General features: G+C 33.3%; 6 protein-coding genes and 1 long non-coding RNA gene across 17 annotated transcripts in view; 2 read left to right on the forward strand and 5 right to left on the reverse strand.

The window, feature by feature from the left end:
* Nucleotides 1-12,180: 12,180 nt before the first annotated feature.
* Nucleotides 12,181-26,400, reverse strand: LOC136270565 (uncharacterized). Its single transcript, XR_010708358.1, has 5 exons — nucleotides 25,781-26,400; nucleotides 23,610-23,771; nucleotides 21,779-21,902; nucleotides 17,103-17,178; nucleotides 12,181-12,328 (listed from the first exon to the last, which is right to left on the reverse strand). It is a non-coding gene; the product is annotated as an uncharacterized lncRNA (long non-coding RNA).
* A 153-nt stretch (nucleotides 26,401-26,553) lies between these two features.
* LOC105322994 (E3 SUMO-protein ligase EGR2) lies at nucleotides 26,554-30,019 on the forward strand. The gene is made up of 2 exons (XM_011421910.4): nucleotides 26,554-26,931; nucleotides 27,712-30,019. The coding sequence occupies exons 1-2, from the start codon at nucleotides 26,715-26,717 to the stop codon at nucleotides 29,205-29,207; spliced, it is 1,713 nt and encodes a 570-aa protein (XP_011420212.3). The 5' UTR covers nucleotides 26,554-26,714; the 3' UTR covers nucleotides 29,208-30,019.
* Nucleotides 30,020-53,663: 23,644 nt separating this feature from the next.
* LOC105342640 (uncharacterized) lies at nucleotides 53,664-74,569 on the reverse strand. The gene is made up of 26 exons (XM_034475007.2): nucleotides 74,137-74,569; nucleotides 72,275-72,540; nucleotides 71,042-71,137; nucleotides 70,824-70,926; nucleotides 69,945-70,146; nucleotides 69,171-69,342; nucleotides 68,595-68,690; nucleotides 68,193-68,350; nucleotides 67,662-67,773; nucleotides 66,893-67,031; nucleotides 65,413-66,555; nucleotides 65,204-65,293; nucleotides 64,799-65,104; nucleotides 64,510-64,670; nucleotides 63,861-64,007; nucleotides 63,496-63,629; nucleotides 62,907-63,036; nucleotides 62,696-62,799; nucleotides 62,354-62,516; nucleotides 61,855-61,980; nucleotides 61,267-61,427; nucleotides 58,655-58,760; nucleotides 58,380-58,511; nucleotides 58,092-58,231; nucleotides 54,446-54,607; nucleotides 53,664-54,025 (listed from the first exon to the last, which is right to left on the reverse strand). The coding sequence occupies exons 1-26, from the start codon at nucleotides 74,300-74,302 to the stop codon at nucleotides 53,917-53,919; spliced, it is 4,824 nt and encodes a 1,607-aa protein (XP_034330898.2). The 5' UTR covers nucleotides 74,303-74,569; the 3' UTR covers nucleotides 53,664-53,916.
* Nucleotides 74,570-78,281: 3,712 nt separating this feature from the next.
* LOC105322992 (uncharacterized) lies at nucleotides 78,282-95,212 on the reverse strand. Of its 6 annotated transcripts, XR_010708932.1 has the most exons (15): nucleotides 95,109-95,212; nucleotides 92,984-94,524; nucleotides 92,505-92,882; nucleotides 91,374-92,099; nucleotides 91,146-91,244; nucleotides 90,886-90,987; nucleotides 90,669-90,800; nucleotides 90,503-90,525; nucleotides 89,552-89,685; nucleotides 89,136-89,465; nucleotides 88,633-88,730; nucleotides 87,633-87,710; nucleotides 87,367-87,397; nucleotides 80,397-80,460; nucleotides 78,282-79,481 (listed from the first exon to the last, which is right to left on the reverse strand). XR_010708932.1 is itself a non-coding variant. In XM_066070400.1 (14 exons), the coding sequence occupies exons 2-14, from the start codon at nucleotides 94,355-94,357 to the stop codon at nucleotides 79,438-79,440; spliced, it is 3,549 nt and encodes a 1,182-aa protein (XP_065926472.1). In that variant the 5' UTR covers nucleotides 94,358-94,524; nucleotides 95,109-95,212; the 3' UTR covers nucleotides 78,282-79,437. The 6 variants fall into 6 exon arrangements, 5 of the variants coding, with proteins under 5 accessions (XP_065926472.1, XP_065926469.1, XP_065926471.1 ...); XM_066070400.1 differs by lacking the exon at nucleotides 80,397-80,460; XM_066070397.1 differs by lacking the exons at nucleotides 78,282-79,481; nucleotides 80,397-80,460 and adding an exon at nucleotides 80,739-80,836.
* A 6-nt stretch (nucleotides 95,213-95,218) lies between these two features.
* LOC117690565 (BTB/POZ domain-containing protein KCTD9) lies at nucleotides 95,219-112,036 on the forward strand. 3 transcript variants are annotated; one of them, XM_066070409.1, is made up of 12 exons: nucleotides 95,219-95,380; nucleotides 96,121-96,248; nucleotides 96,424-96,467; nucleotides 96,918-97,095; nucleotides 97,360-97,421; nucleotides 97,754-97,879; nucleotides 98,331-98,398; nucleotides 100,086-100,181; nucleotides 109,560-109,709; nucleotides 110,100-110,204; nucleotides 110,738-110,872; nucleotides 111,541-112,036. In XM_066070409.1, exons 1-12 carry the CDS (start codon nucleotides 95,333-95,335, stop codon nucleotides 111,655-111,657), a joined length of 1,257 nt encoding a protein of 418 aa, XP_065926481.1. In that variant the 5' UTR covers nucleotides 95,219-95,332; the 3' UTR covers nucleotides 111,658-112,036. The 3 variants fall into 3 exon arrangements, with proteins under 3 accessions (XP_065926481.1, XP_065926480.1, XP_065926479.1); XM_066070408.1 differs by lacking the exons at nucleotides 109,560-109,709; nucleotides 110,100-110,204 and adding exons at nucleotides 101,736-101,885; nucleotides 102,305-102,410 and having other exon boundaries at nucleotides 95,220-95,380; nucleotides 110,739-110,872; XM_066070407.1 differs by lacking the exons at nucleotides 109,560-109,709; nucleotides 110,100-110,204; nucleotides 110,738-110,872; nucleotides 111,541-112,036 and adding exons at nucleotides 101,736-101,885; nucleotides 102,305-102,410; nucleotides 102,960-103,093; nucleotides 103,695-104,661 and having other exon boundaries at nucleotides 95,220-95,380.
* LOC105322991 (uncharacterized) lies at nucleotides 104,328-116,754 on the reverse strand. 4 transcript variants are annotated; one of them, XM_066070403.1, is made up of 8 exons: nucleotides 116,363-116,754; nucleotides 107,300-107,472; nucleotides 106,345-106,471; nucleotides 106,181-106,261; nucleotides 105,841-106,015; nucleotides 105,541-105,686; nucleotides 105,264-105,363; nucleotides 104,328-105,160 (listed from the first exon to the last, which is right to left on the reverse strand). In XM_066070403.1, the coding sequence occupies exons 1-8, from the start codon at nucleotides 116,564-116,566 to the stop codon at nucleotides 104,826-104,828; spliced, it is 1,341 nt and encodes a 446-aa protein (XP_065926475.1). In that variant the 5' UTR covers nucleotides 116,567-116,754; the 3' UTR covers nucleotides 104,328-104,825. The 4 variants fall into 4 exon arrangements, with proteins under 4 accessions (XP_065926475.1, XP_065926477.1, XP_065926474.1 ...); XM_066070405.1 differs by lacking the exon at nucleotides 116,363-116,754 and adding an exon at nucleotides 108,391-108,802; XM_066070402.1 differs by lacking the exons at nucleotides 104,328-105,160; nucleotides 105,264-105,363; nucleotides 105,541-105,686; ... (2 more) ...; nucleotides 106,345-106,471; nucleotides 107,300-107,472 and adding exons at nucleotides 112,098-112,939; nucleotides 113,043-113,142; nucleotides 113,321-113,466; ... (2 more) ...; nucleotides 114,138-114,264; nucleotides 115,100-115,272 and having other exon boundaries at nucleotides 116,363-116,753.
* Nucleotides 116,755-125,040: 8,286 nt separating this feature from the next.
* LOC105322988 (ATP-dependent RNA helicase DHX58) overlaps nucleotides 125,041-135,347 on the reverse strand; it is a 12,872-nt gene continuing 2,565 nt past the window's right edge. Inside the window, exons 4-16 of the mRNA XM_034475000.2 lie at nucleotides 134,592-134,933; nucleotides 133,982-134,164; nucleotides 132,179-132,523; nucleotides 131,615-131,820; nucleotides 130,826-131,007; nucleotides 130,209-130,404; nucleotides 129,069-129,231; nucleotides 128,857-128,952; nucleotides 128,310-128,470; nucleotides 127,526-127,664; nucleotides 127,059-127,298; nucleotides 126,392-126,559; nucleotides 125,041-125,890 (exon numbers count right to left, since the gene is read on the reverse strand). Of these exons, the coding sequence (XP_034330891.2) occupies nucleotides 125,256-125,890; nucleotides 126,392-126,559; nucleotides 127,059-127,298; nucleotides 127,526-127,664; nucleotides 128,310-128,470; nucleotides 128,857-128,952; nucleotides 129,069-129,231; nucleotides 130,209-130,404; nucleotides 130,826-131,007; nucleotides 131,615-131,820; nucleotides 132,179-132,523; nucleotides 133,982-134,164; nucleotides 134,592-134,933 (3,056 nt within the window). The 3' untranslated portion in view covers nucleotides 125,041-125,255. The remainder of the gene's footprint in view (nucleotides 125,891-126,391; nucleotides 126,560-127,058; nucleotides 127,299-127,525; nucleotides 127,665-128,309; nucleotides 128,471-128,856; nucleotides 128,953-129,068; nucleotides 129,232-130,208; nucleotides 130,405-130,825; nucleotides 131,008-131,614; nucleotides 131,821-132,178; nucleotides 132,524-133,981; nucleotides 134,165-134,591; nucleotides 134,934-135,347) is intronic.

Below are 135,347 nucleotides of genomic sequence, written 5' to 3' on the forward strand. Positions count from 1 at the left end.
GTTATTTAAAACTGTGACTGTGCGATTAAACATTTACCAAAGTTAGATACTTTTTTCAATACCTAAACGTAAAAATGTCGGTAATACATTAGAGAGTACATTAAAGACGTATTTTCAAGTATTTACAAGTATATGGTTTGTATGCAGACTTGATAGCTTCTTATTTCACAGCATGTGCATAGTTGGTTCAGAACTGACATTATATAAATAGTGCCTGTTTGGAAGGGTAACAGTTGAAATTAACACCCTGAGAAAACCATTGTCAACCGACGCGAAGCAGAGGTTGACAATGGTTTTCGATTGGCGTCAATTTCAGCTGTTACCGTCCTAAACAGGCACTATTTATTTTATTATGTCTTAAATGTCTTAATTTTAGAGAAAATTTTACTGCTTTTATATAGAAATGACGTGAATTCTACGGCAAAGCGTAAACGCATATTTCACGCGCATGTAGCAATTCGTTGCGTTACCCGCTGCCAAGTGTGTTGCTAACGCTGAGGGTAATAGAACGGATTATTAACTGCGTCTATACCAATGAGATTTCAGTATTTAACAAGAAAGTATTATTATATATAATGTCATAATAAGTCACAACTTGTCATTAAAACTGCAAGGAACGGCGTTATATTTATAAATCAGAAGACAATGAACAGTAGTGCATTAAATATGAACAATCTGATGCATCTACGTCATGCTTCATAGATATAATTTTCTTTCTTTTTGCACACACGTACCTCATTACCCTTTTTACTCTCTCTTGAACTGTTCGCCATGAAGCATTGAAAAATTCATCATAATTCAAGTCGATATTAGGGATGCACATTTTGAAAAATCAATGTGTCTATCTAAAGCGTAATGAATGAAAAAATAAAAAAAAATTAAACATTTCAAAAATAGGAACATTTTTAGTTAACCTGTATCAGCATTCTAGTACCAAAGGTTGATTTTATTTGTTGAAGGAAAAAAGAACCTCTCAATTCTCCAGAGCTTCATGTATATATGCTTAACATACGTTGAACTATTCTTTGAAAACGGAAATTAAAAGGTTTTTCTTATATAAAAATGAGAGATATCGTGTAATTTGTCAGGTATCAGAGGGTAATGAATCTGGGTTATTAACATGGTACGTGCCATATCAAAAGAATGCTTCAAAGAAAATTAGTTCTCTTTATTATTCTAACTTAAATAAAAATGGTATTATCCTTAATTTTTGAAGCAATCTTTCGGAAGGTTTTTGTTCTATATAAGAACAAACTGACTTTACGCAAGTTATCTTTTAAAAAACATCGTTGAATATCTTCATCTAAGCTAGAACAAAGCGAAAATAAAATTCAACCTTAAGCTTTTTAGCCAAAAAGGGCTATCAAACAAACTGTGTTTTAATTTCAATGAAAAAAAAACTATTTTGAAATTCAATATGAAACTTAAAATGTCAATTATTGACAAAAATGAATGACTACTGGACGATAAAACACTACTAATTACATTTACGTTATTATGTATTTGTAACGAAAACAACGAACTTTCGCTGAAAAAAACAAAACAAACGTCTTTTAAGTTAGCTACGGTAATTTTTTTAACTATGTATTTGATGAAGTTCAAACATCATCAATGATAATCTTATCAATAGTAAATCATTTTTAATTCAAATTATATATGACTGCACACTAATACTTACTCCATTATACAGGTAAAGTAGCAAAAGGTCGGGAAGAGGAGATAGAGTTCCGTTCCATAGTATCCACAGGTAAATATAGTGCATTCTTTACCAAAAAAATCCTCAGATTGTTGATAATCGAAGTACAGGGCAATTTAAGAAATATATCAATATCTGAAGAACAGGAAAAGCGTATCTGGCAAGATGTCAACCTAATTATTGTGACATGAAATAAATTGAAAATACACTGATAAACAGTTCCTTTTCAACAAAAGGCAAGTTCTGTTGACCCTGAAGTAGAATTATTTGTGTCAATTCTGCACCAAGAAGAGTAAAAATATAACCCAACAATTTTTACTAGTCTTCTCTGACCCAACCACAACTCCTCTATCACAGTCTCTTAGTTTTATATTGATAGGAACCTTGAAATAATGTGCACGGAATCCTACGCAAAGACTACGTTCTCTCACTGTGCAGGTTAATACGGCATTCAAGTTTCGTAGTTAGCTCAAACCAAGTAATTTAAATAAATTTATAGGTAAATGAAGATATCTTTCTAAAGCAAAACTGCTCCCAAATTAAAACAAAATATATCCCAATGTACCCTAAAATTTTGATAATTAAAGGGTACAGAAATCATTATTTACTTATTATAGTGCAAGGCACCTATAATAACGAACAATTTACACTCAAAGATATAGTATTTAATGTGTCGTGTGTTATGTGAAGTGAAAGAAAACATAGTTAATTACGGTTGTGAATATGAATTTTAAAAAAAGTTTCTTTTTATTGGTGCTTCACCAATAATAACACGCGTACTAGAGTTAGTCAGGTTGAAGCAATATTCATTCGGTTGTTCAAAATTTGCACTGAAAAGTTTTAATTCAGTGCTCGATACGCTGACCTTTCTCGATTCATCTTCAACTCGAATTAAAATCTTAATGAAGCAAATTTTAACTAGAGTTACTGTAAGCAAGCTCACAAATGATATAACCCGCTAAGAATATATAATATCCCAAGTATTTCTTGTTTAAAAAGTAATGTATGCACCTTTTTTCTTATAGTGACATTGAACTTGCACAAATGACCAAAGCCAAGAGTCATACATGTAGATCTACAGGTCACAAGCAATCATTGTGTTAAATTTTAGCTTCAAATTATTTTCCATTGCAAAATATGGCCTAGACAGGAATGATGCATTTTTTTTAAACAATGACCTTGAACTTACACAACTGACCCTGGGTCGAGCTCATGACATATCCTCAGGTCATGAGCAATCTTTATGCAAAGTAGGAACTTCCAATGTTTCTCCATAAGAAAAGTATAAAGCAGACACAAATTATGAACTTTTTTTTCTTTCAATGACCTTAAACTTGCCCAAATGACCTTAGGTCAAAATCATGACACACTCTCAGGTCATAAGCAATCTTTGAGTGCAGTAACAACTTCCAACCTTTTTCTATACAAAAAATATGGACTGACATGAATAATGCCCTTTTCCTTCTCTCTGTCTCTGAACGTATCAAATTATCATGACACGCCCTCAGGTTGTAAGCAATCTTACGATTCTGGGAAGTAAGAACTTTCAATGTTTCTCCATACGAAAGAACCGGACACGGTTGCACAGACAGACGGACGGACGGGCAGACGGACTGTTTGCAGGGGGTATAATAAATCGTTTAAATATGATACAGCATCCATTAAGGTAATGAATTGTGTGATACATGTATTACTTGGATCAACCTGATATATAGCTACCTGCATTATTATACACAGTTATCATTTAGAGATACTTATAGGAGTTGTCTTTCATTGTTCATATTTTATTTTATGTATTTTTCCGGCAGTTCAGAGTTATCCCTCTTAAGTTGAAATGAGCCAAAAGAAAACTATTATTTCTAGTCACGAAGTGCTCAAAATTGCAGAAAGACAAATGCCAGTTTGGTCACTTGAATTTCTGGGGTGACATTAACTGAGGTAACTTATGATGTCAGCATATAGAGATTAACCATTCCTTATGCTGCTAAAAATATAAATATAACGACTTCTAACAATGAAAAATATTTTAACACTTTTAAAAGATGTAAAACTAATGGATATCCACTATTTCCACCCATACCCAAAGAAGAATTCTGAAATAACATTTTTAGAGTACATCAAACTTCCAAACTCTCTTTATCAAGCGGCAAAGCGATCTTGAATGTATTTCATTGGCCCAATTCACCCAACACACGCTCCAAAATTCTGCAATTAAGTTTCAACTTCAAAGTATTTTTCTTAGTTTTTTCCCCAACGAAGATAACTTCATAGTAATGCAGTGTTGCATAAATATGAAAAATGTCCAAATCTCTGGTATAATAGTGTATTTATGATAAGGTTGCGATGTTTCTGCTCTTCAGCTGCCAGTAAATCTGCCTTGAGAAAAACAGAGTTTTTCACAACGTTAAGAGGGCTATTTGGTGTTAGTCGTTTTTAATTTTTTTTTTTAATCTTCTTCAGATAATGAGCTCTGTATGATGTTTACAAAGTAAAATATTTGGAGTTTTTCCTTTATTAAATAATAGCTTGTAGCCAGATATATCGTATTTATAATCATAATGTAGATCTTATGAGTAATTAATGGAATATCGACTTATCTTTATACCCTCTTTACTTCATGTATTTGAAAACATACAATTCAGTTAATTTCCTTTTTAAACCTAGTCAAATACGAAAACTTTAATTTGGCTTAAGCCCTTTTTATTCTATTTTTAACCTGATCATCAGCATCTGCGTGATGGCCTTTGATTGTTTCTCGCTGACAAGTCTTTGTTAATTTCAGTTTGTCCTGTTGTATCTTCACAAATAAAAAAGGATATAAACTTGCTTTTATCAACCCAAAAGATTTTATACTTATTCCATTTTTGTTTACAACATCCAACACTTTGCAGGTGTTAGGCGGTTACTCAGAACATGAGCAGAACAAAAAAAATCATTAACCACTAAAGCAACAAACTCTAACTTCAAATTTACAGAACCTTCTTGTTTTAATTATCTTACTTCATAAATTAATATAATTCACCATACACAAAATTCCACTGGTATTTATTTTTGTAAAATTATATGCAAGTAAGAAGTGAAAATATTCCTGATTATAACCTCTGGAGACAGATATAACTTCTATAGAGGGGGTTACAATGCATTATTAATATAAAAAGTTATTGAACTATAACATGCATTTATCATGCATAGGGTAATGATATTCTGTGTAAATTTTACAAACATATGAGTAGAGTTGCATAGTGCCTCATTTGGTAAATGATATTGGCAAAATGGAGGTAACAAATTGTTTTAATCTTATTTGTTGAGAGTCCTTTCATTCTCATTGTAACAGGGTATGATTGCATTGCATGGTCTGAATATATTTGAAACTTCTTCATACTTTTTGTACATTCATTTTTTTTTACTTTAACTTTAAACCTCCATTGTGGCTCCTGAACCCCTCACTTGAATCTGTCATGAATTCTAATTGGACCATTGTTCAAGATGGTCATTTGGATCTCAAAATAAAGATAAAAAAATTAACCCTGTTTTCATCATTTCTTGATCATATTCCCCTGAATAAAAATCTGGCCAGGTGAGGATCAAAGAATTATGCTTTGTGTCAAGTCTGATTTGTTATGGACCATGGTTTTATAGATGGCTGAACATGTGAAATGTTGATGAGTACGAAAATCACAAACAGTTGCTGAACAAATTTTTAACAGAAAGGGTTTTAAGTTTCAGTTGTCATGTTACTAATGCATACAATGCAATGTACATCTGCATAATTTTACTCGTGCTGCTACTCTTTTCTGTGTAACACGTCCCAACACGTCCCAAAAACTTGCATTTCATACCCGATTTCTTTCTAATTTTATCGTGTCTCATTATCAGTCATGCCAGGGTAACATTTTTTTTATTTCAATCTTAAGATTGAATATCTGCTCTGAACGATGTTATTTAATCCTTGTGCGTTGGGTGATGACTTATACGATGCGCATGTGGCATCTTTACATCCACTCTGTCAGGTATTCCTGCTGCCTCTTCAATGACATTCAATATGCTATTGGTAACAAATTGGAAATCATCTACTAAGGTTTGGACGATAATCAATGAGGAATTGTCTTGACCTTTTAGTTATACAGTCATTCTGTCTGAAACATTTCATTTAGAATCAAGTGAAAATGTCATGTAATGTTAGAAAATTATGTGGAAAAGGACTATGTGCGGTATTATGCATTTTTCGCCCCCAAAATTTAAGTTTTTCAAAGAGCTTTGAAAATGAAGTGGTAGATAGTTGAAATCATATTGAAAATAAGTATGTAAATGGTTATCACCACAATGACGTCATAAGATAGAAATGACGTCATGAAAATTGTATTATTTTGATAAATTGATTTTTTGTAGCAAAATAAGGGTGTTTTCCGATGGTTTTTTGCCGGGAAACATCGAGTGCAGGCTTGCTCACATCATTTTTGAGTATGATGTGTATAATTATAGGAAGAAAAACATACGTTAAAATCGTACTTGAGCATACCTGCGCTCAATACTTCCGAATGCAAAATATAAAGAAAAAATTACAATACTTTGATTTTTTGGCAAAATTGCGGGAATTGGGTCATTTAGATGGCGTCATAGATAAACAGCGAATGAGTAATGATGACTAATATCAAGATTTGATTTTTACATGACACTATTTATGAGATGTTTGTGAAACACTTATGCCCCCCTCCCTTGGAAACATCCACAAAGAAAATGAACGTAAACTGCAAATAACTGGAATTTTTTCTAAGTCCAAGGGGTATAACTCTGTCAAAAATTGCTCTATTATACCCAAAATCAAACTTAACCTAGATATTATTTAGATAAACCTGTATACCAAATTTCATATCAATCATATATTTTCACCACTCGCGATGGAAGCTTGATTGGAACAATCCCACTTTTGATCTACTCGGTGTTAAATTTTCTGTTCATTTGAATGAAATGGTAGAACTAAATTACCCATCAAATTTTTTGGAAGTAACCCGTTTGATAAAGCAATGGAAATTAAGAAATCTTACAACAGTTGGAAGATTGATTGTGATTAAAACTCTGATAATACCAAAACTTAACCACTTAATCCTAACTATACCAAAACCTAGTGTAGAATACCTTCAACAGTTTGAGAAAGAAATTTACATTTTTTTATGGGGAGGCAAGGTCCAAAACATTATAATTCAAGATTACAGATATGGGGGATTAAAAATGATAGACTATATGGAATTTGTTTGTGCATTGAAATCTACATGGATAAGAAGACTTATCTACTCTAATACAAAGTGGGTAAAACTTTTTGAATCAGAATTAGGATTAAAAATAGAAACCCTACGGGAAAAAGGTTCAGACTTTATTACCAATATTAGCAATAAGATAAGTAACAAGTTTTGGTAAGAAGTTTTATTAGATTGGGTTAAAATTGTTATGTCCTATAGCCAAAATGACATAAAAGTACTTAATGAACATATGTGGTTTAATCCTAATATTAAAATTAATAACTCATCAATTTTTATTAAGAATTATTTCAACTGTGGTTATAAATTTATTAAAAATTTGATGACAGAAGAAGGCAATTTTGTAAGCCTTGAAACTCTTGAAAACTCAAATGTTAAGACCAATTTTCTAGAATATAGGAGTTTGAAAGGAGCAGTTTTTGAAAGATTAAAAGCCTCAAATAATAATAAGGTAGAATATGGACCATTTATTCCAAATTCTCTCAGTATTTTTTACAAACAAAGCAAAGGATGTAAGGATATGTATTATGTACTCATCGATAACAAAAAAGAATCAATTCGTTCAGTAAAGAAGTGGACAGAAAGTGGATTTGCTTATACAGAAATAGAATGGAATAATATTTTTGAACTCCCATTTAAAATCTCCGAAGAATCCAAATTTCAATGGTTGCTATTCCAGATTTTACATAGAATTTTGCCAACAAATGAGTACCTTTACAAACTCAATATAATTAATTCGCCAGCCTGCTCTTTCTGTAATCAAGATAAAGAAACTATGGAACATTTATTTGTGGACTGTTTTTCATGTCAAAGAAATATGGCTCTACTTTGAAGAATGCTTAAGAAGCAAGTTTAATTTTTTAATGACATATGATAAAAAAAAACTATACTTTTTGGTAAATTCAAAAACAGAAATATGTATAGACTTCAAAACATATTGATTCTTACAGTAAAACAATTTATTTTTGCCAGTAAATATAAGAATGTCACAAACCTCTCGACGCTCATGTTAAAACGAACTGTCGCTGATAGAATACATATTGAGAAACTACTGTTGCTGAAGAATTGTAAATTTGCTGAGTATGAAAAGTATTGGCAAACTATTTGCGATTTGTTATAAAATGTGTTTACAATAGCTGCAAGGAAATTGTAAGCAAATAATGGCAAAAAAATATAAGTCTACTTTTATGTATCCTCTTGCATATGTATGAGTTTTTGATAGATAGTGTTCCCCTCTCATTCTCCACCCTCTTTCACCCCCCCCCCCCCAAGCCTCATAACTAAAAATACTCAAACTTTCATGGGTGATAAAAGCAAGTTTTCGAGATTATTTGTGCATATATATGTCTGTCTGTCGGTGTATACACTTGTCTGTACATGTGCTTTTTTATCTTCGGTATGTGACTGTGTCTATATTATACTTGTATTCTGAATCTCAAATGAAGTGAATATGTGATGTGTATGCACTGTAAACTAAATATATTAGAAGATATGAATAATCTGTACATGAAAGTTTGAATAAAAAAAAAAAAATTCATATCAATATGTGCACCCTCTGTAAAGAAAATGAGCAGAACTGCAAATAACTGGAAATTTTCTACGTCCAAGGGCCATAACTCTGTCGAAAATTGCTAGATCGTACCCAATATCAAACTTGACCTAGATATTATCATGATAAACCTGTATACCGAATTTCATTTCAATATGTTCATCTTCTGCGAAGAAAATGAACGGAAACTGTTGGTGGACCAACAGACTGACCGACTGACCGACAGACAGCAGCAAAGCAATATGCCCTCCCTTCTTCGAAGGGGGGCATAAAAATGGTTACAACTGGGGGCAGAATTGTTACCATACCAAGTGTAGTCCTTTCATTCACAAAAATATACATGTACATGCTTTATAGATATGATGACCCAGCTTGGGGTCTAGTTTTCCAATAACATATCCGAGAAATTTTGTACATTTCATCGCAAATATTCTAAAATCAGAGCAGAAGTATTTAAGTTATTTGAATATGTGTTAAAAGAACCAAATTACAAGTGTGTAATAAACCTCTGACAAACAAAACTTTTCAAGTGGGTCTTTCTGGGGAAAAACTGTATGAGAGAATTAGGCATTAAGATGCAGATAGATCTGTATTGTGAATAGGTGACTCCTCTCCCAGCACAGGCTAGTGCTAGTGACCAGGTGCACACCAGCACATAGCAAGTACAGGGGAAGGACTGTAGATCCTGAGATAGTGTTCTAAGTCTGGTGTTGCATGGACTTGTGTTCCCATCTCATCACAGGCAAATGCTAGTGACCAGGCACACGCCATACTATAGACAGAGATGCAGCAGGTGTCCCAAGTATGGTGGTGCAATGGTTGTTACTTCCATATCAGCACAAGCTAGTGACAGGGCATGATGGACGGCTAACAAACGGATCATGTTTTCACCATATGTCTTCTGTTCATCAATATTCCATCTTCCCCCTTTCTTATACTGAAAATATTTCTACAAAGTAACATTCCATTTTCATAAATTATAATATTCAAACCATTGTGTAAATGAGGGCAACAACTAGAACTTATTTATACTAGTAACTCAACTAATTAAGTCATTTTGATATGATTCTTGGGTAAGACAGAAAATACTGCTTAATACTAAAAAGAATTATGCTTTTGATGCTTTTTTCTACTAAAAGTGCAAACAATTTACTATACTCCAGGTCTTTTTTTTAAAGTGCAGTATAGAAATCTCCTCATTCATTTTTTTAATTCTCACTTCTATATCAATTTTGCCATTATATAAACAAAAATTCAATTCCACTGGTCTGTTTTTCAACAATGAAACCAGAGAAACCCCTCATTTAAATGCTATCAATTAAATCTAATGACATGCATATTGACACAAAGGCACATGTGAAGCCCTTTATCTATTATAGCACTACCTGGGGGAGATTCCAGGGATTTGTTCTCTAGGCACTGACACAATATTGATATGTACCTTACGCCAAATATCGGAGTAATCTGTCGCGAAATATTTACAAAATGCCCATGGTTACAGACTCTCTCTTTTTTTTTTGTCTGTATGTCAGCTAACGCCCATCTTTGTGTGTACAGTGCAGTTGTACCATAGATGGATTATGAAGCTCAAATCAGGAGGAAAACATTCAATTTATCACCCTGCCACAAGGAATCAATCCTTTCATGACTTTAAGAGTGAACGAAACAGAATTTACATTGCCAAGTTGCACTGCTTTTTTATATTACACACAATTGGAAAGCTTTGAGTCTTTACATATATTGTATTAAACCCTCTTGCCTTTATTTAAAAAAAAAGAAAAGAAGAAATACTGGTAATCTCCCTTCACATTAGATTTAAAAATTCATCAACTTAGTTTGGTTTAAAATGCCCAGACCCTAATTTTTATAAATTAAGATGTGAAAAGTATTATAATGTTTACAGCAAATCAACATCATAACATTGATATGAGAAAAAAATGAAAGAAAAGGTGAGGAAGCTTACATACTCCACGCTCCACATTACTGGAGATTGATACACATAAGGAATGGAAAGGTATGCATTATATAAACAAAAAAATTCAAAAAAAGGCATATAACTCGCAAAATATCATCAGTTCAAATATTTCTCCAAATATGCACATTTATTCCTTCGTCTGTAACAACCAAAACTTTTAAAATTCAATAGGGTCAAAATTCCCAGAAAAAAATGGAATCAGAATATCATGGACACAGTGGTAATATGCTGTGTGCTAAATACGTACAAAGTTTTCCTAAATTCCATGCAGCAGTTTAGGGGGAGTTGCTCTATTAAAGAATCTGTTAATTACTATGTTCAATATATGGCAAAAATTCTAAGTACAAAAGTACTAAAATTACCAGAAAAATAACGGAATCAGAAATTCCTGGCAATATGCAAAATTTACACAATATGTCCTAACTACCTACAAAGTTTTACAAAATTCTATGAAGTGGTTTAAGAGAAGTTGCACTTACAAACAGAACTAATGGAATGACTGACTGATTGATAGACTGGTAAAAAACTCTATACCCCTCACAACTTTGTTGCGTGGGGTATACATGTAATTAACTCTGCGGTTGCAAACTGACGATGATTCTTTACATGTACATATGACAATTTGTCCATTTGATTTAAAGTATATATGACAATATGTCTATTTAATTTTAAGTATATATGACATGTCTTATTCAATTTTAGAAGCATATGCTGATTAAATACATTTTCCAAAGGAATCTATAGTAAAACTCTGCAAAATTAATTTAAGGTGACTAGATGATCATGGCCATGTTTAAACTATATTTATCTTTTTCAAATGAAGAGCCAAATTATATAGAAAACCATTTTGATTAAAATATCATTTTTATGAATATCTTTATTCACAGTTCTCCTTTTCAAGAAGATCAATACAGTTTAAATATGACTTTCCAGTCCTCTTATTAATGAGAATCTAACAGATAAACCCATATACATTTTATAAGTGTGATATACATATTCATGTAGGCTTACTAATAACTTCATCTTTCCAGTCACTGCCATTTCATGACATTAGATAAAATAATTCATTAACACCACTACATAGTGACAAATACTAGTAGTATCTGTAAAGATAAAAGAAAACTGACCTTTTCATTTAAAAAAAAATGTTGCCCAGGAAACTTCTAAAATTGAGGCTTGAAAATGGGATTTCCAATTTCTATGTATTCCATATATGATTCACAATGACAGAGTTTGAGATCTCTCTCTCTCTCTAACCAATTTAAAAAAAAGGAGTGAAAATCTTAAGGCGATAAAAGAAGAAGCTATAATATACCCCAAACAGGATAATATGCACTTCTTAAAAAAATATCTTAGTGTCATATTTCCCCCAAAAATAATTCAAAGCATATCATTAAAGAGTAAACAGAATACCTTTGAAATTGAAATGAGCAAATGCTTTAATTTTCAAGCGCATATAAAACTCAACATGCCAAATGTCAACCGCTCCCATGCATCACCACCCATTCTGAGCACCACTCCACACCAGATTACCAAAAAGGGTGGGAGACTTGTATTTGCATTAACAGGTAGCTTGTTTATTACCTGTAAAAAAAAAAGAGCAAACATTTAAAAAGGTAATAAGAAAAAAAAGATAAAAACCCAAAGTTGCAAAAGTTTGCTCGCTTCATTAGTAGAGTAATTGGACTAACTTCCTTACCTCCTTATAGAGAAGACTGTTGTTTTGGATTCCCTGTGCTTGACTGCCCTTCCTCTGTACACACATTTTCTTTCCTTTGGCTCTCTTTTTGTTCCGATCACCGATCACTTTTAAATTGGTGCATGTTCGTCTCCTGCAGAAGATGCATCATGACCTAGAAAATATTCTCACATGGTAAAGAATTAACTATTTTCTGTATACCTCCATCTCAACATTTTGTCTGGTCCATTTCTTCTGGCCCAGGGCTGACTCTAATCCAGTCACAATAGTTGATTTACAAAACCAAAGTGTCATTGTTTGTCACCTTCTGAGAGATTTGGCTTACCATAACTTAAAATGAAAAATTTGAATAAAATACATGAAAAACTACAAGTTTATAATGTATAATTACATGTCACATATGCTGAGACCTCAGGTAAGGAACCTATAACTGCAAGTATGTGACTCTTAACACAAAAAATCCTCAATTCTGTAAATAACCCTATTTACAGTATAGTTTGATTATCTCACATGTATCTTGTGAGTTCCATCCATAGAAAAAGAGCAAAGTAGGGTTAGTTCACATGAGAGGACCATGTTAAATACTGCCATAACATAATTTTGAGATATAAAGTTAACATGCAGTCAGATGGATCGATATAGCCAAATCATCATACATGTACTTAGAAAATTCGCATAAATATATAAAATGAGATTTGAATAAGTTTTGAAAAAGGGGACTTTTTAAAATCTTTTTAGGGATGAGGGGATATGATATCTTTGTTTAACCCTCCAACCCTCATTTTTGGTAAAAGGTCTTGAAAAACAACTGATAATTAAAAAATTGTCTTTTCTTATAACTTGTCATTTTACTGACATAGTAAAAGTGCCAGTGAAGGATTTGGCTTTAATTCTTTTTTGATGTGCATTAACACAAATTTTAAATCTACCTTGGTTGCTTGAAAATTCATCTCAAACAGAGCTTGAACTCATGCCTCCAGCTAAATACACATGCAGACTGTGCAATCAAGAAATAAATTATTGTAACATTAAAATGCTTATGATATTGCACATTTAAACTACCTTAGGGAAATATAAGTTGTTTTCAAAAGTTCTTATGATCTAATTTATAATTTATAAATTCATGCATGCTGAAATGAAGTGCAAAAAGTACATGGTTTTATGCATACACAAATTTTACATATTAAAACATATGTGAACAAATATCTTATGCAATGCATTTACAAATGCCTAATATTTTAAAAAAAAAAAATGTTCATAGTCTATTAAAATGGCAAACAATAGGTTCCAAGATGATTAAAAATTCAAAACACATACTCCGTGCGTAACATTTTGTCAGACTAACAATTGATGTGAATTTTAAAGTAGCAATTTATTATTCCCTGGATTAAATTTGCAAGACCTAACAATGTTTTAAGTAAAGAACATTTTTATGGAAATTGGCAAAATTAAAAAGGAAAATTCTAATTTGAAAGTTTTAATACCAAACACAATACAAAAATAAATAGAAAGAGGAACCCATTAAGATATTAACTATACCAGTTTGATGCATTACCTCAAATTGGAAATAAACTGTATACAGGGTTATTTTTGCCCGGTGTAATTTTTGCCCTTCTACACTTGCAAACTGTTTTTGCTTTTTGAATTCCACCAAACACAGTTGGGTTTAAAGAGAGATAATTTGAAACACTGGATTTTCCCCACTGACAGTGAGTGTGAAAGGGGCGAAAATAAAACGGGGCAAATATTTATCTGTATACAGTATAATGAGGCCCTAGCTGGCCTATTAATAGATGCCAAATTAACCATCCCCTTAATTCCCTTGTTGAATAAAAAGGATGCCTTTCAAATTTAAATAAAACCAAACTGATTAAAAATCGAATAACCAATAAAAATTAAACCTCGCTAAAAATTCATTCGTATTTCTTATATATTTGCCTTTATATATATTAAAGCAAATATGTTTTTTGTGCAAAGCATTTAATTTTGCAATTCAATTCAAATAACGTATAAATTGAAATATTATCAAATTACAAAAAAAAGAAAGATTTTAAGATGGAAAATTCAAAAATTTTCTTTTAGTAAAAAAGAAATTGTGGTACTTCATTTAAAAAACTTCAATTCCCTTTACATCAGGATATGCTTCGTGCTTGAAATTGGCCTATCGGTTCTGGAAAAGAAGTTGAAAAAGTAAAATATTTACAGACAATCAGACAGACAAACATATGCTAAAAAAAATGTGATCAGAAAAACGCAATTGAGCTTTCAGTGAATAAGTGCATGCATGTATACAACTTGAATTTAAACAACTTTTAAGTTTGTGACAACTCAAATATATAATATATGACAATGTTATGTTCAAATTTTTCAAATCTAACAACTAATTATATTCAAACATATCTCGTGTACTAGACATATATGAGTCAGGTTCATCAAATTCTTATTAACAGTTATAATTAACAGTTATAATATCCATTAACAGTTTTCAAAGTAGGTCACATGCCATCCTTTTGGCGTGAACTAATTGTAGGCTTCTGCTAGAGAACTCAACTGAAAAATCATTCACTGCCAATTAAAACAGCCCGTTCTTTGTGATGCAAAAGATCCCCGATAAATTAGTGCTTTTATTTTTGTCCAAATTTGGCTGCCTGTATTCCCGTATGTAGGTGTTTCTATCAAAGTCAAATTCATTAATTTATTTCTATGTGCTTAAGTCATGGATGGAAAATTTTTCCAGAGGGGGAGGGGGGTCTTTGGAATAATTTTCTTTTCCAAGAAGGTGGAGGGTGGGAGTGTGTCCAAAGCCTGTTTTTGGTAATTTTCCAGGGGAGGGGGAGATATGTACCCCCCCATTTAAGCAGCATTTATTGACTCAAGCTTACAAATATAATCTCATATAGCTTATGACTGCTAGAAATAAAATATAAAAGCAAGATCTCAGTATAAATCAGTGAGGGGCACTTATTGCAATTTTATGTGGATATTAATTCTTTGCATTTGATAAGGTAAAACATATACAAATGCATATAATTAATAATTATATTCTTTAATTAACATGTTTCAAAGAAATTAAGATTCAAAATGAAAGGCCCTCTAATATTTCATGATTTCTTTGGAGTATTTCAATTACTATATCAAGATTGAGGGTTGAGAGCAGATCATTTTTTTATTCATATTAATAGGCTGTCAAAGACTGGATGACAATAACTCGAAGTGAAGCATTGCATGAAGCTACATCATGTAATTTTAAATTCGATGAAAACATGTTGTAAATGGTCTCCTACACCAGTACATTTGAATTGATTAAGCTAAAAACATTATATTAAGAAACAAATACGAATACCAATAATCAAACTAAGTCTATATTCATAATAAAAATTCTAAATTTGTTTGAAGAATTCCTATTTGCTGCTGATATTCCATTTTTTCCCCAACTTAATCTATAATGCAAGAGCGTATCCAGTTGTTGATGTACGTATGCATCTAATCAATTTAACGATAAAAATCTATTTTTTTTTTCTTCATAAAACTATCTATTTGCTACATATGTATTGATGACTCTAAAACAGTCCACTAGTAAAATTAAAATAGATTCTCTATCTTGGTTTTTTTTTATTTATTGAACTGCACTAAGTTGGCAAGTTATGAATCATGTATGAGACCTTATTTGCCGAGTTATATTTGACAAAGTGCTTTGTAGTGGGAGGGCGGTGATGATAATACAACACTGTCCAATTGAACTAAATACACAGCAAGTGGTCTATGGATTGTGTGGGAGCTTTTTCACTTTAAATAAAAAAAAAAAATAGATAATTTAGCAATCAGCATATTTCCTAGATCAAGCATTAAACAACCAAAAACAGCATTCCTGTGTAAATCAAAAGTCCTTGATAAATATAGCTAGTGTACATGAACAAACAACCACCCCCACCTCTATACCAAAAAGGGTCTCCTCTTGCACTATGCATAGTACAATCTGTGTTTAATAAATAAGTAGAGGAAAAGTAACGTATTAAGGACAGAATCGCATGCAATGGACTTCTTTGAAATTCTTTATGATTTCATTAATATCAGTCTGCAAAGATATCTGCTGGAATTAATGTTATTTGTTCATGCACCTCAACCAACATAACTGTTAAAAAAAAAAGAAAGAAGACAAATCTTGTATGAAACAGGAAAAAAAGAATTTTACCCAACAATACAACAACTGTGGGGGAGGGAATCAGTTTTACATGATAATCAGTCTACCAGTATATTTTTGATATTTAAAAAAATGAATAATATACCTCTGCATTTTGGGTAAAAATAAATAAACCAGTTTTGTTTTACCATTATATTGGTGAGAATGTTGTACAGTATATGTATCAGTATAACTTGAATTTTCCTTGTCATTTAAGGTGTAATATTCTGTGAATACAGCTAATTTTCATATAAAAATTTAGTTGTGGCTATAACAACATTATACTTTTTATTGTTAATCAATAATGAATTATAAACCTGTAATTAATAATCGGACATGGAAAGAGTAAACTGACCAATATTTTTGATAGTCACATTGCTTATAGTTAAACAGGGAGTGAAAAGAAGCTATTATTTATGTATCAAACAGTATGTCCCAACAGGTGTACCGGTACCCCACCGCTGTCTCCAGCAGTCATATTAGTGTACAAGGTTAACAGTTCACGGGTAAAGTAGACACCTGTATAAATAAACATGTGTCTAGTTCATGTACATTGCCAGATCTGTTACAAATAAAATAGATGTCTCTTCATCAACAATTTCTTTCAGTGCAAGTACATGTATATATATTGTGAAACTCAATTCACACAATTGTAAAAGTGTATGGTTGTAATTAGGAGAAAAGGAACGTCTCCATATGGTGACATTAATAACTTTCTTTCAAATTAAACAATAAAATTAACACTCACTTTATATACTTTCCCTTTCACAATTTTGATGTCTAGAAGTGTAACACACAGGCTAAAAAGAGAGTCAGCTACTGATCTGCAAGGAATAAGGTCGAAACATGTGGGTGCTTTTACATTTTTTTAGTTTTATACTAATAATTTTTCAAAATCCACTTTATTTCAGAAATTAAAATTGGCGCAATTTGAAAACCTTAGATAGTGATTATATTTTGAATATGTGACGTACTGAGGTCTCAAAGTTTCCCATACTACCTTAAATCTGTTTGATTGCATGAAAACCAAACAACATGTTCAGGGTTCTTAGAATACATGTGGTAAATGTTTTTAAAAACATGAGGTTAATGAATGTTTTTTACTGTAATTGAGAAAATTTTTCGCATTAAATATCAAGGAAAATCGGGCACATCAAGAAAGTCCTATATTTGGACCTTACTTTGAGTGTAGACCCACCCTTTTATATAGCACTCAGTTCATCCCATGCATTTAAAGATTTTTTTTTTTTCCTCTCACATAAAGCATGCATTAAGAAATGTACACACGACAGGAAGGGATAAGAGATTTCGTTAATGCATTTCATAGGTGCAGTTCATCTAAAACTGTGAATTTACACCATCGGGAGTATTAAAGAAAAGATCTAAATGCACAGAATATAGAAATCAACTCTGTAAATGTGGCCAAGATATAAAAATTAAGCATACATTTATCACCCTTTTAAAACCATGCAGTGCATATCTGCATGGTAAGACATTCCTAACACCTTTATTATTAATTAAGTCTTAAACAAGTTTTATGCATTTTCTAAAAATCAAAATTTACACTAATAAATTTTGGGTAAGTTGGCCAGCACTGCCAAATCCAAGATTAAGGATAAAATAAATGTTGATTTTAAACTTTTAATTAGTTTCAACAAACATGCAAAAAAAAAAAAGGATACTAAGTTTGCCTAGCTTTATACATTTAAATAAAATCTGAACATTTAGAAGTACTGGATTTTCTACTGTATGTCACATGTGTGAAGTAAAATCCAATTAACAATACCATATCAATTTTTTTTCCTGCGAGTTCCTGAACACAAAGTTTTTATAGAATTTCAGTTTATCTGCTAACAATGACAGCAGCATCATAGGGTGAATGTCTTTGGAAATTTGATCAGACATCAACTCATAAAAGTAGTCATTAATATTTGTTGTGAGTATTTTCAACATTCTATCGATCTGTTAGGCAATTTCAATTACCACAGATGTTCAACAGATAAATTAGTTTGAAACCTTGAAACAAAAAAATGATAAACAAACCAATGCAAGGTGTGTCTTTCAAAAATAGTCAAATCAAGACCCATATAGCTCAAACATTAGCCACATTGAATAATAATCAACATCACCATTGTTAACAATTTGGCCTTCACAGATGACCTTGAACATAAGTACATGTAGTATCAAATTTCACCTTACACTTATGGACAGCAGTATAGATGTCTCTATTTAATATGGTTTGATAGTACATGAGGAGAAAACATTAGTATCCATGTAAAACCACAGTCTTTGGTCTCAGAGCATAAAAATGTTGTTGTAATTCAGTCATAACATCCCTATCCCCATAACCTTGAACTTGACTTGTTATTTGACTTGACCTTGAACATCAAGGACTTGATCTTGAACACTGAGGTCAAGAAGAATGAACTTTCTTATAATCTTGTATAAATTGAAAATGCTTCAGAAAGAAAAGATTATTTCTCTCCATCCATGTATTTTAAGTGTCAATCTTTTGTGGGACAAGCATTCATTTTTTTAAAAATATCTATAATAAATGAATGGCTTTGATTCTGACGGATAAATGTAAGACTAAATGATGATTATGACCAGATGGAAATTCTGTTAAAACATGATCTTTGTAAAAATATAAGCATCACAAGGGGACAAAACAGTGAAGTAATTATTTTTAATTCAATTAAAAATCAGTCAAGCTTAAACTTAAAACAGCTAGGTGGCATTGTGTTCAATGGAGAATGATAGATAGATAGTGTTTTAAACAAAATGGCTGCTTCTACCTGTACTGGTACTAAAAAAGTTATATGCTATTATAATATCAAATTGAAAATTGTTTAGTTACTATACATCACATTCCCAAGTCAAGGGTTACTGATCCGCACCGCTTCTCACAAACAAGGGTTAGTGAGAAGCAGTACGGATCAGAAACTCTTGACTTGGGAAGATGCTATACATGTACTTGTATGAGTATTATTGCATGTATATAGTTTCTTAATAATGAAATCAGCTTTTTAGGATGTGCTAGAGATAATAAAGTACCGGGTACTTGATTCTTCCGGGGTGTTACTCATTACAAATTGTATTCTATAAAACTGTCAGGAAGAAAAACCTTAGGAAGCCTAATATCAGTAGTAAAAAAGAAATAAAGATTACACTGCCGACAGAAATGCATGTTTCAATGTAATTTAATGTTATTTTAACATTTATCCAGTATAGATATTGAACATCATTATAACCTACAACACAGTATTAACATTATGTCGTATGTTACAACAACATCTTTTGAAAGCTATTCCTGTATTAGTTAAATCCTTTCAGACATTCATATCGCTATGGATTACTTGCTGCTATTTGCGTCTATGAGCCTAGTCGAGAATAAATTTTAAAATCGCTTGTATTGATAAATGGCAGGACAGTATCTTATTCAAATATTACGATCAATGATCTAAATCAGTCCGCATTGTGAATGTCAATGCCAATTCATGAACACATGCTGAGAGAGAACAAAAAATACTCCAAAATCTAAACAGTCTGGAAGAGATTTAATTCAAATGATAAATTGAAAAGCAGTAGCGTACATCTGAACTAGCCTTAGTATCTGCCAGTATAGGCCCCCCTTCCATTCCTGTTCGAATCCCCCCCCCCCCCCCCCCCAGTTCTTCTCATCCTACTTATACCCTATATACTTTCAAAGCTGACTTGAACTGCGGTTTTATTAATAAGACTTCGTTAGAGGGTAACTTGAATTATTCAACTGTTCAAGATTTTTTATGTCCCCTAAGCTGATTTAAGCATTATACATGTATAGAAGTTCTAGAACTGTAAATATAATGAAAGAAAATCAAATTGACTTCATTTCCATACCTATAAGGTAACATCTCTCTCTCTCTCTCTCCCTCTCTCTCTCTCTCTCTCACACACACACACACATACAAGTAGATATGTTTATCATGAATTCAAAATGTGTTTTCTACTGGTTGATTCCTGCTGAAATAAAGTTTTCACTTCCATAAGAAACAGATGACTTGAAAATTGTTCATAAGTCTGCTTGCCGTTGTGTGTATATGTGCTGTGTACAATAAAGCATTTGAATAACATAAAAAAACTGACTTAATATGCATAATTCATCACTTATTTTGCAGAAGGCACTGGCATTACTCATCCAAAGTGATAGTGTTTGACTTCCAAACCTTATTCATTTTATTTCCTTGTCATTAATTCTAAGTAGGAGGTGACAACACACCAAATTTTTTTTTTCAAAAATCAAAGAAAATTTTAGATAACGCTTGAGTAGTTAAAATGTGTTTGCTTGGCTTTCCATACAGGCATGAAATTAAAAAATTTCAACCTGTTACATAAATCATATCGTACAAAACAGGATTTCAATGAGTGACTTTTCCAGCGTGGGATTTGTCTCTGTACAAAGTCACAGTCTTTTGATATATATGAACATAAAACAGGTTCCACAAACCCTGTCACCTCCAAACGCGTTTACCTACAAATTTCTGGGTCACTATCAAGTGATTTACTCTCTTTAAATCACACATATTCCCGCTGATAACAGCATAGCAACTTCAAAAACCAAACAAAACTTGTAAAAAGGTTATGTGTGCTTTAAATTTCAATTTTATTTATCTAACCCACTTTTTCATGCAAAAAAAAAAAACTTGGTTAAGCACTATAGACTTTGGTCTAGCTCTGTCATCTGTAAAAAATAATTTTTTTTGTGAGCATCTCAACCTTTGAGTAATCTCCATTGATTTAAAAATTAAGAGAAATGAACTCGATGTTAGAACAATTAATAAAACTGTTTGAGAAATCAAGAGGCACATAAAAATGATGGTTATAGAAAAAGGGTGTTTCCCCTATCTCCATAAGGGATCCTTACAGTCTAGCTGTGTCATTACAATCCATTCTCAGGACTAGAGCATATATTCTTTGAAATGTATAAATAGCTACTTGAATCAAAGCAAAATTACAATGACTGTGATCATTTAAAAATCTTACCTCGATGATTAGCATTTAATGATTAATGCAATTCATATACATTCATTGTTTAATGTGTATTTTTATCCACTGTTCAATTAAACTTAAAACAATGATATTCCAAAAAGGCACCTGTTTGTAATTCATTTACGCCAAATTTGTTGAAAATATGAGAATATTGCTCTCTAGGTGTGACAGATAATTACTTTATTAATATATATTACATATCTTATATATGCTGTAGTTTAATTCAGATGCTCATGAAAAAGTAATGAGATATAAAGTATTCACTGTTTACTTTCCTTTTTGAACCAATTTCCTTTCCTTCCTCTGAGAGAGAGAGAGAGAGAGAGAGAGAGAGAGAGAGAGAGAGAGAGAGAGAGAGAGAAGGATTTAGTAGAACATAGAATGAGAAACCCTTACCTCTTGCATATTCTGTCATCCTGTATCACCTTGTAGTGGATCAGTAGCCTGGGCTTAATTTGTGTTATCTGGATCAGCTTAAGGAGGCTGCATGATGCTCAACAAAATTACCCATCACATCTACCTGCAAATTTTGTATATGACATTTAGCTATAAACTATATCATTTGATTTTAGTGAAGGAAAAAAAGAAATATTTTAGGTTTAAAATACAGAGCTCTTCTCCTAAGGAGATTCATCATATATGGTCTAAAAATGGAGAAAAATGAAAAAAATGTTCCAAAGACTGGCTCTGTTTTAGTACTATAGCTCGAGGGATAGATGTCTTTCTTCTAATCACAAATTTGACCAAAAAAAACACTTAATTAAATAATTCTTCACTATTGCTGATAGTCAGCAAGTCAGTAGAGATTACTGATCGTAAAAAATTCTCATTCATTACACATGCACAAGTATCAACACATCTCAAGCTGTAAAACAGTAAAAATCTAACTGGTTGTTTACTCAAATATTGAACCTCCCACACCATAGGATCATTTTACACACGTCAATTTTTAGTCTTGTGTTCATTCTAGATATAGACATCCGCCATATAAATAACATTGAAATAGACCTTTGATTTCAGAGGAAGAAAATAAACCTTCTATATAAATAAAAAAAAAAATCTTTGAAAAGCTTAATTTAACTTACAGCAATTTTTCCAAGAAGAGAAACAAAAACCTAATTTATTTTCATTTTTCATGACATAATTTACAAAATGTATATATGCTAGCTAATAACTAGGGCAAATAATATTGTACGTGTGTTATTTATGGGCATTTATGCCTCAAATAAAGGTCTGTGAATTTGTTAAGCACAGTGCAGCTCTTTTAATAGAATCTGCTCTATTTTACTAAAGAAATTATTATTGAATTCATAGTTAATAAATCCACTGTAATTCTTAGGGGTTTCCCTTTTCATTCAACAGGAGCTATATAATCTCATTACTAGTAAAATCAGTAATAAGTGCATCATCTGAAAATCAATCATATATATTCCATATCAATCGTTCTAGGCCTACTGATATTAGGTTCATTGACAATTAAAACACACAGGGGAAAAAAAAAATGATTTTTTAAAAATTTAAGCTGCATGTACCGGTAATATTGTATCCTTGCTACTGAAGAAACAAAATGTAATCCACATCTCTTTCTGAAACCGAAGAAAGTCAAAATAATATAAAAAGATACAAGAGAAGAAAAAAAATCACTTAATTGTGTCTGATAGTGATATATTGTAAAAATTTTATTGCAGTTTGACATGCAACAGCCCACAACTCATGAATATTAAATCACTTTCCAGTACAAACACACTTAATTGAACTTTAACATCTAGCTGCGGATGTCTTACGTATACATTTAATTGTGTGGGCCGGCTTACAGAAATTTAATTTCACTCATTGTTATCACAAAGACATGATGGTGCAAGAGATTTTAAATCTACAATTAATTCATAATATTCTTGGTTATTGATGAAGCCTTGACGGATCTGTAGCGATAGACAATGGCAGCTATACTCAAATAGGAGAATAATTCACTATTTGAAATCAAACATATTTAAATACGCATGCACATAAATGAAGTAAATTCAAAGCAATTTCTATTACGATTAGAATAGTTAATCAGACCATACAAAAAAATATAATGTTGTTCAATATGTTGATCTTCATCACTTAAAAAAAATTCAATAAATTTTTTTTTTCTGAGCATATAGTTGGTGCTTTACTTCGAAAGAGGGGAATAAATAGAGCGAATATATGTTTGTCCTTTTCAAAGACTCGCTTAAGATTATACCTCAACTGTCATCGGAAGATTTTGGATTATGAGCGTAATCCTTCACTGGTACTCGATCTATAGAGTCAACGTCATCAGTCTAATCTAAATGATCCATCTTTGTCCCCATTCTGACATTCTGTATTCATGCAGTATCTTTTCATCAGCCATTTTCATTCTCACCTGAAATTCAAAAGAAATCATGTAGCAACAAAAGAGAGTAAAGTCCTAGTAGATCGACCTACATTTTTTTTTTATAATAAATGTTCTAGCCAGTGAGAGAAAAGTGGACTCAGAAGCCAAGCTTCCCATTTTAATAGGCTGAAGGTCAAAAACTTGATCATCATGCAGTAAAATGATTTCTACATTGTACCATATATCCAGATTATTTCAAGTGTCTGAAAATTTGAGAAAACAGGGAAAATTTATAGCTTTTTTTTAATTTGCGTCAGTAATTTTGTTGCTATTTCAAAGGTTTCTTTATATTGCAAATAATACTGAATATGAATTCTGTGTATTAAATAATTTGCGATGTAAAAGTGAACTGGAAAAAAGCAAAAATTAGATCATTGCAAACATTAACAGATAAACCTTATAAAAAAATTTTTTGGCAAATTAAATGAAGTACATTGTATTACAGTATATATCTGTATTTTTTAATCAATATGATTGCAAAAAATAAATCAACATAAAGTTGATCAATGATTTTAAGCAAAGGGTGATAAAAGAATAATTTTCATTAGTACTAGTACCTACAAATTTTAAAAGTGGAAAAAAAACCCTGGCATGGATATCAGCATGCATCAATAAGAATACCTTACAAGATCAGAAAAGGACATGTACTAGACTGGAGTTTGATTTGCAAACACACCACAGGTTTTGGTGTCTACATGATTATAATTAATCAGAAGCTTAATCATATTGAGACAGGTATGCATCCTTCACCTGGTTGTAATTACCCTGTCTGTCTATTGATGGGAGTACTGACTGACCACAGTCCCTAGTAGGCAGGTGGTACCTTACCATTCTCCTGATTACAGCTATTCTAGTGTATGCAGTGTTCATCTGTACAGTAGCGAAGTAGTAAAAGCGAAAAGCCGATTGGTTCATTTACCCTTTCACATTTCGGGACTTTTCATTTATTTTTACTCAGTAAAAAAATCAAGTTATCCATTAAATTTAGAAACTTTTAAAAAATACAGAGATAATCAGATATAAATATTTATACCTGAATATGTTTGTCTAACTATCATATAACATATATTTCTATCCTTGGACTTAAAATCTGTCAATTAAATTTAAATGTAAGCTGCTGCCATAATGAATTAATGGAAGATCGAGTGGTACTGGTCAAATTTCACCAGTAGGAATGTTAAGTGGTTAAGGATTACCACCCTATACAGATCCTACAACCTGTCTCAAATCTGGTTCATTCTACTGGGGACATCCAAATAAAATTGTAAGTATCGAAAGCCGTATTACGGAAATATAAAAGAAAACATGGACACAACCTTGTAGCATATCATGGGAATTAACATAATCATTATATCATAAATTAATGTTCCAATGATATATGCTACAATGCTACAAATCTAAATATATTGTTGTCTAATACATATATATGATTAATAAGTACAACTATTTTATTTGGGGTAAAATTACATAATAATAATTACACTAACTGCAAGAGGGTAATTAAGTTGATCATGGTTGATGGAGAGGGAGGAGGTCAACCGATGCTGAAGTTTGAAAAAAGATGATGGGATAATTAGTGCAGCAAGCAAAGATATGCAGTTATTTACAATCACCCTGGCCTGGTCAGTATGGTTATATATGATGTCTTGCCTTAATATATTTACCATTTCTTTAAGTTGTCAGAAGCAGTTAGAGCAGGGCACTTATGAAATATGTGATTGTATGTACTGGTCTATATTGATTGCACCTGCATATGCCTCTGAGAACACGGTATATAATTATAATATGAATGGTGGTTGGAATAACATACTTTAAGATTCTACATCTAAGATGCAGTGCATGGTTTTGGGGACACATCACATTAGAATTTGATTTTTAATGCGATCTTGGTTCGAGTCAATCACTCAGTGTGTGCATGCACTGTATATAACAATTCGATAGTCCTTCGTCCACACAGCACGAGAAAAGAAATATATTTGATTGAATAATAAATGCACCTCCATTGCAGAAGTCTACGTCGATCAATATAGAAGCACAGTTATTGGTCACAAAAATAGCTACAACATAAATAATTTTGTACGAAGAGGAAGCCCAAATCAATGAACTTCGTGTAACTCACGCCAGGATAGCTATTTTCTCTCTCAATTCTATATTTAACTTTCTCGAGAAGATCGTCTCGCCAGGATGATTTACGTCACAATAAGCTTTTTTAGGATTCGGGGGAACTCGTTTGTATCGTCGATTACGAATATCTCCATATATGGAGGTCGTGTTTCCTGTCCGGAATATACCGGAGGTTTCCGAACTCTATTCCATATATGGACAGTAAATTTCCGTCGTACTTCTACGTCACGAACTGGTATGTGACCTCGTCTCCCATATAAGGAAATTCTAGCAATCGGAAGGGCAAAGGTCATACTACGACGAGAATATTCCCATGGTCATACTATCCATGTTTTCTCCAAATTCTGAAATGCTCAACATACGAAAAATGGTATGGGAATGCATTAATACAAGAGTAACATAGAAATATATTTTTTTGAAGAAATTTGTTTAAAGAAATGCTTTTAAATTGCGTGACCTAGTTTTAATAGGCATCTACTATACAACCAATTTCTATACTATCTCCATTGACGTCACATGTGCGTCAGTCGTAGTCAGGCAACGGGAAATCTTAGTAAGATTTGATTGGTTAAAATTTTACGCACCGTACTAAGAGTTTCCATATATGGGACGAGTAGTAAAGAGAGTTTCATTCATAAATACGTTCAACGGCTCTAGTAGTTCATTCATAAACTGATCTTCGAATGTGTTTGAGTATTGAAAAATATAGTATACGGAAAACATAGTCGTACGTTTACGATCGTATGGTGATCTAACAGTGTTTACATAACTTCTATGAAAACACGTGTCCACCAGTAAATATTGGAAATGATTATGGACGGTTTAGACACTCTGTCGCAAGTTGCACTGGATCAGATTAACCTTACCAACTTGGCTAATCTGTGTTTTGATTGTGGATCTGTACCGGGAGGGGGCCGACTGCCCTCAGAGTCTTTTGACGACTCTTTGAATACGCCCGTGACTAGTAATTCGGATACATTCTTTGGAAATGATCCTTTGGGGCCTGTGCCTATAACTGCAACTGGTATGTAGTGCTTTTTTGGTTTACAATTGCTGTTGCTTACAACTTATGTATTGTACTATAACTTTAAGTCAGTATCATAGGCTATATGCTACATGCATTCATAGTCTTTGTATTACTCAGTAATGCTAGAAAAGGTTTAGAATCCAGACAGAATTAGTGCTCTATCGATCAGCTGTTGGGGAATGCTTCTATTATTAGAAAGTCTAATTTGTATTCATGTGGCTATGTGCGTCAGCAAATGTCGATGCCAAGTTCATTCATAAAATGGAATGCCCGGCTTCTCTGTTGAATTGGGACCTTTTTAAGGGATTTTGGGACACAGTGCCGGTAGAGTAAAGTTAGTAGTAAAGTTCTATCGTAGTAAAACCACGTTATTGTGTTTATGTCGGCCTCCCACAACTTAAAATCGCCTACGCAAACATTTCTATATTAGGGTCAAGGGGCGGAGCTTCTCTTTGAATGTACGTCATAGGCGCATATCTCGAGTGGTCTCGTGCGTAAACGCCATGTCATTAATAGCTGGGTCGATATCTTGCACATTTTTCCGTATTCACTATAATTGATATATGACGACAGCAAAACTGAGCAGATGATCGGCATTGTTAATAATGTAGCTGCAAAAGAGAGAATTAGAGAAAAAACATATATAATAAAAATCAATAAATAAATCTAGTTGAACACTTAAAAATGATAATAATAAAAATAAATAAAAATAGATAAATGAATAAAAAATAAATAAATAAAACAACACGTTTACAATATTTTGTTTCTGTTTTGCAGCAAATATTGAAGCCCAGATTACGATCCCGGAGAGAAATTTCGGTGCAGTTCCAAGCACCCACCAGCAAACCCAGCCTACAGCTGACCATGCCTGTCAACAGGGCATCACCCATCGCATTCAGTACAAGGGGACTCTCGTTACCTCCTCAGTGACGCCCTCCACCACTACAGCGGACCATCTCTTCCCCGTCAACGCCGGGCAGCCTATCTTCGCTCCACTGTCGCCTTTACTTAGCATTCTTACCCAAGCAACACAGGTGCAAGCAAACGTAGCCACCCCTGGGTCTCAGTGCCACAATATCCCGGACTATTCCTCCTACCAATGCCACCAACAGCAGCCACAGCAGCAACAGCAGCAGTCGTGCTTCAGCCCTGCTCCATCCACTACTTCACAGCACTCACAGCATTCCCACACAGGTTCCCCACAGCCTGACATGGGAGTCCATGACTGCGATGCCTACTCCACTGGATTTGGGTCCCCAGGGCCATTGACCCCAAGTTCTACTCATTCCACCCCGGAACCCCAGATCCCAGTGTGTGAGTCTCTATCGCTGGACTACACCAGTCCGCCTCCACCCTACTCTCGTGCATTTGAAGCTCAAGTGAAACAGCCTCCAGTATTCAGTTCATGTTCTCAACAGCAGCCCATGATCAGTGAACAGCAATCTATGAACATTAGTTACCCAGTGTCATCTTCTATGTCGATGACACCACAGACTGTCCTTCATTTCACAGACGACATGCGCGCCGGTGATATGAACCAGAGTTCAGAATTCAAATGGACAGTGCAACCCACTCAAACTGGGTTACCAGACTTTAATGCTCTAAATGTTACACCAAACTACCAACAGCCGCAGTATCAAGTTCCAAACATAAAACAGGAACCAGGCATTAGTGACTTATCTAATGAATTTTTAATTCCTTCTTCATCCCAAGCCGACTACGGCATGCCATCTCAGAGTACCCCATCGAAACATTCGTTGCCTTCATCCATTCTTCAGCCCTACCAAGGAGGGCAACTCAAATTGATGCCAGTAAAGCCTAGAAAGTACCCAAATCGCCCAAGTAAAACGCCTTTACATGAGCGACCCTACGCATGCCCAGTGGAGAGCTGCGACCGACGATTTTCCAGAAGTGACGAACTCACACGTCACATTCGTATTCACACTGGACAGAAACCCTTTCAGTGTCGTATCTGCATGCGCCAATTCAGTCGAAGTGACCATCTAACAACACACGTGCGAACACACACGGGAGAGAAACCTTTCTCCTGCGATGTGTGTGGACGAAAATTTGCACGAAGTGACGAAAAGAAACGACATGCAAAAGTACATTTAAAACAGAAAATGAAAAAGGAAGCAAAAATGTTGGCTTCAAATGCTCCTCTCCCTCCGGCTACCTCCACAAGCGACATGATCACGAATATTCTCCAAGGAAGTGTTAGCGGGCCTAGCACAACCTCAATCCCTCACATAGTAACGACGTCCTCGTTATAAAAAGGACAGTGAAAAAAAAGACAGCTCAAAAATACATTTTTTCACTCTGTCTTCAGGGACTCCGGTGATCACAGAACTATAAATAGATATGACGTAAGGTTGTCCATGTTTGAGCGCGAAATTGAAAACGAGGTAATTCGTTTTGAGCGCTTCATAAGATGGGAGAACTTTAATACTGTTATCATTATGTACAGACAAGCTTTATTATAGTCATTTAATTGTGTTGCCAAGTGTCATTTTCATATTTTACATAGTTGATATATGTTGTTCCCGTTGTTCTGTTATTACTGGCAGCATATCAGGTACTAGTGCTTATGTTAAAACATTTTTCGTTATATTTGTTGATTTTTTTTTTCATCCCCAAACAAATTACATTTCAGTAGATCTGAACCCTCTAATAGCTTTATAAATGGCATTTTGTTAAAAAACTGTTTTTTCCTTCTCTTTGAATTTCGATGTCAATTTTTATACAGTTAACAAACTCGTATTTTTTATTTATATATACCACCTTCTATATTAAATATAGTCATGTACTGTCGAGTAAGGCTTTAAAAAAATTCTTTAGCAAAGTTTATGTGTACATTGATTTTGTTACGTTGTGATAAAGTTTTAATATACATGAGATTGTGAGGAAGACAGGTACCAAAGTACTTGTATAATACTTTGTTGAATTTGCCTTTTCAAATTTCTTATTTTTTATTATATTTGAACATTACATGTTGTATTTTCCATATTCTTGCTGGCTAAGAGTAAAAAGCATGGTACTATCAGTAACTGATGGTTGACTGTTGAATAAATGAGTTAAAACTTAATCTCTCTGTCAGTGTTATATATATCAGAAATAGAGTTTGAAATGGTTAATTACTTGAGTACTTCATCTCTCATGAACATGGAGCTTGAGAATGTTCGTTGAAACAATTCTTTCGTCAATATTTAGAAACGTTTATAATGCATTTTTTGTCAAACTTTCTGATATTTTCTAAATTAACCAAAACTGCGGTGCGATAGTAGAAAAATATTGAGGGCATAACAGGAGAGAACGATGTGTTCCATGCACGGATCCAGAAAATTTTACCATCTTATTTGAGTTTGCCACTGACATTTCATAATGTAATTTAAAGAAATTTTAATTGGACCCCCACCCCGACCCCCCTCAAGATCCGCGCATGTTTTCAAGGTGTGGATACAACAATTATGTAAAGAAACATACAATAATAGACATATATGCAAAACATGACATGCATATTAACAGTGTTAAAACATGTTTACAATAACAGAATGACAATTGAAATGTTATGGTAAACATGCACTGTTTATGACAGTAAAGATGGATAGAATAAAGTTCAATAAACAAAGATTTTCTCTAACACGACTATACCACAGTTCAAAAATATCTCACTTGAATGAGTGAAATTCATATTTATTAACAATAAAGTTAATTAAAAGGATATGCGCCATCCACTTGATCGGAAGAGCTTCATGGGTGGGACAAGCGATAACTGTAAACAAGCAACGACATTTTCTGAGACAAACAATAAGAAGAGCAAGAATGACTTGCAAACAAGTCTTAATTAAAAATCCAAACTTTTAATAGGATGTTGAGAGGATAAACAACAAGTGCTCGAGTTTACTAAGCAGTGTATTCATAGGGAGTGTACACCCAGAACATAGATAGCCATCAAGAATGCATTGCAAATATAGAAATAAACAAATATGCATCATTGAAGTTTTCGAATCGAATACCTATCATATTATTACGAAGAAAAAAAATTGTTCCTTTTGTCAAAATTAACTCATTAAGAGTCGGATCTGGAGATATAGATCTAACAAAAGCCATGTAAACTTAGATGGACTCTATGTTGTATGAAAGGCTGATGTTCGAATTTATCGGAAGCAGAGAGAGAGAGAGAGAGAGAGAGAGAGAGAGAGAGAGAGAGAGAGAGAGAGAGAGAGAGAGAGAGAGAGAGAGAGAGAGAGAGAGAGACAGAGAGAGAGAGAGACAGACAGACAGACAGACAGACAGACAGACAGAGAGAGTATGTTCAAAGACCAGACAGAATGCATAGGGAGACTTGAAAAAAAAAATGAAACACCACCCCAGTCTGAGTAATAGTCACTCCAAGGATATTCTTGAGGACAGAGACCCGACGTCTGTAACTTTTACTTTGAACGGTGAGACCTCAAACGATAGGTGTGCAAGTGTATACCTTTAATCACATATCAGATGTTGGTTAAGGTAGTAAGCCTATAAGTGTTCTTGCGAAGGACACTAAATTGTATCAGATTCTATCTGGCCGTAACTACACCTATAGGGCACCTGTACATTTCCAAGGCTTGTTTTGTACTGACAGTAAGATGTACACTCTGTAACTGGGCGCATTTCTACTCATATATGTAGGTCACGCGAACCCTATCGCCAAGATCTAGACTGTGTTGTGAATCCTAGATTCTACTGTATAGCTTTAACGAAACTATGTAGACTGTCGTTGCCATTTTATAGTATATACTAGTGTAGTATATATTTCTACCCAATGAATAAAAAAGAAATAACATTGCGCAAGTTTTGAAGATGGTGAAATTAACTGAGAGATGGCCACCAAGCATTTGAAATAAAACTCAGAAATATCTAAAATAAGAATTTTTTTTTAGAACCATTACAATCCAAAACAAATTCCAGGTTGGATTAATGAAGGCACGAGTGATCATTCACGAAGACACATGCATTTAGCCCCAGGGTTTCACCTGTCCATGATCAGTATATACATTTATAATGCAGCTTGCAATGTACATGTGCATTTTCAAGGGGGGGGGGGATGTCACCTACAAGACTATTATTAGATAATGACATACATTATTCAAGTACCATGTTTTAATTAATTCATTCTGCCTGAAGATGCATTTTTCATTGTTTAATAAATTTATCATCATAATTTTTGCGATAAATATTATACAAATATTGCACGCTTAATGTCCTGGCGTCTATCTTTTTTGAAGTCCCAAAATGTTTCTTAAACTAGTACAAAACAGCGATGTTTTTAGACATGCAGTGTCCAAATTTACTTTACTTCCTTAAAACTTCACAAACGCAAATACTGAAGTACCACTTTCGTCTAGGGGCGTTTTCCGAGTCTTCTAGTGCATAATAACTATTATGTAATCCGAGAGTGCAAAAAATACTGTGTATAACGTGAATCAATGCTAAAAAGACTATATATATATATATATATATATATATATATATATATATATATATATATATATATATATATATATATATATATATATATATATATACACACACTGCTCGCTCTGTAACATTGCGAGTCTAAATCTAAATCTGATCACGATATGATAGAAAAAGAACAAGACAAATGTTTCGGAGAAACAAAATGCTGTATACACTTCTTTTAAAAAAAACAAAAAAATTATGCAATTTGAATCAGAACGTACGAGGATCTAGGATATTGCACACGAATCATCTGGACATATACATACAATCACACGAATGTTCCCAACCCCACACATAAACAAAGGAGTTATCAATCACTGCTCACCTAGAAATGATTAACACTGTGGCAAAGCCGTTCCTTTTATTATCATATTTCAGAAGACTGTAATATACAATATATTAAGACTAGTTGTGGATGAAGAGAGGTGAAAGGTCAATGCTGATTTCCAATAACTTGTAATCATATCTCTAATAAGTTTTCACTAAAGAATTGCTCGACAATATGTGAACGTAGAGGCTTTACTAATATTGCTTCCTTAGCGAAGCATTAACAAAACAAATGCTCAATCTAATTTTGAGGAAATGAAGACTTAAACTTTTGAACTGTTGTTTAAATTTTTAAGGTATAACAAGTAGTGAAATCTATAGACATAAAATATTATTCTTGAGGTCATATTTTGACTGAATGAAACTCCGGGTCATTTTTTGGGAATTAATTATAATTATAACAACCCCCTTAAAACTTATTACATCGACCAACTAGTCGCAATCGAACAAATATTTAATTATTTCATTCATGTTTTAAAATAGAACAGAATAGGAAAAGAATACTTCTAGGGAGCAATTTGCATCGTACAGGCCTTGCCATTGATTTTCTATATATCCTAGGTTCCCAGAACAAAATTGCTGATATGACGTCAAGACATAGTCGATTAGATTGATTTTATGACGATAGAAACTTAAACCATCGGTTTACTTCCCTAAAAAGCTATAATTACATTCTGTAGTATGTTACCCATTTCCATTGTTAGCCAAATGTTTCCCTATTTTATTTTATAGAAGGAAATGTACACTTTGCTCGCTACATATTTAGCCTCTTGTCATGTCTTGCGTTCATGCTAGCGCTGGCCTTTTCCCCCATTATATCAAGTATGACTTTTATGTGACGCCTCGAATACACAATCCATAAGGAAGAAATAATATTCTGCCTGAATATACACACACTATAACTCTATATAGGCATAAACTCTAGTACATGTATGTCGTATATAGAATGTAGACATATATGGACAAAAATAGTTCGTCCTAATTACAAATACGGTATTAATCGGTTCTAAATTAGACATGTAGATTACATTTAATATATATACATATATTCAGAAAATGGGAAATTCCCTTTTAAAGGATGCTACAACATATCCATAAAGCTCATTTATTATCCGATATTTTCAAGTGCAATTTGAATTTGTTTAAAGTTAAATCCATTGATGGCCACCCAAATTAAAGATGGATTGCATTTTTTCCCAACAAGTTTCCCTGGCTCTGCATATATAAGTAATGCATTTACCATTATTTCTTCTCTATATATACTTCAATCAGTAAAAAGACCAAAATACCTCTTTCCACCATCAATCAAAATATGCAACGTTTTCTTTGTAAAAGAAATTAAGTTGTTTTATGAATTCAAAATACCGGCGACCGATTTTACGATGTTTTTGGTCCTTCTGTATTTTTTCATATTCATGATTCACCCATGTCGCACTTTTTGTTACAATTAAAGAAGGAAAACGAAAAGAAAGGTTAATCTAGGATACCTTGGAGCAGGATATGAAAATGGTTTTATGATCGATATTGATCAACGTCTAATGTCAATAAATTAACCTCATATCGCATACTGGTGGGGGAGGTTTTTGTTCTCAAGTTAAAAATGAAATAGTAATCACAGCTGACTTCTTTCGTCGTTTATGCGATATTTATCGACTTCTTTATACGATTTTCTGCCGGTCCACTTGAAACTCTAACCGATACCATACATAAATACGGCTTAATTGTCGGTTAAACAGCTTGTATGGAGGGAACGGACTTGCAGCGCTTTCTCGGGCCTGATATCGCAATAAGTAATTAAACATGACAGCATTATGAAGAATCGTCAGGGAAAGTTACACTATATAGTCGTGTAACATATGAAAGTTTTTGGCATTTACCGTCTCGGAAAGCCATGCACGGCTCGGTCGCCCTTTGGTACCGGAATTTCTGACAATGACTGTGTTGGAAATGGGAAGGAGATGCGATTTAGCAATAGAAGACGCGATATGACGTGATAATGGCAAAACAGAAGAACGAGACTTCTCTGCACAGTGAATGTACACTTTCATAAGCATTGTACAACAGAACATGTCAGACAGATCTCGTTAAGTATACATAGAAATTTATGGTCATCAGAAAACAAAACAAATGGAGAACGGTCCCAAGTTCTTTGACAAACGTACTGGCCGGAACGGAACCACAATATTATGGGAAAATCTGCTAGCACCATGCAGTAACAGCGAATTATATACCATTTTTGAATAAGTTTTCTCGTTATGTCACAAATGAGATAATTTTATTACTATGCCCTGAAAATTGCTGAATCACACCGGAAACAGTTATATTGCCCACCCAGAAACAGTTATATTTCACAGGAAATAGTTATATTGCCCTCCCGAAACTGTAATATCACCATCGCGTGCAAGAATTCTGCATATTAATTACGTCGGGTTCGAAATTCAACGAGCCAGTTGCTAAGCAAACGTAAACAGATCCGCGAATTTTAAACATGTCAGGCCAACGTCTGCGGTTTGTTCATCTAAATTCAGATGAACTCGATAGTTTATAATTAATTGATGAAAAAAATTCGGCAAATACGACATAAGTGATAAACTCAAGCGTGAGTGTTTTAAAAACATTTGCCCCTGCCTTGTGAATTACATGTAAATAAATATGTTGATAACCCGAGTTTGATTTGTTTAAAAATGTTATATAACATATATTACAAGTCTTCTCGAGCGACAATACCAGAATATTTGTCCCTCGGTGACAGGAAAGCCCTGAAGTGTTATGTCGCCCTCTGCCTTCGGCATCGGGCGACATAACACTCCAGAGCTTTCCTGTCACCTCGGGTCAAATATTCTGGTATGTCGCCCTCGAAGCCATGTAATATATGTATAATATCGGCTGATATGGTAATGGCGTTGCTTGGGACCTAATCACAAAGCGACAGTAGATAATATACCATTTTTGAATAAGTGTTCTCGTTATGTCACAAATGAGATAATTTTATTACTATGCCCTGAAAATTGCTGAATCACACCGGAAACAGTTATATTGCCCTCCCGGAAACAGTTATATTTCACAGGAAATAGTTATATTGCCCTCCCGAAACTGTAATATCACCATCGCGTGCAAGAATTCTGCATATTAATAACGTCGGGTTCGAAATTCAACGAGCCAGTTGCTAAGCAAACGTAAACAGATCCGCGAATTTTAAACATTTCAGGCCAACGTCAACGATTTGTTCATCTAAATTCAGATGAACTCGATAGTTTAATTGATGAAAAAAATTCGGCAAATACGACAAAAGTGATAAACTCAAGCGTTGGTGTTTTAAAAACATTTGCCTCTGCCTTGTGAATTACATGTAATTAATATGTTGATAACCCGAGTTTGATTTGTTTAATAATGTTATATAACATATATTACATGTCTTCTCGGGCGACAATACCAGAATATTTGCCCCGAGGTGACAGGAAAGCCCTTGAGTGTTATGTCGCCCGATGCCGAAGGTCTTTGACAAACGTACTGGCCGGAACGGAACCACAATATTATGGGAAAATCTGCTAGCACCATGCAGTAACAGCGAATTATATCGGCTGATATGGTAATGGCGTTGCTTGGGACCTAATCACAAAGCGACAGTAGATAATGTATGATGTTGCTACTTGTAAAGACAATTGAGGAGAAGATTTATGCAAACCGGCACAGACCACACTTTTCTCTTCCTTCGACACAAAGTCTCGATACAGTGCGTTTGCAAACCTTAAACGCCTATTAATTTTTTTTTTGGTTGTTCATCTTGTTATAAAAGTTATGTAAGCTTTGCAGAAAAAATAGATACATTTTAAACTGCATCAGAGGGTTTTGAGTTTTTATTTCTACAATAATTGCTTATCTTATAGCCCGTTTGGACAGTCAAAGAAAGCATTCAGTTTTTGCTGTCTCTCTGAATCTCTCTTCAGTTATCAGTAAGTATATATATGTGAATAAAAGTACTTTGACTGTCCACAAAGAGCGGCCCGTTCTTCAAATTATGGAAGATTTTTCAATTTCATATTTGGAAGTGTGACACCAGTCTGTCCACTCCGTGTAGTCCATGCTCTCAATAGAACTTATGTTTCGATGGATCATTAAAAAATCTCCACATAGTCGATCCCAATTAAACCTCAGAAGTAAAATATTAAAACATTACAATATTCAATAAAGGTACATGTATTAATTATGAACGAATTGAACACTGCTAAATGATTGATACATGCGTGTTTAAAAGGCAGTATTAAAAAGTTCATATATAAAATGGTTATATTTGTTGGATCGTGATTTGGTATAGTATATGAACACAATCGGACTTCTAAAAAAAGATCAAAATAAAAATCAGAGAGTAGATGTAAATATAAGACAACTGAATGATCGATAATTATTAGGTTTTCTCGAAAACCACATCCTGTTCCTGTATTAATTATTACCACATGTTGATTGTATTGATAGTTGCCTTGAAATGACAACGAAGCTGATGATGTTTGCATCTCTCTCTCTCTCTCTCTCTCTCTCTCTCTCTCTCTCTCTTCATGCGTGTTTATATATAGTAACTAGGACACTGCTTAGACCGACAGAACTTCAGTAAGTTAATTGTTATTATCCCAAATACCACAGTTCCTCATAGAGTATGTTAGTTGCTACATTTCCGGTAATTTGACACGAAAGCCTGTCAAATCGATTTCTGTGTACGGGTTGTTCATTACCTCTTTCCAGTTCCCGATCACATCCATCTCCTATCACGTGACCAAGAGGGTTTCACATCCGGGATAGAACCCAAGGAAATGCATTGCTCATTGATTTTTTTTTAACACAAAAAAGCAGTGTTATATATACTTAACCCGGTTAAAAGAATTACTTATTGTTTAGAATCTGATCTAGTCCGGGCTTGTTTAACCGTTTGCATCTTCTTGCAAACTCGGCCGCCCTAATGCGTCCGTTTAACAACAATTCATAACGGATAAGGAACAGTGTTTCATAGAACATAAATTCATATCTTCTATATTTAATGAAAAGTGTCACTGCATCAATGATCAAAGTGTCAATTCTTTATCATTTGAACACGCTTTTATATAAATATACAAGTAGTCGCTAAAATATTTTATTCCTTTACGCATTAAAACGCGTATGTTACACAGTGGAAGAACTATGAATTAAAGTGTTTAATGTCATGTTCCAGCTAAATGTAACTATTATAGGATTTTAGATTTAAAAATAACCTTAATAAGCATTAAAGGACAAAGGAATATCAATGCAGACGTACTTTTTTCCCTTGATCAAACAATAGCTACTTTATAACAAAAGACAGAAATCGGAGATAAAACTCCTCTATTTTTGCAAGTGAATGCATTATTTTATCGACAGATTTTTTTTCACAACCACTGCGGCGATACTGCAAGAATCAATGTACAATTACACCATGGATCCACGGACATCTACTGATTTCTAACACATTAGCTCATATCTCCCCGGAAATTTAGATCTCTTTTTTTGTTTGGACTGAAACTGATTAATATCTTGCTGGGTTGGATCAATGGTACGTACATACAGAGTTCAGTGTGCATGTCCGATATTACTGACGTCGTCCTGTGGAAGGGAAACGTGAACAGTTTGCCAAGCTGTCTGGGATCAAATCCCGGTTTCTTACTGTTCGTTGTCACACTTACTCATTTATCATTGAGTGCATTTGTAAACTGAGAATGTTACAGGTAGCTGTACATTTACATGTAGGTGTAACGATATGACCGATACGACCATCAAGATTCAAAGTTAAAATATACATGTGTTAAAATGTAGTCGTTTTTATACTGTAAAAACACTAGCAAACACTTTCAGCAGTTCAGCACACTCTCACCTCCCGAACTTCCACTGTCTGCACCCGTCTTGGTTCAAGGCCTGTGCTAGTCTCCATCATGCACTAGCACTAGCCTGTGCTGAGATGGGAGCACAGTCCATGCACCTAACACCAGCCTTGGGATACTTGCTTTATCTCTATATCTACAAAACAGCACATTATTACCCTGAGGTCAACATAAAGATATTCAACAGAACCATAATAAATTGCTGATTTCTTTTTCACGAAGAGATGGACCTCTTCGTATATTCTCATCAAACTAATGCTACCAACCATAAGGTACCAATCTTAATTCTAGTATTTGTCTCATCAACGAAGTACTAAGAACAATAGAAAAAAACCCTTGAAAACAAATTACGCAATACATTCGTATTGTACTTTTGGAGAGGGGGTTGGTGGTAATTTTTTTCACCCCCCCCCAAAAAAAAAACCAAACAAACAAAAAACTGCACCCACTCATAAACTTAAGGTTAACGTTTAAAGATAATTTCATATTACATTATCATAAAGTACAATGCGATTTTTTTCTTCAGAGATATAAAAATATAATCTTTTATGATTTTATGATTTATTATCTCCCCGCGTCTGTATTGACTTGGTTTATCAAGTGCATTCTGCTATCAGCCCACTGACATATAGATACACGTGTATATTGCCCATAAAAGCGATTAAAACACAACGTATATACACGATATTTAATACATATATCTGGTAAAATATATGGATATATAATCAAATTTTTAAAAAGCGGATGTGTGGGACGAGCTCTTTCAAGGGTTACATGTATCTTCACTTGAGACTGAGGAGGTGACTTGATACACATTTGTTTGCAGTTAGGGTCTTAATTAATAGCAACGCCATAGCGCACACGACATATTGTTTTTTGGTTCTGAGTTGCAATTCCAAAAAGCAACGTTTTTTTGCATATTTTATTGAGTGTTTGGAGTGTCACAAATTCTTGGATGTAACCCCCCTTCCTCCACCACCATTGCCGTGTACTATTTGGAATCTTACCCTGATGTTACGCGATGTCGTCTGATTTTGTCATGTGATCAATAACGAGAGAGAGAGAGAGAGAGAGAGAGAGAGAGAGAGAGAGAGAGAGAGAGAGAGAGATATGATGTATAATCGGTACATTGTTTTAAAAGGCGAGTTCCTATGAACATATTCAATGAAATACACGCTGCCATTTAAAAAAAAACTAATTTAACATTAAGACATATCATATAAGATTATTTCTAACAAAAAAAAAATTTAAAATTAACGTCCTGCCATATTAATAATTAACAATCAAACAATTAGGATGTGAATCAGATTTGTTTTTGGACAATTTATCAGGTGACTAAAAATCTTTTATTTTTCAAAGTTTGCAAAAAAATACACATAAATCCATTTAAATGCTGTGTCATATTGTTAAAGGAGGGTTAAATCTATTCTGTCATTCGAAAATTAATTTATAACAGGGAACAGGCAACACGATTGTCAAAATGAATGGAGACCAATTAACAAAGAGCAGACTACGTATAAATAATGTTCTCTCCTCTTGTATCTATGTCCCATCTCACCTTGAACTTTTTCCTCAATTTCGCTTTGTCTTTCTCTGTGGACAAATTAGCTCAAATCAAGCGCAATGAGATAAGAATTTTTTTTTCTACAAAAATTATTTCAAGACTTTTTTTTAAATATTAAGAATGATATTGAAGAACGAAATAGAAAATCAAAAAGGAAAGAAAGAAGGAAAAAAGGAGGAAATGAGAGACTTTGATATAACCACTCATCATTAAGAATTGTTCCATTTCTGTTTTATTCAGTTTAATATATTGCACTTTAAATTCTTACTCTGCGCCAGCGAAATAAAAAAAAAAGATAAAAAGAGCAAACAAGAAAAAAACATACCAAATAAGTGTTAATTGCATACGCGTTTTTTTTTTAAATCATTTTATCTTGTAATCGAAGTGTAATGACTAATAAATCCACAGAAAATTAAAAACAAAAAAAAAATTATTGTCTCTGACACGTTTCAAAATGAAGATTTTAATTGGTCGCTTCCCCGGCAATCACCGTCACCCAGCCTTAACAAGGTCGATGCCCAGAGCAAAACCTATCTGTTTCCGCTTATGCAAACGAAGATCAAATGAATTTCCATATAAATTGGTCTGCGATTTCGTTAGCTTGTAATTTCGATGTTTATTTCGCAGTTGTAAGTGGTAAATGAATGACAGAAGGAAAAGACAAGGGAACGTGCGGCAAAAAGTGAAACATACACTTCCGCAATAAGTTTATTGGAAAACATAAACCTATTGTGTTACTCTATTATAATGGATGATACACAGCTAAGATATCTCATTGATTCTTCACGCGGCGGAGTAACATTTAGCGATCTTCTGAAAAAAGTACTTAGCAATGGAATTATACGTAGAGTACATGTACATATGTATAATGAAAGCATAGTTTTGCATACATCATTTACAGAATTCTTACACAATGCAACGTAATGATTTATCGATGACGTACAAAAAACATGAAAGATAAATATGCATAGCGAATAGGAGAAATAAAGGAAAACGAAACGTCCATTAAGGGGGATTCTCAAGTACGAATATGTCCGAAGTACGAGAATACGGATAAAAATGCAGCGTTTGAACATGCACGAACAATTTGGTTGAAACAAAATGGTTGTAGATATATTGCCGGGTTTTTTTTACTTCATCAGCCATAGAATCTATATTCTCTCCTGGATTTATTCCATGCGACAAAATATTGATAATATAATGTAAACATGACATGATATTTTTCAACCACTTCAGAACATTTGCCAAAAGGTTGAAAATATATTTTTTTTTTATAAAGATCAAATACATTTCTAATTATGATGGCATTTATTCTCCATATTGGCAAATGTATTTTTTTTTTTACAAGCAAACAAAACTTATCATTATTTTCAAGACAATTATCATTTTAATGCATAATGCACTAGAACACCAGAAAGCAGGTGCAATCTCTTTCTCAACAGATGACAAAATGATTACGTTTGTTGTTATGGATATTACAAAGGTACCTCTACCACCGCTTCTCAATTAAAGCCGTCTGGTGACGTAGACGAAATAGACAACAATGAGCTTAGGACAAACAGAGAGGGTCAATGGCGGACATCATACACGTACCGACAAAGTTCTTGGAAATGATATTCTATTAATATCAATATGAATTATATAAGAAAAATGTGATAAAAAGAAAGTATGCCTGCGAGTGCGTGCGTTAATTAAAGACAAAACAAAACGACGACAACAACACCAGATAAACATTCTTTAATCAAGAGACAGTCCAGGAATATGCAATGTATGCATGTCGTCTGTGGAATATTTGCACCAGAATGAATGACAGTCATTACATCATAACAAAAATTAATTCATTTTATCTCTAGGAAAGATTCTTGTCTAGTATGGTGCTTAAATCAATATTGTTATTAAAATATAGTTTTGAAAAAGAGCAGAAGTACATGTACATAAACTGCTTGAAAAATTCTTATTTTTTATATTCAAATATTAACAACATGTTTTTATACTGTAGTATTTGTTATAGATATTTAAAAATGTACGATTTATAGCAATAGTTCAAACAGTAAACTGAATATCACCTCACTCTGCATTTCTTAATAAATGTACAATATAATATCTAAAACAATATTTCAAAAATCAAAACGTAATAAACAATTTCTACATGATAGGAGAAGATTCATTCAACCAAATATTAAAATCTTCATTTATACAATGCACAATTATAATTTATTATTGTTCGTAGAAAACTATCGATAAAAAGAGATCATCATTGCCACCAGACACATATATAGTGTTCCTATCATATGGATTCGGGAAAACACATCAAAGCTGCCTGTTTGTCCCTGTTGGAACATCATGCAAGATACCGGTAATCATATGGGGGGAAAAGTGAGCAAAATGTATAGCATCATCCCCGATTTTTTTTATAAGTACATGTATATGCATTCACCAAGGTAGGCGCCAGAGCGTGTTTCTTGTCACATGGACAGGTGAAAATCGGTTATATTAGCAAGACCGTACCCACATGTGTAGGTGAAAAATTGCCAGATCAACAAATTATTAGTAAGTAGTGTCATTGCAATATCGACATAAAATTTGGTAAACATTGTTTTTCAATGACCATTATAAATAAAAATATTTTGTTATATATTAGTATTTGAAATATTGAGAACTTGAAATTTATAGAAGATTAAGTGAGACACATTTTGAGTTTGATTTTCTTATCCAGATAAATCGAAATAGCCTTTTGAATTAAATAAACTTAAAACTCCCACCTCAATTTTAAAAAAAAATTAACCTAACGCACATACATATATTTGTCATCACGTTTAACACTATAAAAACCACATTAAAACTCATTAAGCTGAGAGGAATTTAATAAGTGTGTGTGTTTGTGTGTGTGTGTGTGTGTGTGTGTGTGTGTGTGCCTGCGTACTCACGCACGCTTACGTAAAGACTTCTAAAACTCAAAGATTAAAACTGCCAAATATAATGTTTAATACAGTTTGATATGTTTATCAAAATATCACATAAGGGCCGATTCATTGATATATTGAAGTAAATTGAACTGCTGAAGATGAAATACTATTGACTTAATATAAGTTTATAAATGAAACAACTGCAATCAGGCACTTCAATAAAACAACTGAAAATATAAAAAGAAATAATTGTTCATGCCTTGATATGAAGAAAATTGACATGCATTAAAATCAAGGTAACAATCAAAATAATTTAGTAGCAATAGAATTCAACTTTTTACCATAACAAATAAAAAAGGGAATGGTTGTAATAAAGCGAAACATATTTGGGTTACATTTAAATGTACAATAGATGGAAGAATAAAAATGTAAATTATAATTAATATACACACAAAAAAGTTTTAACAATGAAAAAAGGGAAACAAACCATCAGTAAGATATCAAAAAAGGTTATCATGTTCTTGTCTTTTAAATCTCTTTTTAAGATAAAACATCAATTTATTATTCAAACACTATATCAAAATAAATTGTTATGGAAAGTGTAGTTTAAAGAAAGACACTCCATCACAGAGGAGCTCATACATCACAAACGTGCATGTCATCAGCGTGGGAGAAGGTCATTAAGGAGACACAAATAGGACCTCTAAGACAGGTGAGAGAAAAACGGCTCACCTAATATCTCGTACAAATCACCAGGTCCTATACGTATTGTAGTGAAGTACTGGGCTATTTCACAAATATCCCCTTGGGTGTTTTCTTTATATTTTTGTGCATTCACACCAGCTACTGTCATAATGATTCAAGCAACATTAAAATAGTTTTTCATTTTCTTGCTTCTTTTAAGAAACAAAAGATCAAATGCTAATTTAATATACTGTAATGGGTTTCTATTTCATTAAATAAAAAGTCCAGTTTTAAAAAAAAAAGTTTCACAAGCCTAATATACATCCAGGTACTAGAATCTAAACATACAGTTGCATTAAATGAAGTGTATCATTTATACCTTTACATGTATTTATACACAATTTCATAACACACAGCATTGCTAGGCAATCCATGCAAAGAGAAGCAATCGCCATCCACAATAACTTAAAGGGAAAATAACCCAAATATCCTAAGAGGAGCTATCATGATGAGTCGACATAATGCAATACACAGCAGCGAAGCTGTTTAAAATGTTGTCTTTATCATGCAATAACTTTTTTTCAATCTTGATGTATGAATGCATGTTTCCAAAGAATTTTTTTTTATAATTACAATCATCTGATTTTATACCTTTTGAGGAGGAGAAGGTCTTAAAGTCTATAAATGTCTATTTCGTAAAAACTGAAGAACTTCGAAGATGACAGTCCAGAGAATTGATTGAATATCGAAAACAACATGAATTTCTGTGGGGTCGACCACAGTTATTTGTAGTTTTTTTGTGTGCCGCTGATATATAGTTTGTGTGATTTGGGCTGATGTTGGTGTTCATTAAAATGATAATGTCTGTCTAATGCAGTAATTCCACAAAAATTGTTTTAATGATTTTGAAAGTGCAGATGGAAAAGACAGATGGAAAAGATATTCATTTTGTGTCCTTTTGCAAGATGGTAGCGACTGATACAATATATTTTGCAATAATTTATAAAACATCATGCTCCACTGCACTTAAATTTATTCGTAGTACTGATGCTAACTCTATATTTCTTAAAAAACATAATGAAAATTGCGACATACGGTTATCATTTTTTTTGTATGTCTAGATTTTAAAGCGAAACCAAAACCTGTAAGTAAATGATATATGATAAGGATTCTTGGAGAATTAAGTACTAAGCATAATATTTTGTCACATTTACTGTATTAATATGAACATTATTCATAAACTCTCTGTGCCGATATTACTGCCATTGTTGTAGACAAGAAGAGACGAGATTCACGAAGTACAGCTTGACATGTTTTTCTCAACACAATGATATACATATCTATCTACACCACAAAAGCATGATTCACTCATAAATATAAATTTCATGCAAATGAACGCCCCAAAAAACTCCAGTCGAATACGATGTAAGCCAAATGACGCGTCGAAATGAAATAGATACGTATGTAGTAGAGATATAGTAAACACCGACCACAGACAAAAAATAGAGATAGAAAAACACGTAATAAATCAAGGTAATTAAGTTACTCCCTCGCAATTTTTTAACACCACCTTACGTCACAGACTCTCTCTCTCTCTCTCTCTCTCTCTCTCTCTCTCTCTCTCTCTCTCTCTTCGCCCATCCGGATTATTTAAGACGTACGTGGAAACTATATTGACCCAATATTTCATCCCAGGTGACCGTCTTTTGATCGACCCTTCGATATGGTGCTGGCCACATACGGTTCACACGGTCTCCTGTCTAGTACAAATTCGTGTCAGGGACGAACGAGTGGAAACATTCGGTTCATTTACATGTGAGAAAGACAGGCCTGTCCGTCAGGAGTGTTCCGCAAGATTATCACACGAGCCGCTTTGAAGATTCTATAACGGAATAACACAAAAATCATATCAGGCTTTAAAAGATAACAACTTAATTAAACAATGTCTTCAGCCATCGGACAAAATGTTACCGAACAAAATGGATTAGAACAGCTGGGAAAATAGTTTACGTTTCGCAAAAAATATCTAATAATTCGCTGGACCAAGTACAAACATATAAATGTTGATTTTAACTATCTTGCAAACGTTATATCAATCCTGCTTCAAGTCAGAAAATATATTGTCTATCATAGAAACAGTTGCACTTTGCTTGAGAAATGAGAATAAAGAAAAACTATTCTCTAAAAGGCATTATCATTGAATTAAAAAAAGGAAACCAAAATATACTAACTATCTTTTGTGGTGCAGATTTCAATACATCAACTGGAAACCAATTCGTCAAAACAACGGGCAACATCATTGTTGGTACATTGTAGTTCAAATTGGGTACGCACCTTTATTTATAAGAAGTTAAAACAGGGAATATCTTCAACAAAAGAATAGCTTTTGCTTGTGTAAGTGTGAAAAATCCAAAGAAATAAAGTTTTAAGGTGGAATAACATATCATCACAAAATGGCTGACTTCTGATGGAAACGACATTTCGTTTTAATAAAAGGATTTTATCGACGGTAAAATACAACTTACTTTAACGCCGAGAGTGGATAAAGTGCCGGGCTTGTGATTCGTACACCCCGAGTTCAAATTTTGTTGTTACTTACTGAATTTAATTTTTTAGACATTCATTTTTTTGTCCTCAAACTGCAAATTTTTCGCTTATTTGACATACATGTATCTTCAGTTTATTTATCATTATATCTTTCATAATCAAATAATTTACTATTACAGTAAACACGGTTATAGCGAACACGCTTATAATGAATTGACGCTTACAGCGAAGTGAATTTCATTCCCCAAGTCTCTATTTCATGTAAACTTGACGGATATAACGAATTACGCTTATAACGAAGTTAAATTGGCCACCCCTGGTTCTTCGTTATAAGAGTGTTTTACTGTAATATGAGTGACTTTATCCAGGTGTGTTTTCCACCTTAAAATACAAAATTCATTATGATCTTGGTCTAATATTTGAAAACAATTATGGAATGGACTACAAATCACACAATTATCATATAACACAATGTAGATTGCAGTATATCATACTTAGTTACCATACACAGGTACTTTAAAGTAAAGATCCAGTAAATGAAAAGTGCCTACACGTTTATGAATTTTTTCAATAATGCTTTAAAACGATAGCTGTGTTGATAGGGTGTATCGGGCTTAACATTTAGTAAACACAATGAAAAGAATCATGTTTTCAATTGTCATTTTGTATAAATAAAGAAAGAAATAAGAGAAGAGTTTCAGAATTTTGTCCATTTTTGACTAATGAAATATATTTAGTCGCTTCACGTAGACCGTTGGTTTCTGATGACGGAACGTTGGACATTACAGTATTATAATGTATGTGCCATATACAAATAACTTGATATTGTTAGAATGTGAAAACCAATACAAGGAAGGGGATGCATTGACGAATGTGCAGGGGGTCTGTCACAGTTTGGTGTTAGCAGGGGGTCTCTGGTGTTAAGAAAACTATAGTTTTTTTGGGGAGAGATAATAAGCACAACATTCGCTGCCATGTTTAAAAAAGGCAGTCATACGTGCAATGTTTATTTCCACGTCTTTATGCTGTTTGATAAATAGAGATGTTATTGATAAAATAAAAAAAACTCTGCAAAGAAAAAAAAATACTCTATTTTTACCTGCGCTCCGACATGTACTGAAAGAATAACTCATGCAAATCACTGCTTTAGATCAACTAAATTAAAGAAAAAAAACATCTCTCAAGGTGAACCTTGTGATTAATAAGATTGCATCGCTGAACATCTCACGGACTGAGTATGTGAACAAACAACATTTGATTGCTTAAGCAATTAGGCAGGATGCCATAGAAGTTATAACCTGAAAGAAAACGCACATAATCAACGCAAAACGACGAAGAGCTTGAATGTGGAATTTCCGATGCAGGAAGGCCTCTTAGGGATTACATTTCTTGTCCTGTGTGACTTATTTAGGTCCTGTTGCGATCAAAACGACCGCTTTGCTTTTATTAAATATTTTCATGAGTAAAACAAGAATAACAAAATTCGAGGAAAAAACCCGACATTTATTTACAAGCATTTTTGCCCATTTAGTGGCTCTTGTTGCACTTTGTAAAGAACGATAAAGGTATGCAGAAAGCGTGCCAGAGAGAGAGAGAGAGAGAGAGAGAGAGAGAGAGAGAGAGAGAGAGAGAGAGAGAGAGAGAGAGAGAGAGAGAGAGAGAGTTGTCGACATTTCTAATACAAAGAACGATAACTTGTGTTAATTTCGTTACATGACTGGTGTGATTTCCTGCTAAACACTTGGTCTTTAAAGACCATTTAAAACTTAGGTTGAATATTGATTAATTGTATATACTGGTAAAAAAATTATCACTTTCATTACATGACTTAGTAATTTTGAATTGCATGCTGAATAATTATAGCCACTAACTTACGACCTATAGAAAGTCAAAAGTTTAAAGATTTTTCATGAAAAGGCACTTTTCTGTAACATCTGGAGGTGGTGTTAATTGAAAGTCTACAATAAGTAATAATTACCCCTCATAATGAGAAAACTCACTTAATAGACAGGTACTAGCCTACGGTTCATTAGCACATTAATGTCTGGCACATTGTATAAAGGAAATGGGATGAGGACGGGCGTAACGTTCAATGACTGCGTATAGGTGTCGCTGTACCGGACGTTAAAACAAGATCGAACTCGTAATTATTTAAAAAAGTAAAATTCGTTAAGAAAGAAAAGAAAAGAAAGGGAACTAAAAAACACATGAAAAAGTGGTGCTTAGTAAGATTCTTGAAAAAAAAAATAGTTTCGTAAAATTGCAAAAAGAAGAAGCAAAATAAAAACGTTACATTTTAGAGTTATAAAAAATATTTCAGGTCAACAACAGATGACACAGGGTGCCAGATAATAGACTTCTAAAAAAAGCAAACAACTCCACCCCCCCCCCCCCCCCCCAATATACATGTACTGGGCTTTTACTTTTTTTTTTGTATTGTAGTCAACAAGAACAACAGAAACATTCAACGAGATACAAGGTAAGAAAAAATGGAAACAAGCTGGTCAAGAGCTCCAGCTTAATTAGAAAATGATTAAGATATTAAAAAAAACTAACAGACCAGCAGCAGCATTCCAAATAAACCTCAATATAAACCGAGGAAACCACAAAATGGTTCAAAAGATACTGACAAATTGTCGTTTTGTAAGCCGCTGGTATGTTAGGAAACGAATAGGTAGAACAAAATAAATATCACAGAAGACCCATGGAGGTGTCAGAAAGAACAGGAATATAGGACAGAATATGGCATCATTTGCTAAGTTTGGTAAAAGATATCAATGTAGCGAGAAAAGTAATAAAATAGACCTCACCAGTAAAAATTAAGCCCAATAGTAAATTAAAGGAGCATATGATGGCAACAAAATTGAAAGAAACAGAATAACATTGCAATACCTCCAATTAAAAGACCCGTTGCAACCTGATTTGAATAACTACATGAATAAGATATAATTCAATTCCTTGTCAATTACACAATCTAATATGTTCAGTAAACATATGTACTTGCAACGTAGTTTGTAACCATATTAGTTCAAAATGACAAATTTTCGTTTTAAACACTGATTTTTTATCGGAGAACTTTGATTATAATTAACATACAAAGGAAATGTAGTACTAACTTGAATGATACCGGTAACGAAGGAAAACCGTGCTCTACGATTATATGTCTTGAAAACGGTTGAATGAACAATACAAATACAGGATGAAGATACAGATGCATGTATATGCGTATTTAAGCGTTTAACTAAACAGGATTTACAAAAAAACAACACTACTCCCTGTAAGGCATCAACCATCTGCATCACTAAACAGATGTATGATAAATCTGCATCCCGGATGTTTTATTCAAAAATAACAAACTGAGTTCCCTTTTCATGTTTAATGAATTGCTTCAATACACGTCGCGTTACTTTTAAGGGGCATGGTCACGATTTTGGTCAAAAAATATTTTTTCGATTTTAATGTTTACAATGCTTCAGTTAGACATTTATGGTAGGCAACTAAAATTTGAATGTCGTTTGTTGAGTTTTAAGCGAGTTACAGAGCTTACAATTCTTTGCTATGTTAACAAAGCTTTTGTTTACATTTTGAATCTTTCAGTGAAAATTCCAGTTATAGACCTAAAATGAATGCATTAAACTTAGGAACAGTTTATTTATGGTTAAAATAAATAAGAAAATAGACCTTGAAAACGGGTTTTACTGGTATATTCAACCAATGTAAACAAAAATAGGGCACGAGCCTTGTTTACATGACAAAGAATTGAGAACCCTGTATCTTGCTTATAACTCTACGAATGACTCTCAAACTCCATTTGATCATTAGAAATGCATTTCTTAAGCATTGTAAATAACTAAAACAGAAAAATAGAATTTGTGAAAAATCGTGACCATGCCCCTTTAAAAGAGCTTTCGGAATGATCCGATGAATTTTGAAATTTCAATTACCTTTAGTAACACAGAGCATACATGTTCTGTTCTTTCGAGCTGGGAAAGTTGCATTGCGTTTTATTGTGAATATGATTTATTGGTATTTAGACTCTTTGGAATAAGATCCGGTGTCATATAATATTATAGATTTCATGATATTCAAGGCCTAAAAATTTCAACCAGATCAGATATGTGTGAGAGCATGCTTAGCAGTTATCCCATTAATCATTAATTTTTGGAAATCTTTGTAATCTAGACACTGACTGTTTAACGAAAAATATTTTCTTATCAAGGCTATAAGACTTCTGATGGACCTGTGTGTAATTTTAATAAATTATAATTTATTACAACATTTACGTTTGTTTATTAAACATAGTCAATTTCCCAGAAAGAATTAGTAGAAATCAGTAGTTAAACATGCTATCAGTCACCACCAAACTGAGCAATGGAGAATCCGAACACAAGTTGACCCATACTTTAGAATTCTATGAATCTTTCACTCAAGTATTACTCCTATCAGCATTTAAAAATCTAACTTCTGTTGATGAAGTCCCATTTATCAGATTTTTTGCCAAATGCTGGACTATTCCACCCACCTACCGCCTTGGAGCAAAATTTGTGTGTTGAGCAATCGCTTTTTATAATGAAACTATGGCTTCGAATGCTAGTTTATAATAACTAAACTAACTTAAATAAAAAAATGTATCAACATGCCATCTCTGTATATTTTTTAATTAAATGTAACTAGTAGTGATTGTGAGATGAACACTGCATGGGGAAAATAAAGAGTAAATAGAATGTTAAAAATTATCTGAACTTGTTGTAGCATACTTAATTACCCAAGCTGAAATCTTACACATAATGATGTTCCATAATATTGTAGCAAATATAACATATATGATATTTTAGACTTCAGTTTGTATGAAATGGACACAGAATTTGACACATCTATTTTTTTCTTTTTCATTTTTCAGTAAAGGGATATTCATAAATAAGTAATACTATATCTTCTTTCCAAATAAAAAAAAACCGCTTCCTCTCTTCTTCATTTAAAATACATTCATATCGGTAATTGTGGCAAATTGTATTAACATATATTTGTACTTTGGCAAATTTTTAGGATACAAAATACGCGGGATAACTTTCAGATATGTTAGCGCTTTATATTTATTTTTTGTAGTACCAGCTTTAGCAAGTCCTCTGATATTCTTGATTTCTCTTTCTGCACATTATGTTTAAAAAGAGACGTAAAAAAAAGTTATGTACGTTATACAATTAGGGGGGTCTTTAATGAACGCTGTTTGTAAAGGGGTTTGTGGTGGTTCAAGAGGTAGTTTTGTTTTGTGATGACATATAGACAACCTTCGGGGTCAACTTTACAAAGGATTTCCTCCGTTATCTATGTTCACAGACATCTTTTTTTTATGAAAAAGATATGGTACAAATGAAACAGCTTGCTTATGCGGTTATTCCTACCTCTGTTCCGCCAAGTATTTATCACAACTTAGTCTATTTTTAAGAAAATTTCAGATTAATATGAATTTACGAAAGAAATGGCCCAAAGGATATTCACCATAGTAATAATTTCTAGGTTAGCATTGATTTTTATCTAAACTGCACAGATTTTCTACTATTTCTATAAAATCTCGCTTCTCGATGAAGTTAAAAAATATCATATTCATATTTAAAAAAAAATATTTTAATCTCTAAATTGTTTCGCATAGCCATATATTTAAGACCATTTTAAAAGCATGTTTGTTCACTTTTGTGTCTCCCTGACAAGTGAGATAGATATTAACTACAAATGCTGCTTGGTCCGATATTTTGGCTAATTTACACCAAGAGAATCGGTCTATATATGATATAAATAAAAATGATTTCTGTATGGGAATACAAAAAATTGTTTTAGAAACAATTCAATGAAGAGATAAGTACTTACCTTTCAGGCGATGCACAAAACAGTATCAGCTATTAAAATGCTTTCTTTCATTGTCTATCATTTTGACAGATTTGCATTTTTTAGAAAATGGGGCGTAAACATATGAGTGCAAAAAACGTCATCTTAGGACAGGCATGAATACCCGGGCATAGTAAGTTTTACAATATTTTTTTTAAAGATTTTAAAAGAAGAATCATTTTTTCATAACTGGTAAAGCAATTTCTTCAAAGATTAAAACTTTTTGTAGATCAGTAATTCTATGATTTGAGTATTTTATTTGTGGTGAATGGTATTTTTTATGAAAATAAACGTGTTTTATATTTTTTCAATGATTGATTTATTGATGCTATATACATGTACATCGATATCGTAAGACGATTTATTTTTTATCAAAATGTTTCGATATGCCTGCGAAGAATCACGTTATGCAACAAATGATCTCATCGCACACGGAAGACAACGAACTGAATGACGAAATCACTTGCCCAAATAGTTTCATTGTTTCTGCAAATAATCACGTAGATTGAATCGGTTTCAAAATTAAGGTTAATATTAACGTCATGGTAAATGCATTTACAATCATGAAGAAGGAGTAGCTTAATTCATTGACATATACATGATCGTGTTCACTTTTGCTGCATTGATATGTAGCGTCATCATCATACATTGTATTCAAACTAAGGTTGTATTCCGGAAACTTATTAATAAATTTCTAACAAACAATAATTTAAAAATCATCATGAGTATGAATCTTAAAATATTTAAAGATAAATATAAAGGTAAGATATGCCTTGAGTATAACTAAGTATCCTAATGCAAATTAAGAGGGCAGTAAGTAAACCTTATTTTTCGGCCATCTTTACATACAAAGCAGAGGCTGCATGGGACATCAAAGACTAAAACCCGTTTTATAGTCTCTTGTCCTATTCTATATCAAATTTTATATACACTTTTAAAATAGTTTTGCTTAGGATGGGTATAATAACAGGCATTGCATTTGCCCTTTAAGATTTGCCCCCGACGTCGAACCGGGTATGGATGTATTACGACTTCGACATTCGTTAATAAATAAACGAAATAAGATTTCAAAAATGTTTTAGCAAACCAAAAATAAACCTATGTCCCACATAGAAATATTTTTATTTACTTTAAAAATTTCTATTTTTGAAAGAAGGCATATTTTGCAAACAAGTGAAAGTCTATAACTTTCTTCCATAGTTGGTTTGCATGGAGAATGAATTGAATTTGTTATAGCCAAACATCATACCAACAAGCTTAATTTAAATTTTCCAACAAAACTACAACCATATTCGATACACTGTTCATTTGACATTATTTTCAAAATTTGATTTTTTGATTGAGTATTTATGAAATTGTGTAGTGTGTAGTGAAAAGTATGAACGGTGATGAAGATGCTTTTGAGATACATGTACGACAAATATTGAACACATATTTGAATAAAATGTGGTTTAATAAATATACAGAGGCTATTGAGCAAAGTTGAACATAAGCATATCTACACAAACTTTTTCTTTGTAAATTCAGGTTGTTAGCAGAATGAACAAATATAATGATACAGAAGTCACCTCACAATAGAGTTATGAACACAAATAATATAAGCAGCACTAAGTAGGACCACTACTCATTATTCAAAAGTCTGTACTGAAAACACCGGTATGTGAGTTGAAGCTATCAACAACAGGACTTAGCAGACCGGTTTTTCCGTCATGTCCGCCGTGTCCAGGGCGTCAATTAACGGTCGTCTGCATGTCTGCAGGAGATGAGAACCTCGGAAGTCATCAAGAACAGTTTCCCTGCAAGAGAGTTTGGTAGATACGGAATAACATGGTAGTCGAAGTATACTACATATATATGGATAATATATGGACATTTGTGATTGTGTCAATTCGTTGGTATGCAATGTAATACGCAATGTACTACAGTTTTTCAATATCCCTATTATAAAAAATTCAACATTGCCGTAAAGCGCACCCAATCTATATTGCTGCTGCATAATGTAAATACAAATCACAACTTTGAAATGTGAGCATATTCATTTTGTATCCAGCATATCAAATTACGTAGAGAGAAAAAAATCCTTAGAAAATACGTCAATATGCATAATTTTCTAGAAATTCTTAACTTTCTTTTTTTATGATAAGCGCAGCATTTGACACATCTGAAAATACAAGTAAATGCTTTATGTGCTTAGTAGAAAGTTTTTAGATCCTGACCTATCATCAATAATCAGGTTCGCCATTCCACCTAGGAAACTCTCTGATCCGTCATCCTCCGGACCCAACGTGATGGTGTACTCAGTGTCATCTGTGTTAGTAAACAGCCAACCAGCGCTGTATCCCACACGGACGGCACTGTCATTGAAACGGACCGTAACTCTACCAACAGAAACACAAATTATTTTAACGCTATTGTATTGGTTAAATCTTTTTCTTTTCCTAGTTTTTTAATTGCTAAATGTTGTGACATCATCTCGAACGCCAAAACAAATATTAATAATCACCAATATATGTTCTAAATGTGTTCAAGATAGTCAAATACATCATATCCTGTAGCCAAACCAACGAAATTTAATGCGAAATTTTAAACCCAATTAGACAAAATAAATACAGCTATAAAAACATGCAATAATAAACACTGTATGTGATCGTATTTCACCTTAACTCCTATTGTACTTCATAATATTTAATTTACATCTTTAAAAATGACAATAAACCTTGCCAAAAAAAAACACAAAAAAAACCCCAAAACAAATCAAAACAAAAAACAAAACAAAACTAAAAACAACAACCCCCACCCCACCCGTGCCCCCCCCCCCCAACAAAAAAAAAACAACAACAACAAGAAATGATATTCATATACAACTTCAACGACAATTAAAGGCAATAATATCGACGGAATAAAATAGAATTATTAAATCATTAAGGTAATTATCCATACGTCACGAAACAACGTCTGACGTAATTCACGCGTTATAACGTCTTATCCGTGCCCGATCTAATTGAGACCTAACATTAAAAGGTGTATTTCAAAACAAAGAAATCAAGCTGACATAGAAATTAATTCAAAACAAATATATCAAAAATCCTGACAACTGCAATCAATTAGGCCTACGGGGTATTAATCAGCGAAATAACATGACTGGGTTGTATCGATTGCGTACTCGTTTTGAAAATATAACACGTTACACCGCTTAATTTTATCCTGCATAAACATCAATCCATTTTGAGGTTGAATTTAATCCAATTCTTTGAACATTAATTCCTGAAAGTCCATAAACATCCAAAATGAAATCCTGACCGAGATCTATATTCCAGTGCATAAAGGAGTTAAAAATACAAGGGGAAATAACTTGACCTATATTATCCCCGAGTACCCAAACTCCGTCACCATAAGCAGAAAACCTCCCACGTTTCTCTGTAAATTATTTTTTGTGGTTTTTATCATTTGCAATCACTAAATATAATCTGAAACAATAAAATTTATAAAATTATTAACAAAAATATTTTTTTTATATTCAAATAAGCCCTCTGAATACGACGTTTATCACGCGTGCTTATTATATCTTATGAACCTAACTCCGTCACCCACTTGCGCTATGATATGGTAGGGAATGAAGACACATTAACAATTTAGTTAAAACTCCATTTGTATCTAGTCCAAGTTATAATAAGTAAAAATGGTGCATACAATTTAATTATATTTAATTTCATCGAAATGAAATGATCGCCAGAATAAAATATGGGTCCATGTAACAACAATCACAATGGCCTTTTCAGTATTTATGGATGCCGTTTGATTTATGTCCTTACTTATTTCAAAAATTTTATATCATTAATTAATATATTTCTTATTATATTATTTATCTATTACATTTTTAGAAATGTATCATATTCTAAATAGCGATATACTGGATATATCTATAACCCTGTGTAAGGCAAAAGTTACGGCATGAGCGATTTGACGTTATCATCAAGAATAGTGCATAAAGGCTATTGCGGATTGAAAAAAATGCGTTAATTACCTTAATCAGAAATGTATAACATGTGATATGTTTCTTCTTGACATCTCTAAAAATGGCTGACCACCGTAAATGATCTAATGGGCCCGCATGTCAGAAATATCGATATTTTAGTGCATCTGTGAAAAAGTTTTAGCTGATTTCACAAAATTAATGGTGCATAAAATGAACAAGGTTTAATTCTGTTATTTTTTGACACATTCTTAAATTTAACCGTTGCAATTTGTTGACATTTGATTAAAGATTTTTGACATGTAAAAAATGACGTCATAATCGTACTTAATTTCAAACGGCGAGGAGTTTCCCGAAAGTGACGGAGTTAGGGTAGTGACGGAGTTAGGGGGTTATGCGATACCTTTATCCTATTCGCTTTGCAACGAGCATAGATTTATTTTTTACACAAAAAATGTTTTTAGAATTAAAATCATGCGCTGAAGAGAAGTTATTTCATTATAAGAACAGTCTTTAAAACCAGTAAAAAAAAGTTTGAATAGAGGTTTTGTCTTGAAGGCATATATCAGGTAGTTAGCATTATCCACGCATGTGACTGCAATTTCTCAATACCGATCTCGATCCATAATACTTACCGATATCCAAAGAAACCATCTTTTGCGATTTAAATAATACAGATTAATCAACAGTTTGTTTAAATCATGTTTTCTATTTAACAATAATCAAAACATATTTTCTAGAGTTTTAAAATAATAAACCAATGCACAGTTTTATTTTTACGGATCTTTTTTCAAATATATATATTTTAATGATTTTACCAAAAATATGCCAATTGTGATCCTGAAAAGGCCGGTCCCTTGGGTAATTTTTATTTCCAGTTGATTAAGGGCGTTAAGGTTTAAATAATATAAATTTTTTAGAGAATTCTGTATGTAAATAAAATTATAAGAGCTTAAATTTTCTTTGAAAATTTATTCATTTTATATAATTTGTAAGCAGATTTATCTATTTTTTGATAAATAAGCAAGTGTAACATAAAAATTTATGTTTAGAAATAATAATTCCTTTATTTTACATAGGATATAAGTCAAAAAATAATTTTGTGAGAGTCAAATTTCAGGCTTAGGCTTATATTCTTTATGTATGAGAAAAGCGCCATTTTCCGCAATCGGATCTATTTTTAGCAACGGTCCTAGCTTTTATAATACCGATGGACCAGCCGACAGGGTAATATTTGATAAGAACATATCCTTAGATACACGTTTGAAAAATATGAAAAAATTCTGTACGCATTTTATTTATCCAGTGGGGTATGGACCATTACCTTAAAGGGACTTGGACACGATTTGAGATCAAAAATTTTATTTTCATTTTTTAAGTATAAAATGGTTAACTGGTGCAATTGAAATGATTGACCAAAATATTGAATGTTAAAGTCAAGTTACAAGCGAAATACAGAGGTAAGAATTTGTTGTTATGTAAACAAAGCTCGAGTCTTATAGTTGTTTACAAAAATGTAATGTAGAGAATTACCATTTCATAGACAAAATGAATTGTAAAAAACAATTTAAACTAATTCAATATCTTCATAAACACTATTAACAAAAGAAAGATACATTTGATTGAAACTTACACCAATACAACACATATGTAAAAAATGACAATATTCGAGCTTTGTTTACAAAACAAAGAATTATGAACTCTGTATCTTGCTTATAACATGATATTTGACTTTCAAATTTTGACATATCATCATAAACTTCTATATTTATCAGTATAATCATTGAAAATGGAAAAAATAAAATTTGAAAAATTTTAGTCAAATCGTGTCCAAATCCCTTTAAATAATTAGATTTTGGATGAAAAGTGTGCGATTTTGAATTTATTACTTTTTATCCTCGTCGCTGACAGACAGGACCAACCAATGACTGTTAAGGTTAGAAGGGAATGCGAGTGGATATCGCTCATCTTCTTTGTTGTCTACCACTTCAAACCCATTACCATCCACAAAGACGTCGATGTCAAAATTCTGGAAAAGACAAACAATGATAAAATGGATGTCTTTAAAATCAAATACTCGTCGTATTTAGAAAAAAATATGACAAATAGTTAAACAAGAAATAATATATGCAATCTTTAATCTAAGATACCTTTGCATATACATGTAGGAAGTTTACCTTTGTCTTGTAGTTGAAAGCTCTACCCATTGAATCTCGTGTAATGGCGACGGATAGAATTTGGCCATTTCGTCCCTTTTCGAGGACAATTTGTTTACTTTTGTCTACAAATTTCACACACTTGAACCATGCCTGAATAAAAGATTAAAAATTTGAAATGTATCAAAAAACATGACATGAATGAAACAATATCACATGATTGTAACACGATGAATAAGAAATTGTAAGTCGTAAATTCATTCAGTTAATATATTAGTAAAATGTACAATGCTTACATTATGCTTACAATTCCCTAAATGTACATCTTTGCTATGTTCAGCCATGTAAAAGGGAAATTCTTTATTTTGTATCATCAACTTTGATATACATCCAACAATTGCTCTGAAATGATACATATGCAACATACATTTGTTTTATTAAGGAAATTATTATTTAAAGACGTCTAAATCAATCAATCTAATTATTATTATTTTAATAAAGATTTATTTATTCGAATAAATTTTTTATCATGGTTATTTCCTCTATATTGAAGAATAAAAAATTGTCGCTTCTTACAACATGTAATTGATACCATTAATTTTTGAATTCCCATGAAAAAAAATTGGTATTAACTGTTTTGCCCATTTCAGTGTGTCACATTTAATTCTCATTGCTATGTAGATATACAAATTGATATAATCATTGATTCGATGGAAATTCAAAGTTAAAACTTATTTTATTTTAAAACGCACCATTCAATTTTAATGTGTCTTATGATATCAATTCTCTGCAAAATCGAAAATTTTGTGAAGGGTTCCTGGCACGCTTGTTCACCGATTGTCTTAATATTGTATACAAAAATATATATCAATGTTATTTTAGTTGATTGTAAAGGGTATCTGTTCCCATGCATAGATCAAAAGATTACAGATTTATAAATCAATGGCAAATGGTAGCTACTTCATAAGTCATAGGGAATTCATAGGGAAAATTAAGTCAGTACATAGTAGACTATATTTACATGAACGCCTTAAAAAGTAAAAATTAAAATTTGTTAAATATTCCATTATGTCATATATCAAAATTCGACAATGTAAATATAAAAACGAGGTACAAAATAGAAAAAAAAATGATATTTTGAAAGGTTGTTTTTATTGCCTTTTATATTTTGATATTTATATTGAACATTTATAGAAATCTGAAGTGTTGTTGCTATGGACTAAAAAGCAACAGCCATTTCTTTTCGCCAAAAGTCATATTAATATTATTTTAAAATGAAGAGCAAGCTTGGTCTTCTCAAAGTAATTAATCTAAAGTATCATATTACATGCATAAGTTAGATTCTTTTAAAAGATACATAAAAACAAATGAACAAACAAACTAAAACAAACACAATTTCTCATCCTTTCTACCTAATTACCATAGCATCGGTTTTCAATTTTCGTATAAATTTCTTTATTGTACAGTTTTTACAATAAATGAAAATATTCCAAGATTAACTATATAGGTTCAGGGAAAAAGGAAAATATACCCTTTATATACATTTACCAAGTAATTGCCATAGTAACATTCTCAATATATCAATTAACCAACAATTTAAAAAAAAAACGTCTTATTAAAATAATGGCATTCTTTATTTCATATTTATTCGGAGATAACTCAAAATGTTGCGATCGTTTACAGTTTTTCCTCAGAGTAACTTCAAATTTGTAATTTTTTATCATTAATCTTCTTTGTCTTGATTGTTTTAAAAAGCACTAATGATAAAAGACACTTCAAATTATAAGAAAATATACTTATCACGCAATTATATTTCACAATACAGCAGTTGGTTAACATTTACTTGTTCTAGTTACGCGAGTAAGATTCAATCAGGTTGGTTATAAATCAACACCTTACGAGTGACTCGACAGTTTATCAAAAGTTTTCACACTTGAAAATGTCTTTTTATCACATGCCATTTTTAAGTATGAATCATTTCTTTCTTTTTTTTTGTCTATACCTCAATTATCCAAATCATCAAATGTACAAGATGGCTGCACACCAACCTTAGTTACGCAAGTTATATAGATGGCGGTAAAGATCACTCGCAACAAATCATCGTTTGATTTCTCCCAAAACTAAAACCTAATGTTTTTCATTAGCGTACAAAGTCTTTTAAGAGTTTCGAAGCACCTTTGCATTATTAGATACCCAGAATTCATACACAAAAAATCAATCAAGCCTTAAAGTTACACTATACTGTGGTTGAAGTACTAACTCCAGTCAATCCTAACGTCACAAACTCCCAATGGCAACATACTCTCAACTATCATTTGAAAAATAAAAACATGACAACAATTTTCTTTAGAGTGGAATGATACTGAAATTGAATATACTACAATTATATCTCGAAAATACTTTAAAAAAAAAACACTTTTAGATTTTCAAAATCCTACAATCATTTAAATTATACTAGTAAATGTCCAAGCCCTATTCAAATCAGTGAATAACTTATCTCAAGCTGACGCTTTCATTAACTGAGCTACGTTGTTATTCAACAATATATATTCATATGTACATTTCACACCCCATCCAAAAGAACAATTTTAAATATAAAGGTTATTGATAGAGGCTAGAGTGTGACACAAAATGTCCCATACCTGTTTAACCATTTTGATTTTTACAATCTGTTATTTTGTAACGTACAGTTTATCAAAATTGATACATAAATGGTGGAAAACAGAAAATTTTCTTAAATGAAGTATGCCATATTTCAAAATACTAGAACTGCGAAATATAGAGCAATATGTATTTAAGAACGCGACCTAAATCTACAATTTTATTAAATCGTGCCTACCGGTAGGGGAATGGTGCAAAATCCTATATAGTTCAAAGCTTTTGACGTAAGTTGAGACTTTTGTCATACCTGAGTTTACTCTTCCCTGATATCATTTTATTTTGAGACCCGAGTCCTCCTAGATAGATGCCATCATTAATTGAGGGTGTGATCTCCTGTGTACTGGATTCTGGGAGAAATACCTCATCTAAATTACTTGTTTTAACTTCTATGTTCTGTCCAAATAGTAACTGCAATAAAGGGACATAATCTTAAAATCAAGCAATGTTGATATCTTCTTCCTTACAAATCCACTGTCTTTATCATTAATATCATTATCTATGCATAATATACACTTCACATCTCATTCCAATTTCATTGTAAAAAAATATATAAATATTTTGAGTAATAGGATCCCAAACGCTATTGAGAAGTAAAATGATAAGAATTTCTGACCATGTGTTTATTTAGAGCAGAATATTTTTTGAATTATATTCTATTCGTTGAATCCTTTCATTGTCAACAAATCATTAAAATTATATTAATAAACCTTCATATTTTGAAAGTTTTTGTTGAACTCATTCTTTGCAGCTTCCGGGAAAGAAATTATCAGACATTGGATACAAAAAATGTCTAGACAGCTGTTTTGTTAAATGTCAAAAAGATTGTCATGGTTACCTTTACAGATTGCTGTCTGCCATTACAGTAGTTAGTTGAATTACTTCGAACAACAGTAGTACCACGATTGATCCGCGCCTCAACATGAATTCTGCAGTCCATTATAGAGACCAAGACTTGCAATGCCTGAGAAATAATTAAAGGATAATCACGTTAAATTGAATCCAAAATAATGAAAAGCCAAGCATTTCGTTGTAGTATAACCAGTTTTTATCTACCATTAGTATTTCATATTTTCTTAAGGGACGTTCTTCAATTTTAAATAATTTTTCTTGAAAAACCATTAATTATTTATTTGCATTTGAAGCTATTAATGCTAAACCTTGGTTGTAAAATTACGTAGTTGAAATTTTCACATAGCGAAAGTAAGAAATTGTTTTTACAAAATAATGGAATACCTTAAATACATCAAGGATTAATTCAGAATTACGTCCAAGTACAATGTAATTTTGCATGATTAATAAATGAAATTGATATGAAAAATTATCTGTAAAATTACCTGTAAGTGGTCATTGAAGAATAATAATACGCCATTTTCTTGCCGAGTTTGATACTGGAAGGACATTTCCTTGATTGGATATAATTGGTATACCATATCAACGGAATACCTTACAAATCCACTACCATCAAATACCATACTTGCAGCTTTGCTATCTTTCGCACTGAAAAAATAACCCTTTATTAAATTGAATTGTACATAGTCAAATTTCTTAAACGCACGTTAATCACAGCTCTTTAAAAGTGATAAATAAAGTTTTCATAAAGTATAAAAAAGGAAAAATGTTTGTTGCAATTATAGTCATTTTTTTAAAATGTTTCTAACTTTTGATCAATATCTTACCAACTACTGTTGCAGAACTTCTTCTTAACACTTGAAGCCAAAATTCCTAATTTTTCGTCGTTAAGAGTGATGTCCGATATACAGCCTGAGAAATTATTCTTATTCTAAAATATCAGAAAAGTTTGATAATCATCCTTATATCTTAACACAAACTGATTTATTGAAATCATAAGTCTTGAATATTTTGTAGAAGATCTCGCTAGTTGGATACCTCAGCAAATCCAACATTAGCCATGTGAGGCTGCTCGGCAACAAACGGAAGTCCAAGAACAGCCTTTGCTTCTACCACTGACGTGGAAGTTTCCAGGTCAGTTCTGTTCAAAAGAATAGAGCTGCCATATCTGGATAAAGAGATAAGAGTAATTTTCTTTTAATTATAAGTGATAACTCTTGAATGACATAAAACTTCTATCATCTATTTGTAACATCAAAATTTCAACACTAAGTGAAATTTATCAAGTACAATGTATGTTATGATTATCATTTTAATAATGTAAATTCATAAAAATGTAGCATTAATGAATAATCGAATTAAGTCGTTACTCAAGAATTACACCTTATTCATATACGATGTTGAAAAGAACAAAAGTTCTACTTCCAAAATTTTAGTGTTGTAAATGGACACATATTAAACAGCATTGCATATAAATCAATGTTGCATTAACATATACTTTAATTTTAAATATTTTCTTAACATTTCAAAACCAATAATTTTATACATATATACATAAATAAAATATAGTTAAATCTATTGTTATTTTCCGCTGATAATTATGTTGTAATAGTTCATGATAACTTACTTGAAAATTTTTATATCAATCCATTTCTCTAATTCAACCTCTGTCTGTGACTTAAGTTGACCCTTTTTCTCCCCATTCGCGTTAAAATAGCTGATTTTCGGTTTCCTGTCTTCCAGTTCTACCACCCATCTTGACTGTATGAAATAAAATAAACATCGTGAACTTTCCTTCCTAAAAGCCAAAATTTGAGGTAAAAAACATATTTTCCAATGATATTATATTGTAATGATAGCATATGTATTACTATGTGATCTTATTTAAATGAATTTTGAAAGGTGTTTAAAAAAACTCTCCCCCATCTATTTATACTATGTGCTAAATATGAGTAAATATCTTTCCTTCTTTATCTGCATGCACACACTTACAAAGGATGGATTTTGTAATGTTGCTATTGCCATAGACTCTTTGTCAGGTTTAAGGCAGAACCCAAAAGCAGAGAACGGTGAACTGTTGGACGTGATGGACGTGACGGTGACCGGAAGTGATTCTTTACCATTCATTACCACGGAAGCCTACAAAATAATCATTGAATATAAGTTAAGAAACTTATAATTGGCGTTTAAATATTGATTACTAATAAATCATTATTATCATAAATATTCAAAATATGCAGATTACTTGATGTTTTATCAAGTAATACATCAAGTTTGAGTATGCATGAAAAATTATGCAGCATTGTTGCAAAGTTTACGTTAAAAACATTTGACATTCGTTGTACAAAACTTACCCTTAGTTTAAAGAGTACGGTTAAATTTTCATACAATCGTCATGTATTCAAATTCTTAAATTCCATTTTAGAAAGTTGAGTGGTCAACGAATTACCAATCAGATCTGCCTCAAATTTTGAATATGATATTTTTAGTCATAAAATGTTATTACCTGTAATTAGGCAAAATTTCAAGTATTCTAACTTTAAAATTTGCAACATTTCTAATCTTGTTATGCAGAACTCTTCGTTTAAAGGAGTTGAATATATCCCTAAAATTGGCCACGACCACTTAAGGTTTAACGAACCGGCAGTGAACTAGCGATACGTTTAGCCTTCTGAATCTTCTTCCTAAGGTCAGCTATATTGGTCCTCAGCCTGGAAGCACTAGTCTGAATCTTGGCGCAAGGGTCGGCATTAAAATTCAAAACGTTTCTGGTCTCCACTTTATTATTTCGAATTTTAGACACTGAAATTAAATGTGAAATGAAGTCATAAATAGCTTATGAATCTTAAAGAATTGCCGGTAAGCTAAAGCTTGTAAACGGTTGAAATTTGATCTTAAAACCATGCTTGAAAACAGTATAATTTTCATACTTTTGGTCAGTAAGTCCGTGAGTATCTCAGCAGTCCTCTTTGTCTCCTCACTTTTCTTTGAGGACACAGAGATGTCCTCATATTGAGCTAGATTCTCTTTTGCAATTTTGCTTAATGTTTCTGATTTATTTAAGATTTCCTGAAGTTTATTCAGAAAGGGTTCCTTGATTCCTTCAATCCTCAGAGACACACTTTTCTTCTTGTCCATGGTATCTTTCCAAATGTTTTTAATGTCAGTAAGGTTAGAAACATAAATCTCTTGACTGGTCATTTGTTCAGTTAAAGCTGCGTTTCTTCGTATAATATCTTAAAAAGAACATAGTTATTCACAGTAATTTTGTTTTAAAAAATAGTGATAAAGAATATAATCAACACCTTAGAATTAAAAATGTGAAATTAATTTACCTGCTTTTCTCTTTTGTATAGTAACAGAGTCTTCAAATAAGTCAACTGATTTAGTTTTGTACAGATTTGCCCGTTCTGCCAGTTTGTCTCCTGTTGTAAATAAAAGAAAAAGAATTTGACAGATCTATCAAAACGCAAGATTAAGTGAAGTACATTCCATAAATTAAAAGACTGCATGCTTATTTAGAAGAACTTGAACTTTCACTAACGGAAATTATTAGGAATTCCAGCATTAGGGTCATCTAAACCCCAATCCCACCAGAATGATTCTGTTTTTGTTGTTGTTGTCGTTGGAGGAGTTGTTGAATATATCTGGTTCTTGATGTCATCAATTACAATGACGTCATCACCACTTCCGTCAATTAGAGGGGGCATATTATCTTTATCATCAGTCAAAGGGGGCAAGTTGGACGGATGAAGCTCGGTTTCAGTATTGATATCGTCTTCATCGTCATCTCCGCTACCACTAATTACTAATTCTACAGTCTTTGTTGTGGTTGTCGTTGGTTTTATTGATGGTGTTGTCGTGGGGTGTGTTATTGTGGTTTGTGTTGTCGTTGTTGGCTGTGTTGTTGTCGTTGTTGGCTGTGTTGTTGTCGTTGTTGGCTGTGTTGTCGTTGTTGGCTGTTTTGTTGTCGTTGTTGGCTGTGTTGTCGTTGTTGGCTGTGTTGTTGTCGTTGTTGGCTGGGTTGTCGTTGTTGATGGCAGAGTTGTTTTAGTTGTTGGCTGTGTTGTTGTCGTTGTTGGTTGGAATGTGGTCGTTGTTGGCTGGGTTGTCGTTGTTTGCTGGGTTGTGGTCGTTGTTGGCTGTGTTGTTGTTGTTGGCGTCGTTGTTGGCAGTGTTGTTGTGGTTGTTGACAGTGTTGTTGTGGTTGTTGGCTGTGTTGTGGTTGTTGTTGGTTGTGTTGTGGTCGTTGTTGGTGTTGTAGTTGTTGATGGTGTTGATGTTCGTATTGCAGTTTTCGTTGTTGTTGGTGAAATTGTTGTTGTGCTTGTTATTGTAGAAGTTGTTTGTGTTGTAGTTGTTTTAGGAGAGCTTGTTAGAGGCAATGTTGTGGTTGGTTTAATTGTAGTGGTAGAAGGTTTTGCTGATGAATCAGAATTTTCCCAAATATTCCACCATGGTTTGTAGGTCGTTGTAGTTGTAGCCAAAGTGGTAGTTGATACTGGCAGCTTGGGAATTACTGTTATATTGTTTTTGTCAATAAAGATAAAATCACTGTCTCCATCGCCGCTTGAGTCGATGTCTTGGTCTGTCTTGTTTTTGGCAGGCGAGGTGGTAGGTTGAAGGATTATATCCACATCGTCAATTTTATCATCCCCCGATCCACATCCACTTCCATCTCCGTTACCTTCAAAGGGATTTGTAACAGTTGCATTGCATATTAACATACAGAACGAATAATATCCAAAGTGATGGGTGGATAATAATCTACATTAAATACATTGAAAAACGATTATAATGAAGTGACAGTGACGCGAGATTTTACTTCGTTATAAATGTAGTTAGTTATATCCGTCAAGTTTATAACATGTAATAAAGTCACAGGGAATGAAAATCTCTTCACTGTAAGCGTCAATTCATTATAAGCGTGTTTGATATAACTGTGGTTCATCGTATAATCTTGAAAATATCAAAAGTAGTATTAAAAGAAATAATCTTAGATCAGCCTCTAGACTAATGCTTACCATCACAATACGGTGAACAATCCAAAATACTATCGTCAAATTCATATTCGCCAGACGCAATCAATTTACGACATCGCTCTTCAATGATGGCGTCGTCTCCCAGAAACTTTCTGAGGTCGTCTAGAACTCTGTCTATTTTCTGTTAAAATTTTAAAATAATGTTTTTTATTCGAGTGAAAAAAACCACATCGCAATTGCGTTGAAATCGGTGGTGGTGCTCTCAGGTTTCAATAAAAACAATTTAATAATGAAAATTGTATCTTTGATATAAAGCGTGTCTAGAATTTATATTTAAAAGGTGTGATTCATTTGCAATATCAGACTTTATTTACAATGAGACTTAATAGTTACAAGGGATATCAAATTTAAAAATTCCGTCTAATGCCGATATTCTCATGTTGGTAATTCTATTCCACAAGTAAAATCCCATTGATAAATCAAATGATGTAATTTTATAAAAAAAATTGAATTCAATATTTCTAAACGAGGCTATGCAGGTAATTTATTTACGTTATGGAACCTCATTAATTTTTCGTTCTTTTTCTATACTGCAGGTAAATGTCATAATACGACTTCATTGTAATACTGCGTTTCTCCCGAAAGTCTTTCTCTAGCTGTTCATTATTCAGACATATCTTCATATCTCACCAGACACAGGTATGCAAAGGTGTTAATATCCATTCAAACATTTTAGGTTGAATGCTACACCATAACATTATATGTTGGATCATTAATGCGTCATTACTGAAATACGATTTTAGGACTTTACCATAATGTATGATCTCAATCTATCGCCACTCCGCTGAAGCTGAACCATTACCGGTATTGCACCATCTCCTTCTGTTATCTGTTTAGCTTTCGCTAATAAAGGACGGATTGTCCTAAAGAAAAATTAAAAACCCGAATCAAACAAGAACCAAAGATTGCGTAAGGTACAAGAAGTCTTTTAGATAGGGAGAGAAAACTGTGTACTTTGATCCACTGCTATCTTTCTAAAATTTATTATTCAAAGAGTACAAGTTTTTCGTGTATTTCATCAAAATCAATTACACTGCTGATTTATTCTTATCAAAATGATAAAAGAGGCAAGGGTTTTATTAGCGTACTATTAAAACTACCATTTTACCTTGAAAATATCTTATATTGTTTTTTAATAAGACGTACCAAAGTTCTTTCAATTATCCCAATGACCCATAAAGTAACAAATAAAATATCATGTGTCGTTTTCTTCAGTAACTGTCCATGTAGGGTGTTAATCAATCACTTGCACAAATCATTGACAATCAGTAAGAATTATTACCTATCGAGTGATTTATTGGTCATTTGTAGGTAACTTGACTTTGAGTAAGCTCTGTTCACCAGCGTGCGTGCGTCGGCGCGCGTGGACCGCCGTCTTCTAGAGCGTCCATTCCTATTGGATCGAGCTCGGTCTATATCTTTTTTGAGATCTGCATTATCCTAAAATTTCAACAAAGACTGATTCAGTTGTTCAGTTGCTTTGAAGGCGAAAGAGCAGATCGTTTTAACCCGGAGGATCCGGGATGATCAACAAATTAACCATAAGATCTTTCTTAAAGTTTTGGATATGACTTATTAACACACAAACTATATTTGTTTAGTACAGATAATTTGCTTATATTTTAGCTTAAAAGTTTGAATAGTTTCCTATACCTCTATATATCACGGTGCATTCGGAACTCACCTGATGTGTTCGTCGAGCGTATGAGAGTTCTCTGTATGCAGAAGTCGCTAATGACCGGGACTCATTGAGGTACCTCCTTAAGTTGTCTTCAAATTTCTATTAGAAAATTAGAAGATCAGAAAATGTACCTATGAAGATGTTTTGTGTGAATATAACAAACAAAAAGATAAACGACACTGTAATTTCTCTAAATATTCTTTCTTTAAAATATTGAAATTGACAGGGTTTGATTTTTTTTCATTTCTACTATACAAGTTATTAGTGGTGTGGTTTACCTATTGTATTATAAAATGTATATATAATGAAAAGGTACACGTAATATAAATTTGATTAGGCAGCTTTTAAGAATCACATACTATGTACATTGACCCCCCCCCCCCCCCCCCCCACACTTCCCCCACTTTATGCTTTCCTATTTTACCGTAGTTGTAAGTACATAAGCAAACTTGAAATAGTAATTTATGCAACCTTAAACGCAGAAAAAAAACCTTTTTCCAAGTAGGCTTAAGAAAAAAGAACTAATTTTGTGTTTGCAGTGTTTATTAATCCAGGATGTACGTTTCTCTATGAGCTTACCTTATACCTGTCAACCTTCTTTTGAAGAACCGTGTTCTTTATCCCGACATGCAATTTGACGAGCACCTGACGGGCGTGGTACTGTAGGTCCCTGAGTCGATCCAGGTCCGACATACCATTCCTCACGGCATCGTTCAGTTGCAGCATGCGAGCATCTTGTTGGACGTAATTGCTTTTAGAAAAAAATGAGCTGTGATAATCATCAAAACCATTTATATTACTACTTCAACTGCACTGCTTCGCAATATTGCAATTGTAGCAATGAAAAGGGCGTGAGCGAATTAAGCGGGTGGTGTGCTAAATCATATAATTAAAAATTCGTTCTTATGGATAAAATTTTTTCAAAATATATCGAATCTATATTCTTATCACTTTGATAGGTTCTATAAATATTGACAAAAACTGATGTTCTGTCCCAGTTTTCAATAAGCTTTAAAAACTTCAATCAACAAAAGCATTATGTGAAAACCCAATATACATGAGAATATTATCCACTTGTAATACAACTTTTTAACGTTTCATAAAAATTCCTCCCAAGTCCTCAGACTACGGTACAGAATATTGCATAGCATTTGACTGTATAACTGACGTCTTGTAATTTTTCATTTGTATTTTGCGAATAAATCAAAGCGTAATAACATTATCCAAAGTAAGCACACAGTTACATAAACCCAACTGAGTACAGTAATAATCATAAATTGCTTTCATTTACACTGTGACTTGAGAGGGGAAAAACATAGAAAAATAATTTTATACCATGGACTAATTTCTTACATCTTCATATCCATGATTTTTGATAAAGTGCCATTTACAAGATGGCACTGGTCGTTGACTTTAACCATCTTGTCATGGTTTTTGCGGCCTCTTTCCCAGATCATGGTCGGTTTCTGCATTAGACGACCCGGTGCTGGAGCCCCATGCTGTTTTAGTTTGAGCATCATCATTCTGGTCAGCTGTGACACATCGAGAATTACATCTATAAAATGAAATTTATGTATTTTGCGCTCAATTTCAAAAAACTGCACCAACGACATTTATTTTTCATGTTATAACTTTTACGTTCTATCTTATTTTCATTAAAACTCTCTTTTTTAATGCATTACACAATTAGTTTGCCTTGCTACGGTTAAGAGTGTTTTTCTCAAGAAGTAAGTAAAAATCTTGTGCTTCTTTTCAATAAAATATTATCGTTTGTATTACATTTAAAATAGCAAAATTGTTTAAACAAAGAGAGATAATTCTAAATCTTAAAAAATATACATGGCAGTATATAATATTTTAAACTGTTCAAGGATCTCAAGGAAACTGGGCGGTTACAATTTTACACAAACATCTTCAAACCTTGCTTAAAAGAATTCACTCATCACTTATTAAAGAGTCAGTTCACAGTCAATTTTTCGTTGATTTTGTCAAAATTTAAACATTCTCGTGAACGTTATTACTAAAATGATTTGTAAGATAAGATATAAGTCTCCAATGAAAACATTGTTGGAACGCAAATTTATGAACGCAGGGTAATACCACAAAATATCTGATAATTATTCAGAATACAAGAAGGTTTAAGAATACACGTTTTCATATAACTCTTAACAGTCTTAAAAATGTTTTATGATTGTGAAAAGTTTTTATGTAAATTTAGCAAATCTGAAATACCATATGCGTTGTTATTTTCCTTTGTGATTTCTTGCAACTCTTCTCTGACTTTCATTATACCATCCCTGGCAGACATATGGGAATTTTTCCAATCATACTTCATCTAAAATCATATCTCAGATATCATGATTTGGCGAATTATATTTTTTTTAAATATCAGAGATATTCCAAACTTAGAATATACATTAATGCAGATTACAATGAAAAGGTGTCGTTACCTCTTCCAGTTTGCGTTTCATCTTTTCAAGGATATCTGTAAGGGTTCTCTTTAGTTTACCCACGGAATTGGCTATAGAGGGATGCAATTTTCCTTCCTAAAATGAAGGGATAGAGTTGAAATACATTTAAAAGAGGTTATTTGGTGAATAAATGGCTTATGTTATTATCTTCTAAATATCTAAACGTACTTAACTAATTACAACTGAAATCAAAGTAAAGTAAACTACCGGATAATAAGTTGTATTATGTTAAACTACAGTTGTGTTTGATGTGATACAGTTTTATATCTTTAAAAACAACATTTTCTACCCCTCCTCCCCGCTAGAGGGTGCTGACTTGTCTACAACGATTAAACAACACTAAAACTTATTTCAACATTCTATTTATTAATTATGCGCAGAGGAAAGAAATTTGTTTTTTGTAAGGGTACTAAAGTTTGATAACTTCATCAGGTAGATTAACTGTTTTTTGATTTCGTTTTGCATTATAGTATTTTGAAGGAAATATATGTTTTAGTAACGGTCAGGTTTTGTGTTAAATTCTATAGGGCTTTGGTATATTTATTTCTTGAACAAAAGACAATGATGTAAACATATTAGATATCGGTCATTCGACAAAAAATCAAAAATTGCAAAAAAGGAATCTGCTAGAGAAACAAAATCTCTTTAGAATCAAAAGTAATTGAAAAGAGATTAAGGTACAATTTACAAAAAAGACACTGTAAGGTACTCATGCATACCGATTAAGGTAAGTAGAAAAACCACCTGCAGGACATTTGATACGTTTGATTCTTTTATTTAACTCTCAGGCGGGTTTTATGTTAAGACTGGAGTATAAAATTATAGTTTGATATTCGAATTACAAGTATTTTAACAAGATGAAAAAAAAACTAGTGGCATGAAGAAATTATTCCCTTACAAGTCTCCTTTATTTTCAGCATAATGTAACGGGAGATACAATGAATTGCATCACATAAGCATTGAATGTTTTTGGTTATCGTCGGTCCTTTAACAAATCAGACCGTGCAGAAGTGCTGACAAACTAAATACTGCGCGTTAGCGCGATAAACGCTAAAAATTGATAATTTGACAGACAGACAGTCGGACAGATGGAGACAGAGAGATCCTTTTAAAAAAAAAAGAAGAAGGAAAAAATCGCATTATTTTGCTATGAAAAAAGATTCTCCTATCCAAACTATTTGCCTTCATCATTTCTATTTTGACAAACCATACCAATCGTGCAACAGCATCTGGCAATTCGGGGTGACGTTGTTGGTCACGTGATTGATAGACCACGTGATGTACTGATGGGTCTGACGCCGCCATGACGTCAAGAGAGCGTTGTTCGGGTTTAACATGGTCTCTGTTCCGGTGCCCATTCCTTTTCCTGTGTCTTCGCCTATGTCTTCGTCTCTGTCTGTCTGTACCTTTAGTGTTGGGTTGTGTTTGTTTCGAATGTTGGTCAATTTTTCTTTCAGTTTCATCTTTGTATACACAGTCTTCAATATACAAAAAAAACACCAAGTTTCTTGAAAGAAATGAATTATAAAAATCATTACTACCTCCTACTAGTATCAATTAAAAAATAGTTAAACTTTAAAATGTTAGTTCAAATGTTGTCTTGAGTAAAGATAATATAATTTTACATGTGTAAATTACATGTGTATGTGTGTGTTTGGGGATGGGGTAGGACATTACTCTACACGTGTAAACCCTGCACTCTTATACTACAACAAAAGAATTTATATTCGTTCAGTACATTTTGAATCAATACTTATTTAAATCAAGTATCAATGAATTCTATTATTGGTATTTAAATATCGCAGTTCTATAAAGTTGATGGTAAATGTAACGGGCTGGTAGTTTTTATAAAATGAGTTTTTAAAAAGTGTTGACTCAGTTAATACAATCCCCGTGATGGACTCCGTAAAATAAATGTTTAGTAGTAATCTTCATGGGAGAAAAGGTACACATTTATCAGCTGTTTTGTATGATAAACTTAGAAGATAGTCATTCTCAAATGTATAGAGAGATATGCTCTTTAAAATTCCCTTCATTTATCTTTAAAAAGGTAAATGAATCCAAGCTTTAACGTGTTCGTTGGTATATCCATTAGGATTTTACGGTAACAGTTAAGAAAACACTGTTAAAAGAAGTAAACCCCTGTTATCAAATTTTTATCGAAAGTGAAAAAAAATAAGTTTAGGTTGACTCAGTCGTACGTTCCCGATTGTCCAATAGCAAGGTAGAAAATGTGGTACGATTAACTTTAAATAACTCTGGGAAAATGTCAACAGTGATGTTTCCCAACATTATGCACTGACCCTCCAATTGTCACAACCTTGTGTCGATGACACGATATAAGGACCAGCTGGGGACTAGGGGGGCTTGTAGGCCATGTAATTACGTGTTTAACAAAATGATGATTTGGACGATTTATTTATAAACCAGACCTTGATAAAAAGTACAAAGTACCGACGTGAACAGCTTCGTATTAACGTGTTGATAATATTCAAATCTCGATACGATACAGATATAGAGTGTCGGTCAAGTAACTAGAGGGTCTAAAATCCACTTATACATTTAAAAATTTTGTTTTGAAGACATGTGCCAGGTAGCATACTAATACATTCATAAAATCCAGCATAACTTTATGTGATCGATTTAATTCTCAGCATTCTTAACCACAATCCGTAGAGCCAACATTTAAGTTTCGTCAAAAACGTTCGAGGAATCCCCTCGTTGTGGTTTAAGAGTTTTAACTATGACCTCACAGGATTCCGTGCCAGGGCCAATTTACAAACATTTAAATATTCCATATAGTGTACTGCGATTTTCATATGATTCATTTCATAATATTATGTCCTGTTTATTTCATTTGATCATGGTTCAGGTGATATTTTTTGTAAACGTCGTCTTAATACGCATGAACTTACAGTGCCAAAATGATTAAGCAAATATGTCTTATTTACTAAAAGAACACACTCTGAAGACATATCTTTTTTTATTCACGCTTGCACTACAAACTAAGAAAAAAAGTCTTTCATTGACGATTTATCTCAGGTGTACAAACACAGACCAGGAATGTCTCTTACCTGTGCATTTTATGTTCAGTGTTTCGGCAAGTTGGGATTTTGTGTACAGTCCTCGTACAATGGATTTCCTTGGTACTTTGGATACCCTTCTCCCGTAACTAGTTGACAATTTCATACACAATAAACATCCAATAACCAGGAACAATACACACGAGGTTCGCTGCATGTTTGAAGGTAAAATAAGGTTAATTAAAATACAGGTAGAACGCCGCACTTCCCAATCACCTCATGAAACATGCTTTCCCGTGAAACTTTTTTCCTCGTGTTGTGGGTCACTACTGGGAATAATTAGATTAGCGTTACGTCACTGTTGTAATATTTTTAAACTCTAAATATTGTCATACTACATAGGATTGCCTATTTACACTTCGTGTCATTCAACCTTTTAAATTTTTTTCGAATAGCGGTACGACGTCAATTTAAATTTCTTTTAAACTGCAGTCAAAAAATTTCAATAAGGTGTTTGACTGGTTTCAAACTAGTGGCATTGTTACTGCATCCAGACACAGAACCAGTGTTTAAAAAAAATGTTCAGGGGGCTTTTGTTAAATGGATAATAATGCATATAGGGCTTTTTTATATAAATCTTTTAAAGCAGAAGTGTTGTTATGGATTAAAAATGTGTAATGAGGACACATACAACAAAATATGATAATACCCTCTATCTTATATTCGTGTTTTAATTACAATAGACAACAATATTTAGTTATTGTATCTATATAAATTTATTTTTTTCTACAGAGTTTGGAAGATAACAATTAATATAATTATATATACATGTAATTTCTGATACTACATTAATCCATTTATCACTATCTTTTGACAGACTTAATGCACAGTAAACAAAATCAAATTTTACTTCATTTATAGTTAGAATAAATCAAGCTTACTTTGTCTAAAGGTACAAATTTTAAAAACATGTGTATATGATTTAACGGTCGCGATCTTTTAACCTCTTTTATTACCGGAGTAAGGATGTGATTCTGCTTGAATGAGAGAGCAACAATTTTCCATTCCGGTGTTTCAATTTAAATGAATACGTGCCTAGAAAAAAGCCATTTTCTGTTTGCTGAAAGATTCTGATTTCAGACACAGTGGTGGACACAATTTAAACAAATACATCCCAAGTCCGAGCATCCCATCAAGACATATGTTTTTAAGTGTTGTAAATTTGTGGTGGTAATGGATATATTCTTTCTTAAACGAAATGTCAAGTCTATGGAGGTATATTTCTGCCCTTACATCCGAGATAAATTACGTCAACATGCAAGAAAATTATGTCAACTTGCAAGATAATTATGTCTACATGCAAGAAAAGTATGTCTACATGCAAGTTACAAATCTTTTTAAAGAGAATCTTATTTTAATATGGGTAAAATCACTTATCTGACATCATAGATGCAACATGCAACATAATTATGAACTTATTCAAGTGAACATGCAAGAACATTATGTTAACATGCAAGATATTTATGTCAACATGCGAGATAGTTATGTTAACATGCAAGAAATTTATGTAGACGTGCAAAATAGTTATGTTGACATGAAACTTGTTTATATCAACATGTAAAATAGTTATATTGACATGAAACTTGTTTATGTCAACATGCAAGTTAATTATGTTAACATGCATGATATTTATGTCAAATGCGGGAAAATTATGTTTACATGCAGATTTTATTAATGACAACATGCGAGATAACTTGCATGTTGACATCGATAACTTGCATGTCAACCTAATAAACTGGTATGTTGACATGAAAAAGTCGCATGTCGACATAAATAAGTCGCATCCTGTCACAATTAATTAACTTGCATGTTAAAATGAATATCTTGCATGTCAAACTAATAAACTCGCATGCTGACATAAATATGTCGCATGTCTACATAAATACCTCACATGTCAACACATATAAGTCGCATGTTGCATATATGATGTCAGAGTCTAGCATCAGTCAGTCATTTAACCCTATTAAAATCAGATTCTCTAAAAAGATTTGTTACTTGCATGTCATCATAATGATCTTGCATGTTGACATAGTTATCTTGCATGTTGACATAGTTATCTTGCATGTTGACATAATTTTCTGGCAAGATGACATAATTTATCTTGCATATAGGGAGCAGAAATATGCCACCATACATATCATAGGCAACTGTTTAAACTACGAAGTATCATGCAAAATATAGGATCATGTCTTCCATTCACATAATTAGCAAATAACGTCACTCAAATAACCATTTCAATCTCGGGGCTTATTCAAATTTTTTTCGTGCAAAAGTATCTTTTACCACTTTATAATTGGTTCCTTTGTTTTGTTTTTAGTTTTCCGTATTTATTTTTAAACAACATATAATAAGTTTTGGTTAAAGCTCCACAAAGGCTTGTTCTATCTTGTACCTTATCTAGGAGTTTCTGAGTCGGTAATAGGGACCCGTTTATAGATGTTAATATAGTAACATCTACTATTCACAAGTAAACCATAATATGAATGAACGCTTTTTGGTAGTTATTTCTTAACACTTAAACAGTTCTATGCATATATAACAGTAAAAACGAAAATTATGGTCGCATTTTTCTGCCATCTACATAATTTTTGGTCGACATAGCATATCACATTAATTCAACATAACTATCGCGTCAAGTCGAGATAACTTTCTAGTTTCTCGATCAAGACTGATTTTTGTTGGAATAGTTATCTCGATAATTTATCTTGTATCTTGACTAAAATTCGTGCCATTTGCAAAAACTGCCATTCACAAAAAAGATAAGTTATAAATAAATATTCGATAATAAAATTTTGGAATTACCCAGGACTTCTTTGATCTGCATGGAAGGACAATAATGGAAATAATAAGGACCATCCTCAAAATATATAAATAGTTATAATAAATTTATGTATAATGTTTTATTTTCCCTCTTAAAACGCAATGCATTTTGCGTCATTTCATCTTATTTAAAAAGTTGTACTGTCTTGAATACTTTAAATTACATGAGATTTGAAAGTGTTATTTTAAGAATTAAAATTTTTTTACCATTGGTTCTATTTTGGTGAATTCTATTTAATTTTAATTGTTTTTATTTCTAATCAAAACATAATAAATGGTTTTCTTGATATTATTTCTAAAAAGTATTATTTTATTCTTTAATCGTTCGTGTAGTTCAATATCAACCTTCCGTCGTCCGTGTTTTATTCAAAATGTCTTGAGCTTTAAACTCATCATAATTCATATACGAGGGTTGTTAGAAAAGTTCGCGGACAAGTTCGATTGTGAGCGGACTATTGGCATGATACCAGCAAAACTTGACGTACTTTCTATGAAAGATGTAAAGATTTGTTTGTTTTAAATGCACCTTAAAATATATACAGATTAATTATTTTGATAAGATAAGCTTGAAGAAGCATGCCAGTTTTTAATTGTTTTATATTTTGTACGCATTTTTCCCTTTTAAGAAAATGTGTAGTTTAAGCACATAAAATTAAACGATATTTCATATGAGATCACAGTAAGTTATGAAGTTCATTCTGTGGAATTTTCAATTAAATTGAAGAATTTCTGACGTTTTTATCGCCTAGTATGGACAACAAACGCTAGAAAAATGAGTAATAAACGTTAACGTAATTGGACACCTTGGAGCACCGGGCCGACTGTAAATTTTGTGTGCACGCAGAAATATCTCCGATGCAGACCAAAAGGTTCTTAGATACATCTATTAGGACAAAGGTTTACAATTAGAACCACGATTGGAATTGAAGGTTTTAAAAATGAAAATGCTGATATCTTGAGCTCTTGCAGCACCCCCCCCCCCTAATACAGCCCGGATCTTGCTTATCTGAAGTCGAAACTGCATGGACAGAGATCGGACCTAAACGATCTAATTTGACAAATAATGGTGTGAACTTGCGTTTTATAAATGGGTTAATGGCATGACAAGCGTGTGAACTAAAAGGTGTTTACTTTGAAAAAGAGTGACAATAGTGAATGAGAAATTGATAATGCATTTTTGTTTGCTATGGAGGCATATATCTACTCCTTTTGATGCATTCGCTTGCATACTTTAACGATTGCATTTAACATATTAAGACCAACACCATTATCATATATTGGTCCTTATAAGTGACCTCTAATTTTCTCTCTCTCTCTCTGGTTTGAACATATTTTATTGTATATATAATATACAAAGGGTTCGAACACAAGTACTTGCAACTTACTAGGTTCTCACCCAATTACAAGTAATTTGCAATTGTCATAAAACATGGTACATGTATATACACATATATTGAAAAAAATGGTAAAGAACAAAATAGTTTACTTATGTGAATCTGCGAGAATTGATTATAAAGTTCTGCACAGAAGTGATAATTCTTCAAGCTTATCTTATCAAATGAAATAACATTAGTTTTATAATCTAGGTTGTCATTACCCCATAGTAAAGTATGCGAATCTATAATACCTAAATTTTGTATTTGGAATGGTTCATTAAATAAGGTATTCCTTGCATTAGAAAATAGTTTGCAAACAAATAAAAAATGATATACATCTTCTTTCTTTCCACATACTAAGTATGCAATTTGGAGAATCAGCAATATTTCTTCTGTGTAAATCATAATTTAGTAAACAATTGTGTCTTAATTTTGTATGAATGATGTTAGCTACTCTTTTACCATGAAGAAAATATTTTGGAACTTTTGAATCACTGCTATTATTAGAGATGCTTCTTTGAAACTGGCGGATGGATGTTGATTTTTTAATATCCGAATTTAGTGAGTTCCATTTGCCTATTGCATCTGGAATAAATGATTTTTTATATGTATCATACTTAACTCTAGGAGGTATACAATTGTCTTCATAACGAGTATTGTAGCGAGAATTATCTTTCCTATAAATGTTAGCAATAGCACTAAGATATTGTGGTACAAGATTGTAATGAATTTTGTATATAATCTCTCTCTCTCTATTTTCAGCATGCTGTAACATTTCAATTCATTTACTCAGTATTTGTCCCATTTAAAAGTGAAATGACTTTGACTTTTTACAATGCTAAAAGTCTTATAAAAGTCTTCCTATTTCCTTTAATCTTGCCTAAAAGCTTTTGTACACTAACATGTCAACATTATACACATAAACACTCCAAAACCCATAAATACGCAGATAGCTAACGTCATATACATTAAATCCCGTCTGCAACAGTTTGTGCAACGAAGGGATAATAAATGTCGTTTATTAGAATATATATGTAATTAAATGATAGGTGGAGAAATATTATCTTCTAATCGCAACTTCTCAAACTTATGTCCGCTATGTTCTTCTTACTGGTTTTCTGACAGGTTTCGGAGTCATCTCTACAAAAGTAGACATGTCATGTTATCATCAATTAAATCACCGTAATATATTATGATATCAGATCTTCAATTGAATTCATTGTCCAAAACGGGTCATCAAAGGCCAACATTATGATTGTATAATCCTGTAAAAAACACTATTAAAAAATCACATACAAAAGTGAGAAAGAGTTGTAAAATTGAAAGGGGACACACACACACACACAGTTGCAATGTCGTCTGTAAAAATTTACCAAGAGAGTTTGATATGTCTCATTCTTCCCAATTCTAAAACCCAATATAATTTTTGCTTATCTTGCAAATTGGTAAACTTTTTTTACTTTATGTTAAATTAAATCAAACGATTCCCCTCTTTCTTTTGAATAAGGAAATGTTTCGAATTAAGTGTACAATATTCATACATTCTTTTTGTTTTAAGTCTGTTATTATATCTGCTCAATACTATGAGAAGTCTGCGTGCTGATATACGCAGACTACATTTTGGCTTTCTGAATTAAGGTCTAAGAGAGTGAAATACTTTTCCAGTTTGAAAGTGGTTTAAAAAACTAAGTAACAAGTTTGCCACCTTTAAGTGTTTCATTTGAGTACTGGCAATCCATCAAATATTTTTTTCATTATAAGACTGTTGTAAAGAAGTCCTTCTTAGAATATTTCATAATGTTTTGAATACCAAGAATTTTAGCAACTATTCTATAGAAAAATGCCGACCTTTGTCTTTTCGGGGAGGGCGAGGGGGGGGGGGGGGGGGGGGCAAGAAGAAGTTCTCTGCTACATATAAATGCATCTTTTCATAAAGAAAATTATGTTGTTAAATTTTTAGAATATGTTGACAATATCATAATGTAAAGAATATCTTCCCAGCTCAGAAAGCATGATTCACAAAACACTATAACTGTATGTTAGGAAAAAATGTACCCTCAAGTTCGAAGATGTTCCAATTCACTACAGATTGCGTTATTTTTCCTTCCTCATCTTATCTCTGAAGAAAGTAATGCGATTTTATAATTAAATTTTTTGGTTAAATGATATTTTGACTTTCATTAAAATAATGTTATTTAATTTATCAACACATCTTTTTAACAACATGAGCTTTCCTTTGAAATAGCTTTGACGAAAAATGCTTTGTTATTTAAAAAGAGCTTTTAAAATTTTTTTCATATGTAAACTTAAAATTACTAGTATATTATATTTACAAATACGATATTCATTGCTTTATTTGAATTGCCTTGTTTAGGGGTCGGATAATAACCCATGAAGTAAAGGGAAACAAGTCTATCGTCGATGACCCATACAATGCCCATTAGAACAGTTATTCAGTTCTCTTGACATGGAAGTGACGAGAAATTGTCCGGTTTCTTGACATCAGTAGCAAAGAAACAAGTCTAATTGATAAAGGCAATTACATTCTCAAACTATCAAAATATCAAGGTTAAAAGGCATGTAATTAATATGATAAAGATTTTACAAAAGATATCATAAATGAAGTTGAAGACAATCAAATTTATCCCTTACAGATAAATACAGTTATTGAGAATAAAGCCTAAGAAAATATAATGCAATTTTTCCGGATAATTTTTTCTAGGTAAACATAATTAATAGTCAGTTTTTTATACAGATGTGTGAGAATAGAGAAGAAAATTTTTAAACATTATGTGCATTAACACTATATTGCCATATTGTGCCCCCCTTTCATGTCCATGTTTTTGCATATTTGGCCCCGCTTGTGGCACCCCAGGGGTGGTAGAGCCATGAATTTTACAATTTAGATTCTTCTTACCATAGAGATGCTTCACACCAAAAATGGTAACGATCGGCCTGGTAGTTTTCAAGAAGAAGTTAAAAATGTAAAATTGTTAACGCACGACGCACGGCGCACGACGCACGACGACGGACGAAAACCAATTGCAATAGGTCACCTGAGTTACTCAGGTGACCTAAAAAGCCATCACAGTTCCGCCACATATGCGTTTGAGTAACTTTTTCACATGTCAGGTGTGAAGTTGGATAAAGTAGAAATCTAAGTTAAGATCAAAAAGTGCGCAATTTCTATATATAATTTTGCAACAGTGGTTCAATATTTATGCATTTAGAAATAACCGCCCTGTTTTCATTGTTATCTCATTCAGCAGATAAGTTTTAACCATTGCAGTCTCTTTTCAATTTCACAAAAGAAATATTCCAAAAATACCTTAAGTTCGTAAGACAAATAGTAATTATTGAATCTGGTTCTTCCTTTCATTAGTTTTATACGATCTATTCTAATGTAATACAGATTCTAGAATGTCATAGAGTTTAAATAATTATATACTCTATGCGCACTTAAGATTTCTAAACAGTCTAAATAGGAAACAATACGTGGTGGAGAACAACACACACACTTTTCAAACAAAAACAAGCATCACAACTAAAACTATGAAAGCAATTACAAAGGACACTACAACGTATTTATTTGGTTTGTTTTCTAATATCTATTGCAATTGGTCCTCGTCTGTCGTCGTGCGTCGTCCGTTCTGCATTAACAATTTTACATATATACAGTGTATATTTTTTAATTACAACGCCAATTGTTACCATTTTTAATGCAAAGCATCCCTATGATAAAATAAATCTAAATTGTTAAAGTCATGACTCTACCACCCCCGGGGCGCCACAGGCGTGGCCAAATATGCAAAAAACGCAAAATTTTCAAAAAATCTTCTTCTCTACTCCCACACATGTGAGGACATGTCCATGAAGCCCTCTACCAAATTTATGAAATTCATGGTCCCTTTGTCAGGGGTTCAGGCTCTAGGGAGAGGCTAATTTGACCATATAGTAAACATGTATGCAATCTTAGAAAATCTTATTGTCTACCACCATATATATTTGTTAAAAACCAAAAGCATGGTTATGCTGTATATGTATGGAGGTCTTTACCTAAATTGTGAAATTCATGACTTCTGGGACAGGGGTTTTAGCCCTAGGGCGGGACCAATATAGTCATATAGTGTAAACATATAACATCTTAGAAAATCTTCCTCTTTACTCCAACCCATGAGGGAAAAACCTGCATGCATCATGTGGTTAGTAGTTCAGGAAATTCTCTACCTAAATTGTAAAATTTATGACCCCTGGTCAGAATTTCAGGCCATAGGGGGTGCAATATGACCATATAATGGTAATGCATATATAATGTTTAAAAATCGTCTCTACTCTCAGACATCTCTAAGATTTCATAATTATGTTAACCAGGAAGTTCTCTACTAAAATTGTTTATTTTATGTCCCCTGAAGTATGGGTTTTGACTCTAGGGCGGGGTCAAAATGGATGTATAGTGTTAATACATATAATGTTTAAAAATATCTTCTCTTCTCCCTCACACCTGTAAGGAAATCTGAATTTTAAAGACACGGAAGCCCTCTACCAAAATTAAAAATTTCATGTCCCTCAAGTAGGGATCTGACTCTTGGATGGGGCCAAAATAATCATATAGTGTTATGCATTTAATGTTTTAAAAAATCGTTTTCTTTACTTTTGTTGATACTGAATAAAACTGACTGCATATAAAGAAAGAAAATAAAGCCATCTATCAAAATTTTAAATTTCATGTCTCCCAATGGAGGGATTTGAATCTAGGGCGGGGCCAAAACATTAATATAGTGTATTGGGTAGGGGTTCTTATTGGAGGGTGTGGCCAAATTGGTCATTTAGTGTTAATATTTACAAGTGGCCAATAGGCCTTAACGGTTACCTGAGTACCATAGCCCAAACACAAAATTGTGGAGGAGTCTCATAAATGCATTTAATTGAGTTTCCTCCCTGTCTGAATTCTTCTGAGAGGTCTCTTAATAATGTAGTTTGGCACAAGACCTATCGCTCGTATCAGAGTGTATTGCCTACTACTAAAAAGGTGCAAACTTTTAAAATAGGTTTTATGTTTATATATTTTCATATAAAGACTAAAACAAGGCGGCTAGTATACTACTTATTACTTTACTATTAACAAGTCTACTTGTTTATTCTTTTAAGAAATTTAAATACTGTTTTTTGTTTCAAATGATAAAATACTTGCATAACTATTTTGATCATACAACATCTTAATTATATTACATTTTATTTACTGATTAATTACTAAATATGGACAAGCGAAGGAAGATAACTCCATTTTGAAGAAGCAAAGGAAGATAACTTGGTTAACTGTTATAATCCTCTTCTCTGGACTCCTTTCAATTGCTTTCACAATATCATATTGATAACTTTGATGGAAAGCTTCATTATTTTTCTTTTCTAAACATGTGAATTAACTCATTTATTTCACTGAAATTCCTGAGCAGAATAAATAAGACAAATACATACTGTAAACCAACTTTTATTCGCGTGTGAGAAATGTTCGCGAGATTCGCGAGGGCCTCATTGTCGCGAATATTTCTCGCCACATACCAGTATTTACCATAAAGTTGTAATGAAAGAAACCGGTGTGGATAAGGGTTAGTCGCAAAAATTTGTCGCTGCGAACCAGTTCATCTCGGATAAATCGCGAAATAAAGTCGTCGCGAATAATAGTTGGTTTACAGTACCCCCCCCCCCCTTCCCAGCCATAACACTTGCCTTACATGCAGATGACAAGATAAATTTTTTTTTCTAAATATGCCGTTAGTTTTTATTCCGTGTTCTGTGTCTGTAGAAAAGATTGTTAAAAGTTAACATTATGTGCATTAACACTATAAGGCCATATTGCTCTCATCGCCACCCCTACGACCTTAACCACTGACCCAGGGGCCATGAATTTCATAATTTATGTAGCGGAGTTTGTGGACTTCATAACCAGGAATTCAGTTTTTTCCCCACAAGTGTGGGAGTAAAAAAGAAGATTTTCTAAGATTTAATACATTTTCACTATATGGCCAAAATGGCCCCACCCTATAGCCTAAACCCCTGACCCAGGGGCCATGGATTTCACAATTTTGGTAGAGAGTTCATGGAAATTATAACCATGCATTCAGTTTTTTCCTCACATGTGTGGGAGTAGAGAACAAATTTTTGAAAATTTGGCTTTTGTGTGTGCATATTTTGCCCCGCCTGTGGCCCCCTCCCCCCCACACGATGTAGTATCGATATCGATGATATCGACGATATTGTATCGATATTGATTCACTGATTTCAATATAATAGAACTTAAATGCATATGTACAAAACTACAGCTGCCCAAATTTAACATCCATATTCAACGTCGATATCGACGATATCGTATCGATATCGATTTTCTTTGTCCTCAACTGAATTTGTCCATATTCATGTCGATATCGTCGATATCGACAATATCGTATCGATATCAAGTTGCATATATACACAACTACAGCTGTCCACATTTAACGTTGATATCGTCGATATCAACAATATTGTATCGATATCGATTTGTATAGGTACAGAACTCAATCTGTCCATATTTATCGTCGATATCGACGATACCGTATCAAAATCTATTATCCTTTGTTTACAACTTAAGTTGTCCATATTTTAAGTCGATATAGTCGATATCGACGATATCGTATCGATATCGATTTGCATATAAACACAACGGCAACTCACCATATTTTGACGTCGATGTCGTCGATATCGTAACGATATCGGTTGACATATGTACACAACAAAACCTGTATCGGTATTTATTTGCTTTTGTGCAGAATGTAATCAAGTACTTTGGAAAACTGTATCATGGTTATCTTTAGATTTGACTATCTGGACGATCACAATTATTTCATTTTACAATCCTTAAAACCCATCATTTAGACGTTCTTCTTATTGTTATTGATTAATTTTTAATACCGATGATTTAGAAGATTTCATTTGAGTCAATATTGAGGTTGATATTGTCATTTTAAATAATATTATTATATTTGTTATAATGCAATTATAAAGATCGCTATTGATTAGGATATCGTCATTCTGTGTACGATATCGCCTATAAATAGTAAGCCTTTAAACTTATTAGTGTCGATATCGATGTCGATATCGTCATTTTATGTACGATATCGTCGATATCGACATTAAAATAGATTTTGCAACTTACATCAGTGTATGTCAATATCGATGACGATATCGTCAAGTTGTGTACGATATCGTCGATATCGACATCATATAATTGGATTAGCATTTTTCAAAATTCGATATCGATGTTGATATCGTCATTTTGGTGTCGATATCGTCTATATCAACAACAAAGTTGGTCTTGGACATGTATGATTTTAGATTCCTACCATAGAGATGCTTCACACCAAAAAATGGTAACAATTGGCCTTGTAGTTTCTAAGAAGAAGTTGAAAATGCAAAATTGATAACACACGGCGCATAGACGCACGACGACGGACGAAGACCAATTGCAATAGGTCACCTGCGTGACTCAGGTGACCTTATAAAGTGTTTACAAAACGTCTACTGACACAGAATTAAGTCTGACTGGATTAATAGAAAAAAAAACCCATTAAGCTAACATCTTTAATAATATTTCATGTCACCCATGTGTAATGCAAGGGTTATTGCTGGGAATGGGGGATGTGTATGTGTTTCATTATTTTATTCTGCGCAGGAATTTCAATGATATAAATGAGTTAATTCACACATTTAGAAAAGAGAAAGAATGAAGCTGTCTATCAAAGTTAAGATATTCTGAAAGCTTTTGGAAAGAGTTCAGGGGGAGGTTTGAAACAGTTCATCAAGTTATCTTCCCTTGCTCCTTCATACTGCACTTATCTTCCTTCGCATGTTCTTATTTAGTAATTAATAATTGAAGAAAATAATTAAGGAGTTGTATGATCAAAAGAATTATGCCAGTATATTTGTCATTTAAAACAAAAACAGTTTTTGAATTTTTTAATTAACAAATACTGTAAACAGGGTTATTTTTGCCCCGTGTTAATTTCGCCCTTTTTCATTTGCATACGGTTTCGCCCCGTCTTGAATTTACCCAGATATGTTTGTTAAAAAAGAGATAAATTAAGACCTTGGAATTCGCACAGAATTCAATTCGCCCGCTGATAATGAGGTCGAAAGGGGCGAAAAAAAGAGGGCGAATATTTCCTTGACTTGTTTAAAGTAAATTAATAATTGACTAACCAAAATCACTGATAAGACGTGCATGTCAAATTATTCGGTATAAACGCCTGATGGTGATTAAATGTCAATGAAGTTTGAATATTCCGAAGCTGGAATAGAAGTGAGTAAAACATTAAAGCTTTTAAAACTTTTTTTTGTTAAATTGCCCACAGGGAGTGTTTCGTCTGTCCCTATTATGGGGGATGAGAGATTGTTTTAAAGACACATATATTCTAGCCACCTTGTTTAAGTTTATCTATGAAAACATATACACATAAAACCTATCTTGAAAGTTAAGAAATATGGGAAATTTTTATCAGTCTTGCACCTTTTCAATATCAGATCATGCACTCTATTATGACCTTTAATTTTTTCGCTAAAATTATAGGTCTCAATTCTTTTTGAAAGATTTCAGGCAGGGAGAGGGTCGTCATTACAACATAATAATATTTCTACTCATGAATGAAACTTAATTAAATGCATATATGAGACTCGTCGACAAGTTTGCATATTGGCTATGATACTCAGATGACTATTATGGCCTACAGGCCTCTTGTTTTTGGTTGCGCTATCGATCACTCGGGTTTAATGAGTCGAGAGCCAAGATTGATAACGTTGGCAAACTTAAAGATTAAATGAAAAAAAAACATCAATATAATGGACATTAATGCAAAAATCCTTCTATTATTATGATATATTAAAAAAAAACTAGCAAGACTTTTTAAGCCATTTAGAGATTATGTGAGAAAAAATTATATAACATAACTCGTTTCACTATCAATTTCCGTTAAAAACGTTTTTAAACAACACTTACTGTCAATAGTTTGGCCGAAATATCTTCTCTCCTGTTAAATAAATCGAGGAAAATGTTAAATTATCACATTTTAAATAAAATATTCTATTAAAGGTTTTTTCTTACATTCTCTAAATTCGATCACATCATTTAAAATTTTTCAAGACATTCAAAATATTATATCATTAACGATAATTTCGTGTTAAAATGTGTATTCACCAAAAAGTAAGGCGATGGTTCCTTTTTTTAATATTTGAAAAAATAAATACATCAACTTTGATCTGTACCTCAAAACTTATAATTTCTTTGTTGATTGGTACATGTACAAGCGTGTTAACAATTCGTCTGTTTAACATCCAAAGAAGCTGAAATATGATAAATATTATTATAAAATTTTACATTTCACATTTTATGCATATATAATATGAACATTCATCCACCTATAAATCTGAAGACAGGGAAGACACTATCATATCAGAGATGCATCAACCATACAAGCTTTTGTTTCAGAAAAGGCACAAGGTTACTTGACAGTAGACATGATTCATTTACCTGTTCGATCACCAAAAAATACAAGTCGATCAGTTAAACTATCTAATGTATGACTGGCATTAAGCATTTAAAATGTCTAAGGTTCAGGTGAGCTAAAAATGTAAAAGTCCAAAGGTTTCGAGCGCTTCACTTGCAGATGACCATTAAACCTTTTGTGGTAAGACATAAAAAAAGTGACAGAAAAATGTTATATTAAATATCGATCTATATATCTATTCTTTATTTAGGAAGTATATACGTCACAGTTGGAAGTGCTTCATACCTCCTAAAAGTTAAACTTGTTCATTCATCTGGAAATCTGGTAACATACGGCAACCGTTAACATGACTGATAATTGTATTATGTATCTCCAGATGCATTATCCATTATCCATTCAAATATGGTTAAGATAACATGCTCTTAAAGGTTAATTTATCCTGAACCATGACTGGTGTTATGTATTTCATGAAATTCAGTCCGGCAGGTTTTGTCGATAGATGGCTGATAGACATCTTAATCAAATTATATAATTTGCCACATACAATATCTAAAAACATGATGATTATCATTGATTCCAAGATTGGTGAAGACAGACTCAGAAACATTTAAAGGTATATCTAACGTTCACTTGTTCCTATATCCAGAAAATAGATTCATTCTCTGCAATTAGACATTTGCCAAAAACTGGGATAATGATACCATGCGAGTAAACATGCATAATGAGTTTTATTTGTTTCAAAAATAAACATGTTTTACCCGGAATTGCATGCGTTCCTTTTCTTTATCTTCGATATGAAGACCAATGATATTACTTGAATGGTGGCTTAATTCATCGGTTGTGTCCATTGATTGGCCTACAATATGTATATAACACCATAAAGATAATTTTAGAAGTGCTTGAAAATGAAAATGTTTTTCTTTTTAGTTTTAGCATGTTTATAAAATACATTCAAAAAACTACTGTATATGCAGGAAAGATTTCCTTCCCATTTAATTTTAGCCCCATTCTTCTCCATCGCCAGCGGGCAAATTGAAGACTGGTTGACAATCAAAATATTAAGTTATTATGTTAATTAGCAAGAATATCTATCTTACAACTGTGTCGGGGCGAATTCAAGAAGAGGCGAAACAAATTGCAAATAAAGAAGGGGCGAAAATATTCCTGAATACAGTAGTATATGATCCTCTATAATTACAGTATTAAAAAGCGATTTGCCTTTAAAATTTACTGATTACTATTTACGTTCACATTTACTAACCTGTTACCAGCAGGATGTGTTTTGGTTTGGTAGTTCGTCGGGAAAAGTTAGTCGTAGACTCGAAAATTGTCATATCAAGATATATCTTTATTACGTAACGGCTTTTTGATTCGAACGCAATTCTTCCTTCAACATTTGCTATGTAATCATCAACATTGCAACAATCAGATTGCCAGATAACTTCCTTAACAGTCTTCCGAATTTCAACGCGCATCATATAAAAGCTTGATAATGTAGAGTCTGGCATGGTAACCAAATCTTTAACACGTAGAGGTTTTGTGGGGTCTTCGAAATACACAGTATGATCCAAGCACGAGATTTCGAGTTCCTCTAAAAAGCAAACAATACTTGGGTAAGCACATTACCGTTTTCGAAAGAAAAACATTGTACGCGTTAGTTGACGTTGCAAGACTTACCTGGCTTTGGAAGTCTTAAGGACTTTAACAACTCCTGTTTTGTCCTACACAGAGAGAATTTGGATGCAAGAGGTGGTTCCACAATGTCTTCAGGACTCTGAAGCCCTTCCAGTCGTCTTTTGAGTCTATTTAGTCTTAAAGTAAAGTCCAATCGGAATGAGTATATTTGGTATTACCTTATATTTGGTTCATAACGTTTTATTCGTTTTCTTTTCTCTATTTTCAAAATATATGACAACAAAGAGTACATGTACATGCAAAAAATATAATCCATAAGAACATGCTGAAAATGACACGTACACTATCACAAAAAAAAACCCAGACGCAAATAAAATCAAATAAAAATTTTCTTCGCTAATGCAATCTAGAACATGCGAAAATGTGATTTGATATACTGCACTCGTACTCACAAAATGACAAATATCAAATATGCATTCAATAAATGATTATAAAATTATATAATCTTGGAGAAAACAATTTCAATACATTATATAAAACAATATGTACAAAGCATTGCACTATACAGCCGTTGCATTTACATTTCCCATACACGCCATAGACTATTTAGAAAAATATGTTACATCTGTTTTCAAATTATAAAACTTTTAACCGATTTTACTGTACTGAATTAAAAAGATAATATGGAATCCGAATTTTTGATCTTTAATACCGGTAAATCGATATCGGGAGTTATTCCAATTTTGACTTTCTTGCTATCAGCAATAAATTATCTGACAAGAAAATAAGGTCTAAAATGAAAACCACTAAATTAAGGAGGGAATCTAGTTTTGAAAAAATATCCATAGCTAACAGGTAAAGCAATTTGTATATACAGTAATATATTTATTGTTCAATCCTTGGCAATCTGATATGGTACATGCTTACTGATTACACGGCAAAAGTTTTCAAAGTTCCCTTTGATTAGAGAGACAAAATTCCAACAATACAAACCTTTCCCTTATTTCTTGTGCGTCCTGCAAAAAAAAAAACCAATATCTTTAGGACCAAAGTATCTATATGATTTTACACCCATTCCCTCCCCCCAAAAAACGAACAAAACAAAACAACAGCAAAATACCGCTGAATTTGAAAGGTAATTGCAAGAACGGATACATACTGAGTGAAAATTAAGCAACGACGAAGTCCCTAGGCTGGTCACGGACTTCGAGAAAAGTTTGCTATCTTCCTTTACGTATAAGCCAATCTCTCTTCGTTGTTGACGAATCTTTCTTCTTTGCAATTTGTATTCCTTTTAAAGTTAGAATACACAAGGAAAAAATTAATCTACAAGAAGAGGAAATACATAGAAAATGAACATAGTAATGAAGTTATACCTGCTTTAGATCACTCCACATCTGTTGTTCTTTTTCGGTGATCAAAAACCGAAGCGAGGCAAACTCTTGTCTTAATGTCTCCTCATTTTGAAGTTTTGTCATCTGAAATATTTAAAATATTCAGTTGGTTTTGGTTGTAGAAATGAATGCGACAAACAAAATATAAACACCTAACAAATGTGAGAGACATGTAAAAGTCTCATTTCAGGCTTTCTTATTTTATGGTTACTGTCGCTTTCGTGTATATTTTTTATAGATACCAATGTTGAGTTTTCGGCTGCGTCAAGTTGCTCCGATAGAATATTGATGGTCTGAGAGCTGTTGTTGAAGAAATTCTGCATTTCACTGTCAAACCCTTCCTTAATTTTTTTTATTAAAAAAAAAATTAGTTAGAAACAAAACGCAAACTCAAATAAAAAATGTTACATCAATCGTGAAATGGATTTGTAAAATTAACTTCGGTAATCTTTACAATTTGAATTTGTTACCTTCTCTTTTAAGACATATTTTAGCAATCTTGTGATTTTATGATCAGAGCACTTTCCATTCATCAAAATGCAGTCATCGCATCTCATTGCATTGCAGTTGTCACAAAAGTAAATGCAAATATTCATGTGTTCGGAGCAACCAAAGAAACTGAATGGTTTTGATCTACAAATCCTGTGGTGGCTCGGATGATAGCGGGTACAACATGTTTCACAGAAGTAAATCATACAGTCTTCACAAATATTGTACAGTTCAGATTTTAATCCACAAAATTTACAGAAATGATCAACACTACATTTTTCTTCGGCAGTTTGTTGTAAAGTTTGTCGGATTTTTTTAGTAGTATTTTTTATTTGCGTGGACTGTATTTCGTTTGCTCGATTACATTCATCCGACTTCATGTTTCCATTTGTACGGTCTTCCGAACGATTTAATTCGACTTTTTCAATTCTGGTTCCAATTCTACTTCCAGAAATTTCAGAACGAATTAGGTCGATGTCACCGCTTAAATTCCTACGCCATCTCTGATATGGTACCAGTTCGAAGTTCCGAATTCTGTTTCCATATCCATCGGATTCATTTTCTTTTTCATCTGAATTGTACTTGGGCCGAACGGTTTCTTTTCCGCATAAAGTACTGTCATCGCCTGACGCCCCTATATCTAACTTAGTTTCAATGTTGTTCATAATATTACTACATCCGTTTTCTTTGCATCCATCGGCGTCTTTCTTTAATATACGTACATGTAACAAAACAAAAAATAAAAATAAAATATACACATAACGCTCAAGGTTTTTTGAAATTTAAATAATATTCACCCTTATTTTATGTATTTCTACATAAATAACACCAATTGTATTTACTGTTTTCTGAAGTTTATTTTACAACCCTTAAAAAATACAACTCACCAAAGCTGGTCAACATAGGTTCAGCAGTTTAAGAAAAATGATTTTTAAAAGTTTTTGACCGACAAACGACAAACAACGCACGAGGCACACGCAAAATACATTGGTGATTACAAATGTAGAAAGCATCATAAAAGGAAGGAAAATCCCAAGTCAACGATTACTCATTACTTTCTTCAATTCCAAACGATCTATCGTGAAGTTGTATAAATTCAGAAAATTACACACCTGTTCAAATGTCATGTGGTCCTCCAATTTGTGAAGGCTACTTGCGTGCTCGGAACAAAGCATTTCCAAAACTAAACATTCATCGCACCTCATCATTTTACACTGGTCACAAAAGTAACGATAAACGATTTTGTGTTTTGCACAGGCAAACTGACTAAATGATACATCTTTGCATATTGTATGACCTTTAGGATGATACAAAGCTAGACAAAAATCGCAGAAAAACTCCATACAGTCTTTGCATAGATTATACTGTTCTTGGGAGAGGTGGCAGTATTTACAACAAGGCTTGGTTCCAGAAGAAGCGCTTTTAAACGGTTGTGTGGTCAAAGCCTGCTTCTCTGTTCTTTTTCTCTCCAAAATATTTCCTTCCTTTGCCTTATCAAGAGAAACGAAGTTTATTTACACACATATCATAAAATTCTTTTCCTTACTTTATTTCAACATAATACCTTTTGTAAAATTTTTAATTGACTTACCTTTCCATGATCAATGTTGTCTTTAAAATCTCTTGTAATCAGATAGTGTCCCCTGCACCTTTCCTTTTTACAGTCTTCACATCTGGGTCTGATGCAATCCAAACAAAAATATTTGGAAATCCTAATGTGCGCTAGACATCCAAATTCTGAAAATGCTATGTATCTGGTGATTTTGTGTTGTAATATTGGAGGATGGCTAATACTAAAGCAAAAATCACAAAGAAATATGTCGCAAAATGGACAAACATTCCAATACAGGCAATACTTGTTACAAGACCCACAAGCCAACTTCTTGATCTGCTTTTGTGTTTCCTCTGAGGATGGTAATACCAACTCTTTCAGCTCTACATAAAAGGAGGATGGAATGGTATCAAGAGTAGAAGCTGTTGTTTTGTTCAAATGAAAAATATTTTTCCGTACGGGATCTCGTTTTGTTTGATTGGTCTTTCTATCTATCCCTGGACTGTTCCAAAATCCACTACCAATACCTTCTGTCTTTTTACGGCTTTCCTCTTTAGATGACTGTGTGATCAGGTACACTTCATGGTCATCACCCTTTTCAAGCTTTCCTTTCCTTTCCTCATCGATCATCAATCTTTTATCGTCCATCTTGGGAATCTGAATCTTTTCTGGGTATTTCATTTCTCTATTATCGACTGCTTCATACTCTTGGACATCCTCCTTAAAAAGCTGCGTAAGAGAATACACCTCATCCTCGCTTATGTCATTATCGCTCTCTTTGTCTTTATCCTTCTTTTCATCGAGCCTCTGAGGAGAATTCCGTTCCTTAGTATCACCACAAGCTTCCCAAGATGGAGTCTTTGGAGTAAAAAATCTACTGTCATCGTCTCCCTCCAATTCTGGATTTTCCATCTCGGAAATTTCCTGTACAGAATCAGTTTCTTCACTATCGTTATCTTTTGTTTCCGGAGTCCCATCACCTACCCCACTATCAACGGTTCCTTTAATTTCTTCATTTTCCTTCTCAGAAATCTTTTGCAGAGAAATTGTTTCTTTGTTATCGTAATCTTTCATTTCCTGAACCTCCTCATTTACCCCCATTGGAGAATGAATTCCACTATCGACTTTTCTCTCCTTTTCTTGATCTTCCGTCTCAGAAATCTTCTGTGGAAAATCCATTCCATGGTTAACACTTTCTTGTAGGCTTTGACATTCCTCATCAAAAAGAGTTACGGGAGAATTATCTTCACTGTCAACTTTACCATCCATTCCTTGATCTCTCTTCATAGAACACTCCTTTTCTTTCTGTGTTTGAACTTCCTCTACAGAGAGTGTCTTTAAAGAATACACTCCACTGTTATCTTTCTCTAATTTTTGGTCCGCTTCTTCATACAGCTTGCATGGAGAATCCATTTCTGGGCTAGTTCCCTCCTGTCCCTATTCGTAAAATTTTATTTGTTTAGGTCAAATACTAAACAACAGCTGCTAGTCTTCAGACGTTACTTTGCAATCTGTTTTCCACAGTTGGTCCCTTTAATTTCTTCCTCTCGAGCATTACATCTTGAATGTGTCTGCAGAACCTGTGTGAAATGCTTCAATAACTATCATTTTTCATATATTCTTATACATTTTTAACCATAGTAATGCCTTGGTTGAATCCAGTTCTGATCTCTGCTTACTTGTTGTGTTTTTTGTATTTTTTAAAAATTATTTTCTCTTTCGCTTTATTTTCGGCCCTTTTGTTTATGCTTTTTTGCATGTGATTGCCAATTTACCATAAAGTATATTTTTGAAATAGCTTTAATTTGTAGATCCGCCCATCCTTGCTGATGTTATTAATGTAGTCCGAAAAGTATCAGCCGTTTCTTGGATTTTAAAGGACGTGCCATGAATTAACGGCAGATATACAGTATTGTGCCATATGTTTATAAAAAAAAAAAAGTCGATGACGTCACACAAACGGACATAAACGGAAGTGCTTATTTACTGAAAATTCATAACCATCATAGGATTATATAATTTTGATAATACATGATGAAACTCATGTACATGGATTTCGAACTATAAAATGAAAAAATGAACAGTTGATCAATTAATACGTTATAAATAAAAGAAACAAATCATATCAATTGAATTAAGAATAAAATAAAATAAAAGTACTTACTCACTTTGTGTTTGTTAGAACATTTATTTTTGCTTTTCAAGGAAATAAAAATGAAACCGAAAGCTAAACGAAATATTCTATGTACGGTATATCCAAACTTTTTGACGCGGCACAAGCGACTGCTTCTAAAAATAGAATAAAATGCAACTGCTCTATTTTTACCGCAGTTAAATGGCTATTTCGATTATGTTCATATGCAATGTAGCATTTGATATCAGGCTGTTATGAAGAGAATAACAATATTTAAAAATGGCACGCCAGCAGAAGGAAGGGTAAGCAATGATAAATCGTACATCGCTTTTCACTGATGTTGTTGTTCAGCTTTTACTGTAACAGTGTATTAATGTATACTATAAATCGTTTCATTTCATCTGGTCATATCAAGTTACCCAATATCCTATGGTTTGTTGCTGTTTGTTTGATTTATGTTTATCCCATTTCACCGGCCCTCTTTGCACTTTAGGGCGAAAAAATCATTTTGTTCGTTTAGCAAACTGGCAAATAAGAATTAAGTTGAACAATCCACACTTTGCAAATACTGCAGTAGATATAATTGTGTTTCTTTACAGTTTGATCCTAAATTAATTTTTTTTCTTTGAACAAATGGGGAAACCTGTAGAAAGAATAATCTTACCATGACCTGCAGGCTACGCTCAGCCAGGTTAAACCAGACAATTGCCATTTTCACAATATAGAATATTCTATCAAGGGGAAATCCATCATCGGGCAATAACACTTACAAGATGAGCAAGTCATCCTGTCCTATTGTCTATCGACTCCATTATTTAGAGGTTGGGGATGGAGAATTAATATTCAAATTACAAAGTATTAGACCCGAAATTTACCAGCTTCTGTGAGAATTCATTGTATCATTACCCCTAAAGATGATGGCCTAGATAACATTGCAAGTTTGGGATCAACTATATAGGTTTTATACCCTACAACTGGCTATTTTTTTTTTAGATTGAAATTATTAATACAAAGATTTATTCTTATTTTTATTTTTCAACAGTTACTGCTTGTGTCACCAACACATACATTTGAAGAAATACTAGAAGAATGCAGCCTAAAGTTGGAGTTGAATGCAAAAGCATTGTATACTGCACAAGGGGCACTAGTAGATAATGTAGTTTTCATCAGGTGTGAATTACAATTTTTTATATGTTAATATTTACTATATGATTCTAACAATAAACATTTTCTTGTAAAGCCAATTTACATTTTAGAATTTTAAAGGAAGTACTATAACTGTCCTCAACTTTTCCACCCAGCTATTTTTTTTACCTAATTAATCAACATAATTTGTTTTGTTTAGGGATGATGATGTATTTTATGTCTCAGATGGCAAACCTTTTATGGGTAAGTTTGCAATGAATAAATTGAAAAGTATTCCAATATTTTGCTTCAAAATTTTACAACATTAAATAACAACATTTTTTTATTTGACTAAGTCAGTGTCAGAAGTTGTTTTTAGGCCACCCCAGTAAATAATAATATCATTTTTGAAATGTACCAGTAAAAATTGACGAAGGGGAATAGGAAGTTGAAAGAATTTGTTTTTATTTAATAACTGTTTTAGTTATTTTTAATGAAATATGTTCAGACCAGTAAAAATACAAATTTCATAGAAAATTATATGAAGAAGATTTATCTTTATTGACTACCAAAGGAATTTCATTGCAGAATTTCTTTTGGATGCTACAACTTTATCAAAATCTGCGAAATATATTATATATGCATTATATTTATTTTAGAGTGCATGTGTATGAAGTCAGTGCAGTAATGTTCAGATTCCTTTGATTCGTTAAGGTCCGTCCAAGCCACAAGCAGCTGTGATTCGTCCAAGATCGTTTTCCTCCATCAGCCCCAGAAATGATTGTAAGAGGCACTCTAGAACCCCCACTGAGGGCACCACCACAAAATGCACTTGCAGTAGTTCTGAGTGGGTGACACTGAATGTTGGAGGTCATATGTTCACCACAACAAGGTCAGAAATGTAAAAATTAAAGCAAGTAGAAAATTCATAGACAGTTGTATATACTTTCCATTTTTTATTTTTCTTCCTTAATGTGATTCTTTGTGAAATTTTTTTTAGTATGATCTAAGTGTATTTAAAGGTATCTACCATTTAGTTGTTTGTGCTTTGTATTTGTACTCAGTATTAAATTATTAAAATTTGAGGTTCAAAGATATTTGAATTCATGAAGTTATTATTTAAAAAATTTGTCATCCTTTTTATTATGTTTCACAGAAGTACTTTGACTCAACAAGAACCAGAGAGTATGCTGGCCAGGATGTTCTGTGATGAAGATCGTGAGTTTATTTGTTTACTAATTTGAAATTTTGGAGAAGAATATAATTTCATATGCTTTCAAATACTTACACTGTTGTGAAACTATTGTACATTCCTTATTTTACGTCAGTATTTAATTCTGCTATCCTGATGTTTTGTATCAAACTGAGAGAACATAAAATTGTGAGCACTGAACTTTTGTAATGATTATATAGGGTATGCATCTATAAAAAGTTAAAGCAAGATATCAGAGTCCAAAAGGGAAGCTTTTAACAATTTTAAGCAGACATTTTAAAATTCTTTGTGTTTAACAAGGACCATCAGTATACTTCAATTGTATGTACTTTCATAGAATGGTATAGCAGTGTTGATGGCAGTGGAGCCTATTTGATTGACAGAAGTCCCCGATATTTTGAACCAATCCTCAACTACCTCCGGCATGGTCAGCTGGTCCTAGATAAAGATATTAACCCTGAAGGTAACACTACAATGTACATGTCTTAAGGCTGAACAAGCTACACTGAAGAATATTAATACATATAGGGTTCTTATTCGTATGTTCTGTGTGTAAACATAAGTCTACTTCCTAGGTATAAAACAAATTTACAAATTAATTGTACGAACTACTAGTAGTACTTTTAATATTTTACTTGTTCACTGCTTTTATTTACTTTATTCATCTTCTACTTATCAAATCAACCAATTTTTTCAAAAATCTATTTTGGTTGTTTTGAGTAGCATATTTGATTGGAATCGACCAACTGCGTTTCTTGAAAGAATAAAGTAGGTTTAGACTCATGCATTCATTTAGTTAACTATGAAATATCTGTAGCTACTGTAACAGTGAATTTTAGGGGCTTTTAGGAATACAAGATTAGTATAAATTACAAGAACATGTATTATGTAGATTTTTCTTTTTTTCATTGCAGGAGTCCTTGAGGAAGCTAAATTTTTTGGCTTGACCTCACTAATGGAAATTCTGGATGAAGTAATTGAGGTAAAATTGCCATATAAATCCAAAACATCAGTAGCATTTATATGTTAGCATAAAGGTGACTGATTGTGGTCTATCTCTCTCATTAGTATTAATAGTCCGTCCCAAGATATTTATGCGGAACATTTGGATGATTTTTAATAAAAATACACATACCTGTGAAAGGAGTGCAATTGAAATCGATGAAAGGGAAAATTTCCAAGATGACTTCATTCACTCATTATCATTTTCTCTCGTAAAAATTCACAGGAACGAAAACAGATTTTCTACGGAGATTTACAATGGGGAATGTTGATATCTTTTCTCCATTCGGAAGTCACTCTGAATACCTCACCCAATTTTTCAATGTTATCATCCACGTACCTTCATTTCTCTAGCAATGGAAAATCCCTCCATAGACTTTTTATATTTAGCCACGTATTGAAACCTGACAAGCTATAGGGGCGTTTCAAAAGGGAAATCTTGGGATTTTTTCATACTATTGAATGACCATTGTTTGAACCAAGAGGTATTTATAAATTTTGAATGATTTAAGAAAATATGCAACAAAAAGATCTTGGGACAGACTAAAGGATTTTACACTCTAAGATCAAAGACTTGGAGGAAGAATTGTGCTGTTTTTATTCCTTTTTTTCTTCCTTCTTTATCAAGGGTCATGCATTACTTTATTACTTTATACTCCATATTTTGACACTGAGAGGTCAGAGGTCTGTGTAAGTGTAGGGTCAAGGTTATTGAATAAAAAAAGATAAAATTTGCTCCCAGGCAGCTTTTTTTTTGTTGCAAAATTGAGCAAAATTTTATTATATATCTGTTAATGGTTTGATTTGCTTGAGAAATAAAGTATGAGTTTTCGTGAATGTTGCAGAATAACCTCTGAGGTCGAAAAATGTTGTATTGAAATTTAAAAGCCGAGGCTTTTATATTTCAAAGAACATTTTGAGACCGAGGAGGTTATCATGCAATATTCACGAAAACAATAACTTTATTTCTATTCTACTAACAGCCCAGTTTTTCTACAGATTGTTTCTCCTAAATAGAGACGATCTAGATCATTTTGACGGCTGTTCCATGTAACCCCAACGGTTTTGTTAGTAATGTTTACATGTGTATCGATCAAAGGAATCACATGCAGATGAAAGACTTTTTCTTAGGATTTTAATACTCTTCACTTATTTATTAAATATCTTTGAATCACATTCCTTATATTTTAAGGGCATTTTAATTCGATTATTACTACTACACGTTATATATTTTATGTAAAAACACACTGTGAAAATGTGCTAGGGAGGTCCTAGGAACAGCCGCATTGATCTCTTAAAAATAAAAATTTGAGGCATTACACATTGTTTTGACCGGGACTAACACGTAAAATTGACATGGTTTTAAAACTTTTTACGGTTTGAAGTTGTTCTTCCATGATCAGTGCGAGACAAATAGGTATTTCTGATCTGATAATTTACTGATGACATTTGTATTAGAGAATAATGTCTGCTGCATCTCTTTGATCTCGGCAATAACTGTAGTAGAATTATGGACATTTTACTGTGGATTCATTAATAATCATCATCAGTTCACACTTATACTGAATTATGGGCACCATATTTAGATACAAAAGACAACCAATTAATACACAATCTCTGAAAACAAAAACAAAAATTGTTATTATTTCGAATTTGTTTAATTCCAGAAAAATCAGGTGCCAGATGACAGTACACCCATCAACAGGAGAGAGTTTGTTCTCCGCCTCCTGTCCACTCCCACCAACAAGGAGCTACGCTGTCAGGTAAATACAGTGTACACCCACAGTACAGTGTACACTCTCAGTACAATGTACACCAGAAGTACAATGTACACCCTAAGTACAGTGTACAACCCTAGTACAGCATTCACCCTCAGTATATTGAACAACCCTAGTACAGTGTTCACCTTCAGTACATTGTACACCCCTAGTACATTGTTCACCCTCGGTAAAGTGTACACCTCTAGTACAGTGTTCACCCTCAGTACAGTGTACACCCCTAGTACAGTGTACACCCTCAGTACATTGTACACCCCTAGTACAGTGTACACCCTCAGTACATTGTACACCCCTAGTATAGTGTTCACCCTCAGTACAGTGTACACCCCTAGTACAGTGTTCACCCTCAGTACAGTGTACACCCCTAGTACAGTGTACACCCTCAGTACAGTGTACAACCCTAGTACAGTGTTCACCCTCAGTACAGTGTACACCCCTAGTACAGTGTTCACCCTCGGTACTGTGTACACCCCTAGTACAGTGTTCACCCCAGTACAGTGTACACCCCTAGTACAATGTTCACCCTCAGTACTGTGTATACCCCTAGTACAGTGTTCACCCTCGGTAAAGTGTACACCCCTAGTACAATGTACACCCATAGTACAGTGAACAACCCTAGTACAGTGTTCACCCTCAGTACCGTGTACACCCCTAGTACAGTGTTCACCCCCAGTACATTGTACGCCCCTTGTACAGTGTACATCCTCAGTATATTGTACACCCCTAGTACAGTGTTCACCCTCAGTACAGTGTACACCCCTAGTACAGTGTTCACCCTCAGTACAGTGTACACCCCTAGTGCAGTGTTCACCCTCAGTACAGTGTACACCCCTAGTACAGTGTTCACTCTCAGTACAGTGTACACCCCTAGTACAGTGTTAACCCTCAGTATATTGTACACCCCTAGTACAATGTACACCCCTAGTACAGTGAACAACCCTAGTACAGTGTTCACCCTCAGTACATTGTACACCCCTAGTACAATGTTCACCCTCAGTACATTGTACACCCTCAGTACATTGTACACCCCTAGTACATTGTTCACCCTCGGTAAAGTGTACACCTCTAGTACAGTGTTCACCCTCAGTACAGTGTACACCCCTAGTACAGTGTACACCCTTAGTACAGTGTACACCCCTAGTACAGTGTACACCCTCAGTACAGTGTACACCCCTAGTATAGTGTTCACCCTCAGTACAGTGTACACCCCTAGTACAGTGTTCGCCCTCAGTACAGTGTACACCCCTAGTACAGTGTTCATTCTCAGTACAGTGTTCACCTCCAGACGCCCTCAATCACATTGTTTTGCTAGTGAACCTTTTGCATTTGAGATGATGCATTAAAATTTAGCCGCAAATACAAAATGTAGAACCCTGATAAAAAAAATTCAGTAGTGCATGTACTTAAAACCAGCACATGAAATTAATGCCTGTTATTGGCATTCCAGAAAACAATAATGCTGGAAGTCCACAATTTCTTAAATGATTTGTCATCAGACCCTCAGAAAATCTAAAAGTTATTTTATCTCACCTTATCCAGGGCATGAATTTTACCAATGCTAACTTATCCAAGCTAGACTTGAGGTATATCAACTTTAAGTATGCTGTCCTGAAGAATGCTAACCTGAGTGGAGCCAACCTGTCATACTGCAACTTCGAGAGAGCTGACCTCTGCCATGCTGTTTTAGATGTAAGTTCATGTATATCAAGAAGGGTTTTTTTGTGGGTTTTTGGGCAGAATTTACAAGATCATAGCATATTGATTGTATGCAATTAAATTTGTAGAATTATTTTTCATGTTTTATTTATTTAAATAAACTATTTAAAAATTCCAAACTTTTTTACTCTTCTTTCCTCTGTTAGAATTGGATTATGCCTTTACTCATATGAAATCTGAATGAATGTCTTAATGATAAATGCAGTTATGTTCATTCAAATGGAAAATTATACAAAATACATATCCAAAAAGAGAACCAGCCAGTGCATATAGTGATATAAATATGGTTAATTTTAAAAAAAATAGGTACAGGAAAAGTGAGATAAGATATGTGCAAATGAAGAAGATTTTAATCTTTTTATCAACATCGAATGCATTTTTCTTCTTTGCAGTCTGCGAACTTACTGGGAGTGAAAATGCTATGTGCAAACATGGAAGGAACATCATTACGGGGGTGTAACTTTGAAGATCCTGCAGGCAGTCGGGCTAATATGGAGGGTAAACGAATGCATAAGATTAAAATATATTAATTCCTATATATTCTTGGCATTTCAGGCTTGTCTGGGTGATTAATGAACTTGTGTGTTTTTGTTAAGGTGGATAACCCCCAGATAAGAGAGATAGCTCTCACAGAGATGAATAAATATCATTTTTTTTTATAAATTATTAAAAATGACAATTTCTGTTCAGTTTTGTCCCACAATGCATACTAAAATTATGGAGGGAGTTCAAATTGTTCTATGGATTCCTTTTGGATATTAATTATCACTGTAGAAAACTTTTACGTGAGCAAACAGTGGAACTCAAATGTGTTACATTAATGCTTAATGTACAGTTAATTTCTAGTTTGGTTTGATGCATTCTTGATAGATGCATACCAGGTTACATAGTACGTGTACTGTTTATATAGAAAATTGTCTGTAAACATGTAAAAAGGGTCACAGTATCAGTAACTGGTATCTAACAGCGTCGGTTTAATGATATAGAAAATCTAAAGTATACGTAAAGTACTGGTAATTTTTTAACTCTTGATTATGTATGGAACAGGTGCCCTGATGAAGAGCGTGAATTTGGAAGGAAGTCACATGGCTGGGGTAAATTTACGAGTGGCAACTTTAAAAAATGCCAACTTACAGAACTGTGATCTAAGAGGAGCAGTATTAGCAGGAGCAGATCTAGAGGTATGTCACTTGTTAATGAATAAACATGACAGGTATTATATTTTCAAGGTGCAAGAAAAACTTGATTTTATATTTATTGTTATATATGTATCCGTAAGCATTTAAATACTTTACATGACATTTACTGATTTATTACACATGTAAAGATAAATATAACCAGTGACTTGTAATTATGATAAAATTTATTTCACACCTGTACATGTATTACACCCCTTTTGGAATTTTATCTTGCACCTTACATTCAAGATGTGTTAGCCCTTAATCTTCCAACTCCTCAGGCCTTGCACCTTAATTAAAATTTGAGTACTATATACGGGGTTATTTTCGCCCCATTTAATTTTCGCCCTTCTACGGTTGTAAACAGTTTCGCTCCGTCTTGAATTCGACCAGAAGCAGTTGTCTTTAAAGAGTGATAATTAGAAACATTTGAATTTGCCCAGTCTTAAATTTGCCCGCTGACAACAAGGGCAAAAGGGGCGAAAATTAAACGGGGATGAATATTTCCCTGTATACAGTATTGGGCTGATATAGAAACAGGGATAAGGGAATAAAGATGGTCATCATTTTCTATTATTGTGAAGAAGATTTTTACTCTTTTCAGAACTGTGATATGTCGGGTTGTGATCTCCAAGAAGCCAACCTGCGAGGGGCCAACTTGAAGGGAGCAGCTCTAAAACTTATGTTGAATCCCCTCCACATGGCCCAAACAGTGAGATAAGAACCAACCAGAAGACATTTTATTTTTGGCGACATTAACAGTTTCCCCCAGTGGGAAAACAGACAGAGTAATTGCACATTGATACAATATATATACATATGAATAGCACTAAAAATTTAGCCAAAGATGTACATTTTTATTTGTCTCAGGAATCTGTTCAAGGCTTCCCATAATGCTCTCTTGTTTTGTCTCTAATTTAGTTGGAGAACAGGCGTCTCTGATTTTTAAGTGTAATGTTATGTCATGTGCTGTGAAAGATGTAAAAATGGAAATAATTCATCAAATATTTTGATTGCTAAATATTTACAGGAATACATATTAAAATGTTCTGTTCATTCATGCTTTTATTAAAGGGGCATGGTCCTGAATTCATTGGAAACTGTTTTTATTTTCTATTTTTAATGTTTGAAATGCTCTCTATAATATTTCTAATGCTTTGCCAAAATTTGAATATCAGTTGATCCAAACAAAGCATGTGACATGTTTGTTGCACAAATACAATTCCACATTTTAAAAAAAAATTGGCAATGGACACTCATACTACATGTGTGTACATTTATTTTCAAGTAATCTGGGAGCATGAGGCATTTGAGCTTGCTCGCTTTTTCTTTCAATTAAACGAAGGTAGTGTTACACTGTTAATAATCTGGCAAACAATTATTTGGTGAGCACCAGGTCCAACTCCTCTCTCCTGGGAATACCTAACATTTCGTACTTGATATGCCATTTATTGAGCATAAGACAAGCACAGAGCATCGTTTTTAATTTCCATCGATCATCTAATTCTGATTAATTATAAATTTGCAATTTCTCATTGTTCCAGAACAGTGGATAGTTCAGTTTCCTTTTTTTTTTTAAAATTCACTTTTAGATAACTCGGTATAAATTTAAAAAAAGGTTGATTTGTAAAATTAATAAGGGGATAATCTGACCCCTCTTTGCGATGTGCCAACAGACTAAATACTAGTAAACGGAATTAATAAAATGTTTCATAATTTTTCAAATTATAATGTGCTAGTGCATTGGTCTGCATTTTCCCTTGCCATTTATTTCGTCCATTTCTTCAATAACCGAGTTCTCGCTCTTTAGCCTAAATTCATTACAAGGCAAGTACTCCAACGAGGTCACGTTGTCAACCTCCTCTGGCTGAGAATGCAAGCAACAGAAGAAGGAGGTTCTTTCTCTGAATCGGTGTAAGCATTGCTTTGCTGATTTCGTGTCCATTGCGGGAACGTCGAATAGAAAACTTGGCTTGGGCCTAATGAATGATCTTTTGGACTTGGGTTTTGACATTCCGAGTTCGTTGATTTTGAGCGTCCTTTCGTTATGGCTATACTTCACACACTGATCTACAAAGCACAAAAATGATATAAAGATTTAATATGAAATAAATCAGTAATGAATTATTAAAGGAGAAAAAAGGTTTATTTCAAGCGTTACTTAGATTCATACTTGCGTATAAGAAAAGTTCGTATACGTTGTTTTCATCATCAAGTTCATAGAAAATAAAGAAACGATTGTCTGGATCTTCAGGTGATATCGGTTGTTGAATCTGTATAGTACATGTTATATCAAGAATCTTGAGAAAAATATTATGTTTAACAACACAGTTTAAGCAAAGAGGAAACTTGTGTATAAAGTATACCCCTTTTTTCTCTGATGATGTCAAAACCATGTGTTTACATAATAGTGAAAAAATGTACAACATTTTTTTTATATGCTGAAATACCTGAATCATTATTTCTCTGTTGTCGAGATCCGCCACTACGTCATAGACTTGATCGTCTGCGCGGCAGGTTATTGTGCAGATGTACCGCACCACAGGACGTTTATCCAAATAGATTATACACTTGTAAAACGTGAAATTGAACAAATCTGTAACATCATTAAAACATCTTCTTCAGAATTAATACGTTAAAAACAAATTGATTGATTAATTTGAGCGATAAACTAATGGAAGAAATGCAACGAATATGTCGTCAGAATGAACTGACAATTACAGAGAAAGACAGAACAGAAATACACTTACAGAACTGTAATTCCTCTTTTTTTATTCCCATGCCTGTCAGGGTTTTTGTTTCCGGCTGAAATCGAACATATGTTCCCGGGTTTTCTCCTTCGATTTTTATACAGCTCTGGAAGCCGGGTCCCGTCCGCTGGAGAGGTTCATGTTTTCGAGTATGCCACAATTCGCCCTCATTAAACTGAAAGAAGGTGCCTCGTGAAAGCTGCAAACTTTCTAGTATTTGGACTACGTAAAATGAAAAGTTTATTTTTTAAATTAAACAGGTAAATTTCGTGCTATAATTTTTTTGTTATTTTCATAACTGTTACACTTGACGCTCACACATAAAAGTGCAATACCTTACCTCGCAACTTTTCTCGCCTTGGAAGTTCAATTGCACTGTGATTTCTGATATTTTCGACGATGTATTCCAACGCCACAATGTCTGCCAAAAATGATAAAATAATATAAATCAAAATCAGAAAAAATACATGTATTTTTTATTTTTAAAAATAATCAAACGTGTACCAGTTTTAATCGCTTTTTCGAAGATTTTTTCAGACTTTCCACCTCTGAATTTAGGGCACATTTAAAAGCATTGAAGTCTGAGTCCTTTACATCATTTCCATCGACTCGAATTATTCGATCATATTTCCTACAGAAAGAAAAATGTACACGAAATATTACAATACACTTAATTGTACCAATTGAATGAGTTGGAGAGCGAAAAGGACATTACCTGAATTGGCTCAAAGGTCTAACTCTGATCTTTCTTAATAAGATATTTATTGGTCTTAAAGGGACTTGGACACGATTTCAGATCAAAAAATTTATTTTTATTTTTTATGTATAAAATGATTTATTGGAGCCTTTTAAATGATTGACAAAAATATTGAATGTTAAAGTCAAGTTACAAGCGAGATACAGAGGTAAGAATTGGTTGTTATGTAAACAAAGCTCGAGTTTTATAGTTGTTTACAAAAATGTAATGTTGGGAATTACCATTTCTTAGACAAAATGACATGTAAAAACGATTTAAACTAACTCAATATCTTAATAAATACTCTTATCAACAAAAGAAAGATACATTTGATTGAAATTTACACCAATACAACACATATGTAAAAATGACAATATACGAGCTTTGTTTACAAAACAAAGAACTATGAACTCTGTATCTTGCTTATAACTTGATATTTGACTTTCAAATTTTGACATAGCTTTAAAAACTTCTATTTTTATCAGTATAAATATTGAAAATGGAAAAATAAGATTTGAACATTATAAGTCAAATCGTGTCCAAATCCCATTAAATACACAAGAAAATGAAACGGGCGGACGGACAGAATATAATGCTATGCTGTAACTACTCATTCAATTTTGAAGGGTTCCATAACAATTTAAAACTAATATTCTCTCTCTCTCTCTCTCTCTCTCTCTCTCTCTCTCTCTCTCTCTCTGTGTGTGTTATGATAACACCTACCTAATTTCAGAAACGCCCTCTCCGACACTGCTGACCACATGGTAGTATCCATCACGCTGTTTCCGTGAAGCAGCAAAGGTTACCATGGTAACCAAAACTTCCTGGAGATAACACAACTCACAGGAATTGGAACTGTCCACTTCGTCATTGGCCATCCCAGCGTCCACAGAACTCTATAGCGGATCCAAGCAAGCATTAAAACACTTAATGTGATCGAAGATTCATGAAGTCCGGCACATAATTCCAAAAGGGACCATTTTAGTCCATTTTAACTTCATGCATAAATTTCGTACAATCAAGTTACAGAGAGAATGATGTAAAAATGAGCTTATAGCCCCTTTGATTATTCACGACGCCTTTCTAACATTTGTTTTTAGTGATAAGATTATATTCATTCAAAAGTACTAGTAATTAAAGAAACTTCAACAAAGTTCAACTCATATTTCTTTGCCTAATTCATGGAAGCTGTCGGAGTAGAATTTGGTTTACTTATCAAATAAAAAAAAATTGATGAACGGTTGAAATATTTCAAACATATATTACATGTTTACACATACATGTGTACGTAAACATATATGAATGTTTAAGCTTAAACTGTGTTACAGTTGATAACACACTCTTAAACTTAATACGCCATTTAGTCAACGATTAGAGCTTTCCTGTAATAGATCTGTCATTTTTACAGCACTTCAAAAATACTTATGTTCATTAACAACTTTAACAAAAAACAAAACAAAAAACTTTTCCACTTAGATTTAGAAAGATGCTATTCAAAAATACTTTCGTTCATAAACAACTATAACCAAAAAAAAAAAATACTTTTCCACTTAGATTTTAAACCCTAAGAGGAATTTTTTAGTAAATGGCTATGTAGTTTGGATTATTGTACTTTAAAACAACTCCTTTACAGACAATGTACATCCGCGATTATCAGAACTTTGCTCTGGTCAAGCAAAGTATTAAAAATCATCATATTTACATGTAACAAAGAATAAACAATAAAATAAAAAGAGTTTAAAACGCTAATGTTGGCTTCTAAAAATTATGATTATGAAGTACAATTGTTAAGGCTTGAAATTAATTTTACTCACCTCTGATTCGCTGGAAGAGGATGATGACGAAGAAGAAGATGAAGACGACGACGAAGAAGACGAAGAAGACAATGAACGCTTTCGATGTCTGCGCAAAAGTGTCTTCGGCGACACAGATTTCTTTTTATTCACAAGATCGATGGAAATTCCTATCGTCTGCATCTCAGGCGCAGACGACAGCGATAGTCTTACCGCCTCGATGGAACGTTTGATGGACTAGGTCCGATTACTTGATCGTCCTACTTTTTCTTAAAATTTGTTTTTGTTTTTTCTCTGAATCCTGTTACTCGCTAGACAAGCATTTAAACCTTCGATGATTATTTCTGACAGCGATACTGAATGTTGATCCTCCTCGATTCACTAATCCAGGTTAAATGTTTTATCAGTACATTGTACATCCCTAGTACAGTGTACACCCTCAGTACATTGTACAGTCCTAGTACATTGTCCACCCTTAATAAAACGTACACCTCTAGTACAATGTTCACCCTCAGTACAGTGTACACCCCTAGTACAGTGTACACCCCTAGTACAGTGTACACCCTCAGTTCATTGTACACCCCTAGTATAGTGTTCACCCTCAGTACATTGTACACCCCTAGTACAGTGTACACCCTCAGTATATTGTACACCCCTAGTACATGTATAGTCTTCACCCTCAGTACAGTTTACACCCCTAGTTCAGTGTTCACCCTCAGTTCGTTGTACACACCTAGTACAGTGTACACCCTCAGTTCGTTGTACACACCTAGTACAGTGTACACCCTCAGTTCGTTGTACACACCTAGTACAGTGTACACCCCTAGTACAGTGTACAACCTCAGTACAGTGTACACCCCTAGTACAGTGTTCACCCTCAGTACAGTGTACACCCCTAGTTCAGTGTTCGCCCTCAGTACAGTGTTCACCTCCAGACGCCCTCAATCACATTGTTTTGCCAGTGAACCTTTTGCATTCGAGATGATGCATTAAAATTTAGCCACATTTACAAAATGTAGAACCCTGCAGAAAAAAAATTCAGTAGTGCATGTACTTAAAACCAGCACATGAAATTAATGCCTGTTATTGGCATTCCATAAAACAATAATGCTGGAAGTCCACAATTTCTTAAATAATTTGCTATCAGACCCTCGGAAAATCTAAAAGGTTTTTTATCTCACCTTATTCAGGGCATGAATTTTACCAATGCTAACTTATCCAAGCTGGACTTGAGGTTTATCAACTTTAAGTATGCTGTCCTGAAGAATGCTAACCTGAGTGGAGCCAACCTGTCATACTGCAACTTCGAGAGAGCTGACCTCTGCCATGCTGTTTTAGATGTAAGTTCATGTATATCAAGAAGGGTTTTTTGTGGGGTTTTTTGGCAGAATTTACAAGATCATAGCATATTGATTGTATGCAATTAAATTTGTAGAATTATTTTTCATGTTTTATTTATTTAAATAAACTATTTAAAAATTCCAAACTTTTTTACTCTTCTTTCCTCTGTGAGAATTGGATTATGCCTTTACTCATATGAAATCTGAATTAATGTTTTAATGATTCAAATGGAAAATTATACAAAATACATATTCAAAAAGAGAACCAACCAGTGCATATAGTGATATAAATAAGGTTTATTTATGAAAAATAGGTACAGGAAAAGTGAGATAAGATAAAAAAAATTTTCATCTTTTTATCAACATTGAATGCATTTTTCTTCTTTGCAGTCTGCCAACTTACTGGGAGTGAAAATGCTATGTGCAAACATGGAAAGAACATCATTACGGGGGTGTAACTTTGAAGATCCTGCAGGCAGTCGGGCTAATATGGAGGATAAACGAATTCATAAGATTAAAATATGTTAATTCCTAAATATTCTTGGAATTTCAGTCTTGTCTGGGTGATTAATGAACTTGTGTGTTTTTGTCAAGGTGGATAACCCCCAGATAAGAGAGATAGCTCTCACAGAGATGAATAAATATCTTCCTTTTTTTTAAATTAAAAGGACAGTTTCTGTTTAGTTTTGTCCGACAATGTAGACTGAAATTATGGAGGGGGTTCAAATTGTTCTGTGGATTCCTTATCACTGTAGAAAACTTTTACATGAGCAAACAGTGGAACTCAAATGTGATACATTAATGCTTAATGTACAGTTAATTTCTAGTCTGGTTTGATGCATTCTTGATAGATGCATACCAGGTTACATAGTATGTGTACTGTTTATATAGAAAATTGTCTGTAAACATGTAATAAGGGTCGCAGTAACAGTAACCGGTATCTAACAGCGTCGGTTTCATTTTTATAGAAAATCTAAAGTATATGTAAAGTAATGGTAATTTTTTAACTCTTGATTATGTATGGAACAGGTGCCCTGATGAAGAGCGTTAATTTGGAAGGAAGTCACATGGCTGGGGTAAATTTACGAGTGGCAACTTTAAAAAATGCCAACTTACAGAACTGTGATCTAAGAGGAGCAGTATTAGCAGGAGCGGATCTAGAGGTATGTCACTTGTTCAGGTAGATTTTCATTTGATACAAATGATATTTATTCATTAAACATGACAGGTATTATAATTTCAGGGTGCAAGAAAAACTTGATTTTATATTTATCGTTATATACATGTATGTATCTGTAAGCATTTAAATACTTTACATGACATTTACTGATTTGTTACACATGTAAAGATAAATATAACCAGTGACTTGTAATTATGATAAAATTTGCTTCCAAGCGGCCACCTAACACCTGTACATGTATTACACCCCTTTTGGAATTTTATCTTGCACCTTACATTCAAGATGTGTTAGCCCTTAATCCTCCAACCCCTCAGACCTTGCACCTTAATTAATATTGGAGTACTGTATACAGGGTTATTTTCGCCATGTTTAATTTTCGTCCTTCTAAGGTTGCAAACAGTTTCGCCCCATCTTGAATTCGACTAGATTTAGAAGCAGTTGTCTTTAAAGAGTGATAATTAGAAACATTTTAATTTGCCCAGTCATAAATTCGCCCGCTGACAACAAGGACAAAAGGGGCAAAAATTAAACGGGGGCGAATATTTCCCTGTTTACAGTATTGGGCTGATATAGGTATATTGATATAGGGATAAAGGAATAAAGATGGTCATCATTTTCTATAATTGTGAAGAAGATTTTTACTCTTTTCAGAACTGTGATATGTCGGGTTGTGATCTCCAAGAAGCCAACCTGCGAGGGGCCAACTTGAAGGGAGCAGCTCTAAAACTTATGTTGAATCCCCTTCACATGGCCCAAACAGTGAGATAAGAACCAATCAGAAGACGTTTTATTTTTGGCGACATTAACAGTTTCCCTTCAGTGGGAAAACAGACAGAGTAACTGCACATTGATACAATATATATACATATGAATAGCACTAAAAATTTTGCCAAAGATGTACATTTTTATTTGTCTCAGGAATCTGTTCAAGGCTTCCCATAATGCTCTCTTTTTTGTCTCTAATTCAGTTGGAGAACAGGCGTCTCTGATTTTTAAGTGTAATGTTATTTCATGTGCTGTGAAAGATGAACAAATGGAAATAATTCATCAAATATTTTGATTGCTAAATATTTACAGGAATACATATTAAAATGTTCTGTTCATTCATGCTTTTATTAAAGGGGCATGGTCCTGAATTCATTGGAAACTGTTTTTATTTTCTATTTTTAATGTTTGAAATGCTCTAAATACAATTCCACATTTTAAAAAAAAAATGGCAATGAACAATCATACTACATGTGTGTACATCTATTTTCAAGTAATCTGGGAGCATGAGGCATCTGAGCTTGCTCACTTTTAATTTCAATTAAATGAAAGTAGTGTTACACTGTTAATAAACCGGCAAACAATTATTTGGTGAGCACCAGATCCAACTCCTCTCTCCTGGGAATACCTTACATTTCGTACTTGATATGCCATTTATTGATCATAAGACAAGCACAGAGCATCGTTTTGAATTTCCATCGATCATCTAATTCTGGTTAATTATAAATTTGCAATTTCTCATTGTTCCAGAACAGTGGATAGTTCAGTTTCCTATTTTTTTTTTAAATTCACTTTTAGATAACTAGGTATAAATTTAAAAAAAGGTTGATTTGTAAAATTTAAAAAGGGGGTAATCTGACCCTCGTTGCGATGTGCCAACAGACTATATAAACGGAAGTAAAAGTCATTTCCTTTTTAATGTTTCATAATTTTTCAAATTATAATGTGCTAGTGCATTGGTCAGCATTTTCCCCGTTGCCATTTATTTCGTCCATTTCTTCAATAACCGAGTTCTCGCTCTTTAGCCTAAATTCATTACAAGGCAAATACTCCAACGAGGTCACGTTGTCAACCTCCTCTGGCTGAGAATGCAAGCAACAGAAGAATGAGGTTCTTTCTCTGAATCGATGTAAGCATTGCTTTGCTGATTTCGTGTCCATTGCGGGAACGTCGAATAGAAAACTTGGCTTGGGCCTAATGAACGATCTTTTGGACTTGGGTTTTGACATTCCGAGTTCGTTGATTTTGAGCGTCCTTTCGTTATGGCTATACTTCACACACTGATCTACAAAGCAGAAAAATGATATAAAGATTTAATATCAAATAAATCAGTGATGAATTATTAAAGGAGAAAAAAGGTTTATTTCAAGCGTTACTTAGATTCATACTTGCGTATAAGAAAAGTTCGTATACGTTGTTTTCATCATCAAGTTCATAGAAAATAAAGAAACGATTGTCTGGATCTTCAGGTGATATCGGTTGTTGAATCTGTATAGTACATGTTATATCAAGAATCTTGAGAAAAATATTATGTTTAACAACACAGTTTAAGCAAAGAGGAAACTTGTGTATAAAGTATACCCCTTTTTTCTCTGATGGTGTCAAAACCATGTGTTTACATAATAGTGAAAAAATGTACAACATTTTTTTTTATATGCTGAAATACCTGAATCATTATTTCTCTGTTGTCGAGATCCGCCACTACGTCATAGACTTGATCGTCTGCGCGGCAGGTTATTGTGCAGATGTACCGCACCACAGGACGTTTATCCAAATAGATTATACACTTGTAAAACGTGAAATTGAACAAATCTGTAACATCATTAAAACATCTTCTTCAGAATTAATACGTTAAAAACAAATTGATTGATTAATTTGAGCGATAAACTAATGGAAGAAATGCAACGAATATGTCGTCAGAATGAACTGACAATTACAGAGAAAGACAGAACAGAAATACACTTACAGAACTGTAATTCCTCTTTTTTTATTCCCATGCCTGTCAGGGTTTTTGTTTCCGGCTGAAATCGAACATATGTTCCCGGGTTTTCTCCTTCGATTTTTATACAGCTCTGGAAGCCGGGTCCCGTCCGCTGGAGAGGTTCATGTTTTCGAGTATGCCACAATTCGCCCTCATTAAACTGAAAGGTTAGAATACTGAAAAGGTGCCTCGTGAAAGCTGCAAACTTTCTAGTATTTGGACTACGTAAAATAAAAAGTTTATTTTTTAAATTAACCAGGTAAATTTCGTGCTATAATTTTTTTTTATTTTCATAACTGTTACACTTGACGCTCACACATAAAAGTGCAATACCTTACCTCGCAACTTTTCTCGCCTTTGAAGTTCAATTGCACTGTGATTTCTGATATTTTCGACGATGTATTCCAACGCCACAATGTCTGCCAAAAATGATAAAATAATATAAATCAAAATCAGAAAAAATACATGTATTTTTTATTTTTAAAAATAATCAAACGTGTACCAGTTTTAATCGCTTTTTGGAAGATTTTTTCAGACTTTCCACCTCTGAATTTAGGGCACATTTAAAAGCATTGAAGTCTGAGTCCTTTACATCATTTCCATCGACTCGAATTATTCGATCATATTTCCTACAGAAAGAAAAATGTACACGAAATATTACAATACACTTAATTGTACCAATTGAATGAGTTGGAGAGCGACAAGGACATTACCTGAATTGGTTTAAAGGTCTAACTCTGATCTTTCTTAATAAGATATTTATTGGTCTTAAAGGGACTTGGACACGATTTCAGATCAAAAAAATTATTTTTATTTTTTATGTATAAAATGATTTATTGGAGCCTTTTAAATGATTGACAAAAATATTGAATGTTAAAGTCAAGTTACAAGCGAGATACAGAGGTAAGAATTGGTTGTTATGTAAACAAAGCTCGAGTCTTATAGTTGTTTACAAAAATGTAATGTTGGGAATTACCATTTCTTAGACAAAATGACATGTAAAAACGATTTAAACTAACTCAATATCTTAATAAATACTCTTATCAACAAAAGAAAGATACATTTGATTGAAATTTACACCAATACAACACATATGTAAAAATGACAATGTATTTACAAAACAAAGAACTATGAACTCTGTATCTTGCTTATAACTTGATATTTGACTTTCAAATTTTGACATAGCTTTAAAAACTTCTATTTTTATCAGTATAAATATTGAAAATGGAAAAATAAAATTTGAACATTATTAGTCAAATCGTGTCCAAATCCCATTAATTACACAAGAAAATGAAACGGGCGGACGGACAGAATATAATGCTATGCTGTAACTACTCATTCAATTTTGTAGGGTTCCATAACAATTTAAAACTAATATTCTCTCTCTCTCTCTCTCTCTCTCTCTCTCTCTCTCTCTCTCTCTCTCTCTCTCTCTCTCTCTCTCTGTGTTATGATAACACCTACCTAATTTCAGAAACGCCCTCTCCGACACTGCTGACCACATGGTAGTATCCATCACGCTGTTTCCGTGAAGCAGCAAAGGTTACCATGGTAACCAAAACTTCCTGGAGATAACACAACTCACAGGAATTGGAACTGTCCACTTCGTCACTGGCCATCCCAGCGTCCACAGAACTCTATAGCGGACCCAAGCAAGCATTAAAACACTTAATGTGATCGAAGATACATGAAGTCCGGCACATAATTCCTAAAGGGACTAAGTCCATTTTAACTTCATGCATAAATTTCGTACATTCAAGTTACAGAGAGAATGATGTAAAAATGAGCTTAGCCCTTTTGATTATTCACGACACCTTTCTAACATTTTTCTAAAAGTACTAGTAATTAAAGAAGTCCCAACAAAGCCAACTCATATTTCTTTCCCTAATTCATGGAAGCGTAGAATTTGATTCACTTATCAAATAAAAAAAATTGATGAACAGTTGAAATATTTTAAACATATATTATACATGTTTACATACATGTGTACGTAAACATATGAATGTTTAAGCTTAAACTGTGTTACAGTTGATAACACACTCTTAAACTTAATACGCCATTAAGTCAACGATAAGAGTTTTCCTGTAATAGATCTGTCATTTTTACAGCACTTCAAAAATACTTATGTTCATTAACAACTTTAACAAAAAACAAAACAAAAAACTTTTCCACTTAGATTTTAGACCCAAAAGAAGAATATTTTAGAAAAATGCTGTTCCAAAATACTTTTGTTTATTAACTTTAACTAAAAAATACTTTTCTACTTAAATTTTAAACCCTAAGAAGAATATTTTAGTAAAAGGCTATGTACATGTAGTTTGGATTATTGTACTTTCAAACAACTCCTTTACGGACAATGTACATGCGCGGATCTAGAGGGGGGGGGGGGGGGGGGTCGGGGGGGTCCCGACCCCCCCCCCCCCCTGGAAAATGAAAATTTATTAAATTTACATAGTAAATTTACATCGCGAAAATATGCCTCGGACCCCCCCCTGGCAAACACAATTATCCTTCGGACCCCCCCTGGAAAAAATTTCTGGATCCGCGCATGATTTACATCTGCGATTATCAGTACTTTGCTCTGGTCAAGCAAAGTAATAAAAAAAAATTATCATATTTAACGAAGAATAAAAATTCAAATGAAAAAAGTTTAAAAGGCTGATGTTGGCTTCTAAAAATTATCATTATGAAGTACAATTGTTAAGGCTTGAAATTAATTTAACTCACCGCCGATTCGCTGGAAGAGGATGATGACGAAGAAGAAGAAGACGACGACGAAGAAGAAGACGACGACGACGAAGACAATGACCGCTTTCGCTGTCTGCGCAGAAGAGTCTTCGGCGACACAAATTTCTTTTTATTCACAAGATCGATGGAATTTCCTATCGTCTGCATCTCAGGAGCAGACGACAGCGATAGTCTTACCGCCATGATGGAACGTTTGGTGGACTAGGTCCGATTCTACTTGATCTTCCTACTTTTTCTTTAAATTTGTTTTTGTATTTTCTCTGAATCCTGTTACTCGCTAGACAAGCATTTAATTAAACCTACGATAAATATTTCTGACAGCGATACTGAATGGTGATCCTTCTCGATTCACTAATCCAGGTTAAATGTTTTATCAGGAAGAGGAGTGGGGTCTATACATGTATGTGTACATGGATATGTCAATACTTCCTTCTCATCAACTTATAGAAGAAATAAAACTACATCCTCTTGAAATAAGAGTGGAATAAGGAAACAGCATTCAAGGGCGACTTACTATAATATACAGTGAATAGTATTTTTCATACCTTTGTTTAATTCACAAAGTATTGTAATGGTTATTAATGACTAGGTGGATAAAGAGGGGGTTACGAGAGTGACCCCCTCCCCCAACCCCTTGAAAAAAATGAAAAAAAAAATAGAGTAAGGCCTTAAAAAAAAAAGTTGTGTGTTTCGGGTAACCCGACCTAACCTACAAAAATGGCCCGATCCTACCATTTTTAGATGCCTGATTTTATCCGACTGTGAATTTTATCTTATTTCCAATAAAAAATACGTTTTTAAATATGAAACAAACATTCTTAGGATTCAGGCAACAACAAAAATAGATAAAATAAAAAAAAATCCCCACCTACCTAACCTAATTTTTTCATCAGTGTTACCCTAACCACACTATTTTTTTTTTTAGGCCTAAGCAGAGAAAACCCGGAAAATGCAAAACAGGTAAAGGAAAGAAATAGAGTTAAGGAAAATGGGAAATGTAAAGGGAAATGTTACATTTTGCTATATTTTTCCAGATATGTGTGTCAGTGATAGCACAAAGCATCTGTCAATAAGACATGTGACACATTTACAAAAATTTACATTAATTCTCATTTAGAAGACAAGGGTGGTCAACAAACTTGCCATCTAATAAATTACCATCTAGAGGGAAAAATCCGAACAGGGATTATGAGCTACCGGGTATTTTCCTAAATCTTCTTACAGAGCTCCTCTGGTAATTCAAAGGAGTAAAACAAATTTTAGAATGGTTACGACAATCGAGTCGTCTTAACAATGTTTTCAAGGTACTATGAGACACGCGATTAGTATATTTTCAACCGGTTTAAAATTTTCATATTTTACAAGATATATTTTAAGAAAAAATATGTTTTATTAATTATGTTTTAGAATTTTTAGGAAAGACGAAAGTTATAAAAGCCCAGCAGGATTTGAACTCATGGCGTACAGATTTGTAAATATCCCTCTTTTCGGTTGCGCCACATTTCTTTGTATTATTGGACAATTACGTCATTTTTCAAGAAGCTGTTTTTACATAGATATTTTATGCAATAAATTGAATTTGTGGTTAAAAAAGTTTCTCAATATAAACTTGTTTCCATCTTTCTGTTTTTAAAAAGGTTTTTTAAATGGAACTTGAATTTCTTCAAAATAATGTGTAGTATATAGCAATGAGAGAGAGAGAGAGAGAGAGAGAGAGAGAGAGAGAGAGAGAGAGAGAGAGAGAGAGAGAGAGAGAGAGAGAGAGAGGGAGAGAGAGAGAGAGAGAAAACACCAAGTAATGTAACTGATTTCTCAGTTGAAGCTTGAAAAGCTATAAACACCACTCCAATATACACAAGGATATTTAAATATGATAAATTTAGTGATGAAATTATATTTAAAAGAAAACAGGAGAAAAGGCGTCAAGATAAGATCTGGCACAAAGAGTCAATATTGAATGTTAAAGGGGGGGGGGGGTCTCACTCTGTTTGATGATCATTTAGATAAAAACAAATGACTTTAGATCGATCAGGATCCCCCCCCCCGTAACCTCCTGAGTTAAGTCCCACTTGAATATGCGGATGGAGAGGGGGAGGGGAACCCCACAAAGAAGGAAATTCTACAACTAATACTAGTACATGTACATGTACCTTGATTTGGAACACCATATAAAAACACACACTTCCTCTAAAGAAGGAACATATTAAAGTCCTAAACAATAATCGTTTGAAATTAAATCATGCATGATACAAGTCTTTAAAGGTTCATTCATTATCCACCTACATATCTTGATTTTATATCTAGCCGAATAAATCTATTTCCTCCTTCATGTCTGAAACAAATTGTATAATAAGTGTTCCTGGGTCTGACGGGTTTACTTAAGTGGTCCAAACTCGTGTACTTATATAAAATAAAATTAACAAAATTAAATTAATTAATAGATCTAGATTAATCAGTTACACCCCTTTTATTTGCGTCATTAGATAAAACCAGCTGTTAACAGAGACTAGTACTACTAGAAAACACATACTATGCACTATTGTAAAAGACAGTCCTATAAAAGATAGTCTAAACATACTATAAAAACAGACTGGTACTATAATAATAATTATTAAAAATATCCAAATACTTTAAAATCATTTTAGGATAGACACTAGCATTTGTTTATTCTTATTTACTTTGATCAAATTTACTAAAACATCATTTTTCTGCTTAAAAAATATTTTCTATGAATTTCAATATACAATGTAAGCTTGAAGCCAATTTTGTTTCCATTTTCGGATCATGGTGGGAAAAAAAATTCGTGATACGGTAAAACTTGCGCAGGCTCTAAAATCATTCAATGCACGTGCACAAATGAATATCGATTATATTTCAAGAATAATTATATAAGATATCATTCTTGGATTTTCCTGGGGGAAATATTGATATCTTCTCCATTTCTGAAGAATATCGATTGTCATTTATATAGAAACTGACAAGACTGAAGTCTACACGTCCCTGTTCTAACTAGTTCAAAAACTGCGTTCAAATGCATTGTTAAACACTACCGTTTTCATCGTTTATCGATTTCTTTTTTTATGTTAAGTTTGCTGGTTTAAGAAGGTTGTTTAGAAATTATTGAGACAACATAAATATTTCCCTTTCAAAGTGACGAATTTTGGTGAAATCTGTCATAAACAAGAAATATTTTTTTTTGTAATATTTTGTTTACGAAGGAACATAAACAAGTCGGTGGTCGGGGTACCGGTGTCGCATATTTAAAGGTCCGCCCCGTAAAATCATCTAATGATGTCACTGACTAGAAAATTTTCACATTAAAAGAAATAACGGCATCCTGGTGTACTTTTTTGGTGAAAATTGAAGTGTGTACCCCCCCCCCCCCCGGAAATAAGAGTAAATCTCTCAATAATTTCCGAATAGCTCTCGAATTTATCTTGAGCGATCTACAATTATTTTTAAATTAAAGTACAGGTTGGTCACGCAATCAGATCCCAAGATGTCCGATTGTCATTGTCATTGAAAGATCACGAATCAGCCGTATCGATATATCCCTCCAAAATGTCAAATTTTAACACCTTAAAATTTACATTGTGTACTTACTTTATATTTTATAAAACTATTGTATGATTAAAATATTGAGGTTAAACTTTATATGATTTTGCAAACAGCGCGTGTGGCATAATAGTGCATGCCATTTTAAAAAAGCAGACTGTGTATTTAATTTTGTTATACTTTCATGTTTTAAAAATACTGAAATCTGATTGGTTAAGACGCAGTTCATAATCCGTTCTATTTCCCTCATCGTTAGCAACGCACTTAGCAACGGGTAACATTAAAAATTGTTATACTTTCATGTTAAATACTGAAATCTGATTGGTTTAGACGCAGTTCACAATTCTTTCTATTACCCTCAGCGTTAGCAACGCACTTAGCAACGGGTAACATTAAAAATTGTTACATGCGCGAAAATTATGCGCGTACGGTTCGCCGTAGAATTCACGTTATTTCTATGTAAAAGCAGTAAAGTTTTCTTTAAAATTAAGACATTCAGTATAACAAAATAAATAGTGCCTGTTTGGTAGGATAACAGTTGAAATTGACACCCCGAGAAAACCATTGTCAACCTCCGCGACACCCCGAGAAAACCATTGTCAACCGACGCGATTTCTCGGGGTGTCAATTTCAACTGTTACCCTCCCAAACAGGCACTATTTATATAATACCAGACAGCAGAAAGTAAGAGCGTGATCCACAGAATGTGCCCCAATTTGGGCAACATGCCAATTATCGATAATATTTTATAAATATTTGTTGGTGTAGCTCGGTTGATTCGAACTGGGGTCCCTTGGATCTTTGGACTGCCGCCTGGTTTTGTTCAACTTTGTTTAATAACTAGCTGACTCAAGTATGTCCTATCATCTTCCCTTTTTTTTTATTAGGACAGGAAATAATTTCTGTTCGGCTTAGCGAAGAGAAAGTGTTATCATTGACAATGATGCTAAAAATGTAAATAATTACCCTATATAAATAAACTAAAAAACAATTACAACTTTATTCATAACCATAAATAAAAACAGTATGTACAATCACAGAAACAAATCAAGCAATATCTGTTACAAGCTAAGATTTTTTGCTTTCAAGTTAAGCTTTGAAAATATGTTAAAATTAAGCTTATTAATTGTTTCATATGGATTTCATTTGAAAAGGATACACACGTGAAATTCATGAACTTTAACATACATTAATTTTATGTAAAATAATATTGCTAATTAAATCATTGTAATATAAAAATGATTTTCACATTATCAAATTCCAGTGTATGCGTTATCTTAGTTATGTTATTTCAATATGACAATTTCAACATTTAACATTAATTTCACGTGTTCCTCTGGTAAAAAAAAAGCTAGTTGAGAAATTCATAACTCAAACAAGGAGGGTACAAAGCCATGTATATCAATCAGTGGGGTTTATTTTTCATGTGTCATAACTTTTTTATATTTGCGTCAGTCATTTTAAGTTTTTAATACCGTAACATGCCATTCCAAATATAATTTCTATGTATTGGATTTTGCGACATAAAATAAATTACAAAAAATGCGAAAATTAAATCAGCGTAAAATAATAGGATATATAGATATTGTACTTAGGAAATGTATGAATGAATGACAATGACAAGAAAAAAACCAAAGAAAAGAGAATTCAGTGTTTAAAAGTGATAAAAATAATGTTGGCACATAAATGTAAAGCATCAAAACAAGGACAGGGTTGAGCAGTTAATCAATTATTCACTTCCTTTATCTGACATATCACAAAATTATCAATACACAGGTCAATTTTAATTCATGCACAATTATACAAATTTAATATATTCAAGAATATTTCCTAAATGAATAAAAATTTACAACCCAACCTGTATTACCTAAATGTGGATTCTAAACCCAACCATGATGTACAAATTAATTATATCATTTTATTCTTCTGAGAGTTGAGTTGTTGAAGGGTTTCATTCATGATCTTATTATCCATCAGTGCTTTAATATATTTGATGATCATGAAACCCTAAACACATCTAAAACTTCCATATAGCTTTAATAGTTAAAAAAAAAAAACCATTCACTTCAAGAATGATGGAATGTTGTTTTACATTTATATGTAGGTTTCAAAACACAAACATTTCTAACTTTATCACGCAGAGTTGTCGAACAAATTAAATAACTAATATAATAAATTACTAATATTTAAATATTAAATACAGAGAGCTGTACATTTATATATACATTTATCACAGACCATAGAAAAAGAGGGGAATTCAAAGCATCTACATATAACTTGGTTTTAACTAAAATAGAGGCTTTTTTACCCTTTCCAATTTTGTCAATTTTTCAGACATGTTTTTTTATTACGTGTAATAAAAACCATAGCACTAAAAATGTATTGATATATCATTCTAGTTTATCTTTCATTATGTATATACACAACCATTAATGGCACATTAATTCAAAGGTTAATTTAACATGCACTGTACAAATTTCCAACATATGTGTACTCCAAAATGACACCAATCTATTAAAAATTCAAGCCCTCAAGCTCTCATATACTGATATCATAGTGATATGTCACTATTTAACATAAATATAACAGATATTTTATAGTTTACATGAGACAATCGCAATCTGTTTTTAAATTTTGATTAGCAAGAATCTGTCTCTTTATATTCTGCAAAAGACAACAATATTCATTGATTGACAAAACATCTATAATAATCAAATGCAATCGATTTTCAAAAAAAACAAGAGGCCAATTGGCCTTAACGGTCACCTGAGCAGCATATATCCAATACACAAACTTGTCATGGAGTCTCATATATGCATCTAATTAATTAGGTTTCATACTGGAGTAGAAAAATTATAAATTTGTAATGACAACCACATATAATTCAAAAAGAACTGTGAAACCTATAATTTTGGTGAAAAACTAAAAGATCTGGTCTACAAAATAATGAATTTAGTTTTCCTTTCAGGTGTGTGGGAGTAAAGAAGATAATTTTTTAACGTTATATGCATTAGCATCTATACATCCATTTTGGCCCTGCCCTAGAGTCAAAACCCATACCCCAGGGGACATGAAAATTAAAATTTCAGTAGAGGACTTCCTGGTAAACATAATTATTAGTCGGTTTTTTTATACAGATGTGTGAGAATAGAGAAGAAGATTTTTAAACATTATATGCATTAACACTTAATTGCCATATTGCCCCCCCCCCCTCATGTCCTGAACCCCTGACCCAGGGGCCATGAATTTCACAATTTAGGTAAAGGAGATTGTGGATATCATAACCATGTATTCAGTTTTTTGCCCACATGTGTGGGAGTAGAGAAGAAGATTTTTTAAGATTTAAATCATTTTTACTATATGGCCATATTGGCCCCACCCTAGAGCATGAACACCTAACAAAGGGGTCATGAATTTCACAATTTTAGTAGAGAGCCTCATGGACATCATAATCATGCATTTAGTTTTTAACAAATATATATGGGAGTAGAGAAGAAGATTTTCTAAGATTTAATACATTTTTACTATTTGGCCATATTGGCCCCACCTAGAGCATGAACACCTAACAAAGGGGTCATGAATTTCACAATTAAAGTAGAGGGCTTCATGGACATCATAACCATGCATTTAGTTTTTAACAAATATATATGGGAGTAGAGAATAAGATTTTCTAAGATTTAATACATTTTTACAATTTAGCCATATTGGCCCCACCCTAGAGCCTGAACCCCTGACCCAGGGGTCATGAATTTCACAATTTAGGTAGAGGGCTTAATGGACATCATAATCATGCATTTAGTATTTAACAAATATATATGAGAGTAGAGAAGAAGGTTTTCTAAGATTTAATACATTTTTACTACATGGCCATATTGGCCCCACCCTAAAGCCTGAACCCCTGACCGACGGGTCATGAATTTCACAATTTAGGTTGAGGGCTTCATGGACATCATTATCATGCATTTAGTTTTTAACAAATAAATATGATAGTAGAGAAGAAGATTTTCTAAGATTTAATACATTTTTACTATTTGGCCATATTGGCCCCACCCTAGAGCCTGAACACCTGACCCAGGGGTCATGAATTTCACAATTAAAGTAGAGGGCTTCATGGACATCATAACCATGCATTTAGTTTTTAACAAATATATATGGGAGTAGAGAATAAGATTTTCTAAGATTTAATACATTTTTACAATTTAGCCATATTGGCCCCACCCTAGAGCCTGAACCCCTGAACCAGGGGTCATGAATTTCACAATTTAGTTAGAGGGCTTAATGGACATCATAATCATGCATTTAGTATTTAACAAATATATATGAGAGTAGAGAAGAAGGTTTTCTAAGATTTAATACATTTTTACTACATGGCCATATTGGCCCCACCCTAAAGCCTGAACCCCTGACCGACGGGTCATGAATTTCACAATTTAGGTTGAGGGCTTCATGGACATCATTATCATGCATTTAGTTTTTAACAAATAAATATGATAGTAGAGAAGAAGATTTTCTAAGATTTAATACATTTTTACTATTTGGCCATATTGGCCCCACCCTAGAGCCTGAACACCTGACCCAGGGGTCATGAATTTCACAATTAAGGTAGAGGGCTTCATGGACATCATAACCATGCATTTAGTTTTTAACAAATATATATGGGAGTAGAGAAGAAGATTTTCTAAGATTTAATACATTTTTACTATATGGCCATATTGGCCCCACCCTAGAGCCAGAACCCCTGACCCAGGGGCCATAAATTTCACAATTTTGGTAGAGGGCCTCATGGACATCATAACCGTGCATTCAGTTTTTTCCTCACTTGTGTGGAAGTAGAGAAGAAGATTTTTGAAAATTTGGCTTTTTTTGCATATTTGGCCCCGCCCGTGGCACCCCAGGGGTGGTAGAGCCATAAATTTCACAATTTAGATTCTTCTTACCATAGAGATGCTTCACACCAAAAATGGTAACGATTGGCCTAGTAGTTTTCAAGAAGAAGTTAAAAATGTAAAATTGTTAACGCACGACGCACGACGCACGACGCACGACGACGGACGAAGACCAATTGCAATAGGTCACCTGAGTGACTCAGGTGACCTAATAAAATATAATACATAAAGCACTTTTTGTTGTCAGACACTTTATGGAGAGTCTGGTACAGCAGATAAAACACATGGTTCCATTTCTTTTCTTCATTGTATGGTACACATGTAAAAAGATGAAAACTGGAAAACATATAGTCTAAAGTTTCTCTTCAATGGAACCTTTGAAAATAAATCTCCACCAACATTTTTGTGAAGCAAAAAGGCTTTACCAGTACTTAGCATTCAATGTATTTTTCTCCTTGAATCCTCCTCTCAAGGTCACTCGGGGTCAGCGGGGGCACCATGAAGGGAGCTTGTTTCCACCGTTTCTTGGTGATACCATTTCCTGCACTGTCGATCATGATCAAACACTCGCACTTCAGAATACAGAACTGGGCGTTCTTGTAGATGCTCACGTTCCCCACTGGGTTCCCGCATTTTTTGCAGAACACTTTACCTGCTCCACAACTGATGACATCATTCTCGAAATCTGGAACCGAGGAAATGACCTTGACATTTTCCATGATGTCCTCGTTGATGGCCGCATGGTGGGCGTTTTCGATCTTCTTGATGTCGGTGGACATGCAGATGAAGTTTCGGCATGGATTGCAGGTGATCTTGAATTCTCCCAAATTCGCCTGGGCAGCTTTGCGGTTTTTGAGGGCAATGTCTCTGGCGACTTTCTCGGCCTGCTGGATTTCTCTGACTCGACGAAGCACCGCCTCTTTGTCCGTGCTCAGCTCTGCCCGTACTCTTTCAATGGCTCGGTTCATCATGATCTCTCGCATTTGATTTAGCTCCTCTTTCTTGATTGTGTTGCTGTCTTCTGAAGCTAAAACCACATACTTGCTGTCTTCTGCCCTTCCTCTACCTGTAATTTTTAAGAAAATTAGATGTTACATCATTCATTGAAATATAAAGATAAGAAAAGTAGACTTCTATTCAAACAAACATGTCCTACGAAGAACTGTGAACGCTAACGCCCGTTTCCTGCCTACATTTTACATCGAAATATTTCGGAATTTCTGTCAGATATTCAAAAACAAATTTATCTACTATAAAGTATGGTCAAATCCTTATTGATTTATATCAAAATAAAATTTGTAATCAAATTATTAATTTTTAAACAAAAGTTTTGGTTACGGGGGGTCTAAAAAAAATTTCATTGAAATCTGTTTCTATTAGTGAAAAAATAATTATTTAGCGGCCGATAAAGAGGGTCCTGCAATGAATAAATGTAGTTAAGAAACAGGTAACTTAAAAAGCAACAAACTTTCATCATTGGTTGGGATTTGAACTCATGGGAAGAAGCATACCTTAGACATTTATTTATATTCCTAACTAAGATTAGGATATATTTAAAGTTATTTACCTCTTGACTGCACCATAGCAATCTCATTGGTCACATGATCGTAGCGCACCACCAGGCTACATTTCTGGATGTCCAGACCTTCCTCCGCCACTGAGGTGGCTATGATAACTTTGTGGTTTCCCTCTTTAAACAGTTCTAGGATTTCATCCTGTTCCACCTTGGTCATTCCTACAAAAGGAAATCAGTTACATGTAACATAATCATACAAGACTTCAAGGTAGAATGTTTAAGAATCTACCAGTAACCCTGCTCCACCTTCGTCATTCCTATTCTACCTTCGTCATTCCTATACTACCTTCGTCATTCCTATACTACCTTCGTCATTCCTATACTACCTTCGTCATTCCTATACTACCTTCGTCATTCCTATACTACATCCAACTGATCCCCCAACCTGTAAAGTGAATATCTCTGCAAACATATTTGTCTAGTACCCTACTTACCCAACAACAAAAGTGTTTGTTTCTGGGCATGCTTAGACTTTAACAACTGAGAGTTTTTCTATAATATTTTCTTTAAAATGTTACATACATGTAGTTTAGCCTGAATAAATCAAAATTCATTAAAACTATAACTCCACCCCTCTCCCTTACTTTTGTTTATTTGAATAAAAAAAACCCACACTTTAATGTATTCTCTCCAAGCATGGATTCAATCTTATCCTTACCTCCACTCTCTTTGTTGGCTTGAACACCCACAAATTGAATCGGGTTTAGAATTCTCAGTTCTTCAGTCTCCTTCATGTAGGTTTCAATGGCCTTTACCAGTTCCCTGGTCTTGACAAACACAATGACCCTGGCATCTGGATTCTCCTTGAAGTAATCCCCGATCATACGCCTCAAGGCCATTAGTTTAGGATTTCTATGTTTAGGATCATCGATTAATTTTTCCAAGGTCGGTTTTGTCTCTACAATTCAAGTTTTCTGATACAGTCTTTTTACAGAAAAAAAGGCATATCCCTCATAAATATGTTGGCCAATTTTTTGCTCTCACCTAAATTGACTGAAAGGCTAATGTCAACAAATTAGACCTTTAACTTCTTATCAATGGCCTTGACCTTGTACATTTACTGACATTAACCTTTAGGTCTACTGTGAGAGAGAGAGAGAGAGAGAGAGGCCCCTGAATACATACTGTCAAACATTCGCTTCATTTTGAGTTCTGTTTCGTCAGGTATGACTGTTTGTTCCCATTTTCTTAACTCCTTAAGGATGAATGATAAGGCATCAGAAGGGCGGGCATCTTTGTAGATAATCAGAGCTTTGTTGTATAACTGAAACAGATTCATGAATACACACTACATGTATATATAAAATCAACAAGTACACATACACACATTAAGTAGGAATGAAATGAAAACATGCAAGCATGTGTTTGTATGTTATTAAATAAAAAACAATTGACCTTTTTACTTTTACTTTTTAATGTAGATTGTTTATTCTACATTTAAATCATCAAATATAAAATTGCAAAAGCCAAATTTTTATCATAGTTTCACATCGGTCCAAAAATAAATTAAAATCTAAAATCAACAAGGTGTGATTTTAAGGAGGCAGGGTGATTGACAAATTAACAATCAGATCTACCTGAAAATTTATTTAGTATTAAAGCAATTCCATATATTTTAGCTTTAAAATTTGAACAGTTTCTTATATCTTTATACAAGCTCAGGTGCCAACCTTCTCTAGGTGATTAATTAATATACCCTAGAAAATGCCACGAACCATTCCTTTCATGTTTCATGAGTTTAAAAATTGACTTCATATTGTGAAAATTTATCGCCGCAAACTATTTAATCAATAGTATATCACAAAATAGTATCAGCAAATGCAAATAGAAATTGCTTTACAGTAATATGGAGACTATAAATTCGTGTGTGTGGGCACATACAGTACAAATTAATGTACTAACAACTTACATCTAGATATTTACGACAGGTGTCAAAGAACCTTCCAGCAACTTGGTCCTGGATTTTGGCCGTCTCTCTCCACAGCATACTAACCCACTGTGTGTACTGATCGCTGCCCTTCTCCAGGGGAGGCTTCAGCACAGTATCAGGCTTCCTGACCTGTTCTAGATCTGCCAGATGCAACATTTATATTTCACTTCAATAACCAATCTATTTAGCTGTGCAAAAAAAGTTTTAATGCAATTATTAAAAAAATAACTAATTTTTGACCTTTTTTTTGGCCTGAACCCCCACAAAAACAATGTTTACCAATTTGTTTGCCCATTTTACACAAATATAATTCTGTCTTTTAATAATTCCACTTTTTAATTTGTCCTTGCATTTTGACAATGAATAAAGGCAAACACTCACTAAGGAGCTAAAACCCTACACTTCAAAATAAATATAATTCTGTCTTTGGATAAGTCCCTTTATTAGTTTGCATTTTGACAATGAGTGAAGGCAGACAGAAGCCAAAGTGAAGACCCTACTCAAAGGTACTATACTATGATCTTACATTTTGAATTTTTCATGTACTTTTCTGTAGCATCCATCAGTTTGTGCAGAAGGGTTCCAAAGTGGTCTTTCTCTCTTTTCGTCACCTTGTATAGTTCTTAAACAAAAAAATGCAATTTTATGTAACTATTGCCATTTAAAGCATAGCCCCAGGATTCTGAGGTGCATTCTCGACATGAACTGATTTTGACATCAAATTGCCATCACACATACTCTGTTTAGGTATGTTGACATATTTCTTGAGCTCCATTATATTCTCTGTGACTGTGACAATCATTTCTGCGTCCATGTTTGCCAAGACCTTCTCAATGTGTCTTTTAGCCTTCATGTCCTCTGTAGCCTTTCCAACGCCCACCGAAGCAGTCATTCCGACTATCTACAAAACACAAAGACTTCAAGGTCCATTACAACAACGATTTATCTACTCATCATAAAATTGATACTTTCTTCATGGTTTATAAAAACAAAGATTTCAATATCCATTTTTGCTACAACTTTAACATTACTTTCTGTTTTTGTATAAATCATATACTGACAACTAAACTAGATAATGTGTTTCAAGCCTTGAGCAAGTTTTGTGGATTCTGTTGAACTGTATGCTCAGTTGTCTGTTATTCAGTTTAACGTCGTTAGAAAAGTAATGTATGTTATTCATAATTATAACAATTTTATTAGCAAATGAAATTCATAAACCAAAATAATGACTTTCGTATCTAAAAAGTACCTACACACCTACTTATTTTGGATTGGTTGCTATTATTATCTTATACATGTAAATAAAGTTCTAAAAGTTTCAAAGAGGTAATTTACAGTATTTTATATAAGCCAGTAATTAAGTCTTGAAAGTCTAAATAATATAAATGAAAGTACACTGTATTAAAATCATATTGCATAATAAAACCAACTGCAAATGTATAAGCATTAAGTACAATGTACTTCTAAATTTTCAATCAACAGTATATAAATAGTGCCTGTTTGGGAGGGTAACAGTTGAAATTGACACCCCGAGAAAACCATTGTCAACCGACGCGAAGCGGAGGTTGACAATGGTTTTCGAGGGGTGTCAATTTCAACTGTTATCCTCCCAAACAGGCACTATTTATTTTGTTATACTGAATGTCTTTATTTTTAAGAAAATTTTACTGCTTTTATATAGGAATAACGTGAATTCTACAGCGAACTGTACGCGCATAATTTTCGCGCATGTAACATTTTTTAATGTTACCCGTTGCTAAGTGCGTTGCTAACGCTGAGGGTAATAGAAAGGATTATGAACTGCGTCTTAACCAATCAGATGTCAGTATTTAACATGAAAGTATAACAGTAACAAATGTTAAAGGACTGATGACGTACCATGGGTAAGGTTTTAGCCCTCTCTCTGTCCTGTAACTTGATGTCCAGGTACCGATTCATGATCATGTTGTAAGAATGGTTGTCGTTGGTATGGTGACACTCATCAAAGACCATCAGGGAGAAATCGGTCACACTAACAATACCATCTCTCAAAGCATTCAACAAAATCTGGGCGGTCACCACCAGCAGATCACGCCTGTTTATATAAAACTTGTTGAGTAATTTCTTGATAAAGGGGCAACATATCCACATACACTCAAATAAAACTTTGGAATAATAACTTTTTGACAGAAAAAATGCACAAGATGTAGCACAATTTGCAGGGTATATATTCAAATTCATTAACTGTTTGACTTGACAATTTTTTAAAGTTTTCCAGTGAGAGTAATATCCCTTATCAGATGGTGTTGTACCTTTAAACTTTTTTCTGTCACATATGCATACATTAGGATTGCATTAAATCATTCGAAAGATTTCAAAAGGGCACAAAACTAATATCCTTCAAAACATACCATATGCAGCATCAAAATAAATAAAACTTGAAATTAAAACATTCTTTTAGCTGGAGCACAAAATTGTTATATGAAAACCGGTTATTTTTATATATCTATTCTTGCCTTGCTATCCACTCATTCAAGGACTTCATTCTCTCATTCCTCTGGGATTCCCCAGTGATGACCTTGACCTTACACGGAAGATAGGTTGTGCACTGCTTGCCTTGCTGCTCGGCAAGGGCACTTTGCTCCACCAGGAAAATTACCTTTGGATGTCTGATGGACTTGATGCTCTCCATGTGGTGCTGTCAAAAAAATATAGACATCGTTTAAAAGATTGATGAATACTGTAGATTTCTTATTTTACAAGATAACTTATTTCAGCAATTCTGCTCTTTTGTGTCAAATTGCGAGAATATAAAATAGCAAACACCAATTTTTTTGTTACAATATCAACATGACTGTCAAAAAAATAAAAGCAGGATTTTAAAATCTGCAAGGGTTGTTTATTTCTATTTTAAGTGGATATAAATTCTTAACATTTACTGTGGAATCATCATTTTTTGTGGGAGATTAATGTCTGTGGCTTTCATGGGTAACCCTTGCCCACAAATTTTCATCCCCATGAACATATATGCTAGCATGTGTTTGATATTTATTTACAAAATAAAACTTGCTACCCATGAAATTATATCCCCACGAACCAAGAAAACTTTGGCTACCCATGAACATTGACCCCACAAATAAAAATGATTTTACAGTAATTAGGAATTTACAGTATTAGAAATTGGTAAAGTTTACAAAAAAAGAAGCATTGAGGTGAAGGCTGAAAATATGTAAAAGTGAATGAAGCTTATTGAAAAACATGCTGCAATGTACCGGTAAGTGTAAAATGTAACTTGGGTTTTGTACCTTAATGATATAGAGTGCAACGTGGGTTTTGCCACTCCCTGTAGGAGCTACAATAACGGAGTTCTTGCCCTCCAATGACGGCCTTGCCAGTTCCATCTGATAACTTCTTAATTCCAATTCCTTTACTGGACCAATACTTTCCTCTTCGTCATCAGAATCATCCAAATTAACCTGTTTGTTCGATTCCAGTAAGCTTTCAGCCATACCTGAGACAATATGTATCAACGAAATGAACATGAATTAGCTTTATTGAGAAGGTGACCGTAATCAAAACCATTCAAAAAGTATAAATTATTAAATGTATCAATAACAAATCCTTAGGCTTCAGATGGCGCATGACTGACATATATTAGGTGTAAGGATTCTTCAAGTCAAACAAGCTTAACATTAAGATAATATATATGTGTCTTTTTTTTCTTTAAATCACTGTTACAATCAAGAACATAAATATTTTGTTTATTCCAAAATAAAAAGCTTGAAAAAAAATTCATACATGCAATGTTCTTTTAAACAATTATAATGGATGAAAAATTTGCAAACTCAAACAGAATGTAAATCTCATACTGCTTCTGATGATATTCGGTCTGTTAACTGCGGACTCCACTTCTCTGTCCAAGCTCTGGCAAACATTCATCACAGCCAGTGAGTCAACCCCCACCATACTTCCCATGTTGTTGTCTGTATTCGATTGTAAACTCCTGGTGTCTGTGGTCGTCATCTGCAACCTTCTGCTGACGTTGCTTGACTGTAAACTCCCATCATCCTCCACTAGCTTCCTGTTCGTCTGCTCGGAGTCCTCCATCAGGGATCTGTCCAGATTCTGGGTCAGCTGGTCAACTTCTAAGTCCAGACTCTCTTGCAAGGTGTTTCCACTCAAGTTGTTCACTGATGTTGGAGCTTCAAATGTATCTGGTTAAAAAAAATAAATATAAACACACTATTGATTCTGTCAGTGAAAAAAAAAACCAAAATTAATCTTAAGTTTATGAAAAAACCAACAGAGGTATAGAAAGCTTTAATTCCCTAGGCTTACTAGGTATCTTGTATACCACAAGCAACCATGAAAATCAGCTTTTAATTTTTTGACATCGTCACGAATTTAAAAATTCTACTGAACTATGCTATAATAAATGTAATTTTTATTCAAGTCTGGACTTCATTGCTGGCATAATCATAAAATTTTGGAAAACAAATTTTGAATAGGCAAAGGTTGAACTTTTTCCACTGTTGACAAGTTACTCTTGATAGAAATATGAATTCATAATTTTTTTTTTTTACTGTCCATTACTGAACATTTCAATTGAAAATTTTTAATTCAGTCACAGAACCAGCAAGAAGGTTTATAGTTCAGAAGTCTTGACAGAAAGGTCAGCTATTTTAAAATAATAATCCCCCACAGCAACTCAACTGACCAACTGAACTCAAATGACTACTGTAAATTCCTAATTAAACGCGAGGAATTAATATCCGCGTAAAATCGCGAGAAGCATCCTTCGCGGATTTTAAAATCTCGCCATTTTTTTCTGAGAGTTTAAAACTATAAGAAATAAGGAGAAAAGTTCAACGTTCGCGATTTTATATTCTCGCGATTTGGTACAAACCAGCGGGATCGCGGAATTAAGTACTCGCGTAATATAAGGAATTTACAGTATATATGGTACATGTATGGGCCTAAAATGGCCCCCTAAAATGAATATCATCATTTTACAGAAATTCTTTGTTTTCTTTGTACAGATGTACGGTATATGTGATGTTTTTACTTAATGTTCATTTTGATTCAAGTGCCCACAATTTAGAAACATGGCATTGTAAAGACAACCTTTTCCCGCCATTTTTGCATTTTTAGCATAAAACAGCTTGTTTCCAAGCAGTTTTTCTTTCAGAAAACATAGAGCGCATGCTTGAACAAACAAAATATTTTAATCAGAGATGTATCTAGCCAAGACTTATAAGTGACAAAATATTTTTCCTTGTTCAAGCATGCGCTCTATATTTCCCTTTCATATAAAGATGAGAAAAATGTCAATTTTTGACTGATTTTGATTGAATTATAGAAATAGCGTCACTTCTGACGTCATATACTGCAAGTGAGTGCAAATAAATCATCAAATAAATATGTGAAAAAAATAATTTATATCAACTCTTCTAAAATAGACATAACATTTTATTGCACTCAAAACACTTTAAAAAATGACGAATTATGGGGGCCAAATTTAACTCATATCATATTTAGTTCTTTTTCTGTTCAAAAGCGTGTCTAACAAATTACATGGACCCCCGCAAACATCTGTATTATAGTACTGCATGGGGATACTTTTGAGATCATTATACATTTGAATCACAAGATTTTGATTTAATCGTCATTACCAGAAAGATAGTTTTCCTGAATGGAGCTGTTTTTATCTGCTTCCTGCTTGCTGGGAGAAAGTGAGTTGCTGGAGAACTCTCTCTTCAAAAGGCTGGATTTAGAGTCAGTGTCCCCATCTATTTTCTCCATATCCAAGGAATCTGAACTATTCTCACTGCTTTCCTTTAATTTCATTTCTCTTTCTGAAATTTGAGAATGAATCACTTTTAAAATGATGCCACATCAATAAATGTAGAAACATGAAACATGCATTCCATAGAATTTGCAGAAGCCAACTTTTTGTGGACTATAAATTTTAAAAATGTAAGTTCATTATAAAGTTCAATGGAATATGGTAATTGTGTGGACTTTTTAATATAATACAATTCAATAATACAGAGTGAGACTGTGTTTCACAATTTGTTGAGGATATATTTAAATTGTGCGCCAACGGTACACACCGAAACAAAATATTAAGCCACATACCATAAAGAATATGATTCTACAAGAAACATTCAGATGCATGTACATTGAACACATAGCCACCATTTGCACTATTTCCAAAAATATTTATTGTGAAGACAAAAAAAAGAAAAGAAAAGAAGAAGCCCAAAACATGAAGATACTCACTCTCTAAAAATGAAGGATCAATCTCCTTCACTATATCTTTGTATTTATGTTTGCAGAGAACCTCTAGAAAGATATTGAACCAATTTCTATGAAATCGCCATATATTATCAATAAGGACGATGGTCGCTGATGACTCTCCATTGTGTTCCTCATCACGCCTCACTGCGTCAAACGTCTCTCTGTTTAAGACTTTTTGGGCAAACAAATCCACAAGGATTTCACTTGGCTTCAGCTTTTTGTAGATGACGTGGGCAAAAATGTCAATGAGACGGGCCTGTGTTGTGTAAATTGCTGTGTTAATTATTTCCTGTTTCTCTAAAACCTTTGCAACATATTCAAAATCTGAAAATAGAATGAAAATCAACAACTAACTTATCCACCAATACTAACAATTGCTTTTTTTCTCCTAATATAACTGGTACCTATACACAGCAAGAGCTAGGCCCATGTGCCACACCACTCACTTGAGAACCATTGTAAATTTATAAGCTTTGATCCAAGGAGCCTTAGGAAAAACTTGTCATCCATAATATCTTGTAGTAAAAAGCTTTGTAAGTACTTTTTATGAAGACACACGTAAAATTCAAATACATGTCTAAACAAGAGAAGTAGTGCTGAAACGATTACCATAAATCAGTATTCGAATATTCGTGAGTGCTATTTGATTCGTATTCGAATATTCGTAGATGTCAAAGACAAGGTATTAAGTTTTTATTACTAAGTGGGTGTTTGTGTAGACTGCTTAAACATGTCGGT

This window comes from Magallana gigas, chromosome 8, assembly GCF_963853765.1.
Source record: "Magallana gigas chromosome 8, xbMagGiga1.1, whole genome shotgun sequence".
NCBI lineage: Eukaryota > Metazoa > Mollusca > Bivalvia > Ostreida > Ostreidae > Magallana > Magallana gigas.

Coding starts and splice junctions, on each gene's coding strand:
- LOC105322994 (XM_011421910.4), top strand. CDS start 26,715: ATGATTATGGACGGTTTAGACACTCTGTCGCAAGTTGCACTGGATCAG. Junction 26,932..27,711: donor TGTGCCTATAACTGCAACTG/GTATGTAGTGCT, acceptor TCTGTTTTGCAG/CAAATATTGAAGCCCAGATT.
- LOC105342640 (XM_034475007.2), bottom strand. CDS start 74,302: ATGCAGCGAACCTCGTGTGTATTGTTCCTGGTTATTGGATGTTTATTG. Junction 71,138..72,274: donor CAGATGCTGTTGCACGATTG/GTATGGTTTGTC, acceptor CCTTCATTTTAG/GAAGGAAAATTGCATCCCTC. Junction 70,927..71,041: donor TGAAACGCAAACTGGAAGAG/GTAACGACACCT, acceptor ATATGATTTTAG/ATGAAGTATGATTGGAAAAA.
- LOC105322992 (XM_066070397.1), bottom strand. CDS start 94,357: ATGGATTCTCCATGCAAGCTGTATGAAGAAGCGGACCAAAAATTAGAG. Junction 88,731..89,135: donor ACACATCCTGCTGGTAACAG/GTTAGTAAATGT, acceptor TACATATTGTAG/GCCAATCAATGGACACAACC. Junction 87,711..88,632: donor AGGAACGCATGCAATTCCGG/GTAAAACATGTT, acceptor ATCATATTTCAG/CTTCTTTGGATGTTAAACAG.
- LOC117690565 (XM_066070409.1), top strand. CDS start 95,333: ATGAAGAGAATAACAATATTTAAAAATGGCACGCCAGCAGAAGGAAGG. Junction 98,399..100,085: donor TTCTGGATGAAGTAATTGAG/GTAAAATTGCCA, acceptor GTTTAATTCCAG/AAAAATCAGGTGCCAGATGA. Junction 110,205..110,737: donor GCAGTCGGGCTAATATGGAG/GATAAACGAATT, acceptor ATGTATGGAACA/GGTGCCCTGATGAAGAGCGT.
- LOC105322991 (XM_066070402.1), bottom strand. CDS start 116,566: ATGGCGGTAAGACTATCGCTGTCGTCTGCTCCTGAGATGCAGACGATA. Junction 114,055..114,137: donor CCAAAAAGCGATTAAAACTG/GTACACGTTTGA, acceptor CATTTTTGGCAG/ACATTGTGGCGTTGGAATAC. Junction 112,940..113,042: donor CGAACTTTTCTTATACGCAA/GTATGAATCTAA, acceptor TCTGCTTTGTAG/ATCAGTGTGTGAAGTATAGC.